The 103609-nt window shown below is 40.0% G+C and overlaps 2 protein-coding genes across 2 annotated transcripts; one reads left to right on the forward strand and one right to left on the reverse strand.

Moving 5' to 3' along the window:
- Nucleotides 1-661: 661 nt before the first annotated feature.
- syne2a (spectrin repeat containing, nuclear envelope 2a) lies at nt 662-93223 on the reverse strand. Its single transcript, XM_028605570.1, has 111 exons — nt 93086-93223; nt 92697-92797; nt 90479-90540; nt 87935-88030; nt 87706-87783; nt 87533-87625; nt 87094-87290; nt 86331-86530; nt 85798-85898; nt 84430-84543; nt 84193-84330; nt 83858-84022; nt 83548-83660; nt 83201-83369; nt 82912-83008; nt 82580-82785; nt 82281-82433; nt 81886-82023; nt 81658-81759; nt 80941-81108; nt 80235-80393; nt 79437-80141; nt 78778-78912; nt 78274-78429; nt 78002-78156; nt 76675-76993; nt 75675-75790; nt 74489-74639; nt 73483-74396; nt 72904-73062; nt 72639-72789; nt 72291-72449; nt 71761-71928; nt 71527-71628; nt 71197-71400; nt 70731-70936; nt 69335-69442; nt 66848-67145; nt 66235-66413; nt 65330-65645; nt 64337-64501; nt 63834-64163; nt 63582-63718; nt 63079-63208; nt 60671-60841; nt 58820-60574; nt 56084-56254; nt 54935-55090; nt 54567-54808; nt 52246-54283; nt 51804-52138; nt 51540-51684; nt 50830-51030; nt 50231-50490; nt 49996-50146; nt 49307-49438; nt 49077-49208; nt 48359-48541; nt 47932-48069; nt 46699-46884; nt 46278-46400; nt 44923-45105; nt 44543-44644; nt 43429-43530; nt 42663-42740; nt 41595-42047; nt 41264-41367; nt 41007-41148; nt 40358-40444; nt 40018-40149; nt 39644-39844; nt 39017-39109; nt 38219-38404; nt 37793-37963; nt 37528-37659; nt 36824-37023; nt 35836-35968; nt 35307-35489; nt 34106-34255; nt 33209-33385; nt 32676-32831; nt 32429-32584; nt 31525-31689; nt 31190-31323; nt 30267-30456; nt 29005-29187; nt 28660-28773; nt 28268-28422; nt 27796-27943; nt 26681-26775; nt 25123-25354; nt 24794-24991; nt 22360-22470; nt 20346-20501; nt 17239-17397; nt 15777-15943; nt 12468-12630; nt 11824-12014; nt 11147-11297; nt 10582-10764; nt 10227-10364; nt 9154-9345; nt 7833-8124; nt 5898-6034; nt 5624-5750; nt 5241-5443; nt 4977-5153; nt 4691-4819; nt 4415-4606; nt 1989-2050; nt 662-1855 (listed from the first exon to the last, which is right to left on the reverse strand). Exons 2-111 carry the CDS (start codon nt 92770-92772, stop codon nt 1648-1650), a joined length of 22680 nt encoding a protein of 7559 aa, XP_028461371.1. The 5' UTR covers nt 92773-92797; nt 93086-93223; the 3' UTR covers nt 662-1647.
- A 2070-nt stretch (nt 93224-95293) lies between these two features.
- Nucleotides 95294-98544, forward strand: atp5mj (ATP synthase membrane subunit j). Its single transcript, XM_028605743.1, has 4 exons — nt 95294-95401; nt 96754-96877; nt 97679-97699; nt 98411-98544. The coding sequence occupies exons 2-4, from the start codon at nt 96754-96756 to the stop codon at nt 98422-98424; spliced, it is 159 nt and encodes a 52-aa protein (XP_028461544.1). The 5' UTR covers nt 95294-95401; the 3' UTR covers nt 98425-98544.
- Nucleotides 98545-103609: the final 5065 nt, after the last annotated feature.

The raw sequence follows: 103609 nt of genomic DNA on the forward strand, positions 1-103609 counted from the left end.
TGTATGGACTTGTCTTACTCTGGGGGTTACGTTGAATAAGCTAAATTCCCAATAAGTCGGCGTGTTCCTTTAATAAATACCTGTTTAATTTAATCCCGAAATCAATATTAAAATGGACCAGAATACTATTTCATCAAAGGAATAGTTTTGGTAATACGCTTACGGTATTTGCTTCCCCCCACTAGAGTTTGATGAGAAGATTGGTACCACTCATGTCTGTGTGTTAAACATGGAGTTGAATACTATTAGATTAGATAAGCATAACGACTGGAAGCAGGGGGAAACAGCTAGCCTGACTCTCTCTCCAAAGTTTAAAAATCAGCCTACCACTAATGTAAAAAATTGGGGGGGGATAGGTGTTGTCACTTGTCACAGTGAGATGAGAGACGATTTCTACATGTTTTACTAAGATAATTGCCTTTATATTTAATGCATAGTCACGAGATGACATAAATCCTCTTCTCATTTGACTCTCGGAAAGATACAAATAAAGAAAACAATAATTTACCAAAATGAACCATTCCTTTCGATTCTTGTTCTGATTGGAATTTTCTTTTTAAAGGCCTCGTCACTGAACAAAGCATATACTACATGTTTATGTCAAAGGTATATTTATATATTCTTTTTTTTTTTTGCAAATTGAGAAAAAATATGCTTGGAGTAAATAGTTAAGACAATCAGTGTTTACTACCAGAAGATTTGGAGCATAAATTCAGCGTTTGATGTTATAAATAAGCATTATATAATCACATTCTGTACATACACATCATCCTGCTAAATCTACAGTGTTTCAACAGTGCACTGGGAGTTTGCTCACAATCTACTTGAGACAAATAGCATCTAAAAAAAAAATAATAATATGGATATACAATTGTGTGTATAAAACTGTCAAACTTTTGTACGGTTGGCTTTATAAAGCTTAAATTCAAATTGAACCAGTGTCTTTTGTTGTAAAAAATAAACTTCAGTCTAACACACAAATAGCTCAAGCATGCTTTTTGTTTGCAGGGTCAAGCTAGACAAAATGAAATGTCAACAGTTCATAAAATAACATGTAAATGACAAGGATAATGTATGCATTTGAAATGACAAATCTGATACTGATGGACACTATTATACTGTGTTTGGATGGTGATGTGTAAACCATCAAATTGTGTTTTTAGCACAAGTTTGAGCAAGAAAAAAAATCTTATCTTTCTTAATTTCCACCTCATCATGCAATGGAATATGTTCGCTGGCTTCTACAGTAGCTGAAGGATATTTAAACTATTGTATGCCTCTTTGATGCTACTGCTACAGTATGTAAGCTGCTTTACCTCTGTCACAAGTATCAAGACAACCCATCTACTGTGTCCCTCCCCACCGGGAGATCTCAAAGAGCTCTTTGCATTATTAAACTAAAATATCAGCATTTTTGTTTACATGTGGTGTTTTTACTGATTAAAATGCAGTCATATGGGTGGTTTTGTTCGTGAAATAAATAAAATCTGTTCTCAGATCAAATCTTGAAAAATAGAAATACAATTTCTGCGCTTTGGACTTTTTTTCACAATCACTTCATCAGCTTAACATATAAATATTACATGTATGTTCACTTGTTTCAATGTGACAAAAAGGTGGATTGTGTTCTTCCCAAGTACATTTCCATCAGGTGGGTGGTGGGCCATTGGTGTAGTGTAACATGGGGTAGAAGGACCGGGCAAAGTTGTTGGCCCCAGTACAGCCAGGGTCGCTCTCTGACTGGGGAATCAGACAGGGAAGGAGCAGGAGGAACAGAAGGAGGAGGTGGAGAGGGAAAGCAGCGCGAAGGACCCGGTGGAAGAAGGAACGAGGCAGGGGCAAGTCCCTCCTCTCTCTGCACGACGCACAAGAAACAAAGTTTATTACAGGATTACAGAAAATACACCAAGCAGTAAGCAATCAAGAGAACTTTTCATATACAATCATTGTATTAATTATAGGTAAAATACTGATGTCTTTCTGCATACCTTTGAGTAGAGGAACTTTTCTCTGAATCTACAGGGGCGTCTTGGACGTCTGATTCACAATCCTGTATTAATGAAAAAATGTTTAGTTTGGTCTGAAGCGGTTGTATGCTAAAGTTTACATGGATTTATTAATTGCATAGGCACTTAGTGGGATTCTCTGTGGTTTATTTATGGAATCCTGCTCAATTTGACACCATCTGAAAAGAACCGCTCACACTGACTTACTGCTGCTTGATAACATTAGGCATAGGTCGCACTTTGAAAACGATGTAACTATGTACTATACTATGACATTTTTTTAATGCCGTGCTATAATATGGATGCTTTTGTGACTATACTATAATATAACTATGACCTTTTTATGACATACTAAACTATCGTTTTTCATTACTAATTTATGACATACTATATATACTTTAACATGTTTATGATGTACTATAATATAAATGTTTTTTTAATGACTTTGTGACATAATATACTAGAACGTGACATTATCTATACTATAATGCTTTCTATCTCTAGTTACATTTATCAGGGAGGAACATCTAAACATCCGATCCATCCGACTCCGATCCAATTCAATTGTCAAACTTTTTCATCCAACCAGAAAGTTTTGCAGAGCTTTTAGTTGGAGGAGCAGCAGCAGCTTTCTATGGGATTTGCGTGAAATGAGCCGGAGCGCTCGTTAAACTGCGACAGCTGGGATTTCTAACTGTGCTCCTGTCAATACATCTGGCAAATGTCCGCTCACTGGCCAACAACATGGACGAACTGCTGCTTCATGTATATAAAGCAACCTGTTCCATTAATCATTCAATACTTATTCCAGCATATTTGCACTGGGTACCAACCGTCTGACTTAAAGACCGTATATGGTGTTCATTATTGTATTGTTTATATATACATGTATACCTTTTTTATATATTTATGTTCTCTCATCTACTTGTATACACATAATAGCTAAATGTTTAGGTTTCCTTTTCTTCAGCTTTGTTGTTCTTGGTTTCATGCTGATTTTCTATTTTTGTGTAATTACATTAAGAGTAACAAATTCCTTGTATGTGTATATATTCTTGGCCAATAAAGCTGATTCTGATTCATCTGATGGCATAAACGAAGTCATGAAAAAGTCATAGTATAGCATATTGAAAAAAGGCATAGTATAGTATGTTAAAAAGGGATAAAAAAAAGTCTTAGAGTGTATGTTGTAAAAAGTGATAAAAAAGTCATAGTATAGTATGTCGAAAAAAGTAATTAGAAAGTTATAGTATGTCGAAAAAAGTCATGTGTCGAAAAAAGTCAGCATGGTATGTTGAAAAAAGTGATAAAAAAGTCAGAGTTTGTCAAGAAATGTGATAAAAAAGTTATATGTTGAAAAAAGTGATAAAGTGATAGTATAGTATGTTTAAAAAAGTCATAGTATAGTATGTTGAAAGAAGTCCAAAAAGTCATAAAGTCATAGTATAAAATATTGAAAAAAAGTCAAAAAAGTCGTAGTAAAGTATGTCGAAAAAAGTGATAAAAAAGTCATAGTATAGTATGTTGAAAAAAATGATAAAAGTGTTAGTATAGTATGTCGAAAAAAAGTGATAAAAAAGTCAAAGTATGTTGAAAAAAGTGATAAAAAAGTCATAGTATAGCATGTCGACAAAAAGTGATTAAAAAAGTCATAAGAAAGTCATAGTATAGTATGTTGAAAAAAATGATTAAAAAAGTATTAGTATAGTATGTCCAAAAAAGTGATAAAAAAGTCATAGTATAGTATGTTGAAAAAAGTCATAAAAAAGTCATAGTATAGTATGTCGAAAAAAGTCATTAGAAAGTCATAGTATAGTATGTTGAGAAATGTAAAAAATTCATAGTATAGCATGTTGAAAAAAGTGATAAAAAAGTCATAGTATAGTATGTTGAAAAAGGTCATAGTATAGTATGTTGAAAAAAGTGATAAAAATGTCATAGATTAGTATGTTGAAAAAAAGTCATAAAAAAGTCATTGTATAGTATATTGAAAAAAGTCATAAAAAAGTCATAGTATAATATGTCGAAAAAAAATGAGTCACAAAGAGTATGTCGAAAAAAGTCATAAAAGTCATAGTATGGTATGAAGAAAAAAGTCATAGTATAGTATGTCGGAAAAAGTCATAAAAGTCATAGTATAGTATGTTGAAAAAAGTCATAGTATAGTATGTTGAAAAAAGTGAAAAAAAAAGGAATAAGAAAGTCATAGTATGATATGAAAAAAAAAAAGTCATAAAAGTCATAGTATTGTATGTCGAAAAAAGTCACAAAAAAGTCATAGTTTAGTATGTTGAAAAAAGTCATAAAAGTCATAGAATAGCTTGTTGAAAAAAGTGATAAAATAGTATAGTATGTTGAAAAAAGTCCTAGTATAGTATGCTGAAAAAATGTGATGGTTAAACTCTCACCAGACGCGTCTGGAGGGTGCCGAGGTCTTGCTCCACCTGCATCAGCAGCAGCTTGAGTTTGTTACCCGTCACGTGGAGCTTCTCCTGGGCTTCGTAGCTCTCCTCAGCCTCGTCCTCAGGCTGCAGCTGAGACCACAGAGCCTGGAGGGAGGCCTGCTGACTCTGCCTGCCCTGCAGCTCCTTCTGCAGATCCTTCGAACCACAAACATAAGAGATGCTGACGGTGCAGCCTAGCAGAAAAGTGAATCCTCCAACAAAACATGGTTATCTGCTTACTGTGAGCGTGCTGCAGTGTTGTCGCAGGGCTCGGACAGGTGTGTTTGGGTCTCTGATGTCCACTGCGTAGCGTCTGCTCTCTGCGTGGGCCAGCCACAGCAGCAGAGAATGGAGGGTTTCATTGAACTCCTGTGCGGACAAGGATAAAGGTAATCCGAATCTTTTCGGGTATAATGCACAACATGACTTAATGCTTGTACTGCAACTATGGGCATCCCTGTTTGAAAACAACACAATACTTGTGGCTGCATTGTATATGAATCTCCTACTGATCATTTCTTCTCACCTGGCAGCACATCAGCGTCTTCCTCAGACTGTTGTCCCACTGCTGGAGGCCTGTACACGCTCTACTCCAGTTTCGGTTCATACCAACCAGTCTCTCCTGTAGATCTGGAGCTTCCTGAACTCGCAGGTTGACGGACAGCATGATGGACTTGTAGCGAGTAAACATCTTCTGCATTTCCTGCAAGAGAACATCCACGATTATGAAACACAATAAATAGCTGAATGCTTATCGTCAGATCTGTTGTATTTGGTCTTAAAATGTCACCTTTAGTGCTTTGGCTCTGGCTGCCATGTCCTTAATACCGGCTGCTGGGTCAGACTGCTGGAGGCGCTCCAGCTCCGGGGTCACGTTTTCTAACCAGGAAGTGATGTCGTCGAGGTCAGACGTGAGATGCTGGGGCTCCTGAGAGCTGACGTGCAGGTCGCTCCTGGACCGAGCCTGGAGCAGCTCCCAGCGCTCAATCACACCTGAGAGAGCGCAAACATTTTACTACTAAGTTTGTTGTTTTTGGTTGCAACACATTTTTCTATTGTTCTAGGCTTCTAATCTTTCAACCCGATTAGTTATCAGAAAATGTATTGTGTTGACTATTGAGTTGTTTCATTACTGTGAACACCAAGTCATTATTTATTCACAGCGTCTCTCACCTGACTGTTTGTCTGAGGCAGTCAGTCCTGTCAGGCCGAGCTCCTCCGGCTGCTCCTCGTCATCCAGTATCAGCGAGACTCTTTTAATGTCCTCAATGCTGCCGCTGCACTGAGACATGAGACGCAACTGCAGACACATCAAAGACACAATTAAACTGACAGCTGGAGCTGCAAACAAGCTGCACGCACTGTATGAAACATCTACTCATATTTCACAGTTACTGCATTCTTTCCATATCCGCCCAGTTAAATGGTGTTGGTTTACTTAACGTACATAGCCCTGCTTTAGAGGGGTGCTGGTGAGGGTGGGTGGAGCCTCAGCGTGGCCCTCTGAGTCCAGCTGAAGTGACTGTGTTTCTGCATCTCCCTGTGATCGCCATATTGGAGACTCGGCCATGCTTGAAACTGAAACTGAAAAAAAAAAAAAAAAAAAAAAAAAAAAAAAAAAGAGTTTAACCACCAATTCAATCTGTAAGTAGAGGTGTAACAATTCAAAATGTGTCTCAGAAAAAAATTGCGATTAACAATATTACTGTTTCTTTCAATCAAACTTAAAAATATTTATTTTATTTATTACTTTTTTAAACAAATTAAAGTTTTGAATGAATTCCAGATACATATTTTGGTTATATCACTTCTATGTGACCCAGATAATGTAATAACACAGGTACACAGCCTATGAAGTAAACAATGCCTCTTTAATAATCATAAAACATTTTTTTTCTAACTGTATCCCCCCCTTGTCATTTTTGTTGCTATGAATGTGGATAAAATCAAGTGCCAACAACTACAAATTGAAATAATAATAAAAATATATAGTCCGACCACTTATATAATTACAATTTGACATATCTACACAAAATCAACAATGACCAGTCATACGCCTTAAGACCTTAGCCAATGTTAGCAATTAAACAAAGAAACTGCGACTATTAGATACAGTAGGCCTGTAACAATTGTTACAGGCCTACTGTATCTAATAGTACTTCCTACCAAATCATTTGGATATAGTGTATCTTTTAAATTTGTTGACTGATAATAACTCATTACTTAGTGAGACTAATACATGCATGTCTCGTTTTTTTTATCTGAATGTGCATGTTTTTTTCACTATCCATGGTGTCCTGAAAGGCACCATCAAATAAAATGTATTATTATTATTATTATTATTATTATTATTATAATATTAGACTATTCCATCTCTGAATGTTCCCTGATAGGAGTTTTTGGTTTAGACGAGTAATATTATATGTTTATACCTAATTGCAGCTCTCTATTTGGAGGATAAAAACATCATGATAACATTATGACTCACTCCCTGTATGCCAGGATATGGCATGATGCCACCCAGGCATAAATCGCCAACCCCAGGAAATGGTGTAATTGTTGACATATTTCAAATGTTTGAGCAGGAGAAGATAGAGTTTAGGGCACCAACAGCAGCTGGAAACCAGCTCAATCACATCAGTCCTTAATTAAGGCAACAACTTTAAAGACTGTACACAAATTATAGTAAAGAAAAAAGCAATTTAAGACAGTGTAGACAGAGGCCAGTGAAGCTGGCTGATCAATGGTCTCATTTAGGTTTATTAGAGATGTGTCTAGAAATCAATGTAGGACTGGAGAGGATGAACAGAAGGGTTTACCAAACCACAGCTATGAGAAGCAAAGTATCAGAGTGGCACGACAAGCAAATAGATGCAAAGTGATATATGAGCTGCTGGAAGATGTTTGTCGGAAACTTATTTCATCATGAAGAGCCGTGAGTGGATTTATTAAACAAAAAGTGAAGATGTTCTTTTGCCTTCCCAGTGAGGAGGCTAGTAGGGCCTCAGGGGCTTCGACAAATTCCTCCTGGCTCTCAGTTAACTCCACCTCTGGGAGGAGAGAGGGGTCAGACTAGAGGCGCAAGGATGTCTAAGATTGTGTGTGTGTGTGCTTTTTTTTAGCTTTACCATCTTAGAAATCCCATTAATCCTTTGCCACAGTCTCCTTTTATGGTTAAAAAAAAATAAATCAGAGTTACATAAGGGATAATACCCGTCCAATTGTAGTGGATGTGGTCCATAATACGTGTATGATGATAATAGGATGGCATCTCCGTTTTATGACCTTGTGACATTTAAAACCCTTACAGCAATAAAAACTAGGAGATGTAAAAGAGTGTGTGAACCGTACCATGAATCAATATGTTTTTCTGTAAATCTACCTGATAGTGCGCTGAAGAAAGTTCTGTCATCCTCATGTTCTTCCTCCTCCTCCTCATCATCTTCGTGTGACGATGACCCTCCCACGTCTCCGGTGTGGTCCCACTCCAGCGGCAGAGAGTCCACGCTCACTGGTGTCTCACGCCCTGAGCGCTCCAGCGAAGAGACCAGCAGGTGGGTGGGTGTTGCCGGGAGGCTACCTTGGCTCCGCCCCAGCCATGGTCGGCCAATCAGCTCCAAGCTTGACTCTAAGGAAAAGGTGGTACCAGAGAGCTCCGGTTCTTCTTTGATCATCTAAGGTGAAGAAATAGCAGGTTTTCAGCCAGATGTGTGAACAATAAAGTTCTATTCCACTCAAAATGCTTTAAACAAACCGTAGGAAGTCTGGTCAATGGACTCCCTGTGAGTGGTAGTGTTGATTTTAAGATTTTGCTGATAAAGGCTTTGAATGAGTCATAGCACAGCTCGAGATCCTCGGGGCAGGGTTGTGAAGTGTATTAACATCCTATTTTATTCTGCACATTCTATAACTTGTATTTAAGCTATATCCAAACTATCTATAATATGTATGATGATTCAAATGAACTCTATCACACTTCTATAGGAAAAGGACCACATGAAATGGCCACAGGAAACATCTGGAATGTGTTATAGTGGGGCCCCCAAGATAGAGATGTCTTTGTTGAATAGAAGGCCAGTTGGCTTGTAGCCATTGGTCAATTATTGATCCCACCCTAATTTATGAAGTATAGATAGTATAGATATAGGGTGAGGTCCTCTCCGCGCTCTTCAGAGCTTGTAAATGATGCTGAATTCTTTGATGTAAATAAACCTTCATAATCAAGAAACAGCGTCAGCGGATTCCTCTCCATACAGCATTACACCATCAATACTACATACACCACAGTTGTCCTGGTTGTTCCAACCACTCACTTTAAGCAAAACTAACACCATACTTGTGAACCATGTGTGAGGAATCAGGAGCCCTGTAGGACGTTACTTGCAAATCACCTTCGTGAAACCGGCCCCATGCTAGCAAAATCTGTTGAAAGCATTTTCTTAGATTTAACATGTTTTCAACCTGTTTTGGGTTTTAAGTTTTGTAAGAATCATTTCTCCAAACTTACATTTGCAAGTCGCTGGTTCTTCAAAGCTATCTTAGAATAGCAAAAGGTAACAGGCATGAATTGAATCACAAATGTACTACAGTACATCAATAAAAGAAAAGATAAACTGAGATTTGCTTGTTTGAAACAACTGCATAAATCATAAATCAAGTTATGAATGGAAGAATGGACGTAGTGTATGTGTGCTCCCGCTCACCGGGGGCTGGCTCAGGCGCTGGTGGAAGCGGACCAGTCTGCTGAAAACCTCCTGGCAGTAGGAGTGCAGCTCCTCCAGCTCGTCCTCTATCAGTGCCGCATCCTGCGGTGAGCTCTTCTGGATCAGACCCTCTCCAAACACTATCAGTCCGTCAATGCGCTCAGTGTTCAGGGTGATCTCCTTCTGGAAACTCTGCAGGAAAGAGGGTTGGATGGTTGAATGAACAGAGTCAGGAAAATGAAAGAAGAATGTTTCAGAAAACCAGGAGAAATGACTGCCAATAGTATCAGTTATATTATATATTTTATATTATTGTTATTACTGCATAGGTTATGTGGAAATGTGTCATTTGTGCAATATGTAGGCAATTTGGGTTGTGCATTATGTCATTTGTGCAATACGTAGGCTATGGGGTTGTGCACTAGGTTAGTTGTGCAATACGTAGGCTATTTGGTTGTGCATTATGTCAGTGCATTGTGTCATTTGTGCAATACGTAGGCTATTGGGGTTGGGCAGTATGTTAGTTGTGTAATATCTCATTGTGCAAGGGCTGTGCTACACTTATTGCGGAGAATGTAGCCGACAGGGTTGTTCAATTAAAGAATGAAAAGAGTAGTTAATGTGCTTACTATATAGGTACCTGTCTGATGTATATGAAAGCATGTTGCATGAGACTATGTGTTGAGACATGCTTATTTTCTGTATTTTTTGTTGTCTTTGTAACGCTGCGGAACAAACAGAGTCCAAAATAAATTTCCCTTCAGGGACAATAAAGTATATCTTATCTTATAGAGCTTCGGTAAATGAACTAAAGAAAAACCTTCCTAAAAAAAAAAAGACGTATAGTTTAGAACTGAAGCCAGTGCCTTACCATCTTAACATGTATTTCTTCTGACGGCTATAAGATGTAAGCACCAAGAGAACTTGCTGAAGAAATATTTCTTTCCATACAACATTTTGATCTTAATAGATAATCCATTTCCCCTCAAAAAGATATAAAGGCTTAAAAAGAGATATGTTTGTTTTGTATCTGTCTGTATGTGACCATCTGTGTGGTTACAGTATGTCCTCACATTAAGCTGTTGGATCTTGTGATGGACGTCACTCTCTGAAAAGTGTTCGACGTTGGTGAGCTGCAGGTCCAGCTCGGTCAGCCACACCAGCATGCTCTCCCTGGTGCCTTCAAACTCCTCCCTCTGGCTGGTGAAATGCTGAGAGAAAGGGGAAGAAACCGATTTATTAGGGGAGAGAGGGAATAGGATGTATTCCGGCATTTTATGACTTTTTTTTTTTTTTTTTTTTTACATAGCATTCGTCAAGCGATGACAGGAAATGAGGGGAAAGAAAGAATGTAAATTGTAGACGCTGTGGTTCATGGTCAGCGCCTTAAACCCTGGGACATGTCACGTCCTCTGTCCTTTACTGTACCTTGAGTCTGCGGAGGATGGCGGCCACTCTTCGGTGCAGGGTGTCCCAGCGCCGGTTGCCTTCGTGGACCATGGCTTTGAGTTGGCTGGCTCGGTCAGTGCGGTTCTCTCTGGCCAGGCGGCGGTACTGGTTATTGACCAGTTCCAGCTGGGTCAGCCGCTCATGAACCTGCCTTTGGAAACCCTTAAAAGAGCAGGGGAAGATAGAATGAACCTTGTTAAAAATAAAATAATGAAAAAGGAAATATTGCTCCAAATATTATAACATGTTATGTGAACACATTGAAATGTTGTATGTTATTACATGTTTTTATACTGGCTGTATGTGACTCACCATCCTCATAATGTCAAGTAGAGCAGAATAGAGCTTTTGTTAAATAAATTAGTTGGTCTGTATCAATTTTTACTTTATACATGCATCCCTCAAGTCTGTGGAATAACCAATTCACAATTCATGAATTTAGTCACTAGAATATAATACTGAATGTGAATATTTCACAAAACCAACAAGCAAACAAAAACGGAGCTACTTCAAGTCTGTTCCGTCTGCCGACCTCACAACTGACCTCCAACTTTTTGAGCTCTTCCTTGGCGACGGTATAAAGGACGTCTGCAGAGTTGGGGTTGGCAGCGGTGCGCTCAGCCATCTTGAGCCAATCCTCAAACCGCGAGTAGTCATCAAGGAACTTGCACCAGAGTCTCCACGTCTCCTCGATCCTACAAGGAGACATTGTACTGGAGTTACAGTTACTGTATGAAACTGATAAAGGCTTTTCCAACCAATAACTACATGCCTGGATCTTAAAAAAAACAGTGACATTATTAATCATCTGCAAGATGTTTTTAAATTTAAATCATTAAATAAAAATCAATATGTTGAATCTTCATTTGATTAGAAATGAACTAAATAGGCCTGGATTATTGACTGCAGGAAATATATTGGATGTGGGACAAAGTACTGCCTAACAACCTCAGATTGTGTTTATGGAGGAATCAGCCTAAGACATTTAACAGAGCTGTGCAACATCATATATCATATATATTTCAATATATAGCAATATCAGCAGTAATAGTGATAGACAAACAACCCCAAAAAGTTCTCCTATTATTATTATTATAACATCTGTAAAACTTGCTTGCATGTAGGGATTGGTGTATGCTCCGATCTGACTGATTCATATGCGATGAAATGTGCGAGGACACCATACACGTGTGTGTGTGAGTGTGTGTTTTTAGTTCCTACCTGAGCCTCCTGTCCAGAGCCATGGCGCAGATGGCCCTCCAGCGCTGGTCGAGGCTGTGGCTGGTTTCCTGCAGGGAGTCACTCTCCGCCTCGGTGCCGCCAGCAGCATCTTCGTCCCGCAGCAAGACATCGCACAGACTGAGCACTGACGCAACGCCCTCCGTATGCTGCTCAATGTCCCTCTGCAGCTCCTGGACAGACACATGGACGGGCATCGCATCAGTCCATACCAGTGAAACCATGTGTTAAACATCAGTCCACAGACATACAGATGGAGGACAGGGGCTCCCTGCATGAGACCACCCACTCCCGAAATTAAACAAAGGACAGGTATGAATTATTGATTATGAAGAGAGACAAAAGAGTGAGTGGGAGTGATAGTGTAGCAGAAAGAAGAAGGGAAGAAATATACAAATAAAACATAACAATACAGACAATACTGTGAAGACAAAGTGACAACACAACAACAAATATCGCATAATGGATAAACGAGTGAAACACAAAGAAACCATTAAAATGAAGACAATAAAGAACAAATTATACAAATGACGGGCAATTTCAAAAAGAGGTAACCTTAAACATAAATTGGACTTTGACAAACTCTGTGTAAACCACTGGTGGACAGGCTTAGGGTTTGTGTGTACCTGCTGCTCGGCCAGCCTCTTCTGGATCTCCTGGTGGTGACAGACGCTGTAGGTGATGGGTCTGGACTGCTCCGCCTCAATGCGAGAAAGCCACGAGCGAAGGTTACTCATGTTCTTATCCAGCTGCTGCACCGCCACCAGAGTCTCCTTCAGCTTCTTCACCCTGAGCACAAACACTGTTTTATTAGAACTTTATCGTCCTAAATTCATATTTGATAAACCATATTTAAGTAAACAATCACAAGTATTTAATACATTTGTACTAATATATTGTGTGGAATAACCAAAATCTAGCCAACAGGTTCTCAACCCTTTTGGCTTGGGACCCTTTAAGGTAAAGTTATGTCCATTGCTGCGTACTGTATGTGTATGGGTTATAATCAAGTTAACTAAAAGTGATCAGTTGACTTTAACAAATGTTGAACTTCAAAATTACGCACATTGATAGCTGTGTTGTAATTCTAATTGAACATTAGGCTCTGAATCACATTCAGTCTCCTTTTAAACTGCTCTGTGGACAACATTTGTCAATCAGTTTAGTCGAATTTGAATTTTTGAAGCCCAAAGAGGTAATTTTGCAAGAAATGTCGGAATATAAAAAATACATATAATTGTGATGCAAATACTCTTCCCTTCTGTTTTTCTATACTTTTAATTTAAGTGCTTATATTTATCTTGGGACAACCGCCCAGTTTATTTTAAAAACACAAAATTAAAGACAGAAAGACACGAACAACAAAGAAACTAGTAGCTAAATCTAGTACAAAGCATCTCTTCTCTTTGTATGAGATTAATGTTTTGTGTTTAACCCTGACAAATAAATGTAATTATAAAAAGAGATAAAAATGATAAAGAACGACAAAGAAAAACAGAAAGATAGACAAACAGAAAGACAAAGGATGAAAGACAAAAAGAGAGAAGGATAAAGAAAGTAAAAAAAAAAACCAAAGAGACAAAAAGAAGGAAAAGAGAATGATAAGACAGAAAAGAAAGCAAGAAAACACAATCAGAAAGAAAAGGGAACACATAAAGGAAAAATACAGAAAAAGCGGAAAAAAAAGCGAAAGAAAGAAAGAACTATAGAAAGTTTAGGTCTTTACATTCTCAGGTATCTTACAGTAGAACTTCCGAAATCACCATGGCAACTGATCCCCTTGTCACACACACACACACACACACACACACACACACACACACACACACACACACACACACACACACACACACACACACACACACACACACGTCGCGCCCGACTGACTGGTGTCATAGCAACGTTTGGGACAATAAGAGCTTTCTTCTGATGCTTACAAGCCTGAAGTGTGCCCCTTTTGGGAGTTTGAGTTAATTTCCCCATTTGATCCTTCCTCTCCTGTCAAGGTCCAGCAGGGAGACACTCTCTACCAAAGTAATAAGCACTAAGCTACAGCTGTATAAGTGGCAGACTAAAAAGGGAATGAAAGGGTCCCAACAGATGCTGGACATTGGGACAACTATAGATGTTGAGTCTGTGCGTGTATGAGAGCGCTCTTAGATCTGTTCCGATTGGGATATCTGTCTTTTTGGATGGTTCTTACTTCAGGGAGAGGTTAGTTTAGATTTCGGAATAGAATTATGTTTAAGTTTAAGTTCACGGACAGTCTTGAAAAAGATTATGTTAATGGTCCATTATGAGTGTTTTTAAGTAGATGTATTTCTTATATAGCAGCTTGTGTTAAACCAATATTAAACAATCATGCACTGACAAAAAAAGAAATTGGATTTAAAAACTATTTGTAAAAAAAACTCTGGTGTTGGAAAAGATTCCAAGTTAGTTAAAGTTCAGGAATAACGTATAGTCAGTGGAAATTTGTGCGTGCATTTAATATGGCTTTATGTTTATGGCCATGTAATGAAGACATAATAGAGTCAGTGTAAAATCTGTGGAGAAAACTGTTCCCCTCTGCAGATACAACCATCCTTGTCAACTAAATTGTCTCTGGGTCTCTTTCACTCCCTCCCTACCTCTGACAGCCTAACAAAGGCCTGCAGCTTCATGCAGAGGCCCAACAAAGACACAAAACCCGGTCAGGGGTCCTCCCAGAGGAAAAAGCACAAGAGGAGAATGGACGGAGAAAAATGGAGCAGAAAATAGCCTGAGGAAAAGTGAGGATATATGGTTGGAGTTCACAAAGTACAACTGACCACAGGAGGGCTTAAAGTTACTCAGAGACTAAACTCTTTTCACGTTACCTTACAGGTGCTTTTTACATACATACATGTTTAGACTTAGTTGTGATTATTAAATTGCATGTAATTAGTTGTTGCTAGCTGCCCAAAGATGTTGGTGTGGATGCAATCCAATTATACGGTGGCAGTTTATAAAAAAAGTGTAGTAAAATGCAACGTAAAACTAATTTAAGGGCTATCATACTTTCAGGCATACTTTGTCCACTTGGAAAAAAGTGCTGCTTCTTAACTTTTTCACATTTTTAAAGAACCCCTAGACACAAAATAACAGGGAAATGTTAAAGGTCAAGAATTCAGGGTTACAATATTCAACATCTTGCCTGCATGGGATCAAGCCCCCACTTTGAGAATCAGCGATTAATGCATGCCGACAGATCCAGCCCCTCCCATACTAACCCACCCTCCTTCACATCATCCCACTCTGACAGACTCCAAAAAGGAGGGGGGGGGGGGGGGGTCAGAATGGACACGGGGACATATGGTACTGTCTGAGACGTAGACACAGCTTAGCAGTGGTGGGGGTGGATGTGCAGGTCTGTCTTTCCTTTCCAGCTCTTCCACAGGACTGTCCATCTGTCTGGGGGGGGGAGGGGTCTACCAGTACAGTGGCTAAACTTACAGTCTGTACATTAGAAACTATGTATTCCTGACAGCTGCAGAGCACGACTAACACAACAGCAGGTGGATGGATCCACATTAGAGCTATTGTTTAATTACAGGCTCCCAATTAAAGCCTTTCAGTCCATATTGAGGCTCTTTAGTGTGGAGTGGCTTTGCTGTGAAAGGTGCTTGTGTGGAGGGCTAATAATAGGGTGAAATTTACACACTTACACACACACACACACTTACACACACACACACACACACACACTTACACACACACACACACACACAAACACACACTTACACACACACACAATCCATTTACTATTTCCCATTGAAAAGTCCAGAATTTTTGCATCCTTTTGGGTCTTCCGGCAAGTGCTTCATTGATGATAATAAAAAGACACACATAAATGTAAGTGGGCAACTAAACTAGTCACTGCTTACAGCTCCTGTAACAGCTGTGGCTGCTCTCACCTGGCTTCGATGTGGTTGAAGAGGTTGTGCCACCGCTGGTTAACCTCCTGCAGTGAGCCGTGGACCTGCGTCTGCTTGGCCTGGTCACTGGCTAACAACAGCTGCTCACCCAGCTGCTTCAGGTGGCTTTTATTCTCACTGAACAAGTTGATTTCCTCCATACAGTCCTGCGGAAACATGACATTATGAATGTGTGTTGAAGAAAAATCTGGAGAACCTCACAAACAGCATCTATCCAAGGCAGATCAAATTTAAAATTAAACTCTTTGGATTCTTGTATGTATTTCTGTTTTATAGTAAAATAGGCAGATTTCATACGGAGCATTTTTCAGTAGTGTTATTATGTACAATACATGATTTAATCCCTGTAAAATATGGATGTACATTTCAGCCGGAGTAAAAAACATGAATGCCCAATTACCATGAAGCATAACATGAGTAAACTGCATATTGCGTGTGCTCATTTGGCCAATCTGTGATCACTTTAGAGCACAGGACATTAAAAAGATGAGAAGAAAGCCTCTTAATTTTGACATACTCGTGTCTATTACAGCTTTAAATGACCAGCAAAACACAAACATATGGATATCAGTTTAATTTAAAGTAAAGAGCAATGCTTCAAACTATCAAGAACACACCTCCCGTGCTCAGTGTCCCATTTATTCATTTATTCCCATTTATTCTATACTTGCCAAACACCTCTATGACCTGGAGCAGTCCGTTATCATCAGGAAGTGAGATTTGCTATCTTCTCTCAAGTGCCACAATTTTTCTCCTCTAATCTAACAGCCCCCAAAAAAAAAAAAAAAAAAAAAAAACGACCGTGCATCAATCAAACCAATTATTATCTTGTTGACTAAATGAGCATGCTTCATGATGAGACAGGAAGGTACAAAAGGCTTTTGGTCACTGAAAGGACAACTGTTGTGTGTGAACAAAGGACAGTGCAGCCATTCCATTCCAGGCCACCATCTGTTGTAAACAGTATAATTCATGTTGCTCATGTATGGATTTTAACCTACACAAGTGGTGTCCATGCCCCAAAACATGGGTTGATTGTGGGGAATACAGAATGTGTTATTTATGGGGAATAATGCGCAAGTAGTATCCTGTATGAAAAGTTTTATAATGTGCATACAGGAGCTTACCAATCAAATAATGCCCGCACTGTAAACTCTTATGCAGTAGTCATATTTGAAGTTAGGGAACTTAACTCCTACAGTATAACAGTCCAATTTCATCCAAAAAAAATTGACCAATGTTATGTCCTGATGTAGTATTGTGTGGGACCATTGTACAAATTTACTCAAAAACAATCATCAATCAAGAGTCTCTGACACAAAATCTTATGAGATGTAGCCCTACTGTGTCTGTTGTGGAGTTTTCATATGAAAACATATTGAAACATTTCTTCTTCCACATGTTTTAATAGGAAGACATTAACATTTGTTCAATCTCATACCTTCTTCAGTTTCTCCACCATTTCCTCAATGCTCAGATCTCCGCGTTGGCACACCTTGTTCTCCATCTGAGTCAGCCAATCACAGAACTCTTTGTTCTTGTCGTTAAAGATGGTCCAGGCATTGAGACGGTCTGCAATTTCCTGCCTGCGCAAGGATACCTGGGAAGAGTGAAAAGTGGCATTCAGCACGCTTTTGCACGTTTTGGCAGGCAGACACATGTCAAAGTATCAAGTAGTACTCAGATAATCACCATTTTAGGATTTCACGTTGACCACACAGGTGTGTTTATATATTATACTAATTAATCTGCCTGGCGCAATTTCAAAAGCTATTCTAATACTTTACTTTCAGGAAATAGAAACCTTTATAGTGTTGGCAGGACACATGTGGTGCAAGCTGCAGTTAGAAATAGACCAGTAAGGGTACATCTACTGATCCTTCACTTACAAGTTACAAATACTGCATGGAAACTGAACTTGTAAATGACAGACAGCCAATAAGTGCTGGTTTAATATTCACACTAGCAACGTTTGATGCCACTATCTGCTAGTCTAGGGTAACCAGATGACCAGGGATTATGGTGTGTTGTAGAGCCCTGTTTTCCCTGTTTTCTTCATCCCACTCCCGCCGAATTTCTGACCATTACCGCCCGCACCTGCAACGTGTGTGTTACACTCCCGCCCACACCTGCAAAACTCTGAGAATTTATTCCCGCACAATAATAGAGATGCTTTGAGTTTGTGTCTTCTCCCGTCCCTGAAAACACATCCTTTTTTAGGCTAATAGGGAGAAGATGCAGGGAAAGAAGGCAGGTGCTTGCTGCTGTGAGAGGGGAAGGAAGAAGCAGAAGATGAGGGGGGGCGGGCGGACGGTGGACGGAGCCTCGGAGATCCCCCCGTCCTGGGAGGCTCAGACACGCTGCTGGTGTCTGCTCATAGATAAACAGTATGTACTCAATCAGTATATATGTATATCTATGGTGTCTGCTGGCGTGGGGGGGGTTCCAGGCTACATCCCGATCCCGCGGTGGTTTTTTTAGCCGCTCGCTCCCGCGCGCAGCAAAGTTCAAACTGCCCACTCCCATTGGGTCCTGCAGGACCTGGCGGGACCCAATCCCAATGCAGCCCTCTAGTGCGTTGTCACCAAGCACTAAACACGATTTATAGTTTTCAAACAAACCATAAAACTGACAACATTTACAGCAACAAAACAAATGTGTCTCAGTTATAAAATGATTTACGTTCTTTGCCAAATTGGCTACACACTTGCTGGGAACATTTGGCATGCAAAAAGGTCTTAACTGTTTAACATGTGCACAAACAAAAGCTTCAAAACAGCGGTGCTTTAAATTTTTATCAATCCAGTCTGAAACACATTTATTTGTTATGATGCTTCCTGGTATGTATCCAGGATACTCTGACCTAATTGTACTACAAAACAGTACATGTTGTAGATTTGAGCATGGTGCAAAGGGCACATAACCTGGTAAATTACTGAATAAAAGCACTGTTCAATACAACAGATTACATGGTACAAGTGAATACAAAAATGAACTGGATATTAAGTAATCTCTATCAGACTTAGTAATCAACTGAATTGAGAGAAATCCCCAAGGGACTCTGGCTGTAAGAAGGTCCATTTTCCTAATGACAGCTTAATGCCATGAAAACACCCCATTACATAGCTGAGGAGGGGGCTGATGATCTTTTTTAGGTTAAAAGGGCTTAGCGAGCCCACAGGGCTTGTTTGAACCAGCTATATTTTACTGCTCAGTGGCATTTATTTGATTTAAATGAGCCTCGCTTTGGTTTTAATTTACTAACACTGCTGGGCCTTTTGGACCCTGGAGAATTCAGGGTGCACTGTGAGCTTCTGTCACCCTGTGAGGACTTTGTGCTTCCCCTGGAACAATAGAGCCTGTCCCTGAATCCCTTTAGCCCAGCCAGGCCATCTGCTCAGCGGACCCATTCCAGTGGCTTCCCCCAACTACAACCTGTTAACTATGCGAAGTAAACCGTTGTGGCTCAGATCCATGCCCTGTGGCCATGTCAGGAATTAATAGGGATGAAAAATCTTGTGTGATTTATGTTTTATGTTTGTTTTGGGACAAGCACAAGAAAAACGAAGTAGTTAGGATGAGAAGCTACCATGGTTTACAAAAAAAAAAACAGATAACAAAAAGACTACTACATACAGAACACCAACCCAATTAACAGAAAGAATACTGGCTGCTGTTGCTGCATCTGTGAATCCCAGTAACTCCTGCCAAGTCAGGAGCAGGTGGAAGCAGTCAGCCTAACTGGGGACCCAATTAGCATGTCTGCAAATGATCCCATAACCCTAATAACTGACAAAAATGTCCCGAGCATGTCATAACCGTTGCTTTTTCAAGAACAACAGTGGGTTTGTGTTTAAGCCTGTACATTCCTGTAGGAATTTGAGTCTATACAGTAGAGCTACTTTCACCAATAATGCAGTTACAGAATTGCCTGTTACAGCCTGTACCGTTTGAGAGTTTCATGTGATTGTTCTGTGAGCACAGTGCATCCGAGCCAGGAGCTAATTACAACCTGAAAAGCTGTCAAGGGACTTTTTCTAAACATAAAAAAGGCCTCACTTTTCTTCATATGCTGATGCAAGCAGAAAGGCAACCAAAGTCACAACTAAACCACACAATGCATATAACTCAAACAATGCGTATGAGTTTGGGCACTTTTCTAGCAGAATGTTGCGATGTTAAGAAAACAAATCAAGCTGACGTGTAGGGGGGAAAGTTGTTAAAGTGTTAAAAAGAGGATGAGATGTTATAATTTTCCCTCCATGAACCAGCACATGTTGCTCTTTTCTCAAACAAATGTGTGTGTGTGTGTGTGTGTGTGTGTGTGTGTGTGTGTGTGTGTGTGTGTGTGTGTGTTCAGCCCTAATGGTGCAGAGGCTTTGTGCTGCTGGTCAGCGCCAAGACACTGCTGGTAGAAACGTTTCTCTCCTTCTCTCCCTCTCTTCCTCCCAATCCTTCCTCTCCACCTGCACCATGTACAATCTCTCACTTTCTCTGGTTTATTGTACGGGCTCTCTCTCTCCCCATTTCTTTTTTGTCAGTTCTCACCTTCATACACAGCTCTTCCCATTGACCGTGGAGTTGTTCCAGCTGCTGCTCCAGCAGAGCCGAGTCACCGGCCGCAACGTACTGAGACAGGTCCGTCTTCATGGTGCCCAATTCCCTAAATCCACTGGCCAAACGCTGCAGAGAGAGGTCTGTCTCCTGCATAACACAAACATACACAGACAGCCAGTCAGACAGCCATGTACAGGCTGCATGCACACGCTTCTATACCTCTTTCTCACTCTGACCGTCCAGATTAAAGGGCTGCGGACGGGACAGGGGGAGGGTAGAAGGGGTAGAAAGGGGGAGGGGAGTGAAAGCATGGGGGTATTAAATAAGGGAAAGGGGGGTAAACTCTGGGGCACTCTGGTGGGACGGGGGTTGCTACTGATGGAGTTGAGGGGTGGAGGAACTTTGGCCAGTTTTCAGTGCAGCTGACCCCCCAACAGATTCATGCTGCTGATTTATCGGGACTGATGTGGCAACCTTTATGCTTTAACGCACACATATTGTATTACTAATCTTCAGTATGATACCATTTTTCATTTGCAATTTCCATCCCAAACCATGACGTCTAAAGACTATCAATATATCAGGTTACACAATGAACCCTGTTACTCAGCCTCAGTGCCTGTTTTTCTGCCAAGACAAGCATGGATACTAAGAAGTAATTTGGGCATTAGATGGCAGGTTTTGGGCTTTTAGCAGGAAATTCACCCTAAATGGGGTCCTGCTCTGTTAATACAAAGCTTTTTTGGAGACTGTCTCTGTGCGCTGCTAGATGATTGCCTGACAAACATTTTAGCCGCATGGACATAGCTAGGATTTTAGAATTACTAAGGTCATGAGTCCAAGTGTCCCTAATGGCCAACAGTAGAGACCTTACAATAATGCAAAGTTTTTTCCACACGGCCAAAAGAAAAAAAAGAGTATGTTGGGGAAATAATGTAACTTTAAAAAAGTAAAAAACATAACCATTACATTACACACCCTGTAAAATACCCAGTATGTGTTTGTTTTTTTTAAACTGTATTAGGATGTACACCACCTCTCAAAATTCCCCCAAAAACACAAAAAACATGACCCCAGGGGTAGTTGCGACCCTGTTAGCAACTATTATTCTAAAAGTAAGGAAAGAAAGAACTGTATGTACTCTGGCAGTTTTGTGTAGACTGATTTGTACAACTTGTAATACAGCAGCTGTTAAAAGAATGCTGTTTTGAACTACTTTTCTTGTTTCAATAATATGCAAAGTTTGTAAAAATCTAATTTAAATATAATAAAATCATTATTTGTTTTTAGATTTCTCACATTATTTATTATTATTATTATTATTATTATTATTATTATTATTATTATTATTATTATTATTATCATCAGTGTTTCCTTTAGGATTTTTTTTTTTTTTTACAGTGGGCACGGGTTTGTCCGAACAACCTACACTTAGAACGGACCCAGCGCGGTGACGTTTTTGGTGGAGCTGTTCGTAAGAAAGCGAACGTTTTGACAATAAACTAACTAACCCTAACCCTAACACAACAGTATGTGGAGTTAAACTGGACGGGTCCAATCACTCCTGAATAGTTCTACTTGTTGTTAAATTGCAATGTGAGCGGCAGCCAACAGGGTGCGTACTATGTCGGCAGGATAATTTAAAAAGCAACCGCGACTACATTTTTTGTACAGCACTATTTCTGATACCGTGGTGGCAGAAATTTTGCCATGGTGGGAAGCCACTACAAAATCAACATAGAGGAAACACTGTATTATTATTTGTTTTTAGATTTCTCACATTATTTTAAATATGCCAGCTACCATTCAACATAGTAGTGTGTGCTATAGTTTGGCACGGAGCACCAGAGCCACCAATTTATATGACAGGGACAAATGGATCATTTCTGTGTCAATGTTCTCTTATTCAGGGCCCAGTTAATAAAGGATTTCTTTCTTAAAAAATGACTTCCTCCATTATGCGTAAGTGGTAGTAGAAATAGTCAAGGTCTGTAATTGATATTACCTGAATGTGTTTCTCGCCCTCAGAGTCCTGCAGCGGCTGTTTCAGCATGGTATTCAGCTCACCCAGTTCAGAAGTCATGCTAGTTATCCCGCTTTGACACTGAGACCACTTCTAAATGCAGCAGAACACAGAGAAACGAGATCACAAAGGGCTGCTAAGAAAACCTTCACATCTCAATCAATAGCTGCAGAGGTAACCTGCTTTTATACATGCCATATTATAGTTATAAACAAACCCCAGCGTACTGTAAATCTTTCAAAATACAATTATTTGCGAAATTTCGAGTTTGTTTTCAATTCTCGTCAAAACTCGTCTTTCTCTAAAGCACCCATCTCATGAAATAGATGTCTAAAGTATTCTTCTGTTCTGAAATTATAAATTTATATCATAAAAAATATAATTTTCTGTTGCCTTTGCTGGTAAGGGAAGAGAAATTGTGCATCCTAAAATCCATTTGCAAAACCATGTTGAAGACAGAATTGCACAATGCTATCTCTTTTCTTAATGTTTAAATATTTCCACAAATGCTTTGTGAAACTAAATCATTCATACCAAATGTTGAAAGGACCAAGACTGCTTAACTTAAACATTTTAGTAACTAAAGTCCAAGGTATGGTCATAAGCTCAAAAAATCCAAACAACATAAGCCCAGCACCCGCGACATCTTTCTTTTCCTACAAATGTTAAGTCACTTGACCATGATATGATGACCAAGTTGGTCTCTTGCTTGTCAGTTCTACTTTATGCATCAATGCTACTCTATGTGTGATCTTTGACATGATGCTCAGAGGGATTTCCCTTTCCCCGGGTGGATCCTGTTTAGCTTAAAGGGGTTAACATAACTTTTCCTGACCTTGCTCGGCAAAACATTCAGATTCTGTATTTAACAAAGCTCATTAAGCTGGACGGCAACAGTGATCAGTCAGAGCTTGGAGTGAAAAGGGGCCATCATTTAACTAAAATATCAGCAAAAGTAAGGGCAAAGTAAGTTAAAGTATTAACTAATCAGTACAACATTTTTGTCTGCCTGCTTTGACCATTTTACTTTATTTTGATAGTATTGTATTAGATTCTAAGTATGTCCATGCCTTCCTGTATGATATATGATCACTGCTCTGTACAGTGATGGATGAAAGCGGATCATGGATCATGGATCATGGATAGATTTCGGCTTCTCCTTGATCCCTCTTGGCTGGGGGTGGGTGCCAACTCAACACACCAGGCTCTGTGTGTGTGTGTGTGTGTGTGTGTGTGTGTGTGTGTGTGTGTGTGTGTGTGTGTGTGTGTGTGTGTGTGTTGGGGTAGGATCAAGTCCTGGATATGGGTCATGTAAGGCTGACCCCTCCTACTCTCTTGTAAATACTGTAACACATGCTCTTCTTTTGGATTTTGTCAGTCAAACGCTGTAGTCCTCGATACACTAAAATGATTAAATTTAGTTAAAATCTGCAAGTTCTACTGGATTCAGCTTTTTGTTAAGGGGTTAATGAACTAGTTTTTAACCTCATCTGCAGCAGAAGAGTGTTAATATTTCTGTGCAGTACTGACACAACTATTTCTGAATATTTGTATATTCTGATTTGCCATTAGCCATGAAGTTATATAAGAAGAGGAAGATCACTCCACAGTACACATTTTAGGAAATCCATAAAGTCCCTTGGCTGTAGTTTAGAGTTCAGTTTCATCATGCTGTTCCTTGATTGAGTTAAATTCATATACGATATCAAGATATATCTGTAGGATTATACCATGTTTATTTATTTGTATTGTTTTATTTTGAAAAGCTTCATATTTTAGTTTATCTAGTTGTCTGATTGTATTGTATAAAATGTGACCTTTAGATTTTCACACCAAATACATTTAGTCAAATGTAGTCTATATCGACGACATTCCACTTCCGGGATTGTTCAGGTGTCGCCAGAAATTCCGCCGGATGTCCCTCTTTTTAGACCGGATGTCCGTTACCTTCTGCTTTCTTTGTGTTGGCGTTCTAACCTCTGGTGGATTTCTGAGGACTATGGTTAACTACTCCTTAGATCTCCGCAGGGTAAATCCAGACAGCTGGCTAGACGATCTGTCCAATCTGAGTTTTCTGTTGCACGACTAAAACAACTTTTAAACGTACACATGTTCCACTAAAACAAGTTCCTTTCCTGAGGTTATTTAGCAGAGGCACTGTGGCTCCGTCCAGCGCTTAGTGCCACCCATGGCGATTGTGATTGGTTAAAAGAAATGCCAATAAACCAGAGCACGTTTTTCTCCCATCCCGGATTGCTGTGTGGACAAGCCAGACCCTCCTCCGCAGCGCTGTGAAGGAAGGTCTGGCAATGCGAGACTAAGTCAAATATTAAATAAAAAAATAAGAATTTATTGTTAAATATGATTAATTGGATTTAAAATAAAAAATTAGCGTTAATGGAAATATGACTGTTACCTGAACAGTTGTGCTGACCAGGTCTCTTCTCCTCTCCAGCAGTGAGGTGGTCCGTTCCCAGGCCTCCTGTACAGCCTGGAGCTCTGACTGCAGTCGGCTCTGACACTCAGAGTCTGTCATGGTTTCACATAAATGTCTGCCAGCCTGCAGCGTCCGGGTGTACACGGGGGAGTGTAGACCCAGAGCGTCTTTAACACACTTGGAAAGATGTTAAGATTTTAACAAATTAATATATTACACTTTGCACACAATTGCCCAACAACAAAAGTATGATTTTTGTTCATTAGGAAGATGTCTGTACGCTCTCACTGTCACCCCTACACACTAACCTGGTAATCATCCACGTAGCTTCGTAGCTGATGCAGTGTACACAGAGCAGGTCCAGCTGGAGGTAGAAAAGAGTCAAAATCCCTCAACAGCTTCCACAATACTTTCAAGCCACGTTGGTAGACTCTCAACTGGCTCACTTGTTCCTTTGTCAAGGACCTGCGCTGGCTAGCCACAGCCACGGAGTTAAGCCAGCTCTCCCTCATGCAGGTTACTTGTTCCATGAGTTCAGATCTGTAAAGAAGCAACACAAAGGTTGCTTTATTATATTTTGGAGAAAAGCAATGGCACCTGCTGTAAACTGTTGACATCTGTTGGCAAATCTGTTGACATCCATCCAAAAATGTGCAATGAGCTCAATATAAAATGGGGAAATGAGTGGAATTATTCAGTGATCTATATAAGGATATGTAGAATTAAGCATAATACACTTTCCTTGCAACATAAAACAAAACAAAAAATTAAGTAACAATTACAAGTGGGTCTGTCATTGTCCCTTCACAGGCAACTGCTAAATCAATCCCAGCAAGAACAAGAGCAGAAACTTTCCTTTAGCTCCTAAAAGATTTAAGACCTTTTAAGCTTTCCGAAGACTGTAAAAAATGATTTAAGTAAGCTTTGGGGAATTAAACATCTAAATGTCCCAGAGTAAAAAAACAGAGCACATTTTCAGTTTACTGAGGGCCACCTCAAGAACAAAATTGAGACAAACTGCGTCTGTCTAACCAAGTTATGACGCACATTGCAGTTCATGCCTCACGTCTCACTAAACATTCAACTCTTGAAGACTCTGCTTTAGAATTAAAGAGGATGCTTGGAAGTAATATACAGGAAAGATCATTTATGGGAAACAAAAGGAATTCTGACCAACCTTTATAGATTCTGTGTCAACTTTCCTTTAGCTCCTAAAAGATGTAAGAGCTTTTTAAGCTTTCCAAAGACTGTAAAAAATGATTTAAGGAAGCGTTGGGGAATTAAACATCTAAATGTCCCAGGGTAAGAAAACAGCTGCACACATTGCATTTTGTTGTGTGTCCAATCTAGTACAAGTTTGTACTAAACTTTTGTATTATCTCCCCCTTTTGAACAAAATGTTTCCTTTCAAACTACTCTCATGGTGACATCATTGTTGTCATTGTCCTATTGATTAGTTGCAGAATGTCAAAAGGGTGGGTTATGAGCCTGTAAGAAGCAGACATACCTTGAACCTTGATGACAAATAGAGTTAGATAAGCAGGAAGAAACCAAGAGTGACAATAAAATATGGCATCTTTAATGTGTGCTCATAAACTATTACTAACTTAGAGGTATGGGTGCCATTTAGGTGCCAATATGGTACAAACCGAGGAGTGTGCTAAACGGCTAAATGCTTTGATCCTCTGTGACTTTTTTAACTGCATTCTTGTTCTGAAAGTACACATAGATGAAGGGAAGTACCAGGGGGAACTAGGGCTTAAAAGGAGGGAGATGAGCCAACGCTGTACATGCAGTACTTTGGACTCTGGCACTAAAAGCTCATTAAGTGCATTACATGTCTTCTAAGATTTTTCCATCACTTACCTTTTCTCTCCTGTTTCTGTTTCCATGGACTCGACTGCATGGCAGAGAAGACCCTGCAGAAGCTGGTGTCCAATCATTATTTCAACCTCAAGCCTCTGTGGAAGAGAGAGAGACAACAACAGGAGAGTTACATAGGTCAAATCTCTATTTAAAATGTGTCTGACTCATTATTGTACCACGTTGGGCCAAAAAAGCAAGATGTTTTAAATTAAACCATTTGTAGAGTAATTAGGAGATTTTTTTTGTTTTAAAATAACATTCACTATTTAAAACAAATGGCACTTAAGCTTCCTAATGTTCTGCCATAATCACAGCGTTTATGCTGATGAGGTCATTAATTCAGCTGCCTTAATTACCAAATACTTCTTTGTAACATGCTTGTCATCTAGCAACACGTGGGCAGAATACAGATGAACGGTTTATCTATAGAGTTCAGTCAGAAAGCCTTTAACAACAACAATACATAACAAATAATGTAACACTAGTTTTCCTCTAAAAGGTTAGAATAGCTGGGAGAATAGCTTTGATTTTAAAGGTCTTATATTGTGAAAAGTGAGATTTTCAATTCTTTTTTTCATAATAAAGCAGGTTGAAATGCTATATAAATACTGTGAAAATATGAAAAAACGCTCAATCCACATAAATGCAAACAGCTTGTATTTAGAAACTGTGCCTTTAAACGAGCCGTCAGGAATTCTGTACAATTGTGATGTCACTACTACTATATATATTACATGTATAGGTAGAAGGTGCTGCTACAGTGCCGTAGTACAATACAGTACAGGTTTATTCAGACAGAAAGTACGAGGGAAAAAAAACGATTTGGGGTTTCTACTAGAACATGTTTACATGCTTTAATGTAAAAAAAAACACAAGTATGAACCTGAAACTAAACATGAGATAGGACATTTTAAGATAACCTGTCATTTGGACTTCAGTTTGAATTTGTCATTTCTGCCAAGATGCAAAAAAACTTGAAGCACCTTAAATTCCCTAATTCCCAGATAACCTTAGTCCTAAAGCCATCCAGACACTGGTCCCAGTTGTTCAGATACCAGTCTAATCAATGTCCATGAAATGACAGAAATGCAGAGAATCTGAAAAGTGTATTGTACCTGATGGACAGTCAGCATCTCTTGGAGGCTGGAGAAACTTTGAGGTTTTTTATACATTGATTCCTCCTCAAGCTTCTTCTGGATAGACAACAGGTTCTTACACTTCTCCTGGAAGTTCTGGGAGCGCTGACGCTCAGCCTGCAGCGCTCTGGGGGGAAAAGGACACAATAAAAGACAATTGCCTACAACCAGAAGCTTCAAAATGGACACATCAACTGTATTCCATCAGAAAATTAAATTAGTCTTTAAAGCCTTGCACATCTTGTAAAACAACAGATAATGTTGTGAATTTCTGCACAAGGCCAGAATAACTGCAATGATTTTAAAGGCTCCCACAAAGAAATATACAGCTCTTTTTTTTTCAGCTAAATGTTTTGTGAACTTTCAAACGGCAACAATGAGAAAATACACAAGCCAATTGCACACTTTATGGATTTTTATTTGTGCATCATTTTGATCTGAACTTTCTCACCTGTTCATGTCAGATGTACGAGTCAGGCTTTCAACCCACTGCCTGCTGAGCATGTGCAGTCTCTCCGTCTCATGGTTGTTAAGGGTCAAATAATCACTAATCTCACTGACATCCACCAGTAATTGAAACAGATCATTGGTTTTCAGAAGAACCCGCTGCCCATCCAAAAAAAAAAAAAAAAAAAAAAAAAACATAGAGCACATCAAAAACTAAATTGAGACAAACTGTGTCTGTCTAACCAAGTTAGAACATTGCAGGTCATGCCTCACGTCTCACTAAACTTTCAACTCTTCTTCACAGTGTGAAATACTCTGCTTTAGAATTAAAGAGGATGCTTGGGAGTAATATACAAGAAAGATCATTTATGGGAAACAAAAGGAATTCTGACCAACCTTCACAGATTCTGTGTCAATCAAGCTGGTCTTAAGTTTATGTTGTGTGTTCTGTGTGTGCTTTTCAAGGGCCAGTAGTCCAGTTTGAAATAGGTTCTGTTGCTCCAAACTCTCCTGCACACAGAGAGAAATGTGATAATGTTAACGTTTCAAATAAAATTTCAGGGGAACTGGTCTCCATTCATTAGACACTTGATGAATTAGATTTCAAGTTGAAAGGGAGTTATTTCTATTGTATGGATGCTCTTCTATCTATTCTTGAACTGTGACAGAAGCAGGAAAAAAAAAAAATATATTTCTGCAATTGTTGTAAAATGAAGGTGATGTTTCAATTAATTTCCTCACCTGAAGACTTTTCTTTTTCCCTGACATTGCCCGGCTCAGCAGCAGGACATCACGTGACAGCAGTCTGGTATCTGATTGGATTACATTTGTGGCCAATGATTCTAGCCGTCCAGTGAGAGGCTTGGAAGCTGCGAGCACATCTCCCACACAGCTTTGCAAATCCTCAGCAGCATCCTGCAACTTCTGGTGTTAAGAGTGTGAGAGTGTTATAATCACTGTATTTAATTGGATTGTATTAATAAGTATTTCCTGCTTTCCATCATCTTTCCAATTGTTTTCATCGATATACCTTAAAGAACTTAAGATCACAACATCATAGCTGCTTTTTATCCTCTTGAAAAATGGAAATCCTGTTTTCCACAAATGGTTGTGACGCAAGTATTTCAAAATACACCTTTTAGTGAATTTGTGGAGTGGGGTAGAAATGAAAAAAAGAAAAGATTTTCCATTTCTATCCCACTTCAAAAATTCACTTTTTGTGCAAAACAACACGTAATGCAGGCATAAGTACATGCTGTCCGTTTCTTTTCAAAAATTGGAGGCCAGTAATTGGGAAATTCCAAAAAAAAAGTGGCATTACTGTATGAAAAACAAGCAGTCTAATAACCATGTTATCAAACTGGTTCTGTCTGTTCTGTGACCTTTAACAATGCCAGAAATTAGTTTCAAATACTTAAAATAAAACAAATGTTTAGGAGCTCTAAATAAATGTAGAAAGATGTGGCACACTTTTAACATCTTCATATCATCAGTGATTCTGCATTATTAAACGAATCTGAAATGCTAAATGTCAAGATTAATTTTAATGTTAGTTGCTTAAGTTTATGTTGATTTTTTTTTAACAAACGAAACAAAAGGTATGTCAACTTAAAACAGCTTTTCAAAAGCTGTGATCAAAAAATTAGTTAGTTAGTTTTGTAGTAAAAAAATGTTGTTACTGCAAGTAATCGCAAATTGTTACTGTAAAATGTCCCACTCAGTACATATTGTCACATAATTCTGTCCTTAACAAAAACGTTTTGTATGTATGTTATGTGTTCATGTTAATAATGGTTATCAACAGCCGTCTCATACATTGAAATTGACCTTGAAAAAAAATAAAAAATACTGATTAAAAATCAGTCAGGTTTTTATCTTTTCCACATTGCAAGAATGTACAGTAACATTAAATCAGCAATGAGGCAGCCAATCAATTCTAATCAACAATCCCTGGACTTTGGTGGACAGGACACACTTACACTAAACTGCACATTCAAACTCACCTCCACTGAGCGAACCATGGCCTGTGTGTCCTGCTGAGGTGAAGATGTCGACAGCTCCTCCCACTGATGCCACAGAGTTTGCAGGTGAAGGGAGCAGCGATCAGACAGGTGAGTGTACTCCTGCCATAGGGAAAGTGTCTCTCCAGTCTTCATGTGCTCATCCTTCAGCTCCTGCACCACGTCCTTCCACCTGAACACAATAGATTATTACTCTATAGTCTATAGCCACGACATTCCACTTCCGGGATTGCTCCGTTCCCGCTGGAAATTCCGCCAGATTTACCTCTTTTCAGCTGAATGTCTGTTGCCTTACGCTTTCTTTGTGATGGAATTTTAAACTCCGGTGGATTTATGAGGACTATGGTTAACTGCTCCTCAGATCTCTGCAGGGTAAATCCAGACAGCTAGCTGGATTTACCCTTGATGAAGAGTCTGTACAGGGTGCTGATAGAATTTGTCCAATCTGAGTTTTCTGTTGCACGACTAAAAAAACAAGTTCCTTCCCGAGGCTATTTTGCAGCAGCACGGTGGCGCTGTCCGGTGCTTAGCGCCGCCCATGACGATTGTAATTGGTTTAGAGAAATGCAAATAAACCAGAGCAGGTTTTTCTCCCATCGCGGAATGCCGTATGGACTAGCCAGACCCTCCCACGCAGTGCTGTGGAGGACGGTCTGGCAAAGCGAGACTTATTCAATTCAATTTTATTTATAGTGTCAAATCATAACAAGAGTTATCTCAGGACACTTTACAAATAAAGTTCTAGAGTGTGATAGACCACACTCTATAACTCTATAATGTATGTGTGCATACAGTGTGACTACAATTGTCTTATTGAGCTGTACATGACACCAGTGAGGAGACTTTTTTGTCTTCTTCAAATTTGAATATCGCTGATTCTGTTTTGGTCATTTCTGGCCACTGACCGTTTGTATTCTCCTTTCATTTGATCATCCAGCTCCTGTGCTGTTCCATGATGAAGAGTCTGTACAAGGCGCAGATAGAATTTGTCCATGGACGCCCAAATCTCCTCCTCTTTTCCGGCCTTCTCCTGGAGTTGCTGTGCACAAAAAAAAAAAAAAAAAACACACCTTTTATATTTTCACTTCAGAGGTGCATTTACTTCCCCAAAAGCTAAGTACAATGACTGGCAAGTACTGACGGCTGTACAGCTTTGAACGCTGACACCTTTACTGAATCTGTCTGTAAAGCCTGTATATGCACATGTGTACAGGTTTTGATGATCAGTGCTTCTGCTCACCTGGAGGAAGTCCATGTGTCCTTCTGCCTGCTTCAGTGAGAACAGAGGCTGATGCAGCAGAGCACAGCGCACCCTGGTGGTGTGCAGAGAAACCTCCCTCAGATCTCTCTCAAAACAACTCCACTCCTCCACAGTCTGCTGTAGAGCGGGTCTCAGAGCCTCCATCTGCAAATTTTTTAGGACCAAGTTCTTTGTTTTAAAGAAATCTAGCACTTTACTCTTACTTTGCTTAAATATAAAAGACATTCAGGTAGATCACTGGTTCTGGTTCTTTACTTTTTATGCCAATTTTTATTGCAATAATAACGTGCGTTATGCTAAAATTATAGGTAACTCGTGTTATCAGATGTTTGAGGATTCCACTTGCGTAAGATGAGTTGGTTAGGAGTTAGTCAGGATTAGTGGTTTGTACTTGGCATGAAGAGCCAGCCACGAATTTGGTGTAAATTTTACCAAACAAGCTGCAAGACATGGACACAAATTAAGTCTTTTTCAAATAATACTGGACAGTTACTGCTATATAATATAGTTTTCCTTAAAAGCAACACTTCAGTGTTGGCTGGAATACCAAAAAATAAGCTAAAATGTTGTGCAGATTATCATTTTCAGCTAACCCTTGCACACTATTCATTTTAGCCATTTTTGATATTAAAATACTGATTAGCAAAGCTTTAATGATATGTTAAAGAAATGTGTGTATAAAAGCTATACAAGCATGGGGCAACATATCTTGTCATTTCCAAGAGACAAGAGGATGGTTTTGGATTTAAAAAAATTTAAAAATCAAGGAGGCACATTTGTTTATCAGAAAATGCATCATAAATATATTGGTAAATAACTTTAATTAACGTTCTTCTGGCTCTAATTTATCCATGTCTGATTGTGATAACAGATTTATCTTTACCTCTTGACTAAGATCCACACAAGCATGACACACACTCTCTGTCCGGCCAGAGAAGGCGATATCACAAGGGTGAGCCTCTTCCTTTTCAACATACACTCGTGTGGCTTTCAACTCCTGCAAAGCTGCAGCCACCTCCTTCACTCTGCCCACAACAGCCTGGAAGAAAAAAAGTTGCAGCCTCAAGATTAGAGGACAGCAGCAGTAGAGACAGTTCAAACATGCGCCTGCTAACATCCTGTTACTGTACCTCCCACTCCAGCAGAGCCCTACGAGCCAGAGTTTGACTGCTGGGCTTGTTCCACTGATTCAGCTGCTTTTTCTGCTGTTCTATCCAGCTGTGAAGACGCTGTAACCGCCTCTCTCTGTCTGCACAAGTGTGATGCATCTGTTCAGCTTCACGAGTCTGAGAAGGCAAACCAAATTGAGGCTGATTTATGCGTAAAAATCTTAATAAAAAAAAATGTTATGTTTATTTTAAATTACTTTGGAGAGTCACACAGTACAAGCTTTTTCAATTGTTGTTGGCATAAATTGAGTTATGTTTGTGGCTTGACTAATGGGTTCCAGTGATTATATAAACGATTAGCTGATATTTGTGCTGATAGAACGTATTTGAGCTTTTAATGACAAAAAACACTTTTGTCTTTTTCGATTCTTTGACTTGGTTGTATGCAAATACCAGACCAGAAAAAAAAATAAGATTACAGTTGCATTATTCAATTTCAGATTCTACAGGTTGTGGCATTTTAATGTAATAATATCGGTGGCTGAAGAACAGACCTGGCTCTCCAGCTCTCTCTGAAGGTGCAGCCACTGCAGTCTGTGAGCGCCGAGTTTCTCTGCAAACATTGTGCGTTCGGAGTGTAGAGGCTGTACGTCCACTCCCGCCACCTGAGGCCCAGACTGGCACAAGAAATCGAGAAGGAACTGCCCATTGACCATGCCTGCCTTTAACGCCTGATGCAGAACATTACAGTACATGAAAATAAATCAATACAAACACTCATACAGTATAAAAAAAAACAGGAGATTTTCTTGCATATTTGATTACTATGATAAATGAGTTTGCATCATCCTCCTTTATTATTTTATAAAGGTATCCTTTATTTTGCTACTGAATTTCATTTTAATTTAAGGTGTCCAGAAACATATTTCCAGTGTAATATACATATTTCATACATTTCCTTATTGTTCTTAAGCACTCTAAATCATTAGTAATGATTTTATTGCATTATACATATTTCCTTTGTCCTTTATGTTTGCCTTTCAAAGTAAATATTTATTTAAAAACAAATGCTGTGCAAATTTTAAGATACCGATTCACTGAATGTCAAGCAAATTTCTCTAAATTTAGTACTTTACTTTACTTTATACTTTATTAGTCCCATCACTGGGAAATTTGTCTTGGACACCGTGCATAGTCTAGTCATGCAAAGCAACATGATCAAAGTACATAAAACACATGATCAAATACATAAAAACACAATAATAGATCATTCACACAATACAGCATCCATTAAAACAAATAAGATAAAAAAAAAAAAAAAAAAAAAAAAAAAAAAAAAGATGGGCAACATTTAAAAAGCCCTGAAAATGACACAAACCTTCATTAATACCACTCAGGAAAGATTCACAGAAAAAAAAAAGTTCTAAAGTGGGCAGTGGACGTAGGACTACCTGGTAGTGCTGCAGGATGGCAGTGATCTGAGCAGCATCTTTGGCCTCGAGGACTGTTTCCTTCTCCTGGTTCAGCCGAGCCTCCAGCTTCTTCAGCCAGTCCTCCAGGTCAGACAGCAGCTTCACCGGTGGCCATGCTGCCAGCAGCCGCTGCCAGGCAACAGAAAGGAAGAGGGATTTCAACTTTACATGAAAACTTTTTTTTATTATTCATCCAGCTAGGTAGTCATACAGTAATTCCAATGTGACCTTTTGTGCCTGTCCAAGTTATTTAATCTTTTTATGGTAGTTAAGATCTTTTCATCCTTTCATCCTGAATGGCTTTTACTTCCTATTCCACGAGCTCGGTCTGAACTTGGAAAAACTGCTTTTAGTTTTAGTGCACCCGGCTCCTGGAACAGATTACAGCACTTTCTTAAAATCAACTCAATTGTGCCTCTTGGACAATTTAGAAATCTGTTTTCAAACCTGCAAACTTCTACTTGTAATGGCTTTACATAATTGTATTTTCTTTTGCATCCCTATTATCCTGTTTATTTATCAAATCATTTTCCAATTCAGAATGTTTTGTTGTCTTTCTGTATTTCTTATGATTGTACTTTCTGTGTTGTTGTTCTGTTTTTATCTTTGTAATCTGACTCGATGACATTGAAAATGAGCCCCTCAATGATCTAAAGGATAAATAAAGGTTGAATGAATGAATCCTCTCCGGGGGTGATTGCTAAAAGTTAAAATGACCCTTCTAAAGGCAAACCTGGCAGGACTGGCATACTAATTATTATGATGTAGAATGTCTGGTTCCATTCACTGGTGATAAATGGTGAGGAATAAATAAAAGTGTCCTTCACCCCCTTTCTTTGTCCTCCCAAATGTTCTGTCTAGCCCAAAACAGATTTAAATAGGGTTTACACTCCCCTTCACTACAGGGGATTTATCAACGCCTCATTATTTTTGAAAACCAACAGAACCTCAATGGAATTTAGAGCAGTACAATTTAATGAAAAATAGTAATGATAAAAGGACATTTGCTGCAATAAAGGTTGGAGATCATGCTGACCATTGCATCATTTATTTCAGGTAATTATTCCACAGTGGAACTATTCATCTCAGAGTTACGGTGCAACCACCGTGTATTTAGTTTTTTTCTCAGCAAAGGTGAAAGCTCTTTGTCTATACTGTACCTGTTTTGTCTATACTGTACCTGTTGCAGCAGGTCTTGTATCTTAGACAGGTCAGAGGTCAGCTGGCTCCAGTTGCCGTCCAGCTGGGCGAGCTGAGCTCTCAGACCGGGACAATCAGCTTCCCTCAGGTGGAGCAGCCGAGCGGCTTCCCTGGAAACAGACGCCCTCTGCACTGACATGGCTTCAATCTCCATGGAGAAGTCCTGGGGGAGGAGAACAGAACCGGTGGTTGCAGAAAACGTGTCTAGCATGTGTAAATGATGCATTCTAAACTGCTGACTGGGTTTTAATTTCAGCATCAACCCCGTGCATCCTTAACTACAACCAGCAGCTGGTAAAGTCCATAATAAATGTCTTCACATATCTCTATTTTAAACATTAAGATTCTGAACTGTTACTAATACGAGTGCTGACAGTGGGTACAGCATTGTAAATAAATCTGAGTAAACATGAAAAAAGTTGTTTTTCCTGGGTGAAATGGCCATAGTTGACAATAGTCATTCTCTGTTAATGATATATAAGTGTGCTGAGTATACAGGAAAGGCTTACCAGCAGCTTGATCAGATTGTTGTGAATAGACTCCTCGTTCAGGTCAGTGGTGTCAGCCAGGTTTGACCAAGTCTTCTGGTGTTTGTTGGCACCAACCAGCCATTCACTGACCAAGGCAAAGTCCGTCTGGAATCTGTGGGGAGGATGAGAAAAAGAGATATCTCATCCAGTGGGGAAGAACATGACTGCTCCTTAACAAAGAGTGAATAGAGGACTTAGGCATGGGTCCAATACTGCTAAACAAGACTGCAGATGTGTTTTCTTTTTGTTGTGATGTCATGGACAAACGCTAGATATAAATAATTAATTCCCCATGTTTGTTTTTCAGGTGGCACATTTTGCGTGGAAAGTCTGTGTTTCACTCAAATTTACTGACTAAATCCCAGGGAATATCCTTCAAATACATCTAATGGAATAGTGTCAAACAGTTACATTAAGCCTGTAGATATGTGCACGTAGAGATGTCAAACTGTGATGGATTTGAGCTTAAGCTTGCTGCTTCTCCAAATGGACCTCACTGCTACACAATTTTAGTCAAAATGCTATCAAAGCTTGTCATTAACACTTTTCCCCGCAGAACAAAATTCAAAAACCAAGGAAAAGTTGTGAAAGCAAATATAAACTCAGATTATTGAGATTTTAAATCTCACCATATCTCCCTTTTTTGGCAAAATATACTTTTAGGACATGAAATAAAAAGAATAAAACAATGACAATCACACACAAAAGATTTACTGCTGTATATTTTAACATGCATACAAATAAATACAAAACTCAGCATCTTCACATTGCAAACCCCAAACGAAACAATATTTCTACTCAGCATCCATGAATAAAATCACTGATGTGGTGGTTCCACTGCTCAGGCAATAATTAAAACTGCCTGGTCTACATTGATAGATAATAAAGTATTCTACTGTTGAGATGCCAATAATCTGTCTTTATTTCCCACATGAATTGGAAGTTGGTATTTTAGAGCCTGTCCCACCTGGCTCGGCTGTCCTGGAGATCTCTGCAGCGTTGAATCTCCTGCTCAGTCCACCTGTAGGCGCTCTCCCATCGCAGCTCCAGAGCGCCACCTGCGTGACCGACTTTGGCAGCAAACTCTGGCTCTGTCTGCAGCCTCTTCCCCTGATCCAGGAGCAGTCCTAAAGCAACTCTGCTCTCATCCAGCTGGACCAAAGTTTGCTAAGAGAGAAGGAGAACCAAGCGTGCGTATTATGCTGAGTTTACATCAAACTCCGGGAGATTCTTTTGACAAGCCAATACCGCACTAACATTTGAAGAGACAGCATTACTTTTGGGTCTATTATTAGTACAATTTAGTATGTTTAGGTACATTAACATTAATTTGTTAACATTAGTAAATGTGTCCCTTTAAATCTAAAGAAAGTGTAGGGGCTCTTTTTTAGGGTGTTCCACACAAATGTTCAAAAAAAGCTCATCATAGCTGACGGAGAGACATCAACACAAAAAGAGCCAAATGCAACATGAGTTTTAAATAAGTGTGACAATCAAAGTTTCCTCTCTCGCCCTCACTATGCTCCCTTCACCTTCCCATGGAATTAGATTTAACTTGATATATACAGTAGTTCATGCATGTTCTCTAGAGGCAGTTTGAAGCATGCAGGGAAATGTAGGCGAGACAACAAACCCATTCAATGTTTGTGAGCAATGGGACAGGGTTTTTACCTGCCATGCATCTTGTCGGTGCTGTGCTAACCCCTCGTCGTCTCCCTCTGGTTCCCCGCTGCTGATGAAGGCTTCGAGATCATCCAGCAGCCTCCCAAGCCGACCGCAATTATCCTCCCACCGGGTCCACTCCTGCAGCGGGGTCCAACCACAAACCCACGCATCCATTTCAACAAACACCAAAATACAAGAGATTTCCCACAAGAACATTCACATTTGTTTATGTATGAATTCATATGGCCCTAAGCAAATGTGCACTACAAACCTGGATCCTCCTTTGAGAAGCCACTTCCTGTTCCAGAGCCTGTTGCTGCAAAGTTTTGGCTCTGACTTCCAGCTGTACCCGCTCATCCTCCTGGCACTTGAGTGCTTCTGGCTCACGTTGGAACAGGTGCTGCACGAAAGCTAACTGAGACCTGAGGACCCGCAGGAGCTTCTGGATCACCAAGACACCAGATTTATGTGAAGTGAAATAATTGCACAGTTAGCCTTTTATGAATAAAGAGAAGTGAAAACAGACACTGACTGAGGTCTAAATAACGTTATGTGAAGTCAAATCATTAGTTATTTTAGCACTGGACGTCTCTCTGAAAACCATCAAGAGGCTTCTACACACTCTCGGAAAAGTGGCTTGTTTAAATCAAGTCTTTGCCTGCCTGTAGAAGAACTTGCTGAAAGCACAGTGTGATACCTTGTGTCTGCAGAGAACGGCTTGAAGTTGGCTGTGGTTGTGAACGTGGCTCATCTGCCCCTCCGTTATGCATTCTTCACCCAGTTCCAGGAGGCGAGTTATCCCCTGAAGCAAGGACTGGGAAGCTTGCTGTAGCTTGGCGTTTTCCCCTGGACTCTCCCTCAGATGTCGGCCCAGCACACACTGCTGAGAGATACAGGAAAAGCACAAAGTTTAAGGAAAATACTATTAACTTTTGAAATACACATCCTGCACCACTCTTACTTTGATATTAGTCTGTAATTAGGATTGGTTTACTACTGGTTTCTTTTTCTGCTAAGGGTGTAGTCGAAGCCATATTTTACCGGATCTTATAAGATAAGTTTGTTTTCTATTTTCTTAGGAAGACTGAAATATTGGCCATTAAAAGCAGAAATCATAATGTAGCAGTTGTGGCTTTTAATTTTTTTTTTTAAACATCTGCTCTTTGATAGCAGATCTTAAATTCATTCTTTTAATGTAAATATTGTTGTTATGAGAGTTTTTTTTTTAAGATTATTTTTTTGGGGGCTTTTCCCTTTATTTGAAAGTGGATAGATATGAAAGGGGGAGAGAGATGGGGGATGACATGCAGCAAAGAGCAGGAGGTCAGAGTCGAACGCTGCAGGACTCAGCCAACATGGGGCCCCGTTGTTATGAGAGTTAATTAGAATATTTTAGACATGTACTGTATTTACCGGGCATGTTATACTAGTGTGCATAATACAAATTCAAATGTGCACAAACAAAACACACAAAAAGCTACAAAGCACTGGTTACCTCCAAACTAGGAGCATCCTTTATGCTGGGGAACATCTCCTTTTGTCCCAGTTCAAAGTCATCCAAAATACACAGCTGGTTGGAGGAGAGCTCCTATGTGACAAAAAGTACTGTGTGTTGCTTCAGAACAGTGATGGGTGCATTTTCTTACCAAAGCAAAAGCACCAATGCAACAAGTAAAAAGTCTGACATTCAAAATTGTACTTACTGTTAAACCAAATGTTATCACCTATATGTAATAATAATAAAAGTAGTCATGTGTGCAGCAGAATTGCTTTACTATCAGATTATCATTGCTGATACACTGAGGTGTAAGAAACATTTTTAATGCTGTAGCTGGTTGAGGTCATGCTAATTTGAATGACTTTCTATGCCGTTAGGTTGTTTAATCAGACAATGTATGCATTATAATAAATTAAAAATAAATGGCATCTAAATGCTTGCATTGCCATTTAGAAAAACAATTGTAGATTTATAAAACATATACAGCTATTTAGCGTAAAAATAATAAACATCCAAAGTCATAAAAGCCAAATTTCAGCCCACAAACATTTTTAATGGTAATTATCGCTGTGATATAATAATCACTAAATATATCAAACTCTGTTACTGATTTGTATTTCAAACCTGATGTTGGTATGTGTGTCCCAGATGTTCAATCAGCTGGTTGTGGGAAGAGGTGAAGACCAGCTGGACCGTGTGTAGACAATCCTGAAGTGAGGTCAAACAGTGGAGAGCTTCAGGTTTTTCTCTCACAAGTGCAGGTTTGTTCTCTGACTCCACTTTACTCAACAGCTCAGCCAGAGTCACCAGCTCAGTCGATACACACTACCCCGGAATTCAGTCAGAAAAACACAAGTGGTGCGTTTAGAAGGTGGGCTATTTTTTTTTTTTTTTTTAAACAATAGACTTTCATAATACAGAGCCACCAAAATGTGCAAAAAATGTTTTGTTGGGTATAACATTGTGTGCTTAAGTGCTGTAGCATTATGGTCTGTCACCTCCTGCTGTAGCAGCCTCAGTTGTGGGTCATCTTCACCAGGAGTCAACAAAAGGTCAGTCAAAGTGTCCAGACAGAGGAGGACCTTCCATACAGCCTCGTACAACTCCTCATTTACACCTGGAGAGTTCACCTGGGAAATAACCAAACGCATGCGATCACTATAACTCAATGCAATGTTTTACTTAAATGATGAAATGTAAAACTGATACGATTTAACAAATTCGATCTTCTAAATATGGGTTGCCGTTTAGGTCAAGTATAAGAAAATACATCCATATAGCTTTACATGTTGGCACAAGTCCTTTTGATTAGATTGAACCTGTGGTACTTGTACACACTATTTGTCTCAGCATGGTGATGGACTGATGTGTCCGCTGGAGAACAGCAGAAGCAGATCCGGTCGATATCGTCTCCATTTCTGGGTCCTAAACAAAAACAGCAATCAGTAGTTAAAGTTTCACAGAGAGAAGGGAAAAAATGATGCATGGAGGGAATAATTGGACAGATAGCAAGGAGTTAAAACTACTGCTGCGGTCATTCTTTTCCTATCAGGACAAACACATTTTCGCTTGTAATTTCTTTGACATGAGGACCATAATTTTCCTTCAATTACAACCAATAATATTTCAAAATGTTCAAGGTTTTGCTATTTATTGCTCTCATTATACTATATACAACTAGGAATTTTATAATTCTTAAAGTGAAAGGTATGGAAGTCTGCACAGAGGACAAAATCCTCTCCTCCTCCTCTATTACAGTTCCGGCTTTCCAAAGATTTAGATTCTGTTGCTCTGGAAACCGATGCGATAGTGAAGTTGGTAGCCTAGCATCCACTTCTGCTACTATGGTCCCATCTCACCCAACATCCACATCATATATCCTCCAATGCTAAACTTTTAAAAAGAAAAATTGAAATGAACTTGTCTTAACTTTAGGTTACTTGAGTAACCCCTGTTCTCAGAGCAGCATGAGTGAGACTTCCTCTACCTTTTCATGAGTTCCTGCATCCTCTGAGCTGATTTGATGCTCCTCCTTAACTTTTTTCAAAGTGGTCAGTTTTTGAGAGATCTGGGTATAAAGTTGACTCCACCTCAGCTGCTCCTTGTCATCTTCCTCATGACCAGCCAAGCTAGGGACCAAAAGGAATACACAGTATGCCTGAGTCTATGGTCTGCTGTGTGAGTTGTAAAACTTACAGTCATCAATTCCTGTGACTGGCACTTTTTTTTTTTTTTTTTTTTTACCTCATCGGCTCCTCAGACGACTCCTGGGCTTGTTGGGATTCTTCCACCAAACCACTATGACTGGTGCCGACTTTCCTTTGCTCCTTTAACACATTAAGAGTATCCTAGACAATGAAGAGAAACAAATATATTCATTGCAATTTCTGTTGTGTATTATTTGAATTATATTCAGGGTTTTAATGAGTACAACAATCAACCTTTTACCATTCTCGTCATTCAAAGATAGAGGTCACTGACCGGTTAAAATTCTACTTTTTTTTTAAAGTTGAAAAGTAAAAAAAATTTGGAAATTTATTTTAAAGAATGTCTCTTTTCTTTCTCAGACACTTACCAGATCTTGATTGGGAGCTGAGGACGAAGACAGCTGTTCGCCCCCTTCCTCTATACACTCATCAGATCCTCTTGTGGCAGTGAATGGAGTTCTAGGTCTTGCAGGAATCAGTCTTGTGTCTTCCACTGCAGTTGCTCCAAGAAGGGACTTTGCAAGAGGGTTGGTTAAAAGGGTTTCATGTTTTGGTGATCCATGTTGACAGAGTGTGACAGCAGCAGTGAACTCATCTTTAGCTGCTGAAATGGCTGCAACGATGAGTGGCTCAGCTGTCTCACTTTGAGGACTAAATGCTTTGCCAACTTTGGAATCCATCGTTATTAATCCAGTTTCAACATTTATGGATACAGACTCTTTTCTATCAAGCCCAGGCTTCACGGATGAAAACCCAGGTTCAGCACCTTTTGAGCTCGTCTCCACTTCAGAGGAAAACTGACCAAGCATACTCTTCAGCGCCTGAAAGACAATCAAGACTAAAGCTTTAGTGCGTAACTTTTTGATATCAATAAAAGTCTGTTACATTCAAGCCATTGAGCAAATGAGTTGCTACAAAGCTAATTAAGACTATCAGCTCCACAAAACTCTCTCTGTATCTCTCTAGTATGGCTATGTTCAGAAGATTGTGTCGTCCGGTGACTTTCCTGCGCAGAAGCTCGAGTGAAAATAATGACCTCTTCTGAAGAGTCCATCATGTTTTTTTAATCCTTTGTGTCCCCCTTGGCTACTAGCAACTGTGTTCGCGATCACGTGAGGCTTGTAACATGGGGACGCGCCAACAGTTTTGTTCTCATTACTTAGAATTCCTCATGGGTGGCGACAGAAACTACACACTATAGCTTTAATTAAGAATGGACTGAAAATGACAAGTCTCTGTAATCGTTATACATCATTACTGCCATAATAATTTATCTGAATAATTGTGTACTTTAACCAAGAGAAAATAAATACAATAATAAGAAATGGATTTTTAAAAACCCAAACATTGAAATTGAAGGATTCAAAACAAATGTGATGAATGCCCACAGTGCTCATCAAATCAAACAAATCTCTGAAGTCAATAATGTTATTTACCTTCATTTCTGATAGTGGCTTAACTTCTGTAACATCCTCACGTTGCACATCTGAAGCGCTGAGTGTTTCCTCTGGGTCCTAACACATGAATCGTATTAATATACAAATGCAAATGGAATCCGTGTGTGTGTGTGTGTGTGTGTGTGTGTGTGTGTGTGTGTGTGTGTGTGTGTGTGTGAGAAAGGACAGGTTTCTGAGGAGGAACATATTTCAAGCAGCTGCTTCTGACAGAGTGGATTCATCCAGTTTCAGCACTGTGCCTGCCTGACACAGCTTCATATAAACATGCAAAAATCCTCCACAGCACAGGAAAGAGAAGCAACAATTGAGTGGAAAATTACGAAGTGAATCAAAATGTAAATAGGTGGAAAAATACAAGAGGAAGGAGCCCAAGAATTTTTGAGTTTCATTCCAAAACACACTGAATTAGTATAGTGTGTATTTTCAAAAAAAAAAAAAGTAAGATTATTTTTGGGCTTTCCCACCTTTAATTTTTTCACAGGGCAGCTAGGTGAGAGAGAGATGGTGGAAGACATGCAGGAAATTTGTCACAGGTCGGATTCAAACCCCATACCTCTGCGTTGAGGCATAAACCTCTCAGTATATGTGCGCCTGCTCTACCACTGAACCAACCCGGGCACAAATTCAGTGACACTGTTGAGTGTGACATTTTGGAATGAAACCCAGAAAAAAAAAAAAAAAAAAAAAAAAAAAAGAGGTACCCAGAAACATGCTCTCCTGAGCTGCAATTATATTACAGATTTACCTCTGGCATACTGCTTGTTAGTGTGTCAGAGGACGAAGAGTGACAACTCTCGTTTTCCTCATCCTCCTCTTCTTCTGAATGAGAGACCTCAAAAGCTTCCTGCTTTTAGTGATAATGGTGAATGATACAATCAAAACTGTGATTTAAAGATAATGAAACAAAAATTGTATTTCTAATGACTACACATCCCTCAATGATCTTAAATACCTTTCCTTATTGTAATGTTTAAGCAATATTGGTGAGGAGAAGTGTTGCTTTTCAGGATACATACTACCATGACTCCATTAGCACTCATCCACTCATGTGTGCGCTATTTACCATCTTTCATCTTTTCATTTTATGTGGAAGCTGATTTTAAGTACTTCTTATAAAGCAATTTCCCTGCTTAAAACTATACTGTATAACAAAAAAGGCTTGACTAATGGAGTCTAATGGAGAAATGTATGTTAAGTTACAAAACACACATTTCATTGAAAGGATTACAATACATTTTTGGGGAAGATTTATACCAAACAAATAAATAAATGATTTACCCAGGAAACAACTTTTTTTCAATTGCTATCTGCTTCGTTTTAAAGTTATCTGAATGGGATTTCACAGCCATCCAAAAGCTGTGCTATTGTAACTATGCAAAACATACAATATGCAGTTTGCCAGTCATTGGGACACAGTGGGACAATAATAGAATAATTGCCCATACAAAAAAAACAAAGGATTTTAATTGAGTCTGCCTCACTGCTCAGTAGAATGGATGTTGCATGCTTTAGGGAGACAGGACTGAACCAGGCAGGTCCAACCGATTTCAGATTACAGAGGGAATACATTATAGTCACCAATCCTGACTTCCATTGGGAGTTCACCAATTTTACTTGATGTTCCTTATTCAAAATACACCTTTTTATTTTAAATTCGGCAACCAGTAGGAATCCTGGACTTTAATTTCCCAGAACAGTTGGGGAAGTGGACTGCGGCAAATCAGCAGAAAATGATTAAAGAGGAAACGCTTAATTGGTTTAATTAGAAGTTAATTCCAACATTCAAACATCACACTGTTATTGTTTTAGCTGGTGTGTGATGATGAATTCTACCTTATTATGATCATGATTATTATTACCTGGACTAGGCATCTATCTAGCAGCTGCATTTCTTCAGGAGTATCAAAGACTGCGGTCATGCCAAGATCCTTACAGGTTTCGTCCTCCTCCCTAATCTTGTTCTATGTTGGTCAAAGAAACAAGAGAAACAGAGAGATAATGTGTGATGAAAAACATACCAGATCAACACAATGGTCCCATTAACACAAAGATACAGAACAACCTTAAGTGTGTTTTGGAAAGAAACATTGCATAGCGATACACACTGTAGCTAAAGTTCCATGTTGCTAACAAGAAACATCCTTGACTGCTTTATTTATGTCATGTAATATGTCATTGTATGCATTTTTGTATGTATGCATTTTTCTTTGTGCAGTGGCATTCAGACTTCATGCAGTACCTCCAGCTGTGTGGCTTGTTGCTGGGTGAGTTGTTCCAGCTCCTCAAGCGGCTGCAGGAGCAGTCTGGCTTTGGAGAAAACCAGCAGGTTCCCCTTGGCTGGCTGTGGGAGGTGAAGCTCTCCTTTGTATCTTTCCATCTCCTCCAATGTCCTCCGCATTGACTGCACGTTGGCCAGGATCACCTTTAGGTTGAAACAGAATAAACTGGTTAAGACAGACTTTTTGTCATATGAATAACATACTGAGGTTAGACCTATGTACCAGTTGGCTGTAATATAGTCTATATCCACAACCTTCCACTTCTGGGAATCGCTCAGTTTCCGCCGGAAATTCCGCCGGATGTCCTTCTTTTCGGCAGGATGTCCGTTACCTTACGCTTTATTTCTTCGGTGTTGTAATTTTACTATGACTACGGTTAACTGCTCCTCAGATCTCTGCAGGGTAAATCGAGACAGCTAGCTAGACTATCTGTCAAATCTGAGTTTTCTGTTGCACGACTAAAACTACTTTTGAACTTACACATGTACCACCAAAACAAGTTCCTTCCCGAGGCTATTTTGCAGCAGCACCGGCACCACCCATGTGATTGGTTTAAAGATAAACGAGAGCACGTTTTTCTCCCATCTCCAAATGGTGTGTGGACTAGCCATACCCTCCACCGCAGCGCTGTGGAGGAAGGTCTGGCAATGTGAGACTAGCTGCAATACAAAACCTTTAATGAGTTTTTTTTTTTTTTGCAATTAGTTACCCTTATACTTTAGAAAACAGAACAAATGTTAAGTGTTATAGTACATCTGTAGTGCCAGGATTTAAATTTGGAAGCATAGGAAAAAGTAACCAATATATGTTATATGGTTGACTGACACATCTGAAAGTCAGGGTGCATTACTTTGCTCATAAAAGAATGTTTTTATTTTATTTCACATTCTTATAAATCATCATTGATTAACTTATTTTACATGAACTTGAACTAAAAAGCATTCATTCATTCCATCGCTTAGTTGCTAGCTTGGTCAAACAACAAAAATGGTGGTCCCTTTGATTTTCAATTGTTTTCACAGGATGATTAGGACTCTGCATGAATAGAAAACTGATGTAAATGTGTAAAAAGTAGTAGTAGTGCCCCAGTGGTCATATTTTCATTTTTGAACACTGTCAAATCAGTGCTGTCAAGAAGTGTCCTATTGTGCTTCAGGAAAAAGAGACAGTCCAACATACAGTTAATGCAAAGCCTCCCTGCCATATACATAAAATCAGTCTTAAGTATTTGTGATATTCTGCTGTTTGCATGCTCTATGTGTGCATTGCTTTTAAAAGAAATTAGTAGATATGAATTATAAATGCATTGTATCACCTGTTGGTTGTGAAGATGCTCCGTCAGAGTAATGCTGGAGTTGTCGGCGGAGGATAAAATCGCTCTGATCTTCGGTACATTCTTCTCCATGATCTTCAGCTCTGCTTCTAATGACTCCACCACCTGAAATGAAGATTGCCAGCAAGTTTTTCAGCGACTTGTAACTCACCTGCTAAACCTACAGTACAATAATATAAAAACTGTCTTGTGGATCAATGCGTTTTCAGGATGCTACTGAATGCATTTCTCTTGATTTAATATTATGTAAAAGCTATATAAAATTGGAGCCTCGGCTGTGCACGCTGTGTAGCCACAATATCCCTGGTTTCATTCTGTGAGGGGACTTTTGTCCACGGTGTCCTCTCACTGCCATTTAGGGTCACCAACAACCTGACATTCCTCTCTTTTTCTAAATTCTTACCACAGCAGTCTGCTTGAGCTGCTGCAGTGGCTCTAGGATCTTGCATTGCATTTTGTGGACTTGTTGGTCATTCTGGTTCACCCTCTCCTCGTGGGTGCTGATGTCACACACAGCAGAGATCTCATCCAGGACTGGCCTGAAGTCTTGCAGGGTGTGTCTGATCCTCTCAGAGTCGTCCAGGACCAGCTGTAGTTCAGGATTTAAAATGAAAGTCATCATTACAATCACATATGTGAAAGTGCTTGTGGATACTGTGGTCCAGGGTTTCTCCCAGTGTATTGCAAGCCCACCAGGCATAAGTTGCCCCCCACCAGGCCTAAGCCACTGGGAATAATTTTTTTATGTATTTTAAGATGTTTTTTAAAACTAGTTCGAGGGGGCGCCTTGATGGGAAACTTAGACGTTTATTGGTGTTACAAGCTCCCAACGTCTCCTTCCAGGCAGTGTTATGGTTATGGTTAAGTTTAGGGTTAGATGCCTTGAAGTCAACGGTTACAGAGCTGCCTTGAAGTCGATTAGGCAATGGTTGGGGTTATGGTTAGGGTTAGGGTTAGGTGCCCTGAAGTCAACAGTCGCAGCTCTGCCTGGAAGGAGACGTTGGGGGCTTAAAAAACCATGAAGCAACTTAGACGTAGTCATATTTTCAAATATCCAGTTAGCTTTTAGCACTGACATAATGTAGGGCCCTATGAAATCTGTCTTACAGCTTTTTTTAATTTTCAGTTTCGCTTCCATAATTCTGTTATCACAAACTATTGGGCTCTACATCAATGCTCTTTGACTGGGCCCAATCGGGCCCTCATTGAAAAAAGACACTTGCCACCGGGCTAAATAACTCTTCTGGAGGAAACCCTTTGGTCCATTTTGAATCATGTATATTAGGGTGACTGATAAAGCCTGACATGTGCAGTAGGAAATAATGATGAGATACATTAAAGAAAATGGTACTATACGGTGGGTGTTAAATGTAACATTATTAATGAATAAACTGTTATAAATAAATAAATAAAGCAAAATACAGCATGTACGCAGGGTGTGCAAAAATGCCACAATGACGAAAGTATCAATGAAAACACATCACAGAAAATATATGTTCTAGTAAAACAAATGTACAAAACAAAACAGACATATTTAGGATAAAATACAAAACGAAATATCAGAATAAAGAGAAAAATAACGGTATCAGGAGGTTGTTTTGTGTTTGTTTGCTACTTGTTACTAGGTTTCACTGACCTGAAGGGAGTTTGCATGATTCTGGAGGCCTCTGGCTGTTGTGAAGGAGCAAGGAGCACTGAGCCATGACTGGGCCTCGTCCAACCAGCAGGTGGCGCTGTATAGAATGTCTTCAAACTCCTGAAGACAGGCTGGGATCTGACAATGGAGTCGAGAAAAATATGAGAAAGCACAATGGAAGTTTTATGAACACATTTATAGAAGCCACTTCCACAATGATGTACCTTATTTTTATTTTTTTTAACAAAACTCACAACATGAACAGTTCCTCCCCCACCTCCCCCTTCCATGTAGTGCATTAGATTATGTAGATACATAATAAGTCAAACCAACTGTTCCTGTTCCATGACCTCACATCACCACTTTCCCTGCATCCAATACAGTGTAAATATAACTATAGTATATAATATAATATAGTATTCCTGACCTTGCTGAGGAAGGCGGTGCGTTGCTCGGCCATCTGCGATGCATTTTGGTAGAGCTGCAGTGGTTGGGTGAGTTGGTCCATGAGAAGGTGGGTTTGATCAGGGTGCTCCTCCGCAATATCCTGCACCTCGCTCTCCAGGAGCATCAGGCGGCTGTGCCATGCATCCAGTTCATCCCACACATGCTGGAGAACAAACAATGTACAGTAGTAGCTTTGAAGTGACAAGTAGTCCTGGATTGTCACGAGCTCTTAGGAAGCAAAGGCTGTTTCAGTGGATTTGTTGTTAAGTTGTGTATTTTTTTTTTACTGGGAAGTGATCATTTGGACACTGTTAATCTGCCATTTTGTGTTCAGTATTGTGTTAGTTTTGCAACCTTTCTACACTGTAATTTTGCTCATGACCTGCATACATTTGCACAATAGCTAACATAGCTAGTTGAGGCTAATATAAGTGGCTGGCAGCTGTGTGTGCAAACATCAGATTTTTCATCAAATTAATTTATGCTGCTCAAAGTAAATGTGAAATTCAAAAGTTGAACATGAAAAATTGTATATTTTATATATTGGTAAAAAGATAAATAAATTAAGTTAAAAACACATTTACAAGCCATTCATGAAGAATATAGAAACATGTACAAACTCTCCACTCGTGCATATCAACAGGTTTGTGTCGCAAACAGACACACAGACACAAACATAAACCAAGAAACACACACACCTTGAGTGCATTTTGAGCGTCATTGACTGTTGGACTTCTTTGCTCCAGTAACGCTTTCACATTCTCCAGGCCAGAACCCAACTCCACCACTTGACTAGCCAGCTTCTGCACTGGGTTGCTCTTCTCCATGAGCTGTAGAATGACCACACAAACACACATTTAAAGAAATGTAACAGGTTTTGGTGGGAGATAGTTCATCTGACACTACGGATGAATTCCTGTCCAGTTACCTTCTCCTCTTCTCTTTGGACAGACAGCTGGACTTCGTGTAACCTTCTGCTGATATCAGCTGGTATCTCAGCGTACCGACTCTGCACACTGTCCACAATACACTGGAGTTTGGCCTTCTGGGAGGACAAATCCTGAATGCACAAGATTAAAATCAGAAGGACAAAAAATATGAAAGACTGAGAGCCTACAAAAGGTGGGGTTTAGCTCTAACCTCCTATCTAAATTAGTTTAACTAATTTTCCAGTTAAAGGTTGAAGGTAAGCTTACAGTAGCCCCTCACAAGTATAGTATGCTCTTTATGAGAAGGATGACTGACAGTAAACACTTTACTGCTGACAGTTTAGACCAACGTTGACTTGAAAAGACCACTTACGGTCTTTAATCTAATTATTGAATCTACATGTGGTCTGTAGCTACAACTGACAAAAACAGGCCTGTGAACAAAATGTATATTTCTCACTGGCACTGCGAAGGGCTTCTAAGCAGATCCTGATGTTAAAAGACATTTTCATTAAACATTTCATACAATTATAACTTATAACTTTACAATTTCATCACTGATAAATGACCAAACATATACAAGTAAAATAGACTGAAAGACACAAGATTTTGCTTTTCAAATGTCTTCTTCTAAATCTCAAGCTCCAGTTTTCAAGCTTGGACTAGAAAACATAAAAAGGAGCCTGACCTGTTGTTTGCCTGGATTCGAACAGGCTTCCAGTGGGGAAAGAATGGCAAATATGTGTTTCTCCAACTCTCCTATCTCCTCTAGGACTTGCTCTCTCTCTTTCTCCTCTGCCTGAGCTGCAGCTACCACCAGCAGGTTTCTCTCTTTCAAGCTGTGGAGAACAGTATCATATCAGCATCTCTGACATTAATGAGTAATCACTTTCCACATGTACTGTATATTGAATAAATCCCACCTTCTGACATTCTCTTGGATCTTCACTAGTGTTTTGCCAACAGGTCCGGGGCTGATGGGCACCTGGGAACTAGATAAGCTCAGGGCGTGCTCCAGACGATGCGCCAGGGAAGCTAAGGCCTGCTGCTCCTGCTCCAGCCCAGCTTTTTGCATCTCAGCCTGAGCCAGAAGCTCCAGGGGTTCCTCTTGAGTGAAGATCATGGTGGAGGAGTCGGGAACCTCAGCCTGGAGACTTGCTAAACAGCTGCAACACTGCTCAATCTAAAGAAAATGGAATTTAATCTATATATATCTATATTTTACTTTTCTCTGTGCTTTATGTCATGTATGTTATGCTGCAATAACCTAGTTCTGTCTCAGTAAGCAACAGAAGTCACTTAACATAGTAAAACGTTTCTAAGAAAAAAGGCAAAGTGGGAACTCTGAGAGCAGCTTTAACAAAAAGTGACACACTGTAGCTTGATGGGGCACTAATCCTTCAGTTCTGTAACCTAGCGCACATTTAACAGCCGGAAAATTTGAATTAATTTATGTTAGAGTAAATTAGGTGATGTTTAGATGCAAAAGCTGTAAAAATGATTTGTTGTTGGTAAAACTCACACTTGTAGTAATGTCCTTCCATTCCTCTCCTCTCTGTTCTGTGTGTGCCATCAGGAGGCCGACACCACGGCGTAATGATACCCAGCACCTCCAGAGGGCGCCCAGCTCGCCGTCCTTTCCAACCCCACAGCCCTGCATCGGACATCCAGCTCTCAGTTCGTCTATCTTACCTGCGAGGCTGCGGAGACCTTCCATCAGAAGCTTTATGGGAAGATGAAATGAAGCTCAAATTAAAGTTTGATTCAGGCAGTATTTCTTTTACATGTACCACATTTTGGTCAAACTTTTCAGTGCCTTCCTGTGACAGGTACACGTTACACCAAGTAAGCAAAATGCTAGCAGCTCTGTGATGCTGTAATTAGGCAAAGAGGTGCTTTAATAGCTAAATGCTAACGTCAGCATGCCATCCATCCATCTATCAAGTGGCACTAGAGAAAAATTCAGGGGATCACCACAGCAGGATTCAGCTTTTGGTGCCCATGAATATTTGCAAAAAAATCTCATGGAAATCTATCTAAAAGTTTTGAGACATTTCAGTCTGGACCAAAGAGGCCTCCGTAGAGAAATTATGTCAGCATGGCTTAAAAGATAACAATTGTAAATTGTCAAAATCTATGACATGCAAGGTTCAAGTAGATGCAATATATGAAGACAAAGGCATGTTGAGAAATTAGCTAGTCACCTTCAAAATAGTGCTGTATCAAACCTACCGTAGCTCCTTTTTGTTGGGCAACACATTTGTCATACGAGGTCACTTGTTCTGCAGCACATTTTGAAAGCTTGGCTTCAAACCCTGAAAGACACTGACGTATGTCTTCATGGCACTTCCTGTGGCTTTGTTGTCTTATTTGACACCTGTGAGAAATTTGACTTTTAGGTGTTTTTACTTTGTTAAAATTATGAACAAGAAAAACAGAAATCATCATAACAAAATCTATACAGAAGCACTTCAATGAGGTAAGAACAGTCAGTACCTCTGCAAGGACTCCAGCCTGAGCTGGGCTTGGGCCTCCAGCATGGCTCTTCCCACTAACAGCTGACTAAGGATGCTGATGTGGAGCTGCTCAGTCTTTGGACGGGACAGGCAGGGTTGTTGGGGCACCCGATCCACAAGGTGGCAGATATGAGCCTGAAATCCATCTTCAAGAGCTTCTAGAGCCTTCTGAGTCTGTCTTTGTTCCTCAGTACAGTCCAAAAACCCTCCAGGGGCTGATAAGAAGGTGGCTTCGGCATTATGAAGGAAGCCTATTGCTCCCTGAGCAGCCCACTGGTAATCTTTCAAGGATTCTCTCGCCTGGCATAACATCTCCTGTTGGACACGTTACATGATCAAGCACAATTTAGAGAAACAACACACAAAAGGATACATTGTAAAGTCAATAGTAGGATGGATTAATCCTGAATATTTAAGCTTACCATCTGTAAATGGCACTCCTGCATGGTTGCATTCCTAAGAGAGTAAAGTTCCTTGTAGTTCTTTAAGTTCATTTTTTCTTTCCGCCCCAGACCTTCCAACATCCTCATCCCAGACTCCATATTTCTCCAAACAATCCAGTTCCTTCTTAGTGCAATATCTATGGCTTTTTCATCTGGATTTACTGGTTCGGTTCCCTCCAGCTCCACCCTTGTTGTTAGGAAAAGATCTATTAAGGCAGGAAGCTCGGAAGAAAAATGCAAACCTAGCAGAAGCTTGGTCTCTAGGTTTTTGACATCATCTGTGACAGAATCCTCCCAGGAGACTAAAGTTTCCACAATGCGGTGAATCCTCTGCCTCTCTGAATTAAGCTCAGAGGGGTGTAACTCATGAGCTATGGCCTCTAACTGGTCCGCTGCTTCTTGGCACTGTGTCTTCACCAAAGGAAGTTCGATCAAGAGTGTTTGGCATAGTCTGAACCTCTCATCCACACTGATTGTTTTATCTTTGGCTCGCTGGATTTGCTCCTTGGCAATGTCCCTAGATTCCTCCATTTGTCTCCTCAGGTGCAGATATTTGTCTTGCTCAATGACATTAATACTAAGAGCTTTGCACTGGTCTTGCAGTTCCCCAATTGTGCACAGCAGGGAGCTTCGTCTGGCATTATGGCAGTGCTGAAGCTCTTGCACTTGACACTGATGCTCCATTAGCATGTGCTTCCAGTGTACAATTGTTGAAAGGGTTTCCTGTGTTAAAGGGAACCTTTGCTGGTCCAAATCTGTGGAGATTTGCTTTAAGCTAGCCTGGATCGTCGATAACTCCTCATCTGAAGTGGTTCGTTCATGAATCAGCTCCTCTAATTCCCAGCTGGTTGCTTTCTCATGAGCTAGCAATCCATCTAATTCTGTCCAAAGGCCTGACAGTCTGTTGACAAGGTAGCGGCTCTCTCCTGGACTCGAACATACAGCTATTTCCCCGCAACGGTCTGCCATTGCTTCCACCAGTTTTAGTTGGCTCTCTATCTCAACTGTGGCTAATTTGTGAGTTTTCAGCTCGCTCTCCAGCTTTCTGATGTCAGCTTTTGAAACATTGTCAAAAAGAGCGCAGGGGTCTCTTTTGGCATGTGTTTCTGCTAGCCAGGCATCCATGCTAGCAAGCTGGCATAACAGTTTCTCCCTCTCCTGCAGATTTTTCTTCATGGTGTCAAGAACATGATCCAAGCTGTCAGAAATGGCTTCATACAGGTCTTCAATTGTCTTCAATACTTGGTCACTTTCTTTCTTCTCCACATCAGAGGCTACATCTTTCATCTGCTCAACTTCTACTTGCATCTTGGATCTTCTAAACCAAATATCAGTCTGAAATTTCTTCATCTCGGCAATCTGAAAACGAGCCTCCTCGGGGAAAAGAGCTAACTTTTTCCCAGTAGAGATGTGTATCTCTGCCTGTTTGGCCCATATGATCAAGTCATGTAGTTGCTTGTTGATCTTAGCTGAAGAAATGCCACCACAGCTGTATGTGGAAGTGTCAAGCTTGCTCTTGGTGACTTTTAGCAGGGACTCCAGTTCCTGAAGGCTACGTTTGATCTCATCCTTCTCTTTCTGACCCAGAGAGAAATGGACAAGACCATCTGACTGGGACTGTAAGTGCAGATAAAGCTGGTTGTACAGTTTTAGGTCTGTGGTCAGACAAACGTATTCGAAAGCACTTTTGCTGTCATGGCTTTGAAAGGTGGATTCCCGAAGAGCTTCGACCTTGGCTTTAAGCAGTTCGGCCTCTTTTATTAGAAGGGAGGACTGAGAGGTGGAGTTTGAGGCGTGCTGCAGAGCTCTTTTGATGCTTCCTTCTAAAAGCCTCCATTCCTCCTGGACATCTCCAAGCTGGGCGAGAAGAGCACCTGAACTCTCAGCGTCGCTCAAGTGGACTGACAATTGACTACTTAAGTGGAGGAGCTCTTCCATCATGTCTTTTTTCTGTACCATGGTTTGCAGCAGGGCGTGGAGTTTGTTAGCTTGAAGAGCGCTGCTTCCCAAAGTACTTCTGAAAAAAAACATTGCAAAAGAATATGAATGCATCGTTTTTCAGGTACGCAAATACAAAGTTAAAAGGTGTGGTAAGTGAGGCTGCGCAAAGATTGTTGATATTTGGTCATTAACATTAGTTAATGGTATTAACACCAGATTTTTTTTCAGCGCACACAGAAAATAGAGAGCTAGGTGACGGTGAGGAGGTATTCACTGAATTTGACAAAAAGTGGATTGGATTAACATCACTTACTGCACCTTAAAGTAAAAGCTCACTTTTACATCAAAGGATTACTCACAAGCTCATCTTGTCCTTCTCAGCTGCTACAACCTCCATGAAAGCTCTGGTGATCTTCATCTGTTTGTGATACTGTTTGACCTGATCCAGCTGTGCTGCTTTCACCTGCACGGTGGCAGAGGCATCCAGCTGCGCAGCACTCCACTGTCCCTCAAGTCTTTTCAAGGCATCAGGGTCACAAATGCTGGCACCACTCACGCTTTTCATAGTAGCCACTTGCTCCTGCACACAGCGCCTGTACTCCTACGGCAGTCAGACATTTTTGTGCATTATTGTATATTTTACTTCATTTAGAAAAAAAAGGTCAGTTACTCCAAAATGAAGTACATTTTTATAAAGAAGGAAAAAGGGCTAAACAGAGGTTCATACCTCTGCCTCCTTCAGTTGTTTGGCCACTGCGGTGACATCGAGTTGTGCTGGTTGATAACGACATGCCAGAACTTTTTGGACAGTTCGTACCAATCTAATCTCTGGTTCACACGGAGAGGACTTCAGGTACCAATTCAAATCAATGTGTGGGGTCCGCTATGATTGCAAAGACAATAAAAATGGGTGATAAACTATTCATGAAACAAAAAGCTGTTAAAACATGTATGTATGTATGTATGTATGTATGTATGTATGTATGTATCTGCTGAGTATTTTCATGATTAATTGATAAATAGTTTGGTCTGGAAAATGTCCGAAAATACAAAGAAATGCCTGATTCAATTTCCTCAAGCACAAGCAAATGTCTTCTCATAGCTTGTTTTGTCTGACCAACCATCCAACACCCAAAACGTATCAATTTACTATTACATAAGACAAAGAAATAAAATAAACAGTAAAATCCTCAAATTTGAGAAGCTGGAACTAGGGAAAGTTTGGTATTATTGCTTGAAAAGTGATTTAATTTAGTGATTACTAAAGTTGCATTAATTTATTTTTAAGCTTAGTTTGCTTGGTTTACTTTTAGTCTTCTACTTTTTCAAGGTTATACATGTCCTCATGGTGAATAGCATTTCCAAAATTAAACTTGGCATCAATAAAGTGACAGACTTTATGCCGTGAGTAATTAGACCCATTAGAGACTCTGCAGGAAGTCATTGTATCTCATAGGTCCATCCTGTGGACCTTCCTGTCAGCAGCATCATGGGAATATACACAAACATCAATCAAAACACTGCTGCTCTTATCTGGTCTCTGTTTAATGCAATTATAATTGACCTTTTCCCCTTTTTGGATACTTGGATACTACTTTTTGGATACTAAAATCAGAAAACTCAACTCATTTCTATGTCCATTCAAAATATTGTGCAACTACAGAAAACACATCAGTGCCATGAACTGTGAATTTAATTTTTTTACTTTAATTCCTCCTATCAGTTCAAAATGTAACCTTTTGTACACACACTCTAAAGCTCAGACTGTGACAAATCAGTTTTTAACCCACCACAACACGTTTTGCAACAGTAGATCTAACTTTGAGAAAAGTGCGGCAAGCAAGTTCTTCTTTCTTCTTAACCAGTTGATACTCACATTTATAATGTTACTTCTTTCCACCAAGCTCTGGATCTCAGACAGAACATCCTGCATGGTGGACTTGTGTTTGTAGGACTCTGGTGATCCACCTGTCGCCTCCCCGGCTCGCAGATCAGCTGTCAAGCCCGGCGCTGTCCTCTCAGGCTCCATGCTTTCTCGGATCTGACGCTACATACACAGAAGACAGGGTGGTGTCACATTCTAGCTTCCTTCATCCCGTGTTTGTCCACAGATAATAAGAGCATCCTGTTCTCTTCCTGCTCTACAGAGCTGAATATTGCTATGTTGCCGGTGGCTCGGCAAGTCAGTACAGTTAACACAAGAATGTGCCTAAGCAGGGAGCAGTCTGCCCCAAGGGAGAAGGGCTCTAATTTATCTAAGTGCTTCTTTTAAGGAATAAGTGATCTGTTATAACTTGGTCAGACAGAGCAAACACCAAAACATGACATGAACTGCTAGGTTACTGTATTACAAACATGGGAAGGTGACTTTTGAAATATTTTGAGCAAGACCAAGGTGTGCCTTGGAGCAGTGCAGGTAGAGCGGGGAAAGGATTTGAAAAAGTACAGCAGGTTTCTGATTGGCTTTGGGGAAAAACAGCACAAAGAAAAATATCTTCTACTGTTTAAGTCAGTGCCGTCAACATTTAGGTGCATATGAACAATGTAACTTTAGGTGGAAGACAATGAAGGTAACGATTATTTCTTTCTAGAAGCCTTTCAACTACAGTCCAAAAGAAGCATTCCTTAATGGGGTAATAAAGTTAAAACCTCTCTTATATAATCTATGAATACGTTTTTACAGATTCTGGACACTATATTAGTGTACCTGTATTTCCGGTTAAATCTCAAGCAATGTAAGTTGTAAAATTGAAAACTCTGAGATATCTGTATTATTTTTTTTTCTTCTATTTTCTATTCTATTGGAACTGTCCCTTTAATTAGGATCACTCTGATCGGGCAGCTTCAAACTTCTTCACTTCCCCAATGTCTATCCCTCTTTAATCAGCAGTCAAATTCAGTCAGGAAATTTCCTAAGTTCAAATATGTTGGTATTTGGAGGAATTTTAAGGATTTTTGGACACTCAGCATTCATAGGGGGAAAATGTCAGCTTTTACAGAGAGAAGGTGCACTGTTATTACTCACAATAATCACAGGTTGTCTTGGTGTGAAATTCCTCAATTCCTTTTGAGCATAGTGGCTTGTAATTTTAAAAACATCTAATGACTGAAAGGCTCTCCATGAAAACATTCAGGCAAATCTACTTTGTTACATTGCAGCCTGGTTCTAAGTGGTACCCTGATGATAGAAATGCCAAAGAAAATAGCTAAGATGCTGGCATGCTTTGATTTTTTTTTTTTCTGGTAGTGAATATAGGTACTTCCTTTGTTTTTTTTTCTATATGTCATTGCAGTCCTAGCTATCATCTTTCTGCCTTATCATCTTTAGTTTTGCCTTTTTTTGGTTTCATACCTAATGTTTTATTTGTCCTGGAAACTGGTAAAGGATCCTTTCTATATTTTCCATGTGTTCTTTTTGGTATATTTGCTTTGTCACGACTAAGGGTCTAATGTTGGAGTGTTTTCAATGTTAATAATGCAATTTTGTGTTTTGTTGCATACTGTATTGCATCCTTTTGTTTTGTGCTATCAATAATTCATTCTGTGCAATAAAGAAGGCAATATGCAACATGGATTCCATCCATCTGTCATGAGAAAAATGTTTCTTTCCACTGAATGAATAATGTTCCTCAAAAAGATGAAAGCCCCAAACTGTATGAATGGACTAAAAATGGCAAAAGTTTGACACTCAAATGCCAAATGGTGGGAGGAATAAATATACTAAAAGCAACTAAGTTTAGGATAATTTAGGATAAAATAACACTTGCAAAATGTCAGGAAAACCAGTGTATCACTGAACACACCCTCTGATTGAAGGTAAGATAAGGAAAGAAAAATGGTTTGTAAATGTCACAGAAGACCCTGTGTGATAAGTATACTTTAGGAAAGAAAGGACTGTGGATTCAGCCGGGGTATCTGGCCCTTCTGCCAGCATAGGTGACAGACCTTTGTCTATTGTTCAAATTCATTCAAAAGGTTCAATAACCTTTGTTGCTCCGATGGTTTTAAAAATCTGGACAGCAGTCATCAATGATAAAGATTTTGGAAATTATCATGTTATATATCGGGATCTTTTATAGGGCATCCTGGTGGCTTAAAGGTCTATTGGCCGCTGACCATGAAATCGCAATGTCGCATGTTTGAGTCCACCTGCGACATTTGTTGCATGTCCTCCCTGTCTCTCTGTGTCTCTGCCTTCATTTCCTGTTAGCTCTCCACTGTGTACTACTAATGCTGGAGGCTAAAATGGCGCCCTAAACATTTAAAGATTTATCAGGATCAAATTAATTCTAGGTACATTTGAGTTTTTTTGTTATCCTGTAATTATTTACAGGATGCATTTTCACATTTTCCTCTAACCTTTGTTCGTTTTGTTATGTACTGCATAATTTGTACTCTATAAGCCTATAGGAAGAAGCAAGGAAAAAAATGACTTTTTGGTGCAACTGTTGTAGATGTAGGCAACAGGTGATGAAGGTCAAGTAGACATTGCTTTGTTTTGAGGGGTCATAATCCAAAATGGTTTGGGACAAAAGACTAATTCTGAGAAGAAAAAGAAGTATAACTCAGAGAAGATAAGTAGAAAATCCATTATTTTTAATATGACATCTACCTGTCTCTGTGTCACCTCTGTGTCCTCCAGCGATGCAGGTACCTTCCATTTACTTTCTTCAAATAGCAGCATAGCTTTGTTTCGTCTTTCTGGCACTTTTGAAAGTTTGGCCTTGGGGCGTTTAGGGTCACATGCTTCTTCTGTTGTGTACCCCTCTGCCATCTCCAACCGCCCTGAACCTGTGCTCTGTGCAGTGTCAGCAACAGTCAGCTGTTTAGCAGGTATTTGTGTTTCGGTTAAGGCATCTCTCTCCACAGGGCACAAGACTGAGCTCATTGTTTGCGCTTTAGCGTGACAGAAATCCGTCGTCTCCTCTTGTTTGACGTACAGAAATGTTGTTCCTGCTGCGCCGGTGAGCTGACATTCAACAACAGTGCCACATGATTCGGAGGAATTCAACAGCTCATTGTGCATTAATTCATGGCTTTCTGACTTTTCTTTGCATGATAATTTGGCACTTGTAGACTCAATCTCCTCCAATTCTGTACTAACTAACGCCAAAGGGTGTTCTGGCAGTGAGTCCGCCACTTGAGAATCGTTTAAGACGCAGCTCTTTAAATATTGGATTTTTAAGTCTGTCTCATCTGATTCAGGACTCGATAATGTTGTAAAGAGTTCACATTTCTTCTCAGGAATACTTGAAGCTTCTGTGAGCTGTGAATCACAAAGCTCTGCCCTCTGTGAACATCTGAGTACATCTGGACTTCTGGCTCCAACACCGTCCTGTGGCTGGACCTCAGGTAGCTCCAGGTCCAACACTATTGTAAACACTTTATCTGGGCTCGCACTGATATCCTCGCGGGATTTCGCGGTTTCTCGATCATCAGGATCTGCCTTAAGTGTCTTTGATTGTGCTGCTAGATGAAGGCTTTTCAAGTCTGTTTTGTTTGATTCTGGACTGATTGAGAGTCCAGATTTCTCCTCAGGAAGTCCTTTACTTAAAACGTCTCTAACCTTTGCATCACAAAGCTCTGCTCCCTGAGAACGCCTGAGTGCGTCGGCAGCAACATTTTCATTTTTCTGCATGTCCTGTGGCTCCATGTCCAACATTATTGAAAACACTTTCTTTGGGGTTGCACTGAGGTCCTCACAGCATTTCTCTTGTTCCAGAGAATCTGCCTTAAATGTCTCTGATTGTGCTGCCAGATGTTCAGACACATTTTCAGGTGTAGAAAGAGGGACGTTGTCAGGCTTTGTCGTCGGGGATCCAACCAGGGGTGTGACATTGTCTGTCCTTATAGCGGATAATTCTGAGTCCTGGGTTGAGGTAATGTCTTCCTGTAATGGTTCAGTGTTTTCTTTCCGATCTATTAAACTCTTGTTATGAGTGATTGAAGTCTTATTTCCAGAAACTATCTTGTGCCCACTGCTTAAAGGATTGCTCTCAGTGTTCAATGTGCCAGTATCATCTTTTGGCACAAAGTGAGTCTTCGAGTTTATTTTTGGTGGAGTTGATGTTAACTGTTGTGATTTGAAAACATCTGTGATTTCTGCACATGAGAATTGATTCTGGACCTCTTCTTTGGCTGTTTCCAAAGTACCTCTGGTTTTAATTGTGTTGTCGTTCTGATCACTTTCAGAGTTTTCCTCGCTGTTTATTGCAGACAGAGAAGCAGGAGGAAACATGGCCGCAGTTCCATCAGGTGAAGCTAAACAAGGTGCGTTACTTTCACTTCTAAAACTTTCTTCAACAACTCTGCCTGACAAATATTTGTCTGACTCCACTTCAGAATGAACTTTACTCATCTGTGAAACCTGTTAAATTGAACACACATTTACCACAAAATCCTTGCATGTTTATTATTACAGTTACGTTGGATGGGACAATTCTGTGACCGAGGAGGAACTCACCAGGCATTTAGATAGGTTTTCGAGTGCAGGTGTACTTTCACTGAGAGCATCTGAAGCACTTTTCTCCAGTTTCTTTGTCACTTTTGCGCCCAGGCAGTTTAGAAGAAAATCTCGTTCTGTGAGCACTTCACGAAGACCTTGTTGAAGCCACAAACCCTCATCCAGAGCTGTCTATGAGAGCACAGACAGATAAAGTTAAAATATACTTTAAAATAAGTCAAAGATATATTTTAGAATTGAAGTATTCAAGGTAATTGCAATGTATCCTTTGAGAAAAACACAATCGTATGGCAATCCATCCAAAAACTGTTGAGACATTTCTCTCAAAACCACAAAAGTCAACCTCATGGTGGCGCTAGAGTAAAAGTCAAGGCATCACCAAAGTCATTAGGATTCATCCTCTGGACACCATGAATGTTTGTACAAAATGTTCCAACAATCAATCCAATAGTTGTTGAGATATTTCCTTCAAGAATGAACCCTGAATCATATATAATTGATAAAATAGTTACATACACAAGTTGAACATTTACATAAGTTTGCGTTTTACCGTTAATAAATGGTTGCAATATAATTTAATAGACATTGGTATAAAAGACCAAATAGCAAAGTTGAAGTAAAGCTTTAAGAGTTTTTGGCAGCAGCAGCAGCTGGTAAAGCTGATGGAAAAAGGAGTCACAACATGTTCATGATCTTTAGTAATGCCAAAGAGCAAACCTTTGACAAAAGTTGCCATATCCTCCCTGTGAGGACTATCTATTATGTTCACCATGTACCAGACAGAAGAGAAGGTATTCCTCTTGTAGTTTTATTTAAGGAGTAGAGGATGGACCCGTGGCATTTTAAGAGCAGCTCTACATAAGATATTAAAGTCCTGCGGGGTAAAAGAAATCTTAGGTTTTTGTCTTAAGCCAGATACAGCAAAAGGTAATAGTTTTGGTATTAACACATAGCCTGGGTAAACCCTGACGAACTTCCGGCAAATTTGAGCAAATTTGAGCAAAGTCAGTCTGGCGAAGAGCCCATTCAAACCCATTTCCAATGTCCTCAAAATTGAGGCACCAATCACAACCGCTGAGGCGGGCTTTACACCAATCACAACCGCTGAGGCGGGCTTTACGCGACGAGGATAGCGCAGCGACGGCGAGCAGCTTTTTGTTAACATTCAACATGACGGCTACCGAAGCCGTGCTTCACGTGCTCGGCGACCCGCAGGTCAGTGTGACATATGCCGATTTCATGCAGGTCAACGCTACAATTAACTGACACCATAAGTTATACGAGTTACAATTCTCTTCTCAAGGACGCACGCACACACGGACTCTGTCTCTTTTTCCTTTCTCTCAACTTCTCCGGCGTGTGTGTGTGCGTACCCGCTTGCGGTGTGAAGCGCGTGTCCGCGCTATTCTTGCACAGGGAACCTCGTGAATGAACCTGCAACATGTCAGCTGTTTGGAAATTCTTCAGTGCGTGTGCAGAAGATAACAAGTTTGCAATATGCAACACCTGCAAGGAAAAAGTAGGGCGTGGAGGGACGACACCAAAAACCAGAATCACATTTTTTTTTTGTTGGATATTGGATGTGAAAAGCGTCACCCGGACCGTTGGTCTGATTGGTTGAAGGACTATCCAATTGCGTCCAGAGGCATTTGAGTGGCATTCGTTGGTGACGCCCCTTTGGAAATGAACTGTCAATGAAGCTTTCCCAGACCCACTCTCAGTTACAGCTGAGAAGAGTCTGGTGTCAACCAGGCTAATTAACACAAAGTGCAGGCGGAGATGGGATTGGATGGCTATAGAATATGAGTATACTGATGTGGTTCATAGGGTGGATAAGGAATAAAGGATAAGGATATTCTACTTTTTTCTTATTGACAAAAAATCCCATGAAAAGACCAACAAATCACACAACAAATGTACGGTTTACTCCTTTTTGCTAAAAACTACTGGGCCCAGCTAGAAACTACTGCATCTTTTTAAAAATTGAAACTATATATACGTGACCCTTTTTTTTTTTTTTTTTTTTTTAATTTATTTTCTGTAGGAATCAATTGATTTGGGGCTGAGAGTCTAAAAGTATTTAGAGACAAACAAACCCATTGTTGGGTTTGAACTTTGCATGGCCTTTTCTTACAATAAAAGTAAAGAATAAGTCAGTCTTATCCTTCAAATTGAGCTTAATAAATGGGATTACATTTTTGATGACAATAACATAACATCTTTGTTTCAATTTGTCTGTTAAATTATACAAATGCAAATACATCTAATATCAGATTTATAAAAAAAAGTAAAGAAGAGAGTTTTTTAAGCTTGTTATATAAATGTGAAATAATTGTTAACATTCTGGGTCTTAATAAATAGTTTAATAGACTAACTGACAAATGTGTGGACACATTGGTGTGTTTCACCTGGCTGGGGGATGCTTGTTCAGCTTGTACTGTTTGGCTCCAATTCTGCAGCTGGTTGATGACCTGTCTCACCTCTTTGGCAGTGTTTTCGGCAAACTCCTGCTTCCTTTGTAGAAAAGTGGTCATGAGGCTACAGTGAGAACACAAGAGAGAGTGAGAGAGAGAAAACAAGCAATGAGTTTGGGAGAACGGAATGAGTTAAAAAACATTGTTTTCTCCTTTTGAAAAATTACACTGGAAATTACTTTTCTATCAACCTCTCAACAATCCCACCATAGGCCCAAACACCTAAGGCTCTTTTTTTTTGGAAGAAGAGGCCCTCTTCCTAATTTGTATAATAAAACAATTACAGATTGAGCTGGATGTATGTCCATATACTGTACCTCCATTCAAGGTAATCTTACAATTAAAATAAAATGTCACCAGAAAACTCTAAAATGTAAAATGTACTCTATGTAATGAAATCAGATTTTTTCCTGATAGTAAATAATGAGGTAAAGTACCTGTCGAGGTCTTTAGCAACTGCATCAACAGTTAAAGTGACATCTGCAGGAAGCATTTCTTGTGCGATGCTCGAATCTCCAGTCCTCCGCAGGTCGTGAACCCTTGCAGCCAGCTCTGTCAGCCTGGTATCACAATCCTGAGAGAGAGTGGATGTTTCTTTGATGCTTCTATGCTTCCATATTCCCCGGTTAACTTGTTATACACTTATGATTTGGGGATATGCAACATTTTATAGGATCTTTTAGAGATACCTGTATTGTATGCCACTGCTGCTTGAGCTGTCTGATATCAGGCAACACTTCACAGATCCCACACAGATTTTCCGCCAGGTCTTTCAGAGCCATTTGTACACTGGTGACCTCTTCCTTCACTCGTTGAACTCTCTGGTTGCGGTTTTCTGTGAGCAGTGCCAGATGTTCTCTGATGCTACTGTCTAGTGCCCTCTTGTGGTTTTGGAGGTTGCCGACTTGCTGGGAGAGGCTGGCCTCGGCCTCAGCTGTGGAACTGGCTTTGATTGAGTCCTGGAGCATTACAATTTGTAAAAGGTCTTTTTCTATGTCGGTTACTTCTTGTAGCAAAGCCTGAGAAGATGGAGAGAGTGACAGATAAACAGAAATACAATATGGGTGGCTTAATGTTGGGAAATTCTTCATCCCCCTTCATCAAATAAATGTCATGGATTTAATGTAGAAGGAATGTGAAAATGAAAAGCTTGTTCTTGATTCATCAGGTCAGTTCACTTAATGGACCTCACCTTCAGAGCTGGTACATCAGTGATCAGTCCAGCTGAGCTTTCGTTCTGGGTTTGACAGGCTGACATTCTTTCCTGCAGGGATGTCAATTTATAGTGGCAGTCCTGCAGTGACTGGCCAAAATGTTCCTCAATACACACACCTTCATCGAGGCGGGAACACACACCCTGTGGACATTTTAGGCACACCAAGCAACAGTCAGATGGCTTATTTATCATTTAATTTATTTATTATTTTGATTATACTAAACCGGTGGTTCCTACATCCCATCAGATGAGCCCAAGTATCCGTTCGTCAGCCCAACCAGTCATGTCCTGAATGTGTTCATTTCAATTGAATTTAAAGTGGATGTTAACATTAGGCTACATAAAGTGATTATTGTTTGAATATTTTTTGTTAATGTTTAGGTTAGTTTACATCAAGTTCCCATTCCTACCAATACCTATTTTAATACATTTCAAATTACTTTTACCTAATTAATTAAAATTTGTATCCATTACTTTAACTTGTTGTTTCCTTTTGGCTATTTCTTTCAGTTAAAATACCTTCATCTAATCAATGTAACGGTTTATTCATTACTTTTAAGTAATTATTTGACCCGTTTATTCATTTATTTTAGCTAACTATGTCAACTAACTAGTAACTAGTTTTCATGTGATCTAAATGGCAACACATTGGTGTTACAGCTGTCTCAGATTAGTGGGAGGTGCGTGCCGTGCAGTAAGCCTATTAGCAGTAGGCGGCTGGTTACTGTGACAATACATTTACTAAAGAAGATTTGTATGTTTATTTTCCTCTGGTGGATACCTTTTTTTTTTTTTTTTTTTTTTTTTAAATCAAATCATGATTTATATTTTGTCAAATTAGTTAATCTACTCTACAATCTTCCCATGTACTTCCTGGCCACTGCAGTAGAGCCTCTTGGGGTACAAGTACCCCTGGTTGGGCATCACTGTACTAAAACATGATTATCACTTGAATAGATACGTTTTTACCTTCAGCTCATCCATCAGTGATGACCAGCGGGTCTCCAGCTCAGCTGAGGAGGGATCTTTCAAGATGGGGTCGCAGGTTTGTGCACCCAGCTCCCTCCTCTGTTCAGCCAGGCTGGTAAGAGTTACTTGCAGGGATTCAGCCTCATCCTGCAGTTGACGGGCCAGAAGGAAGATCTGCCTGCGCTCAGAGGAGCCGGGCCAGGAGAATAAAGTGGGGAGCTGAGCAGTTCTGTGCTGCAGCTCCTCCACTCTCCGGCAGGCCTGCTGTCTTCGGGCCAGGTAGGAGGAGGTGAGGTCTGGATCAGCTTGTAGAACACTGAAGCACCAAGAGAAACAAAAAGAGCATAACAGGCCATTCAGAATGCATGCAACACCTTACCATGGCAGTTGAAAAGATGAGTATTTTGATTGTAAAGGGTGTGTTTTTAAGTAGAAAATGGATTATAGAGAAGTAGTAAATTACAACAGTGGTATAGAAGCAAGGTAAAGGTTCAGATAGGTGGTATGATGCAGCTCTTGGTGATAAGGAGCACAAGCCGGGCAGTTTTACAGACTCTGGCAGCTCTCAGACATAGGGATTTTGTAAAGCAGGGAGAGCATGGGAGTGGGGGAGTGGGGGGTTTGGACTAAGCCTTCCACAGCCTACTGTACATGGAACAAAGCATCAGCAGTTGGCAGGAGGAAACTGGTAGTAGAAGAATTACAGAGATAAGAGGCTGCTAAATGTGCAAGAGAAGTCTCTCAGACAAAGGAGGACCAGTGGATGAGTTGGGAACGCGTAGAAAAGAAAAAGGAAGTGTGGTGAATGAATGCATAATGTGCTTCCATTTCCTTAAAATCTTAGTAAATGGATAGGTGAGGACTCAAAAAAGACGGTCTCAAAGGTTTTATCTGGCTCCACTCACCTGTGATAAGGCTGAACTGACTGGAGAAGGTCCCTCCACTGCTCCTGTGTTTTCTGAATGCTTTCCTGAATGTCCTGTTTCAGGTTGTCTCCATCACACAGTCTGTGGCTCAGACAATTTCCAGTAACTCTGAGCTCTTCAAGGCGAGCCTCCCCCTCTGCCGTCACACTTACCACAGCCTGAAATACACATATATATTTTCTTTTACAATTAGTTACAATGCAATCGCACCGATCTGTCACTGCAGGGACTGAAGAGCGTGTTTCTGATTGTCTTTTTTATCCGTGCATTCAAATCCGCCTTTCCAAAAGGTTTTCAACAACAACAAATGGACACTCCTTATTGAGGAACAAGTTGAAACAAATGTAGATGGGAAGAAACACGAGATCTGTGTGGCCACACCCTTGTATGATATTACACACCACTGTAACGACTGCCTTTTAAAATTACATATGTACAAAGTAAAAAACACGTGTTATTTAAAATACTCTAATACCATTTTTTCCTTATTGTAGAATGACCAAATAGGTACTTGGCTAACGTGATTCAGACTAAAATAGTTAAGATATGCAGAGAAATTGAGCAGCTCAGTCAGTGGTTAACGTTTTCTTACCCGAGCACTGTGAAGTCTCTGCTCTGTGGGACTCTGGATACCGAGGTTTTCACCAAGTGGAGAGTCAACAGCTCGTCTCAGATCTCCAACCCAGGATTGAGTGGACTTTAAAAGAGTCTGAAACACTTCGACGTCCATGCTCAGAGAGCTCTGCTTCTCCCTGGAGCCACGCAGTACGTTGGTTTGAAAGTTGCGGTATCGTTCCAGCAGTTTGCTGCTCTCCTCCACCACAGCAGACTGCTGAAGTGTGCTGCTTTGTAAGGATGACACAAGCTGATAGAGGGCCTCTGTCCTCACCCTGCAGAGGAAAAACATGGGCAGTGTTACATGTATCTGTATCTGTCCAATGATGCTCAGTTATTCACACTTTCAAATGTTATTGAGGGGACTAAAACTGAGCTTTGTCTTTTCCAAGGCCAGAATAAGGATGTACTAGCATGTTACAGTGCTAAACCAAAATCAGTGTCCTGTCAAATAACATCTGGATCCGAGGATATCATGATATATATTTTATATTTTTTATTATATTGATATATATAGTTTCTTTGGCATGGCTTTTGATAGGTCTTCATCTTTGCACTATATGTGTAATTGTTGTCTAACCCCGTGCATTTTTCTTTTTTTCTTCTTTTTGATCGGAGCTGCTCGGGAACACAAATGAATTTCAGTGTAAAGTGACAATAAAGTTTTACCGTAAAGAGGGAAAAACCTGTCACAACTTGCAGCTTCTTCTAGGGTGTACAAGAAGAAAACTAAATAATAAATTTCACCTACACCTAATCGATAATTTCATAATGAAACCATGTGTTAAAGATGAGAGATTCTCTGTCATGTCTCATCCCTGTGTCAAGTTTTTGTTTTTAGTTTGTTTCATCTTTCTGATTAGTTTTCCATTTCCTGTTTTATTTTGAAACTTACCGCCTCGTCTCATTTCAGGTCCATTGTCTTCCTGGTCTTTGTTCTCCTTCCCACCTGTGTGATTACCTGTCCCCGCCCCTATGTGTTGCACCTGTGTCTCATTGTCTCCCCTGTCTTGTGTATTTAAGTTCAGTCTTTCCTTTACTCCTGCGCGAGATCGTCTGTTTTCCTAGTGTGCAACCTTTTTTTTCCCCCCCTGTTTCCTGTATTCCTGAGTTCTTGTTTCCCTTGGATTTTTGACCATTGCCTGTTTTTTGAGATTGCCCTTTGTCTGTCGTTTCTTGGACACTGTTGCCTGAAAGTTTTATTAACATGCTAATAAAACCATTGAACTTCACTCACCTGAGTCGTGCATTTGTGGGTCAATTTTTTGGTGTGTGTTATAGTCTCTGCATCAGTCAAAATCGAGTACACACTTCTAACTGTACTGCTATGTGTGTGATGTGATGCTGCACCTTATTAAAAGCTTTAACTATAGCAGTGAGCTCTAGACCTTAGCTCTCCAAACAGTGTGTTTAATCAGGGTTACATGATTTTATTGAATTTATTATTTGAAAATTTAACAGCTTTTAAAATTGCTGGCTCCTGCACCATTAATGGAAATAACAAGTGGGATAAATAATAGGTTGTCTCATTAATTATATTAGGGATCGGCCGATACTGGTTTTTCAAGGCCGATACAGATAATTAGTACTTACTGAACCGATATTTGCAACCGATATGCACATACAGTGAAAATGAAAATCTTTAAGTCAAAATGAAGATTTTGGAATGTTACACAAAACACAAAACTTTATTTAAATGCTTTAAGCAATTATTTAATACATCAGAAACTTTCAAAATAATACCCAGTGAAAGATAGTCAGATAGTGTTGTGGGCGGGACATTAAGTCAGACTCAGTGGTGAGTGAAACCGAAGCAGAGGGACAGACACAGAGCTGTAGCCGAGCCAAAGTAGCGCACTTTTTAATTCATTAACTTTATCGGTTATCAGGCAAATAAAACGCTGATACAAATAATCTGCATACTGCCAAAAAACGGGCCGATAATCTGCCAGGTCCGATAATTGGTCTATCCCTAAATTATATACCTCGATTTACATTTATTTTCCATCTTTTTGTGTGACAACAAGCAGTCATGTAGTTAAGGATGAGTCAGTTTTAGGAAATGACAGGCTGTACAACCTCCATCATACCTGACTCATCAAAATCACAACACGGAACTCCTGCAGGCTGTTCGAGCGTGCTTGGTTAAACTTAAAAAATCTTCCTACTGCAGATCTTTTTTTACTTTAATTCTACAGATTTTAGTTGTTACTTACCACGGCCTTCTGGGTCTAAATAAACACATTTGCGTGTATATTATAATTACATTTTTCTATCTTTTGAAAGATGCTACTATCAGTTAGTGAAAATATCAACTGTAGGCACTACAAACTAAATATGCAGAATATAATGGTGCACACTGCCTGACAACATAAATAACCATAAAGTCTTGACCTCCAGACCTCTGCACAATATTTGCTTATTTCCACACAGGGCATACATCTGAAATCAGAAAACAGTTTACCTTTGTTGAAGTGCTTCCTCTTGCAGGAGACTGAGATCCTCCTCCTTTGCTGCTTTTTCCTCAACACCTTGCAACCATAGTTCCAAATGCTCACCTTCCCTTTGCAGCCTGCAACACACATACAGTATCAATGCAGGCATGCACATTACAAAGACACATAGTAGAAGTGACACAGTGAGAAAAAAGTTCTGCTGCAGAATAAAAAAACAGACAAAACAAGTTGAACTTGTCCCTCTGTCTTATTTTATCTCTAGAGTTTGAACTGTATGAATCGCTAAGACTTTTTGTACTCAAAACTTATGTATATAGTGGCCTGGTTGGCTCAGTGGTAGAGCAGGCGCACATATACTGAGAAGTTTATGCCTTGATGCAGAGGTTGAGGGTTTGAATCCGACCTGTGATCATTTCCTGCATGTCTTCCCCCTCTTTCTCACCTAGCTGTCCTATTGGATAAAGGCAGAATCTATGCATATTAAAGTATAGAGTTTCAAGGATAAATCTGGTGACATTCTGTATTTTTCTCGACATAACCCATAAAAAAGACCAAAACCAATAATGAAATGATCTTACTAAGTATTGCCTGTATAAATGAGCCACACTGTTCCACTGAGTGACATGTTCCTTTTTTTAAAAGTACATGGGGATCTTCCTGCTGCTTTTAATATTCAGTAACCCACCTAATCTGCAGCTGAAATTAAGCTCAACAAATGTACCATTTACTCCTGCTTGAGTAACGTTTGCTAAAAACTACAGTGCCCAGCTGTTATCCTGTAAATCCATTTGAGGTATATGCAGTACTAAAATCTAAAGACCCAGCACACTAAATGTAGATTTCTTTCTGTATAAACTTGCAATATGTTTAAAATGTGAAAATGTAAAACAGAAGTGCAACAGAGCACTTCATTTGGATTTGTGGTCAGACCCTGTGGTCTGCTTCCACCTATTAGTACTGTCCAACGTTTTGTTGTCTTGATTTCCTGAAATCTCTCTTGAAAATTTGAAAATAATTTAGAATCAAGCTGAAAGAACAGAGTAAAGAACTCTGTTTGCCATATAAAATGCACCCTGAATGGTTTACTGAACACAATTGGTGCTTCTTACACTGCACTTTGGGACTCCTAAGCTACTATGTTCAGTCACATAAAGGCTTTCTTTACAACCTTTGAAACGCAGTTGTGATCAAGCAGCTATTTGACAAAGACACATAAAGCATCTGAACAAGAAAGTCCAGAAATACCTGTCCAGCAGCTCTCTCATGCTCTTACTGTAGTGTGTAAATGTTGCATGTTGTGTTGACTGAAGTGTGTATGCATGCTGCATGGTTGTGAAAAGACGTGAATCAACATTTCTGTACACATTACATGACAGTTGAATTGAAACATGAACTTGAACTTACCTGTCCAGAGCCTGTATATTCCTCCCAGTCTGTTCTTCCACCTCAGAGAAGAGCTGGTGGGTGTTCCTGACTTTATCCTGCAGCAGAACCCCGTCCACAGACAGATTCTGTAGGCTGGCTGGACTCGCTATGGAGGCCATAACATGCAGATCTTCCAGCAGACTCTCTGCCTGCTCATCCTGCGTCTGGAGCTCAAAAAGTAGATCCTGTAAAGGAAAACAAGTTACGGTTAGTGATTATCATTATAAAGCATCAGTTATCACCATCTACTAAAACCAGAGCTTTGCTGTCAAACTTTAAATCCACTATGTGTAGAATATTCACATGATTATAGCGTCTCTCAAATTATTTTGACAGTAGTGTAAGTATGTTTATTTAAAGTGTAAAATCACAAGTTTCTCAGTACACTGTACAAGTGCGTAGTACACTTTATAACACACAAAAACTAAATACAAATTTTATTTACCTTGAGTTTTGCAAGGACTGTTGCAACATCTGAACCACTGAGAGTAAGGAGGGAGTCCTGAATCTTCTGGAGGGAGTTAAAGCATTCAGCTATCCTGGCAGTAATTTGTCCCTTAGCAGCCACCATCTGCCGGTTAACATCCTCAGCTTCAGAAACAAGCTCCTTCAGCTGCTCTATCTTCTTCCTCATCTGGGTCTCCACAACCTAGAAAACAATAAGTCAATAATGAGATCTGTTGTAACACCATCTGATCAACTGTATCCGTCAGCATCATTTCAGCCTGAAACAACCACACCCTAAACACACTAAAACGAAAGCCACATGTTATACCTGCAGCTCCAGAGGGGGCTCTGTGCTTTGAAGATGCGCCTGAATCTCAGTGACTCTTCGGTGGAAACGCTCCATGTTCTCCTCTTGGTTCGCAATCTCATTCTGGACACAGTTAGAGGGAGACGATCATTGTTTAACGCAACTGTAGAAATCTAGAGAACCCTTTACCTTGCATTTTAGCCCAGACAGGTCCAAACTTGTGTATTACCGAATGAAACAGGGAGACAGTTTTACCTCCAAGGCCCTGATATTGTCCTCCGTCTGAAAGGATGGAGACTGAGCAAATACTGCGAGTTTATTGGCTGCCCAGCTCTCCACCTCTGTTCCCAGCTGGAGGACCCCATCCCACAAAGTCAGGCCAATGCGTAGGTTTTCAAAGTGGGAATCTGTTCTTTCTGATATCTACAAGAATTTGAGGAGAGGTACTTTTGAATAACAGTAGGTAAAATGCTGAAGAAATACACTCTTAATACAATAATCCACAAGACAACCTGAAAGATATTAGCTATAACATATTTTGTACAGGTACATACCATTTTCAAAAACACTTGCAAACATAATGAAAAAAGATTAACATTAAAAAGGCAAAGTGATTATTTAAAAACTAAAATATTCTGTGAGAAAAAGACACTTTTGTAAAAATCGAGAAAACTAAACACAACCAGATCTTTTGATAAATTGAAATATAAAATACCACAGTCAAGGAAACAATAAAAGCAAATACATAAAGTATTGTAAAAAATGTCGAGTTTGACTGAACTCACATCCAGCCAGCGGTCCATAATAGCATCCGCTTCGTCCTCAAATGGAATTATGGTGCATTCTGGGATCTGGCGTAGATGAGTGTGAAGCTGCCTGCAGACAATACGGACCTCCTCTATGCCGTCTCCGAGACCAGTCAGCTCTGCTTTTATTTCTTGGACCTGAGAAACCACACACACACACACACACACACACACACACACACACACACACACACACACACACACACACAAACTGTAACTATCATAATGAATGATTTACCAGGGACACACAAATTTGGTTGACCAACAACTCAAACTTACAAAACAGAAGTCTTCCTTAATGAACCTGAATCAAACAGTGTAGTATACCTTAGTGTGCAGTCTCTGCAGGTTGTCTTTCCCCATGTAGGAGGCTTGTTCACTGATGGTGCTTTCTGCCCTCTGCAGTGTCCCACTCAGCTCCCCACGGATGCTCTGAAACCTCTTCAGCAGCTCTGTTAGGTCGTAGCACCGCTCCAGCCTGTAATGTATGTGATCCATAACACAACACGCACACATATTCACCAAACTCAGCAAAGCACTGTATAATTTGGCATAGCAGTACATCACAAATGACTGAAACTGCTCCCTTTACCGTTCGGTTACAGCTTTTGTGGCCTCCTCCCAGACACCCTCCACCTCTCTGGTTTGACTCACATCAGGTATTCCTGACTGTGAAGATGCAGCCTGTATGTGCTGCAGCTCAGCGAGGCGGCCAGCAAGGCGACTTTCCAGCTCTGTCAGTGCACGTGTCCTGCAGGAGATGAAATAATCGTTAGTGTAGAGTCACCCGTGGACAGAGGGAAACAGAAGAGAGGTGTGAATGGAGGGCACTGACATTCTACACCATTTGTTATAAGTTATTATTGTTTTATCATACCACTCAGGCAACTCTTGCACAATAAAATAATGTATTATACAATACAAATAATTAGAGTATTTCGATGTTGTGGTGCAGCTATAAAAAAACAAACATTGCATCTTTAAGCATCATATAGCTCCAAGGAACTGTTGCAATAAGAAGATACAGAAATGTATTTGTTGTATGTATGAAATGTAATGAATAGAAAATATAGTTTTTTTACTTTAAAGCTGTGTAGGGGAGAAATTTAAGAGAGAACTACTCTAACAAACACCAAGAAGTATTTGTAATGGCCCCAGATCAGTGTTGTACCTGTGTTGCAGAGCAGGCAGAGTGGGCTCCTGTAACCTCAGCTGCTCAGCTGCTTCCCTTATCTCCTTCAGAGAGCATAACAAGACAACTCTCCTCTGGACCAAACTCTCCTTCTCTTCTCCCTCGTTCTTAACCTGGCTGCTTCTTCCTCTTCTCTGGTCCTTGGCTTTTACAGCATCCCCTTCAGACTTCCATGTTTGAGACTTGTGCTCCTCTTCCCTTTGTGTCTTTGTATCATTATCTCCTTCCAGCCTACTCCTTTTGGCCTTCAACCCTGCCTCTTCTTCCGTCCTACTTGGAGTGGGATGCTCCTGCTCCTGTCCTCTCCTCTCCTGTGTTGAATCATCCCCAGTCTTTGTCTGACGTATCTCCATAGGATTCAACTCCTGGATTTGCTCCCTTCCCACTGGGAATAACTCGTGTTTTCTGCCCTTCGTCCTGGCTCTTGTCACCTCTTTCTCGACATCCACAGCTTGCTGGGACAATGATGTCACCACATCCTGGCATGTCACTGTTGCACCATCCATGGTCAGAGTCATCCCCGCTGCCTTTAAAGTGCTGTCAACACTAACTGATTGCTCTGCAGCAGTCTGCAACCTCTGTTGTATTGCTGCCTGCCAAGACTGTCTCTCCTGCTCCCAGTCTGCCTCATTCTGCTGTCTGCTGGGGTCCTGGTTGGCCAGCAGGGTTGTGGTCTCGGCCTTAAATTCCCTCACTGTGGCCAGGAAGTGCTGCAGAGCATGGGCAGCTGGCTGAACCTTCTCCAGTCGCTGTCTGAGCTGCTCAAGATGATGGACACCGTTGTGGAGATCCTGGCAGAGGGATGAAGGGGATGCGGCATGGGGCCCTTGTCTTTCCTCTTCTGCTCCTCTTTCTGATAGCGTTCTCATTTCAGACAGTCTATCATCCACCTCCTGCGTAACACAAGAGGGATGAATAATAATGTTTGCATATTTTACTCTCTAAATTGAAGTGTTAGTTGTTTGAAAAAATAGATGTACAGTACCTTTAAATCAGAAATCAGTCTGGGATCAGCCAAGGTAAAGGAGGAGATGTCCACAGGCTCTCTGATGATCCGCTCCAGTTTTTCTGTGATCAGTGCCATCTGATCATCTGCAGACCCCATTAGGACAGCAGCTTCCTCTAGAGAGGTCATCCTGACAAAAAAAAAAAAAGTAAACAATACATTTTTATTATGTATAGTACTAAAATATGGTTCTGCTGATGAAGATCATATAATATAATTGAAAGCTCCAGAATAACTACTATATGTACCTTGAAGTGAGATACTGTTCTTGTTCCCGAGGTCAAGAATAAATGTTAAAACTCAACCTGAGTCAACGTGGACGAGAAGTGCTTAAAGTGCGCAAACAAAATGCAAATTTCCATGAAAACTGGGCGAAAAGATAATGTGATATGATCAAAAGCCCTGGAACGGCTACTAAATGGACCTTAAGATGAGATGTTTGAAGGTCAAGAATGAAGTTTGAAACTAATTTTATAGCACATTTACAGTCTTTGTGAAATTGAATTCTGCAGTGATGTTTTTCCAAAATAAAACTTAATACACTCGATACTATTATACAATATACAGTATCTGTTGGGTTTAATGAATAAAACCAATACACCCATTATTATGTGTTTATCAAAAATGTGTGGTTTCTACTGGTAAATTAACTTTTTTTGAAAAATCACTTTACAAATGTGATTATGTCTTCAGAGATTAGTCAATACTTTTAATTGATCTAAAAAGGTGCACTGTGTGTGCACAGGGTTTTGTTATCACTATTCTTTAAATCGGAGCAGAGGCGGAGTGGTAATCGGGAGAGTCGGGACTTTTCCCGGCGGACCGGTAGTGTTACGAGGCTGCGAGGGCCGGTCTGATCGGCCACTGCCCGCTGGTCAAACTGTGCAGCTTCTGCTCAACCCGTACGGCGTGCCGCAGCAGCCTCTTATCCCATTAACATCCAGTACATTAACAACTATATAGTAAATATCTGTTAAAAATATGTCTAAAACTGTCATGGTCAAACGAGACTGCTGATCCAAATGACTTCCTTAAAGCCAAAGAAATAATACATTTCAATTTTGGATTACGTTCTTCTGCACTAATCTGTCAGTGCTAACTTTAGCTCACATGCTGACAGTTCTTCAATCAACAGAATAATAAGAACTGAGATAATAACCCATACCTTTCCAGTACTTCCTGTTCAGGGGAGTGCTCTTCCTGCGGTGGGTCGGCTGTCTCTGGGATGACGGTCCACTCTGCCTCCTGTTTGGTCTCCACAGTGTCGCCCCTGACAACCGCCTAGGAGATGAGAGAGTGGCATAGTAACAGTGAAGAAAAGAAGAGAGCACCAAGCCTATCCAATTACTGAGGATTAGTACAGCTGGTGCTGTGTCTTATACAGGTCAGCCACACCCAGTGACACTGCAGAGTTTTTTTCGGACCAGGAAGACTTAAGGAAAAGCCACTTTAAATGCAATGTGTAAAGTAAATCAGATTAATTTAGGGTAATTAACATATGCAACATACAAAAGGTCTAATATAATTAGCTTTATACTACAAGCCACATCATGGCATTTTACATTGTGTCACCATTTCGCTGGAGTGGTTGTAGTCTTATATTAACTTCAAAGCTGCACAGGTAAAATGTTGAGATAAAGAAAACATGAGAAACTGAAAGAAAATACACACTTATTCTATTAAGGTTCTGGTTCGCAGAAATACAAGAAAGAGGCGGAATGTAGCAAAATCACAACTTTCTGATTAGCTTAAACTATGATGTACTGTTGAGTCCAGACACTGGTGGACAAACCTATTCACATAGGAAACCACAAACTATAAAACAGAATACAAAACTTTAATGCAATGTTTACATGAAGGAAGTGGCAATTAAAACTGAAACGTGGAATCTAAACATCTTCTAAATCACAGTGAGTGTGTGCTACAGCCAAAGAAAAGTGGACTGAAACCCTCTCAATCTTGACCACACACTACAAATAAACTATTTGGGTTAATTTTACTTCACATTGCATGATGTGTGGGTAAAAAAAAAAAAAAAAGTTCTTCAAATGCAAAGTGATGTTTCTAGGAGCTCACAAAGTAATAAAATACCTAGTAGAACTGAGAAATATCAAGAAGAACAATAAGGAAATCTATATAAAAGCACCTATGGGCTCTCTTCCTACCTGTATATGAGTTTGGGTTTGCTGGTTGCTCTCTGTTATGTGCAGCAGGCGAGCTTTCTGCGGCTGCTCTTTGACTCGAAGTGAGGGCTTCAGTTTTCCACCCGGCCCACAGCCTTTACGTTGTGTGGGGTCATCCCCACTCTGTGTTGGGACCTCCCGAGCTCGCACTTGGAGGACATCACCACAAGGCTGCACTGACACAGCACCACACACAGGTGAGAGGTCTTGTTGTGGGCTATCCACGCTTTGTTTCTGAGGGAGGATGTCGGCCGACGCGCCAGTCGCTCTCAGCGGGGTGGTTCCCCGGAGCTGCCGTCCCCTGCTGAGTTAAAAAAGGTTTATCAGGGGGAGGTCGGGGCCAGTCAGTTAGAACCACTCAGTCCTACAGGAATCTCTTTAAGATTAACAGACTTGAAGAATTACTGAGTGGCAATTGTTAATTAATAAACTATCTGCTTCAAATAAAATCTGACGTTCTTCCTATGGTATTAAACATTAGGAAGAATGTCACATTTTAGTTACCTACCAACAAGTAGCTTTAGCATAGCCAAAACACAATTTAAATTTGAAGCTTCCTTTCTGAAAAAATATTTTTCAACTTGAATTGGGATTACATTTGAAATGAGCTGAAATTGATGTACCAAATACTGTACTTACATCATTAAGAATGGACTTTATGAGAGCTAATTCGAGGCCCTGTTTGTTTTTGTTTTTTAGGGTGTGTAAAGTTAATCTTTTGACTCGCTGGAGTTGCGGTACATTGTGTGTCCTGACCTGTTTTCTCTTGTGCTACAGTTTTTGGAACCTGACTCCAGCTGCCACTTCACTCCTGCCATCCACCATTTCCCACTTGCTATTACTGGACCTCACTACAGACTGAACACGCACACCTGGATATATGGACACTAATGCTCGGAACCCCTGGACCTGTACCCCTCTAAAATCCTGGACTTGTTTCCCCTTCTGAAAACCTGGACAAGTAAAACATTTGTTTAACTATCCCTCTGACTCTGTCTCTGTCTGCAATTTGGGTTCCCGCCAGCGTCACACATAACACTTTGACAAATTTTGCTTTTCACGGTATTTTTCTCAAAGCCACAGACGTTCAATACATTTCCTTGCTTATCAGAGCCCTGGATACACTTGAGAGTCATCATAACACAAAAACCAAATGAGACCGTACCAGACTGAAGGAATGACATGCATAACGCTTGCTTCAGAGCAGAGCATGTGTGTGTCGGAATACATGCAAGAGACGCAGATCTTATAAATGCAGTCATATCTAATATATTACACCTAATGATGTATCTACTTAGCATTATCTTACAAGTCAGATGGGAGCACTGTGTCCCTGGATTCCTGTTCTTCATCTGACTCCCTCAGTTGGTCTGTTGCTTGGCGGGATGATTTCCGTGGTGTGAGTGTTTCACACAGCTCTTGGAGTGATTCGACGTCAACAGATGCAGTTCCGTCCATGACAACCTGGGAGTAAATGTGAACGTAACTCAAGTATCTTTTTGATCTTTTTGCCCGAATCTTACAGTTTGCCAAACAGCACAGTCAGATGTTAATGCCATGTTACGGAGTTAAAACGAATACCTGTCGCTGCAGCAAAGAGTTATGGTCAGTCTGGTCAGTGGCTTTGTGCAGAGCGTTAGTTTGCGTTTCACAATGCACAACATAAAATGACCACTTTCCCTCTCTGATCAAAGACCACAAGATAGGAACAAAGGCTGCCATTTCACTGCGTACATCCTGAGTGTGACACAAACAAAATGCAAGTGGTGCCAGGTTAGTCACGGTGTATCATAGTCGTTAAGGGAACCAGTAAAATACTGAACTAATTGGGCTCTTCAGTTATGAATATGTTGCTAGAGTGTTAGAGGTGGCATAACCCAAAAAGTAAGATATTCTAAGTAAAACAGTTCGATGAAACCTAACTGGAATGGATATTATTTATTATTTCATTATTTCACAGAATTCGTTTGACATTTTGCGATGTTACGCTTATTCGCTTTCTTGCTGAGAGGTTAGATGAGAGGATTAATACCACTCTCCTTTCCAGTGGGTGTAACAGTCTTCTGTGTACAGTTCCTGTCATACCTCCCACTGCTTTCTGACTGAGTCAGAGAGGAGCATCAAGTCCTGGAGTTGGGGCCCAGTGCAAAAGGTCCCCAAACACTCCACAGCACCCAGGAACTCATCGAGGACGGCAGGCTGCAGAATCTTTAAAGCCCTCTGCACACAAAGACATAAAGCTGGACAAACATGCGCAAACAAAACAGGCAGCTGTGCAAAGCAGAACACCACAGACCTTTTAAAGATTGTGTCCTAATTCTGAGATTTCATTTGGAGTTTCCAAAGGCCTGGATGTTGTAGCAGGAAACGTATGTGCTCTGGTTTAAGCATTCGATAAGCATCACGTGGGTAGAAAGCTGGTTTCACAGTCCCTTTCAAATGTCTTTCACTAGCGGGCGCAAAAGTGGATTTCTGGCAAATGATGACTAAAATCGGAGTTAAGTAAAAGTTAAAACTCTATCTAGAATCCATTCTTACTTCAAACTCTTTCCTTTCAGATGTTTGATTAAAGTTCAAATAAATAAAAAAATAATTGAAAAGTAAATCACTGCGAATCACTATTCATACATTTACTTTGGTTGATATTTTTGTTATTTTAACAAGATGGAGAAAGAATAAATGAATTCAGAGATAATAAAAAAGGGTTAGTGATGTCCTTCATCATGTAACGTTTGAAACTGTACCTGTTTCCTCTTGGCTTGTGACTCTGAAATCGCTTTGCCACCAAATAACTTGATGGCCTGCTGGATGCGTCCTTGCAGATGAAACCTGGCCTTCTCCAGTCTGCTCCTCGCCATTGATTGGGCTTTTGAATGAACTTCACTCCGGACCAGAACCGGTGGCTGTGGAGATGTTTTAACACTCTCTGGGACTGGACTTGTTACGTGTTTAGACAGAACTGGACTTTTTGGACACGTTGGTCCAACAGGAGTTTGGGTCAAAGCAGGTAGAAGTTGGTCATTTTGACTCTGACTTAAAGCTTGAGTGTGGGATATGGAAAATGACTGAGGCTGGATCATGGGCTCAGATTCTGCTTCTTTTACAGTTTGAGCAAGAGGAGCGTGAATATAAGGTACCGGTCGCCTCAACGGCTGAGGCAGCATTTGGATTTTAACATGTGGTATAACAATGGCTGGTTCATCCTGTCTGTTCGCGTGTTGGGTTTTAGGCCAACCCTGGAGATCCTTTGTCCTTCGTTGAGGCATCTGAGGTGGAATCTGAGGTGATGCCTGGTTCGGGTCCTGGCTTTGCATCATAACATTCCCCAACGGGTCTACGTGTTTGGTTCTGGCCACAACAAATAAGCCTGTCTCTGGCTGTCTCTGTGTCTGATGGGCTGTTTCAACATGTCGCAGAAACCCAAGGGTACTAAACATTCCAAGAATCTCCTAAAAAAAGAAATGAAGCAAATACAAATCGCATAGTTTTATAAGAACTGTTGAAGAACTGAAAAAAGGTTACCATACACTGATTTTACTCACCTGGCAGTGGGAGACTGCGTCTGAGGTCCTGTCCTGTATAGCAGAGGTACTGAGGTTCTGCCGAGGAGATGTTTTCTGTACTCGTGTCACAAGGGCTGGCAGATCCTGTCCCTCAGTTACAACCTGATTCTCCAGCTGCAACCCTCGAGTGACCAGCACCTAGAGAGGATTATATAGTCTACATTGTGTTATCTGTACTGTATTGTTTAATTCTAAGGACCTAAATCTAAGTTTACGGAGAGAGCGATGGTTTATATTTGCCCAAAAGTCACACCAAAGGCACACTTCAGTGGAATTGGGGATGCCCCCTTTTTATAATTTCCGCTGGCCCATTAAAAAAAAAAGGTTTATGCGCATATCTGGCAACATAGTTGCAAATTCATGGAAGAAAGGTGTCGCACTACGATAGTATCCACACAATTTACAAATAATCACTGGGAAACACGGTGTAAAAACACAACAAAAATAAAACGAAGACAAAAGAGAGTGAAAAAACCACGAGAATCATAATTATTATGATTACAAATCTGGGGACTGTTTCACCAAATTTGCAACACCATTGACACCATTTGCTCAAGCTAATTTTGTTTCACTAATCAAAACAAACACTATACCTAGATCAATATAAGATCAATTAATAGCCATGCAAGAGACCTATAGGACTCTGAAATGTATCTGCAATTGCACAAAGTTTTGGTTTGCTGACTTTGGCTGTAGGCTCCAATGCAGAGCGCCCTCTGTGCTTTTTCTCCTTTAGGTGCTGGTAACAGTCCAGAGCCTCTGTGCTCCAGTGGTCCAGCTCAGCCAGACGGCCCTCCAGCCTGGACACAGCCCGCTGCAGCTCTCCACAGGTCCGCTCTGCTTCAGCAAGCCTCTGTCACACAGATACAAACAGCACTGAACCCTATCCTTAGCTCGTCATACTGCAACACAGGAGAGCAGCTCTATGTACACGGGATAACATGTCAATAACAAATCTTCTCAAACATCAACATCTAAAATGTTGTAATTGTAACAATCCCTACAACTGCAGTGTTTCCTTGTTTGAAAGCCATGATCTCTCTTTCTTATGGGTGGGACAAATTCTCTGGGTGGGCAAAGCAGACAAAGGGGAGGTAACCTTGCTCCTTATGACTTCATAAGAAGCAAGATTCCAGATCGGCCCATCTGAGCTTTCATTTTCTCAAAGGCAGAGCAGGATACCCAGGGCTCGGTTTACACCTATCACCATTTCTAGCCACTGGGGGACCATAGGCAGGCTGGGGGAACGCATATTAATGTTAAAAAACCTCATAAAGTGAAATTTCCATGCCATGGGACCTTTTAATGAAACTTCAGAATGGGTTATGTCAAAAACTAGAAGAAGGAATGAGGACTGTTGAAATGCATCACGGTAAGTCAGAGAGCTTTTGCAGCAGAGTACCTGTGGGAGAGTTTGCTGCAGGTCCTCTGTTCGGCTTGTTGGAAAGTCCGACGATGGACCGAGAGAGGAAAGGTCCACTTCGGCCATCTTTTTACTCAGTAGCTGATAAAAAGCACAAGAAGTAAAAGAGAGACTACGTTGGGCATGTAAACATTTTAAAAACAGGGCCTATATTTTGCAGCTGATTATTATCTGCTCATCCATTTATTAATATGTAACTTAGCCAACCTGTAGTTTCTGCCTGTAAGCCTTCAGTGGGACTGAGGCCACCTCCAGTGGCTGCTTCAGTAGCCAGCTGGCCTCCTGGGTCAGCGAATGCACCGTTTGAAGACACAGAGGACCAACACTAGGCTCCGACGACACTTCCTAAGAAAGACATGCTTCGTGACTAGCAACCTTTGATTTAGTATTGATTGAGGTCTGTATGTCCTGTTATCCCTATTTCTAAAGTTACCTTTTATGTCACATTCTAAATAAAATAATAGGGCTTGATCTTAACAGTTAGAGATTAATTTAGTAATTTAAGAACATGGGAAATCTTTTTGTATTTGTGTAATCTTATCTGTACAGTCATGTTCAGTTCGTGCATCTGTGGAAGCAACAGTGAGAACTTGCATACTTACAAACATTGTCCTCTTCATGCATTCGGCCCACTGCATGTTGACCTTGCTGAGTTGCTCGGCCAGAGCGAGGCTGGTTGAAGATTCTGTCACTTCAATGAGCAAGTTCCCCGCCTCGTTTAACTTAGCCTGACATGACGTCCACTCACTCATGTCCTGCCGTAACCAAACCAAAAGACGAAGGGAAAAAAATGAATTAGACAATGCAGCTTTTAAACACTGGACTTCATACTGCAGTGAGAGCCATAAAGGAATCTAGAGGAATAAGTAATCCATTGACAGAATCCCAGATAAGAGGTTACCTCAGTCTCCACGGCAAGAGACGGGGCGGGCAAATGTATCTTCTGTGCCAGCCACGTCTGTAGAGAAGTTAGGCACTGGCTGTAAGTCTCCCACGCAGAAAACACTCTCTCCATCGTCCCTCTCACAGCCGCCACAGCCTGTGTGAGCAGTTCAGCTTCACTTTCTGCTTCCTTCACCTGACGTGTAACAAGATGGGAATCTTCACCTGGGGAGAGAAGAGTGTTTGGAGGTCAAGTCTCGCCTCTTAAAGATAAGAATCTATTACGACAGTGATTAAGATTGGATTTTATGCTTACAGACCTCTTATGAAAGACAAACATTTAGCTCATACCTAGCGCTGCCTTGCTGGTGTAAGCATTCGCTTTCTCCTTCAGGGTTTGAAGAGCATCCATCAGAATTAAAAGCAGTCCTTGGCGCTCCACTGTTTCCTAGACAACAATCCAACAGAAGTGACTACGTTTGCTTTTTTTTTTTTTTTTTTTAAATCATAAGTTGTTAGTTGACTCACTTTATTTAAAAAAAAAATGCAGATTTTTTTTAACTAAATGCCGAGAACATAATTGTTTTTTTTTCCTGAATTCTTTCCAAGTTCCTTTTTTTTTGCTCTTTCCGATACGTACATGCCAGTCCTGCAGAAGCAGAAGCACTGCCTCTTGGGAACCGTAGGGAGCTTTCCAGGTCTGAACCTTAGCATTGATGCGGCCGAGGAGATCCAGTACAGTGTGACGGGATTCCTGGTGTTCCAGCTTGATCCCTTGATATTTGGCTGTGACTCGGATATTGGTTAAGCTGTTTTCAAAATAAAGAAGGTGTTAATGCATTATTTCATCATTTTATTGGAACCAAACTGCAGATCATTTTAACACAAGGGACTAAAAGAATTCTGTCTTTAAACATCCATGTGGGAATATTGATTTTGATCAAATTCAGTGGTAGTGGATAGAAGTTAAATAATTATATCACGCACCGTCTTTTTATCTCATCAAACTTTTCAAGGGGCACTACTACGTTCCCGGAGTCATCCATGTTGTGGTAGGTATCAAGGATATTGACATGGTGGCTCATCTCCTTAAATAAAGTCTGTCAAAACAGCAAACGAGATTATTAGAAGTTTCATGATAACTCTCAAAATATTGTTATGTTGTCTGTTTATGTATACTGTCTCCTCCGTTCTTGGTCCAGAGTTGTTTCAGGGTTTCAAAGCACTAGAAAACATTTTAGATCTTCGAGAACAGGAAATATCAAATTTGTTTTGCAGCTTCAAAATCAAAAACAACCTTTTGCGTGTCTTGTTGAGCTCTCGCTTCTTTGGCAGCGTGTGCGTGATCTTTCACTCCTCCTCCCTCTTCTGTTAGCGCTGCCTCCGCACGCTGCAGCCACGCGACGACTGAGTCCAGAGGAGGAGGAAGGCTCGAGTCCAGGTCTGCTTTACATCTCTGCAGCTGGAGATTGACACACACACATACACACAAAACCTTGTCATTGTAACGTAGTTTAATGTACGCTCTGTACGCATTTCTCATTGCTCTGGAGAGAGAGACAAAAGGAAGTGAATCTGCAGAAGCCATTTTCCAGACTGAAAGCAAACCTGGGAGAAAATGCTCTTCCTCACCTCCTTTTCCAGACAATCCCACGCTGTCCTGAGAGCACACTGCTCTCGGCTCAGCTCAGGGCGGCGTCTTATGGAAGCAAGGAGGGTCATCACTGGTCTCCTTTGCTCAGTGAAGGAGCCAGCGCAGTTCTGAAACACCTGATGAACCAAACACAGAAACAATTTCTCATCACTGTACAATACAAAAAATACAGACCAGTGAATGTTTGTTTTCTTCCTTTAAGCTCTTGTGCTTACATGGTACTTTTCTGCAAAGCTTGATTTCTCTGTAGCCGTCCGTGCCTCTGACAGTTCCTCGTAGGCTTTCTGCAGCCAGCAAGTCACCTCTAGCGCTTGCTCACTTGGAGAGACCTACGATTTCAAAATGTAAACTGTCAGGACCAACACTTCGGTTTTAACCGAGGTATAAAAAAAACTAAAAAATCAATTTAGAGCTGCACAATCAGTGGACAAATGTAAGAGGTTTGAGCTATAATCATTCAGACCTACGAGATAACCTTAACTATGTTTCAGCTATATGACAACAAAGATTTTTGCTTGTTTGAGCTGCTGCCCCAGAAACTTGACCCTGTATAGGCAGCTTTTGACCCCTAGAAACAGCTGCGGAAAATCATTTTTCAAATTTAAAAAGTCTTTTGCAGGTATAGCCATGCATCTTATTAACAGCTGAATTGTTTGTCAATTAAATTTGCATTATTAATGCAAACTACAGAGTGAGAGGAAGACAAATATCAAGTGAAGGAGGATATCTTTGCCTGGTGCATTAGCTACCTGACGTAACGCTGAGACAGCAATTGCTGGAGTGAAGTGAGCGGGCAAGTTCACAGGTGAGAGAGAAAAGGGCTGCACCAGAGGAAACAGCTACACCACCACCGCCAGAGGAGAACAGAGAAAATGAATAAGTTTCATGCAGGAGATTGTTGGTTCAAGCTCTAAACAGGGAAGGGAAGCAGCATGAAACAGTAGCACTATTACTCTGCAGTTACTCAAGTTTAAAGGTCCAATGTGTAGGAATTTCTCCCATCTGGCGTTGAGATCATATATCGCAATCAAGTCTCTCGCACCACGCGGTTCAGAGTATGTATTACAGCTACGGTAGCCTTCACGCTTCAAAAAGCTGGTCTCTTGCTCTTTCCAATATCCTTTTTCTTTTTCTGGGCGAAAAAGAAGAGTCCTGTTACTGAAATTTGGATTTTGAATACGTGTGGTGCCCCATGTGTCCTTCTTCAAACTAGCCGGGGCCGGGAAGCTACGATACCCATTAGCAGCATTAGCAGCACCTGTGAGTTTATCATGTGACAGCGAAAACATGAAAGGCAGAGCAGTATGTCCTGTATGTCCCTTACTGGCTAACGTATTTCAAGATGGCTCTACCCTAGTTCATGCGAATGCAAATGTAAAATTTCAAGCCAAAAGGAATACTTGGAATTGATGGTGGTGGTAAATATTCATGAAAAGGGCAACACAGATATTGATAATGAACAACTAAACACGTTACACACTGGACCTTTAAGAGAAAAGATGTAGATTTTACTGAAAGCAATGCTATCCGTTCTGCAGTAAAGTCTTTTAGAAGGTGTGAAAGTCAGTGGATTGATTGTCTACCTGCAGATGGTCATCAGGTGCCGGCATGTCGTTGGAGTACTGAAGAAACTGGGCCACATAAGTCATAATGGACTTCTCATCAGGGTCTCTAACATCCACATCTGAGGAGCAGGTAAATACACAGAAAGGCTTTATTGTGGTTCAGTGTGGCAGCAACTCAATTGTCATTTTCAGTTTTAGGTGTGTCTAATGTAATATATTAAAGAATAATGAAAAATAAAACCACTGCTTTTTCTCAGTGCTTTCCTTGGAGCATTAATTCGTCAATTTGCTTATTCACAAGAATTACTGCACCTTCTCCTACATACAAAAAACAAGGTAACACAGCTATGTCTGCAGTAAAATGGCTAAACAAAGTTATATTCAGTGAAAATGCCCTGTTATACCTACCATAGCCAAAGGATTTTATTTAAAAAAAATCAAGAATCCTTTCTTAATTTTTAATCAATAACGTTTGTTATGCTACTTGTTATTTGGAAAGAGTTTGAAACACCATTTAGAACTACTCAACAATACTACTTAGTTAGCCTCACCCTGGGGATCCAGCAGGCGGGGGATGTGCAGCTCCCTCTCGGCCAGGTGAAACGCCTCCTCCAGGTTCTCCTGGTTGCTTCTGGACCAGACCAGTGAGAGATCCGCCAGCTGTGGTCTGAGAGAGCACAGGATGGCCAAGAAGGCCTCTCCACTTCTCCAGCTCGACTTAAAGTTCTTTACACTGACGGAGCAACCAACCCTAGAGCAAGAAAGAAAGTGACACTGAAGATGAAGACCAACAGAATGTATGAAAAACCAAAGAGGGTCTGATCCAGTCCGTCGTGTCATTGCTTTTGACTGTAAGACTCACGCCAATGAGCAATTCAGTTTATCAGAAAGTTTTGCATGTCTGACAGAGGACGATTAAGTCATGCAAACGCAGGGAAAACATGCAAACCGTCCAAAGGAAGGTGTAGGACTGGCTGGCATTCCTCCTGTAAGGAGGCAGCATGATGCCTATTACAATTTCCAGGTTGCCAGTGTTGAATAATTTTCTTTTTCTTTTAAAGGTTATTTACTGGGCATTTAAGCCTTTAATTAATAGGACAGTTGTAGATAGGAAAGGGCGGAGAGAGAGGAGGAAACCTGCAGCAAAGGGCCGCAGGCCGGATTCGAACCCTGGGCCTCTGTACATGGGGCGCACGCTCCACAAGGTGAGCTACCACGGCACCCCAAACAATGTTCTTTTTTTTTTATGAAATAAATTGCACACCTGTGTCATGCCTTTGTTTCAAGCATTCACATATATGGTGGATAACTTACTTTTGGCATTGGTCCCTGACCCACATGAGCAGGGCCTTCTTGGCTGATATTCGGAAGCGTTTGTGGAGAGGCGACGTCCGACCTGCAGGGACTGGACTAGCTGGAAGTGGGCTGCCAGACCAGGAGTCCAGGCTGGCCAGAGAGTCTAGCGAGGAATGACAAGAACTGTAGGAGAGAGTGCTGGCCAGCTCCTCAATCTAAAACAGAGTCAGTGAAACAAAATATAGGCCATCAAATTATCAGTATCTTTAAAATGGTTCCTACATATTTGAAACCAGTGCCGTTCCCAAATATTTTATTTGAAGTAAAAACTGATATGTCACTAGATGCTGCTGCTTCTCTTTCTTATTTTTCTTCTGTTTCTCCTTCTACTACTATTTTTCACAATAGCAGTAGCAGATTAAGAATGTTTTGCCATGAGTTTACCATTGATACTCACATGACAATGGAGGATGATGGTCCATATGAGTCCGAGGATGATGGAGGGCCGTCCATCTATGATATCTGGGATGTTTATATTCACCATTTTGATCTATACCGACCGACCACAACAAATGTTAATAAAAACACACTGCAGATTCAGATGCCTTGTTGTTTTCTGTGGTAACTTACAGATTTTTTCCTGAGAAAGTTCAGTGCCGTCTCAATGTTGGCCCTCTGCTGGAAAACCCCTCGGCCCCTTTGTCTTTTCTGTGGAGACAAATCACAACATCACATTTATTGTAATAACATTTTTTTTTTTACCTCACCAATACTTGTCTACTGATTAAATATATAACTCTGGGAGGAATTTGGAATCTTTTTAACTCACTAATATCAGGAGAACATTGTAGTAACTCACCATAGGTTGGCCACTCATGGCCTCCAACAGGTCAAGCAGCTGTGACCCATCTCTGAAGTCAGAGAAGAGGTCTGACACAAATGAGGGAGGGCATCTCTGTAACAACGCACAAAATGAAGTTTTAATAAAACAGACAAAGGACTAGGTGAGTTCAGGTGAACACTACTCTAATCTCTCTAATGCTGTAGGAAGTAGCTTACAAAAGCATCTAAGCTGTGCTGCAGAATTCCAGCCCTGAAGCACCCACCATACACATATTGTCAATTGTGCTTTGTTCAGTGACAGCATCAAGGTCAATGTATCATTGCACCACATTCATTTGGGGCCTTATAAAATATCAAATAGATGGCAAATGCAGTGTTGTGCCTGAACGCGTTCATTGAACGAAAGTTCATAAACTCGTTCATATTTTGGGCGAACGTGAACTGAACGTACTGTATTACTGCCTTATGAACGTTACTGTGAACTCGTTCATTCTGGTGTCTGTGAACGTCACGCTCTCTCCGGTTAACCTTTTTCAATAGGGTGCCAGATTTCTATAGAGCCTTCCAGGCGAAAACCCGGCTAAAACACACCGTAAACAGGCCTTAAACACCCAATCTGGCAAACGTTGCCCGCCGGCTTCAAAAAGAAAATCCGCACTTCATTCACATCCACAGCAAAGCTGAAACGGCACATTGAACTGAAGCAACATATGGAAAAAAAAGAACTATGAACTAGTTCAACATTTTGAAGTATGAACTATGAACTGAACAAGTTCATTTTAAAATTTGTGAACTGAACTTTGAACTAGTTCATGTAGAAAGTGAACTTTCCCAACACAGGGCAAATGAGACAGCTGTGTATAAATAACCCCGGGTCATACTTGGTGAGAAATGTGTTGCATTATTTTATACAAAACAGTAAGTTGTTCAGGGTTTCCTGATGTTGTGGTAAAAAGTAAAAGGCTGATGGAAAGAAAAGGTTTTCTTTAGTGCAACAGGAAGCAAAGTGTTTTTTGGGAAATGTGATCCACTTTGTGGTAAACACAGTACTATGTATCAAAATTTATTTTTGCAGTAACGTGATTTATTTTTAAATGCTACAATATAGCTCCTTTACAAAAGGTCAGAGCCTACAAACTGTCCTTCATCCAAAACTTGCAGCCATGAAACTGCAGTGCAGGGATCTTCAACAGGGGGTCGGGGACCCCTAGGGGGTCCTCAGAGTCAATGCAGGGGGGCCTCCAAATGAGTCTTAATTTTTGTAGTCTTAAGTCTTAACATGAATCTAACATATCATTAGCAAATAGGAATCCCCACTATTGACAGGGTTACTCTCCTATAGGTAAGGTAGTCACTAAGGTCGTCATCCACAGATACAGCTTTCATAAATCATGCCAACAATTTTTAGGGTATTTTAATAGCTTAATATTCTATGCAAAAAAAAATGATGTATAAAGGTTTTAGGCTGCCCTATGTTTTATTTTAGGCCCAGTTTTATATACAACTTCATTTTATACAATATACGTAGTAGTAGGGGATTCCTGCTCTGTCTCTCTTTCAGTTAAAGGGTCCTTGGCTTAAAAAAAGGTTGAAGACCCCTGCTGCAGTGGATTCATTCAAATGTTTCTGGGTCAAAGCTTTAGGCCAAGACATAACAGCAAACCTTGTCCTCTAGACACAAAGGAAGTATCTCCTGTTGGGGGTTGTCGGTGGTTGGTGTAACAGATGGCAGGTTATGAACCAGTGATTTTTAGAGCACAGTCATATGGACATGAGGTTATGAAGAGTTGGCTGGATTCAAATTACGTGCTGTTCTGCTTCACTCAACCACTATTTATACTCCAGCCGAGTGTCACAAGCAGCTCAAGGTCTCTTTACAACAAGCTCCACGGTGAGCTTCTTCACTGCACCTCACTGTCTCAACAATGAGTCAGCATGTCTACAGCTTGCTTTGTATCATTTACAGCCCTCCCGCAGCATGATGTCATTTTTTCAACATTTTCTTTTCCAAATAGAGCATATTGGCAAGCAGGTAAACTATGAGCATAATACATGCACACTTGTGAACAGGTTTTGCTTGCGACATTTTCCAAATTAAAGCGAGGTTTTTGGAAAAAATGGAAGGCAAAATATCTCAAACCTTCATTGAAGCTTAAGTGAAAATACAAGGCCAACAGGTAACGTATTTAAACTATTAAGAAAAATAAAGCTGTGCAATACATGCAAAGCATATACACCTCCAGCCTTGTGTAGCATTTTCTCATCAGTCACTTTCTGCATCACTACTCCAGCCTCTCTCTAATAAACTCATTAATATACTCCAACTGCCATAAAGGTAATCTCCAAAAGATGTATCCTATTTGACAGCTGAATGTAAACCTTTGTGTGGGGGTGTCTTTGATTAAGCACCAGATCTTTATTTAAGAAAAATCCGCTCTTCGACATTACCTTCAGTAGAAATACTGCTTAAATACCTTCTCAAATGTAACAAAAGTTCCATTTTAATTAATGTATGTTATAAGCATCTAACATCACACATAAACATGATTTCTCTACATACCTTAGCGAGTTGAGCATTTATCCAGTTGGTGAACGTTCTTTTCTGAATCTGTTCATGCTCCACTGTTGAGGAAACAGAAAAAACAAATTGTCGTCTATACACATTTAGAACAAGATGTATTTAAATGAGCTGGTTTCTGATCTCTGGCATCAATACAGTTATGTTGAGTACTGGATACTAATATCCTCTTTCTCAGGGTTTTGGAAGCATGTGTTTGCTGGCAGTAGCAAAAAGGTGTACAAAGAAATCAATTAGTAAATTAAATTGCACCCCTTGTTTCAGTCCCCTTAACATGGCAGCGTATGTGTCACTTCTTATTTTGGTTCACACTGGGCAAAGTGACATGCATGCAATCATGTTTTGCAAACAGCGAATATGTCCATCAGACTGAATCATACAAAAGCTCCACTTATTAATAATTAAAGCATTTAATCTAAAATGCTTGTTTTTTCTAATTTTGTAAACCAGCAACCTGACTTTCTCTGTCCTGATGCCGCTGTCAAATCAATAATAATCCAGAAATGTCCCAAGACCAATGGGAACGCTGATCTCAGCAACAGTTCGGTCATAAGATACTCACCAACATCAGAGGACTGAAGGACTTTTCGACCCTCCATGCTTAAGACTAATAGTCAATAAATCCATTTATAATGAGTGAAGATTCTACTTTAACCAACGTATAACTGCCTTCTCAAACACTAGATGACCCAGAGTGGCAGGCTTCCTCTTTAAGCTGAAGTAACCGGCTACCGGCCTGGATCTGGCTACAAGACGGGATGGCTTCCAAGACAGTGACAGACATAGATACTGAGGCTGACACACACAGCAAATATACATAGAGACACACTCACAGCGATGATGAACTCCCAGACAGACATATGCACACACACAGTGAGGGGATTTTGGGCATACATGGTTCTTGAGAAGTTCTAGACCAGATCCTAAGCTTCTGTTGCCAAAACATTAGTCTCGATTTGCCAGACCATTCTCCATACGCTGCGGAGCAGGGTTCTGGCTAGTCCACACAGCATTCCGGGATGGGAGAAAAACGTGAGGCTTTGAAGTTCTTACTGTGGGGCTAGGGGCTGTGTTATTGGTAGATTTTTTTTTTTAACTTTTTGAAACATTTCAGATAAGTTTAAAAAAAAAAAAAGCATTTGAATGATGCATTTGCCAATTATTTTAAAATAAAAAATAATGCAGCAGAGTTTTTTTTATGGACAGATTCTGCAAACTGAGGAAAAAACCCTTTTACTGCTGATTGTTTGAAAGCCCCTCTAGTGACAAATGAGTGAAAGAGTGGCCACAACAGAGTACAACCAGACCTAAAAAGGATTGTGGATAACAAAGACTGTCAGGTTTCCCACTGAGTCAATCTAAGTAAGAAAAAAAAACCTATGAAAACTGCTATGTATTATGACTTTCATTAGATCTGGAAGTCACTGTTGCTGCTGTAATATGGACGTGCATGTGTTGTGTGGCTTTTTGCTATGGTGTGTGTTTTTTTGTGGCTCTTTATGCTGAACTGGTTTGCCACCCCTGAACTATTATAAATAAAATTGTCTATGTTCCTGCAAACTTAACATTGCTATGGTTACAAACAAGCTGTTGAGTCTATTTCAGACTTTATTTAGTCTGCAGTAAATAAAGAAATTTGATGTTTTGTCTGAGGCAATCCGAAAAGCACACAGTCACTTTCAGATTTATGAACTCACACTTACAGATATCAGGTTTGGCTATCATAATATCATAATCATAATAAGGGAGTGTGCTCTTTGTTTATAAGCATGCCAAGGCAGGCAATTCCTGAGCAACTTAATCACTCCACTCCACCCAGTTCACCTGACATGCCCAGTACAAACAGCAGTATTCCTTGATTCATAGTACAAACCTTACTTTCAAAAAATGTGTAAGTACATTACTGATTATAGACACTGATGAAACTGCAGCTGTATTTAAAAGCACACTATTTTACAGCATTACATAGTGACAAACTTCTGCACATCTTGATGATAACACTGTGTGAAAGTGAGGCAATGGGGTTTTTTTTCACCACTTTTTCAATTTATAGTACATATTATACATTATCACATCAGAGCGACGCAAGACACATTAAAATAGCATCTCTACAACACATTTCAAAGTTTGGTCACCACTGTGATTCCCCACTGCAGCACATGACATCACAACATGTATAAAGGCACAGGAATAGACTGACCTTGGAGGAGCATGTGCACGTTGTCAATGTCCAATGGAATGCCTTCATCGTCTTCCTCTGCTCCACCTGAAGCCATGTAGCCTCCGACCACCGCACAAAATCTACCTCAGAAAGGACCAGGAGACATGGATTAGTAAATCATCAAATCAAGAGAAATCAACGATGCCAAAAAAGTGCAGTGTCACAGTTTCTTCCAAAACATTTGAGTTAGCCGCCACTGCATGATTAGTCAGGTTAAGGACACGCCCATCCACACCATTACATTACCACACACACACACCAACACACACACAGATACAAGCACACACATGCAAACACTCAGACAAAGAGCTCAAAGATAATGTAGATATACAAAAAATAAATGGCATGGTCACAAATCTTTAACATACCTGTAGCAGGGCTGTAGTCGCTGGAGACAGCTAGTACATACTGTATTACAATGAAGAACCCAGTAGAGTGTGTACCATGTCCAATAAATGTCCTCAGCTGTGTCCTTTCATATTGGCACAACTCTGGGATGATTCACTGTGTTGAGTCCCTTCAAATAGGACTTGCGCTTTGGTACTCATAAATGAAACAAGGTGCCTCTTGTCTAGTTGAGTGTGAGGACAAACAAGGGTGGAAAGTCCCGCCCACGCTCACAGCAGGCAAAAATCCCTCCTGCAGGATCTCGTACAAAGTTAGTATCCCTTTGCTAAAGAGTAATCATATGTTCACAAATCCCAGAGTTGATTAGTTTGGTTTCCAGCTTTGTTTGCACAAGCAGGTCCTCGTTACTGACATTTCAGGAAACACAAACACAACAAGTGTCCCTACTTATAGCGTTCTTTCCTTTTACTTTCTTGTGAGCTAGTGCAATAATGTAACAGTTGAGAAACAAGGACACTGGGAAACACCTTTAGTTAGATGCATTAATGTGAAACTGTTTCAGGTTCCTTTTAGGGGTCGTGTCAAGTCATGACTCTGCAATATAGGGTATTTAATAAAAATTCACTTCTGCTTTCAATTTCTCAGTCTGTTTCATATTGAGTTATAGCAATCTTTTAAGAAATGCCCATTCACTTAAAGAGACTCAGGTTGCACCAACAGTAGAGCATGTTCCACAATGTCATATTTACCCTTGAGAGCAGTGCCAGTGTTTTATTTGTTGTTTCACTATGGTGAGCAGACAGAGCTGGTGGACAGTCTGTGTGCCACGTAGCAGCTGAACCCTACACCTCAAATTCACACCTCTGTTATGGCAGTGGCACAGGCACCAAAAAGCAGAACTGAATGGAACTGGACTGGACTGAATTGTCCCTCTGGAAAGTCTAAAACTGTCTAACATAACATCAAGCTTGTGATGTTTTTTTTCCATTTCAAAAGGTTATTGTAGTGTATATCCACTGTGTTTAGATGTAGAAAGCATAATTAAAGGAAACTGGTCTCAGGTTGAATTGCATGAACAACTATGTGACAGTCATCAAACTCTTAGTACCCCTGACATGTCAATTTTGCATGTCCCTATTTTAAATCATAAAGGCTCAAGTGTGCCACCAGAGTAATTAATTAACAGTTTTCTGTAGTTAGGACAATATCAGATGTTTTTTTAATAACTCAGTAATTGGGGTATAATATGTAATAGGGGTGGCTTGGAGGGTTGAGTGTGGACTGGTAGCTGGAGTGGTGCCAGTTCACCTCCCGGGTAATGCCGAGGTGCCCTTGAGCAAGGCACTGAACCGCCTATCCATGGGAAGCGCCCTTGCTCTGAGTGACATCTCTCCATTTAATGAATATGTGGTCCTGTTTGCATGTGTGTGTGTGTGTGTGTGTGTGTGTGTGTGTGTGTGTGTGTGTATGTCCGGCATGTGTATATTCCCCCTCTGGAATTAATAAAGTATGGCTTCTTCTTTGTTAATTACCATTAGAAGGAATCTTGGGAATGACCAAAATGAGCTTCAAACCCATGATTCTTCTTCTTATCATTACAATTTCCCAGAAGTATGATTTAAATCATGTTTCCATTGTCAGATAGGTATTGTAATTTTAGTGATATACAGGTTATATGACTTTTCAATCAGAGACCTACATTTAGTTTTAACTATAGTTCATGAATTTTAGTGGGTTATAACATTATAACAACATTATTACACATCTTATTATTGTATTAAATATCAATTAATCTGATTTTGTGAGCTAATCCCCAGATTTCAGATGTAATCAATAATCCATTATATATGGTGAACTTTTGTATATTCCTTAATTAATATTTGTGCACACCCTGCACAAAACTGTACAGCCTTCTTTTCCTTTCTAAAACAGTTATTATGGTACATAGTTGAAAAGTGATGTGTTATGTGATAATAGGAAGTAGCCTTGACATGTTTATTCCCTTTGCATAGGTTTATTGTAAGCATCAAACACGCCAAGGCAAATTCTATGCAAGTGAAAACTTACTTTGGCAATAAATCTCATTCTGATTTCAACCAAAATAAGTCAAGGGAAAAATGTTTACTAGTCAAGCCCTCAAGGTGGAGCCAAGAGATAGCTGGATAGGTGTCAAATGCGTTAATCGTGTACCTCCATTTGGTGGCGCTACATACCAAAACATGAATGAAATACTACACAGTGGAGAGTAGAAGAAGAAGAAGATTTCCCCACACGACTTTGACGTTTAGCAGCAGCGTCTGTCCTGACCTTCTCACTACAGCGTGACAAACTCAAAGGTAAGAAAAACGCTTATGCTTATTTAGTAAAGTTGCTTGATTCATAACAGAAAAAACAGTAGTTGGCTCACGTCAGCAATTTAAAATGAAGCTATCATCTCTACTTACTGTTGTTGTGTGTGCTACTTTTGCAGATGTACTCAGCTAGCTAACGTTAGCCTCCTACTAAGGCTAGTCATAGTTCTGCTTCTACAGCAGAGAAGATGCTAGCCATTCATTGATTAAAGTAGCAAGCTAGTCAAGTTAAATTAACGCAATATGAACCCGTAATGTATCTATGGCTTGTAAACATCTTCCTTGGTTTAACCGACGTGTATACATTTAATGCTAACGCTCGGCTGACTTGATTAACGTTAGAGATTCGAGGTTGTAAGGTTAACATTAGCCAAATACGTTACGTTATCTTTTGTAAAGATAAGTTATTACACACGTAAATGGAAAACCCCCGATGTCTTAACATTCTTAACTGTAAACAAAAGTGAAATGGTGCCTCCTCTTTTGATCAGTATTTCCTAGTTGGCCAAAGTCATTAGCTAGCTAGGCCTGACACAGCTAAGGGTTACGGTAGCATTCAAGGCAAGGCAACTTTATTTATATAGCACATTTCAAAGTGCTTTACATAATAAATGTAAGAGCAATTAAAACATTCATTAAAGAGAATAGAAAATAAAAACAAGTGTAACTTCATGTTGATTGACAACATTGTCTGAATGAAGGAACCAGTTTCTGAAACTTGGTTTCAATCAACATTAGTGCAGACTAACTTATTAAACTATGCATATTGAAGTATAGACTTTTAGGAATAAATATCCAAACTTAGTTCTACCAGGTACAGCCAGTGTTGTCGTTCTCAATTTTTTTTTTTTTTTTTAGCCAAGGACACTTTTCAAGATAGAGAATATACTGGAGACCCCCTCTTCTATGTCCCTTGAAACAATTTGAAGTCGCCCATTTACTTCTATGGTCTTAGTTATGTGAAAGAACAACACAAGAGAAATGTATTAAAAATATATTTAACATGTATTAAACAAAGTATTTGCAGATTATAAGAGTTATAGATTTGTTAAATTAGAACAAATCTATAAACTATTATAGATTACAAATTTAAATATTTGTTTCACTATGAAGCTGTTTGGAAGAAAAAAAAATCTATTTAAACTTTTCACGTAACCCCCTGGCAGAGTGCCACGGACCCCACTTTGAGAATCCCAAGTGTAGAGGTGAATGCATGACACTGTGGCTAGGTTTGGTCATACCCACACTGAATTAAACTGCTTGCTATTTGAAGGTGTGTTATATTGACCGAATACATGAGCACTGTTTTGAGACTATGCTGTTGCTTTCTCCCACAGATGGCTGGACGTGCGTTTGCAAGTTGGTGGGGCAAGATGAGCCCTTACTACACTAAGGCATACCAGGAGATGTGGGTGGGCCTTGGCATCATGACATACCTGTACTACAAAGTTTCCTATGGAGGTGAGTTCAAGAATGAATGATTTGTACAGCATGTTGAAAATGCAGCTGCACTCCTTATATGCAAACTGAATGTGTAGTAATGTAGCTGGTCTTGTATTACAGAATATGACATCTGCTTTCAAATTTGGCAGCATTGTAGTTGACATTACTTTTGTGGTTGGAAAAGATTGAAAAGCAATCATTCTTTGTACTTGCATGTACATACTACAAGCAGAGTTGGATGAATCTGTAAAAATCACCAATAACCATAGCACAACAAAAGCAACTGTATTCAGTGTCCATTCAACAAATTTAACTTAAGAATGCTGAAGTTGGAAAAAGGTGTGAAATAGGGCTGGACGATATGGAGAAAATCGGATATCACGATATTCTTGTCCTAATATCTCAATGTCGATATTGTGGCGATATTATAGGGTTGACAATTGGTGCTTATAAAAAATATCTTCACAATGAGATTTAAGATAAATAATCTTCAGTAACGTGGATATAATGACTAAGTGGGTAAAGGTAAAAATAATAGAAGAGCTGGAACAGTCTGGTAACACAGAAAATGACATCACTTTAATGCAGCCTTTAAAACCAGGAAAAGACCACACCTAAGCCATTTACGATATCTAGTCTCATATCACGATATCAATATAATATCAATATGTTGCCCAGCCCTAGTGTGAAATAAAATTGTCTTTCATAGTTCTGAATAAATGTAAACAGCTGTAGTTACTTAGACATATTTTAAGTGCATGGTGTCTCAGGGGTTTGGGTTAATGTGACTAATGTAACGTGTGTTTCTTTCTATTCCAGGCAAGAAGGCTGTGAAGGACAGTAAGTAGCCAAACATTTTGTTCATCATATTAAATAAATACGGTTGGGCAATGATTATATATGCTGTGAGAAAACATTTTTCTAACATCAGATTTTGCTCATTGGTAGCTGTCCCTAATGACCTCTGATCTTTGGGTGTTTTGGCCATTGTTGGCAATCAATGAGCACAACTGACATATGCAATTTTGAGTTTTTTCATTAATAAACAATTTAGTTAACTGTATTACAGTAGCTAAATATACCCTTCTACCCAGGTATGCTATCTTTAAGCACAATATTAGAATTTACCTTAGATTTGAATGTGTTGAGGGAACAAACATTATTAGCAGTAACACCACCCCTGTGTACTCATTTGATAAAATAAAGGTGTGTTCATTTTAAACACGAGTGGTTAGGGTTGCATCAGTCATTACCATGTATGTCCTGGGATCCTGCAGTCAATGTTTGTTTTTTTGTGGAGAAATGTTGAAGCAGTGAACATTAGGTATACTGCAGGAAATAAAGGCTAGAAAATCATGTGTCAGATGTGCAACTACAAAGGTTTTCCTCTAGATGTCACTGACGGATGGCTAAGCCAGTCATTACAGCTGATATTTTGGTGCTGAAAGAAATTCACTATAGTCCCATTATTCCCATGCTTGGTTGGACAGGGTTTATTTGATGGATTTGTCATTAAACGTGACATTTTTTTGTGCTCTTCTGTTTCTACAGAGCCTGCCCATTGAGTTTTCCACCATACCAGACCCCCCCCTCCACCTGCTGTGAAATAATAATCGTTAGTCCAGAAGTCCAGCTTCTTATTTGAATTTTTGTTAATATGGAATAAAGTGGCATTCCAAAACTTTTGTCATTTCATTGTCCGCTTTGTTATTTGTGTGTTGTTGTGGCTATAGAGTAATGCCACATGAGATCTCATGCATCAATGACTGTAGGCTGAAAAGGCTATTAATAAAATGTTATCAAAAAGGAATTAGGTATGAGAATTGACATAAGGCCCTTCTCTAAACAAGTGGAAGCAGATTAGTGTCCCCACTATTAAAAAAAATATATATTTATATTGAGTTTCGTGTATTTCGTCATGGCCAATTACATCTTTTGCTTCTGCCTTTACAGGGGTGCTTACTGGTGTAGAGTTAAGACTTACACTATACATTCTAACATAATATCAGCAGCAGACAGTTCACATTTTGGAGTAATCCATACCTATACATGAATTCTATAATCAGTTATTAAAGCTCTTTGGTTCAGCCATATCCAGTTGCGGTAGAATGAGTGAGCTATTAATAGCCAATGAATCACAGTTTGGGTTTTAACTAATTGAACCAGGAGAATAAACCACATGACTGAGTGGGTGTGGTTGGCCACTGGAAAGGCAGACGTTACTAATTTAACCAAATATTTGTGATGGGATGAGCCCACTTGATAAGATAACCTGCATTTGCACACCCAACCCTACTTTTACAATAGATAATTGAATAGTGCTCTAATTTACAATGGTAGATTTAAAACCAGTTATATAATTACTGGGTTTTGGCACAAAGGACTGAAGCATCACAACTGGTTTGGTCAACTCAGTATCAAATAAATCAGTTTCTGTTTACAGAAACTTGAAAAATTGTTTCACCATGTTTAGTCAGAAGCCATATCTCTATACTATCTCATTAGTTGTGTTTAAACTAAACATAAAATCCTCCGACAATATGAACATTTTATAACCCTTTCAAATCTAAGAATAATACAACTTTGTCTATTGATGACATTTTAGATCCTTTGTAGAGTTGCTCTCTTATTACTGAGATGAATCGACTGCTTTTGATGGGAGGGATGAGATGCTTGTCTGGTGTGTAGTTCATGAATATGTTCTAACGTAATGCTACATCATTAAGTAAATGTCTGGCCTGAGTGTCTGGATGAGCTGTTGTGTTTGCTTCCTGCTTTTAGTGCCTAGGTTATCCTGCCATGTATGCCTAAATATACAAAGTGCACCCCCCTTGAAGTCTGTGAAGCGTCCCTGTCATCCGGGTGATAGTTATCCAAAGAAGGTTAAAAATCAAGGGCAACTGGACTCGGTTAAACTGAAGAAGTCTCTCGGATAACAAACAAAATGTCTTGATTATTAACCTTCCTTGGATCCCCCATGAAAAAACGTTTTGGCCTATAAGTTACATTTTCTATATATAATCTTAATCAAGTCAATCGGCAAAAGTAAAGTACTAATTTACCACAACTTGTACAGATTTTTTTTTTAAACTTTAAGTATTGTATGTGAGTAATGGTGGTCTTTTAGGGATTGTAACATCCAGTCCTATTCACTCATGTGATAAGGTAGGCTATATTTTGCTGTTAAATATTACCCTCAACATACCCTAAAAGACAAAAAGAGATCTGTCCGCCTGACAAATTGTCATCAAAAGTGATAATTTTCAAGCATTTTATTATAGATATCACTGCCTCAAATGTACATGAAAACCTTCCCAAATGTATAAGCTTAAATTTAAGTCCAAGATGACCTTTCCAGCTAGAGGATTACAGCTGGTATAACCAAAGTTCTCCACTGTACCTTAAATCGGAGAAAACATAACTTTCAAGCATTACCATTCCATTTGGGATTAAGCATATTTTTTGCACATGAACAATATCTTAAACAAGAGTTGAGATTTGATTTATGCTATACTATATGATGTGAATTACCTTGTTGGGTGTAAGATAAAACAATGGTAACCAGGTTACACCCATAAACACACTAACCCACTACATTACTGTCCACCAAAGACTAATATCCTGTATTCTGATACACTGTTATGCATCAATTTATGTTGGGAATACCTTTTTTTATCCTATGAGAAGAAAAACACAGATGATATTAAAAAAAAATGATGGAATATAAAGCAGTAAGAGGGCTTTCACATCAGGGACCTGAGCCTGGATCACAAAAGTTGACCCCAAAGCAATGAGGACAAAATAAAATAAGCTACTTATATTTGTCTTAAATGTGGTGAAGGGAGGATACTGGCGTTAGTGTAGGCGGAGCATTGGGGCCTGGTCGCTACGCACACACTACGCACTGCGCTCAGTGAGGAGCAGGTCAGTGAAAGATGAGAAAAGTCTCTCTGCATGTTCTGCAGTGTTAGTTTTGTTTGCTGTCACATTACTCGACCCCATATTTGTGAATACAAATATCTGAAGTGAAAGTTCTGTCACAAAAATATATCTTGTTGTGTATCATTGCACATTTTTAAGAGAGTAGACTACATCAATGCACTAACCAACCAACACCCTAACCCTTCATGTCATCCTGAAGTTATTCAGCAAAGACAATTTGAAGGTAAGTTGATTTATTTTTCTGGTTATGGAAACATTTTGATTCTATTGGGAGATTGGTGTCCTATATTGTTCTACATTTAAGGCACCCACTCTACTTCTAGATTGATTTAAGTCAAACTCAGGGTCTGGGACTTGTGGAATGAGCAGTAATTATGAAGCGAGCCAACGTCATATCCTGACTGCCCATGCTAAAGGAGAGTTTGTAGAAGCCATGTGGGAAATGACAAGTGGCCGAGGCGAACATACAGAGAAGCAACAAAGAGATCTCAGCTTTTCAGAGTTTTATCAACCCATTTCAGCTTGAGACTTGTCAGTCGTTGACAAGTTTGAATTCAGGAGCTGCTATGCCAGAAGAGGTGCGCTATGTGCTGAATGCCCTGAAAAAAAAAAAAAACTCAAAAAGAGAAGTTCATCCGTGATCGATTTCAAACAAAAAAGGTCCTTTTCTTTGAACCCATCAAGAGGAACAGATTCAAGACAATGTTGTGTACCACACTAAAAAGAAGATTGTGGCATCAAACCAGAAAGGGATCCAGTACAAGGCCACAAGTGGGTTTATCTTTCAGATCTTCATCAAATCACAAGAACTTAAGTCACAAATTAGCATCTCTGACCTAATGACATATACCTTGACTCTGACGCCATACTTCATCTCAACAATCGATGGCTTTTTCGCAAAAAACAACAAAGGAAAAGGAATTAATCACACGATCAAAGATGCTGAGAATGCACAACTTCCTTCTCCAAGCTAATGTGCTCTCATTCAAGATGGAAACTCCTCATTCTACATGCATGATGTACCACAGACAATGAAGACTATATCAGAGCGCACCTTCAAAAGTCTACCTGCTGCAGCTGAAACAGTATTCAGCAGAGACACTTACACTGACCGTCTTCATTCACCAACATCAGCTGAACGAGATCGCAGAGGTTGTGTTGAACGTTTTATAGTTAATGGGCTGAATGTTCATGGACCCACTGACTGGAATGGTTTTCTCACAAATGATGAAAACAAGAGGGCACTCATTCATTTACTTCTAGATCACTGGAGCTCTCATGATATGATGGAAGACATCATCCGAAGGCCTGTCATTTTCATAGAGGCTGGTCCAAGTTTTCAAGCAGTGACGGACTGGCCATCTGGAATTTGGGCAAATGCCAGAAGGGCCGCACCCCTATTGACCCCTATGGGCCACTACTGATAAAGTTATTTTATGCATGTGTGGAAAGATTAACTTGGAAGGCAGAGTTACTAATTTCCAAGCTAGGTTGTTGACAAAAATAGGGCTGGTGTGTTGCAAATGCCAGGGCCGTTTCTTGATCCCAGTCAGTCACTGCTTTCAAGATAGAATGCAATGCTGGAGTTATGTCAAAAGAACTTCTACCAGAGATTTGTTCAAAACATGAAGAAACAGATGTGAGGGTGATCAATTACATGCAGTATATCCAAACTAAAATGCTTCACATCAGAACAGTTAGAGTCATTTTCTTCATCCTCCTGTATTATGCCAAGTCATCAACTGTCAACATCATCTCTGACATGGGAGATAGACTAATCAACATCATCCAGCTGGCTGAAGATCATTCACAGGAACACATTTCAGCTCTCTTCTGGCCTTGCATGCGTTCACTGGTGCTGACTGCATTTAAGCATTCAAAGGCAAAGGGAAGGTCCGTCCGATGAAGATTCTTAATCAGAATTCAAAGTTTATTCAGTGAAGATGAGGAAGAGGAGGAAAATGATGATTGAGAGTTTATATTCTACACTAATACAATACACTAACATGACCAGCGTCAAAGTAAAGCATGGATAAGCAGCAAAAAGATCTAAGAACCAAAGAAACGTTTTGTATTTTATGTTTGAGCTGTATTTTAGTTTCACCATTTGGATTTGGTAAAGAATGTTTACCTGTACAGGTTACTAATGTTTACTCAATTGAAGGTTGGCTTTTTGATAACAGACTGCGCAATAGAGTCATCTTTATTACTTGTGTTGCGAGGACTTTGTGGACTTTAATAAATCTCACATTTGATTAATTGATTTTGGACCCCAGTCCACCTAGGGGCATAACATTACTCACTTTTTATGCAATTCATATCATCATATAGTATAGCAGTACATAAGTCAAGTCTCAACAATTGTTTAAGATCTTGTTCATGTGACCAGGGTAGCTCAGTTGGTAGAGCGGGTGCACATATACAGAGGTTGCATATACCTTGATGCAGAAGGTCTGGGGTTCAAGTCCAACTTGGGATGATTTCCTGAATGTCTTCCCCCTCTCTTTCATTGCTTTCCTATCATTAAAGGCAGAAATGCCCAAAAACTAATCTTAAAAAAAAGATATAGATCTATCTATCTATATATATATATATATATATATATATATATATATATATATATATATATATATATATATATATATACACACAGTACACACCTTCTCATTCACTTTGTCAGGGTTAATTAGTGGAATTGTTTCCCTTATTAATTATTATTAAAAACAGTGGTTAGAACTTCTGCCTCAAAGGAAATTGGTACTGCAGAGTTCGAGTAGGGCCCGTCTGTGTGGCGTTTGCATGTGGAAA

The sequence above is a fragment of the Perca flavescens genome, chromosome 18 (genome assembly GCF_004354835.1).
Source record: "Perca flavescens isolate YP-PL-M2 chromosome 18, PFLA_1.0, whole genome shotgun sequence".
NCBI lineage: Eukaryota > Metazoa > Chordata > Actinopteri > Perciformes > Percidae > Perca > Perca flavescens.

Bases quoted from the DNA above. Each gene is read 5' to 3' on its own strand.
- syne2a (XM_028605570.1), bottom strand. From the start codon at position 92,772: ATGGCTTCAGGTGGAGCAGAGGAAGACGATGAAGGCATTCCATTGGAC. The intron at 70,937-71,196 runs GTAAATAAAATT...TTTCCTTTACAG, and splicing joins CAGTCCTTGCAAAACTCAAG to GATCTACTTTTTGAGCTCCA. The intron at 41,368-41,594 runs GTAAGTGTCTGA...TTCATTGTCTAG, and splicing joins CAGCTCCCAATCAAGATCTG to GATACTCTTAATGTGTTAAA.
- atp5mj (XM_028605743.1), top strand. From the start codon at position 96,754: ATGGCTGGACGTGCGTTTGCAAGTTGGTGGGGCAAGATGAGCCCTTAC. The intron at 96,878-97,678 runs GTGAGTTCAAGA...TTTCTATTCCAG, and splicing joins CTACAAAGTTTCCTATGGAG to GCAAGAAGGCTGTGAAGGAC.